General features: G+C 51.6%; 3 protein-coding genes across 11 annotated transcripts; all 3 read right to left on the bottom strand.

Moving 5' to 3' along the window:
• Positions 1-8,837: 8,837 nt before the first annotated feature.
• MOCS3 (molybdenum cofactor synthesis 3) lies at positions 8,838-18,659 on the bottom strand. Of its 2 annotated transcripts, XM_078596090.1 has the most exons (13): positions 18,467-18,659; positions 16,339-16,477; positions 16,098-16,190; positions 15,324-15,444; positions 14,734-14,808; positions 13,651-13,768; positions 13,146-13,254; positions 12,954-13,016; positions 12,447-12,616; positions 12,129-12,176; positions 11,510-11,606; positions 11,105-11,371; positions 8,838-9,748 (listed from the first exon to the last, which is right to left on the bottom strand). In XM_078596090.1, the coding sequence occupies exons 1-13, from the start codon at positions 18,518-18,520 to the stop codon at positions 9,591-9,593; spliced, it is 1,512 nt and encodes a 503-aa protein (XP_078452216.1). In that variant the 5' UTR covers positions 18,521-18,659; the 3' UTR covers positions 8,838-9,590. The 2 variants fall into 2 exon arrangements, with proteins under 2 accessions (XP_078452216.1, XP_078452217.1); XM_078596091.1 differs by lacking the exons at positions 12,447-12,616; positions 12,954-13,016 and having other exon boundaries at positions 13,087-13,254; positions 18,467-18,627.
• Positions 18,660-22,702: 4,043 nt separating this feature from the next.
• VIT (vitrin) lies at positions 22,703-71,801 on the bottom strand. Of its 8 annotated transcripts, XM_078596081.1 has the most exons (25): positions 71,434-71,801; positions 60,175-60,330; positions 56,489-56,606; positions 56,128-56,184; positions 55,490-55,646; positions 54,059-54,192; positions 53,387-53,464; positions 52,806-52,880; positions 49,440-49,559; positions 48,436-48,504; positions 46,954-46,995; positions 45,342-45,383; positions 44,548-44,598; positions 42,988-43,068; positions 40,113-40,151; positions 38,536-38,583; positions 36,120-36,167; positions 35,414-35,479; positions 31,231-31,299; positions 30,803-30,889; positions 30,019-30,166; positions 29,193-29,296; positions 27,876-28,102; positions 26,551-27,064; positions 22,703-25,777 (listed from the first exon to the last, which is right to left on the bottom strand). In XM_078596081.1, exons 3-25 carry the CDS (start codon positions 56,517-56,519, stop codon positions 25,599-25,601), a joined length of 2,466 nt encoding a protein of 821 aa, XP_078452207.1. In that variant the 5' UTR covers positions 56,520-56,606; positions 60,175-60,330; positions 71,434-71,801; the 3' UTR covers positions 22,703-25,598. The 8 variants fall into 8 exon arrangements, with proteins under 8 accessions (XP_078452207.1, XP_078452210.1, XP_078452209.1 ...); XM_078596084.1 differs by lacking the exon at positions 38,536-38,583; XM_078596083.1 differs by lacking the exon at positions 40,113-40,151.
• Positions 56,659-104,993, bottom strand: LOC144720144 (visual pigment-like receptor peropsin). The gene is made up of 8 exons (XM_078596651.1): positions 104,852-104,993; positions 93,759-93,964; positions 92,336-92,435; positions 88,852-88,956; positions 87,579-87,802; positions 83,826-84,389; positions 60,148-60,330; positions 56,659-56,769 (listed from the first exon to the last, which is right to left on the bottom strand). The coding sequence occupies exons 1-8, from the start codon at positions 104,991-104,993 to the stop codon at positions 56,659-56,661; spliced, it is 1,635 nt and encodes a 544-aa protein (XP_078452777.1).
• Positions 104,994-120,806: the final 15,813 nt, after the last annotated feature.

The raw sequence follows: 120,806 nt of genomic DNA, 5'->3' as shown, positions 1-120,806 counted from the left end.
AAACAGCATGTGTTTAAACAAGCACATTCTGGACCGGTTTTGGCCTCCTGGGTCTCATCAGCAAGCGGGTATTGTTAAAACATGCTGCTGGGTGTTCTCAAATTTGTATTGGTAAGAGAACTCCGGTTACGCTTTGGACCCCGTGCATCGCAAAAGCAACACCAGCGCACAAAGTCGGTACGCGTTACGCGATGTGGAGCATATTGGGGGAGCGGTGGCACAGTGATTAGCGTACCGCGCTGTAATCCCGGACAACCTGAAGCTGATTCCCGGCTACGGCAAACATGAGTGGCGAGAGATACAGGAGCCGGCCCTGGGTCACAGCCAGAGGTCGCAAACGGGTTTTGATTCCTTACCCGTACCCGTACCTGGCCGCACCAGGGTCGAAAACGGGTACCCGTACCTTCCCCGATACCCGGCTACCCGTACCCAGTCGGGTATCGGGTAGGGTACGGGTAGCCGATTGCGACCTCTGGGATGAAGCCATGTTGCAGGCGCGGGTGGGTTGATTCTAGGAACTTGAATTGTGAGAAGAGACAAGACGTTGGGAAATGAGTGACAAACGGTTACTCACCAGTGACTCACGGCCTACCCGTACCCGGCCGCACCAGGGTCGCAAACGGGTACCCGGCTACCCGTACCCGGCCGGGTACGGGTAGCCGGGTATCGGGTAGGGTACGGGTATCGGGTACCCGGTTGCGACCTCTGGTCACAGCCCCCGCGTTCGCCAACCCGCATTGACCAGCGTGGTGAAGTATGGTCAAGTAACCTCCATGATCGACATTAGTCAATTGAAATTATACATAGCAATCATCGTCCTCCCCCCTCTCACTGCGAATAGTTGACATGAGCCTCCTGAAAAAGTCACGAGACTCGGAGAGGCTTTGCTGGGCAAACAAGCCGAGTAATAATCAGGACGAGTGGATTGATAGAGGGGCTGTAAATGAGTAGCAACCAATCCGTGTCTTTGTGCACGATTCGACGCGTTGTTTTCACACGTCTCGGTGCTGTTCGGTGTGAGTAAATATCAAGTCTAATAGCGAATATTCCTCATCCCTAATTCAAATGAAAGGTCTCGTCGACTCGTGTCCACAAGCAGCGTCTCCACATCTTCATGTAGACTCATCGTCCGCAGACATGATCGATACACTGCTGGATAAAGGCCTCTCAAAGCCGTTGGCATGTCGCACGGTTATGCAATGCAGAAATCCTTCTAGCTCTTCTTCTTGGTTCTTTCGGTAAAGTCACGTAGAAGGGAAATAAAAAATAATTATATAATTTTACTTAATTATATATTTTTTATGTTTTATTTTTATTATTTCCCTTCTACGTGACTTTACCGAAAGAACCAAGAAGATGAATCCCTGCAGTCACGAAAGCTTTAAATCGAAAAATCCTAGCTCTTGCACACTGGCCGATTTCATCACTCATTCACAGCGGTGGACGTCTTCTCATGTGTGTTTGTTGATTGGTATGATTTTCAATAAGGAAGACCTGCATTGTTACAACTCGTCACATCCTCGAGGAAACTGCATATTTTCGCCATGGTGCCAGACGGGCTTTCTTTTTTGCTATTGTTAGGGCAGGGGTTTCTCGTGCACGGTAATTTGGAAGTCTGCAAGGTGGAGATTGTCTCCAATTTCACATCAAAGCACACCACACCGGGGTGAGAACTGTGGGGCGAAGAATCCAGCGGCCTCCCCCTCCCCTGCTCGAACGCCCCTGTGGTTGCTGCGCTGGTCAGCGAGGGCGATGGGTGAAGGGGACACAACCCGCACGTAAGTCACACGGTGCAAGGTCCGGCCCCACGCCGCGCGTAAGGGTGTGGCAGGGCTGCCCTCCTTGCTCTTCCTATTACACGGGGATGGAGAAAGACGCGGGCAGGTAGGGGGCAGGCGGGGGGGCAGATGCATGCGCACTGCCCCACAAAAGGTCACGCCAAATAATCTCACTCTTTGCGAGTATCTATGAAGGGTGGGTGATTTGGTTGCATGGTGAACTTAACTCTGGTTCCCGTCCTTACATAGTATGGACGGTACATACTTTAGATGGGTCTCCTCGGCACGGGTTTCACCCTTTCAAGAGTTCAGTGCGATTTGACCCCCGTTGTCCCATGCACGTTTGCCAGGACACGTGACTTTGCAGTACAACATGTTCGTGCAAGCTATTAAGCACCACACGTACTGGTCGGTTATTGGCTGAAATTCACAATTCCCTTGAAGTCGAGTTGCCAAGTGAAATTCAATGACATATATCGCAAATGTCCCCGACCAGGAATCGAACCAAGGTGCCGAGGAGGGTTTGACAATTGTCCCCGCCTCGCGATTCAAATAAATTGTTGCGATGAATGGTAGCACCACGAATGATAACGAAAACCCGTTACATACGGCATATATAACATTCGAAAACATTGATTCTTACACGCAATTATATGTATACATCGTGAGCTTCATGGGCATGACACGGTGAATCGTAGCAATACGTATATATGGACGTACTTAGCGCAGTGACAGCAATATGCTTACGACACACATTCCAGAGATGGAAATGTTTCCAGTGACGAAATGGCTTGGAACCTCGACAATCGTAAACACATAAATATTGTGTCACTCCGAGGGCCGGTTGCTCTAAAAGGAATGCGTGTTTATGTAGCTATTCATGAGCTTGCGTGCTCGTTAAAGGGGCCAGCGACCATGAATTTATGGCGCCATCAAAACTTTGGGTTGAGACCGTCTTCACCTAAGGCGAGCAGAATAGTATTTTTTTTATAATGGGAACAAGGCAATTCTTCCTGTCGCCAGTGATGGTCAATCAGTAAACAGATGAATGTACTCGCCAATAATAAATGGTTATTTTCACTTCCATAAACTCAAGAGAAACCACGGGGGCCAATAAATTCCCGCAACCTTTGTCGTTTCCCGGCATATTCTGCAATTAGACATAAGGTGGCGAATCTACAGGCAAAGGCACGTGCCCCATCCCCTAAAGAGCATTCATGCCACCCATGCACTTAAGAGGCAGCTCCGAAGGGTTCGGCTGGATAGGGCACCTCAAGTTCAAGTCAATTAGCTCACCTCGGCCAGTACCGATGATGTCGACACACCTCATGAGTGCTCCCCCTTACTTTACTACCTGTCACACGCCGTTATCAGTTGCACAGGTCAAGGTCTGCTCGTACAGTAGTGTCTGGAATTTTTAATCGAGGGTGTGAATATTGGGCACCGGCCAAAGTTGGCAGTTTCACAAATCTACGCGATCCAAAAACATTTTCCTTCTTAGCATGGTGGCACGTGATTTTGCGTGGTCACTGTTCGTGGCCACTTGTTCAAGCCGTAGCTATTGTGCTGTCAGTGGTGCCCAATTTATTTACATTCCACACGCGCTGTAGATGCGTGCGTACAGGTATTGCCCCGACAGCCGGGTATGTTCACCTCCCCCACTTCGCCGGAGACAAAGGAGACCGAGTCACCTGATGAAATTCTTACGACATGCAGAACACGACGCAATGGAAAGGATACCTCGTGGCACCTCATTCACTTACTGGAACTCACTGCTGGCTCGTCAGTCAGACTGAACTAGATATGACTGGTTTATAATAACAGCTGCCCCAACAGGGCTCCAGAATGAAACACCTCCGAGGTCAAACATGACCAACATTGTTTTTTTAAAGGATTCTGAAGCTCCCCCCCGCCCCGAGTCGTATTTTTTCTCACGTATTTGCCTTAAATCGCAAGCCATGACCACACATTTGGCAAAGAAGAAAAATAGCTGCACGATTGGATTATTTCCTACAACTTGCCAGGGCTGGGTGCCACTGCTGAGTTTTGAAGGAATCACTCCGAGCCAAAACTACTCTTCCCTGACAATGTTTTTTAGTTTGGCATCATTTGCAAGGATAGGTCACGTTATCCTGTGCTGTAACTCATTACTAATATAATGAGCCAAGAATGTATGTTTGTGTGTAATGCAGAAGGTCGAGCGGAAATCATTTTTTTCGCAAATTCGCTTAAAGTTTCACGTTTCTTTATTGAAAGTGAATCTAATAAATAATTCTACGCAGCAACAAAGTGGATTTGGTGTCTTTATTTCTTCAGCACTTGAGACAAAAGGTAAGTCTAATTTATGCTTCTACATTATGGTAAAATAGACATTTCTCGGTGATTTCCAAGATATTGTATCGATTTCCAATTAATTTCAACCCCAGCGACCGAAAGCAGAAGAGAATAAAGTATCAGAGCAATTAATTTGAACAAATTGAAGATCAGTTATATACAGTGCTACAGTGAACTGCAATGAAGTGTTTATTTACTTCATTTTGTGCAAAATTCACTGCCATTAAATTTACACGAGATACAATTATACTCTGCTCAATGTTTTCGTAAATATTACAGCTTCTGTCCATAGACGGGAAAAAGGCGAGTTACTACTATAATCACCCAGGAATGTCTGTCCTTAACGCTCGTGACGTCACTCCACATTGACCAGCCCCCCTCATTAATATTCATGACCAGGTGACGTCCTCCAAATGGACACCCCCCCCCCTCATTCATAATAATTAGCGGCTGACGTCACTCCACATGGGGGGGCGAGGCGCCTCCTCCCCCCTCCTCGGCGTCAACTCACAACCCTCACTACAAAGGCAGAACCCTCACGTCGCGCGATCTCCGTAACGCTGTTGAGACATCAAAGTAAAAAGGACGTCACGATGAACAAGGGATTATAACCTTAAAATGAAATAGGTCTGTGTCACCGCGCCCTTACAAATTGCACGCGCATTGATGCAATGACTATCATGTCGCGGTCTGCTTTTCGCTTGCAAGTTTCAGATTTACTGCAATACACCCGTCCTTGGACGGGCAAATGGCTAGTATCCCATATTTGTCAACCAGCTGCAAGCGATTAAAACGTCTTCAGCGACTATCGACCCTCCACCCGTGAAAAGTTACACCGATGGTCTCTCAACTGGTGACTCAGTGAAACTGGGATCTCAGTATGTCGAACTTTGTTTGCACCGTACGTATCCAACTGTGCTAATCGGAGGTGTCACTGACACTGGCGCAGGGCACTGAGACAGTGTCACAGAGATCCCAGATTCAAAACAAGTTGATGGTCTCAGCCTGGCCACCAATTACTGTTCTAAAACAACATGTTTTCACTTATTAGTCACTCGCATGGCGTTGCAGAGATAAGCAACTAATTGTATTAACATAAATTAAAGTTAAATATCTATATCTAGGATCTTTATCCATTCAACGGCGTTGGCTGCGAGCTGGTGGATTGCTGTGGTGCAGCCACTCAATGCTCTTGATGGGACGGCAAGTCGCTGGCCGTGTGTCCCATTGTTTGTTCCACTGCGCAGTGACAGGTAGAACTGGATCTTACCTTCCACGTGCGTAGATGAGAGCATCGGCACCATAACCGACACGGTGGTATGACAAAAGGCTGCACATTATTATTTATATACAAGTCTTACACTTTTTCTCCTCCACAAATGGACAGGCAAATTCTCCAGTATTTCCCATGATAAATGTGAAAAAATATTAAACGTGCAGACTCCAGCGTTTATTTGTGTAATTGAGCCAACAATGCGATGAATGTAGATACAGGACGTTGTCCCGAAATTTGTTTAACCCTTTGCCTGCTTTGAGAACTGAATAGCAATAAAAAAAAACATTGAAAGGTTGCTTACCCACCCCAAGACAAGGGCAGTTGCACAAGTGAGATATGTGCAGTGGGCTATGTAAGAGTAATGTCTTTTTTTACAGAGAAGATTCTTAACACTTGCTCTCGCAACAGTGACGCAAATTTAAAACAAAAAATTGTGACACCTGCGGAAAGGACTTATGAAACCGTCTTGTGAACAAATGTCACCTATTTTTACATCCACGGAAAAAAAGGATGTGATATTCTGTAAAAAAAAAACGAATATTCTTTTGGAACCTCTGGCATGGAAGTTGAAATAATGGAAACACTTCTTAAATCCCTACCACCTCTCTCCAGCCAGGAGTATGTGTATACATCTCGGCCATCGGCAGGTCGTGTGTGCGGTTGGGTAAAGTGTGGACTACTCCCACCACTACCAAGACGTCTGACTGGTGTGAAGAGATGAGAAAATATCCTCCAGAGGGGCTCTTGAGAAATCAATTTATTTAATTTTTTACCACGGAAGGCCCACTGAAAACTATATAGCTCTTTTTCAGAAACGACCTGGCCACAAATAATAGCTAAGCAAAGTGGCTTATCGTGTGGAAATGAACAGCAGCCAAATACTCGAAACGCATGTTTCTAAATGTGGAATGAAAAACCGGAGAACAGAAAAATCCACACGACCACGGAAGAACATGCAAACTCCAAATATACAAGCATCACGGTCGGGCTCAAACCCACGATCTCCTGTATACCAGGCGAGGTAATTAACATCTCGCCACCGTGGCGCCTACATCCCTCTAGTGATCCGTTACAAATTATTTTATGTTTAGTTACTTAAAAAATTGGGACATTTCCCATATTTCGAGGGCCACGGCGGGAAGGCAGCCGAGCACTCACAGGCACAGTGCTGTTAAGGAAATCAGTACCAAGAGGAGATACAGCGACTAGCAGTATTGCCTAAAACAGACACCTCTTTAAAGACTAAAACTTTGAAAATATGTATTGTCCACCTCACAACTCAATGCATTGTCATCATTCAGGTTGGCAAATGGATTCGACAATCTATTCTATTATTTTAAATTGTGGTGAATGCAGCCATCTCTAGTTATTATCGGGGATCCAATAAACCTATTACAGGTAACAAACCAAAAAAAAAATCAATAACACGCGTGATTTGACGAATCGTGAGCTCAAAAATCAATACTAACCATTGAATCCATGCATCGTTAAACCATTTACTGCCGCAGCCATAAACATTTCTGCTGCAATGCTTGGCAACGGCTTGGGGAGGGCCTTGATGCAGCAGTAATATTTATCATGGCCGATGACAAGGCAATGTTCATGACCGAGGCGGTGAGCCGTTTGAATTTTTTCACTTTTCACCATGCGAGCAGATACCTCGCAGACTCCATCTGTCCTCACCAAGCGCACCTGCAAGCTGATGGATCTCAGGGCATGTGCCGCCACCACCGCCGTCACACCCGGCTGTAACTCGGCGACGTGCCGGCACGCGTCACATCAGGCAAAGTGCCGTACGCGGCCGATCGAATCCTCGTCACGAGAACAATGCCTGTCACGCGGCGAGCTCAGGCAGCCGGGAGGACTGCTCAGGAATGGCATTTGTGCCGCACGCCTCCACGTACCCACTCGCGGCCGGATAGCGGCCCGAATTGTACCTCGCCGCGCCAAGGGCTACGAGAGCACGTGCAGCCTGACGCACGCACCACGCCCCAGCGTCATGGCAGTGACGCTGGATGAGGCAAGTGGTGACGACAGTGCAGCGCTGAATGTGTGGCGTTGCTCTCCGATGGCATTTGCTCTGACAAGACTGATGTGGCAAAACCCGCAGTTACAATAGCTAGATGTTCATAATTTTAATACCACAAACCAGGTTGGATTCTGCTACGTATCATCACCCCTGACTCACAACCAAAGGAGCTACAAGTTCAAATGCAAATTTTTGGGGGCCTCGGGGAGGCTGATAAAATAAGCACCACTTTAGTAGAAAGGCAACAGAGGCTGTCATATAGAAAGAACCGTGCTACAAAATAGATTCGTGATTTAAGATTATTATTTATTTTACTTTGTGGCGAATGAAGCACCTCTAATGGCTGGGTCATACAAATACGTACCCTGTTGCAGGAAGCAACAGCAGTTGTAATAACTATAAACTTCCTTGACACGTGGAATTATACCATTTGATTTACACACTTCGGATTTACAGAGCCTCTAATTGCAAATGCATCTCATAATTTGAGGACTGTCAACCGAGATTAACACAGCCCAAAGCGATTCCTGATTTATGCCATGTATTTCTTGTCTTAAATGAATGGGAATGTGCTTTATATCTTGAGTTCACCCACAAACTATCGATGTGGGAGTGAAACGTCAACAGGGAAGGGACACTCCCATTGCTTTGACCTTCACTTGCTTTACATTTTTTAAAATCTAGGTTTTTGTTCGTTCAGGTATGAAAATGTATGAAAAAAATTTCAGTTAGTTTAAATAATCAAGCCACTCAGAGTGTCTTTATCACAAAAGTGAACTCGTTTCAGTGAGAGCTATTCAATCAGGTGTTTGCCTGCCAATGGGGAAACTTGTAAAAGCTTAAAACAATTGTTTAAATGACTGCTCTTTTACAACACATGCAATTGTAATGCGAGCAAGGACAGGGTGGGCGCGGCCTCCGCGCCACTCACGCGGGCCGGAGTATTAGGGGAGGTGGAGCCTGGTCGTCGGGGTGAGTGGGGGCGGAGTCAGGGTCACGTGAGGAGGAGGAGTCAGGGTCACGTGAGGAGGATATAGGGTGAGAACCGGAAGGGGATCGGGAGTCGAGAGAGAGTAGAGATAGTAGGAGCCATGCAGGGTGCTGGCGGAGGGCTGGCACGAATTGCCACCCGGTTGGAGTCACGGCACCGTCGGCCAGCGGTGTACGTGGGGCAGCGGAGTGGCTGCAGAGTGTGCGGGAGCACACGGGGCAGCAGGGTGGCTGCCGAGTGTGCGGGGCACGCGGAGCAGCAGGGTGGTTGCAGAGTGTGCGGGGCACACGGGCAGCGGTGTGGCTGCGGCGAGAGAGCGGAGGACTCGAACGGCGTGCGGAGGGCACGCGACGGAAGAGGTGCGGTTCCGACCGGGGACATCGCGGGGTGCGAGACAAGAACCCAATAAAGGACAGACGGAGACCAACATCGCCTAAGAGTCCTTTATTACACAATTAAAGATGTAGGAATTTCCCAAAAGTCAATCCAGCTGTAAAATGTTAAGAGAATATTTACTTTTCCAGGAAGACCTCAATGGGCCTCGGTACTTTTTTATAAGTATTCTGCAAGCGACATTGCTCAATCCTCTTTAAGAGTGTATTGCTTAAAAGTTGGAGTACGTAGAGAAAACTCACCATGGCATACGTGGCAATAACACTCAAAAGTCCATCCAGATGGGTTCACAAACCCACTTGCTGTAGTGCTACCTCCTGACCACCTGGCAGTCCATCAAGATTGGCAGTCTCACAACCCAGACCATTTAGGGCAGGGGTGGGGGACCTTTTGCTTAAGCAGGGCCGAGTAGGACTTTCAAACACTGGTGAAGGGGGGGTGGTGGCACCACACTTTGACACTCACACACCTCACTTGGTCACTTCTGTAGCTGCAAGAAGCTTGTACAGTAACAGAACGAAGCACGCAAAAATGATAAACAAGGTGTTGTCAGGTCAAACATATTCCCTTTCTCGTACCCAATTCGTGTGGCTAGGATACCCGCAGTGATGGATACTGTTTTGGGGCCGTTTCTGAGTGGTCGTCCTTGTGTGCCAGCAGGTCGTGTCAGGTCTGCGAACCGTGGACTCCCCACATCTGCTTTACAGAATCTTCAGCAATACAGGCCACTCTCGGAGAGGACCTCACTCGGATTCCATCTCTCAGTTCAGGTGGCTACGTGGCACTTGCTCAATACTGGGGGAAGTCGGGGTCGACGGTGGCGGCCCAGGCAGCGAGGCCCCCAGCCACATCCCGCACGCTCACGGCCTCGCCGGCGTCCGCCAGCGCCCGCCGCAGCAGGGTCACGGCCACCTGGGAGTCATTGCCCTGCTTGCAGATTGTGAACACTGCACACGGGACAGCGGCGGACGGCAAGAGAGCATCAGTGGCGTGCTCGCCCGTTACAGGGCACTGTACCGCGAGTGAGTTTGTGGCGAGAGGATCAGCAGCATACTCACCCGCCAAGTGGCGCCGTTAATAAATGAACTCCTGAAGTTGAACCTGCCTCTCAAAAACAATGGCGTGCGCTGAAGCGAATAGCCTGCATCAGGATGCAGCCACCACCTATTCCAATGTAAAAATCTGAGAAAGCCCAGCGGCGGCATGCGACTGTGGAAATCCTGATCAGACCACGGGCCACGCCGTGAACTATTGTGAACCTCGGAAATTCAGCGGATGCATTGAAGACATCCATTCAGCTGCCCACCCATGAGGCTGTGCTTCGGCAATCAGCCCTGGACATGGCCTCAGGGGTTAGTAGACAAAAGTAAAATGCAATAAAGGGTCTGTAAGAATAGCGCACAGTGTAGCTGCTATCACCAATTCCAGGGCTTAACTTCTCACTGAATATGTTCAGACTCACTGGTCGATTGGAGTAGGCACGAGCCTCATGACCACAGCCAGAGTGAGATGTATACTGGGCGTCATGTGCCCGGTCCAGACATTGTATACCATGGACCACATAATAACGCCAATGCTTGCTTCTATCATTCAATGGCAGCATGTCAGATATTCCCCAGGCTACTCCTGAAGCCATCCACTGGCTCACTTGCCCACCTGAAATTAACATATACATGTGCTGATTAACTCTTCTGATGCCCTCTAGTGTTAAATCCTAAGGCTCACAGTCTAAGAAGCCATTGCTAGGGTTCTTGTTTCAGTTGTGTTCGTTCGTATTTTTTCTATATAATCACTGAACACATCTATACATGTCCTCATTGAAGCTCCAAGGAAATGTATTTAGACATAAGCACATGTCAAAATTGTGTCATAGCAAATATAAAATTAGAAAATTACCTGCAGAGACATTCTGAAAAAATACGATAACTGGTCTTACCTACCAAAACAACGCATTCAAATATATTTACTTATTGTTTAATAATAAATCAATTACATAATTGATATGTATTGTACGTAAGAATGTGTAGACATCAAATGAATGCAGAATGGAAGAGCAGCATTTCTCAAATGGCAAGAGGGGGGGGAAGGTCCTTTGTCATTAAAGGGAATGGAATTTGTATAAACACCAAATAAAAACATTTAAGTAGAGTGTCAAACTCACTCGCATTCAGTCGTCCGAACTATAAGGGCTACGACAATTGCAGTGCAAAAACTCCCCGAGTGCAGCACCGTCACGGACGACCCACTCCACCGACTGCAGTCTGGGTGGTGTCAAGCTCTGCTCCCCCCCAGTGGAATCACACCTGGTAACTCGGTATCACTCCCTCCGCCGGTTGCCTTCCTCCTCTCCTCCCAAATCCTCTCCAGCAGCAGCTCCATTCCCTGTCCAGGCGATCTGGCCTCCGGCGACGACTGTCGTCCTCCAAACCCTAGCCCGTCGGTGCTGGCCACCACCTCGCCAAGCCCCGCATCGTCATCAAACTCCACCGGCGTCTTGAGTTCTTGGCCGGGCCCGGCCACTTTCGCCGGCCATGCCGCGTTCCAACGCTCCAGCCTGCTCAGAGGGATATCTGTGGATCGCAAGTTAAAGGCCTTTCTCCTCCTCGTGTAGTTTAGTGCAATAAGTAGGTACGCAGTGTTGCTTAAAGATCACTACGGAAGAGCGTGTGCGGTAAAAGGACCCAAGGCTGCGTGGCAGTACAGGATACTCAGGGAGTGCGGCAGATGGCAAATGTCCACCTCCACGGTGGGGCGCACGTCCAGTAGCACATGCGGCACCTCCTCGTCCAGCAGCGCCTTGTACTCCTACGCACAACCACATCACACCACAACAACCCCACAACACAACTCCACACCATGACACAACCAAGCATTGCGCAGCCACGTCGTTCTGCAACCAGACTACGCATGCCACGAACACAACGCCAAGCAACAACCACGTCACATCACAACCACGCCAATTGACCTCCATGTTCACATGAACACAAAAATCAGACGTGAAATGAAACACTCTTGCACAATGGCCCGGTGACCCCAATGTCGTTACACCGGACTTTCTTTCACCCAAATCATTAAGAATCAGCCCTTGGCAGGTAACGTTCCAAGCCCGAATATTTTGGTGAATTTCCAAGATTGTGGTTAATGATTCGATGTTATATGTTTGTTGTCTAGTCAGTTCAGTTTTCTTTCCTCACCATTAGCACAAATTACATTGGCACATACTTTACATGAAACGTAAACAATACATTCTGACGTGCACAAATCGATGTTAAGCAAAGGATCGTAGATGCATCCTGACATGCCTAATTAACCGTGAGCCGCACTCACCTCCACCGTTACTCTCTCCTCTTTCTTCAGCAGCATCAATCTTCGGCACTGCAAACACACAAAAAACACAGTCCTGGCAGTTAAAAATATGTATGGCAGAGGTGTACAGGTAGCTCAAGTACTGACGTGGCACAAGTGAGATCCTGAGTTAAAATCCAGGCAGACACCCATAAAATAAACCAGATTCTCAACTATTAGATAATGTTCTCAGGCCCAGCCAACAATGACTGGCACAGCCTGGGATAATGCATGCAGGATCGAATCACTGACAACGAGCCACGCGTACAGCCAGGGAAGAACCGAGGTGCCTAACATCACCTTGTCGGTGGCGGCGGCGCCGCACCAGGCCTCGTAGTCAGGCAGGCTGGAGGCAGTGACAGACGGCACTTCCCCACACGTGGCACATCCCACGCGCCGTCCTCGCAATGACACAGAGCGCATCCGCCCCTCCAGCCCATCCAATACTAGCAACCGCCCCGAGTAGCTGGCTGCAACGGTGGTAAATGATGGCGGCGGCAATGGTGGTGGTTGCAGTGGCAGTGATGGTGGTGACAGTGAAAGTGTACGTGGTAGTGGTGGTGATAAGTGGTGTTAGCAGGGGTGGTGATGGTTGGTGATTATTATGATGATGGCGTAGGTGGCAGTGGTATTGAAGGCGGTAGTGATCGTAGCAGTAGTGCGGCAGTTGTGAAATGCAGCTCAGGAAAAGTGACTCAAACAATTTGTCACAAATGTATGCTGTGGACACGGGTAGTTATATGCCACACACACACGCACACACGAGTACCGACATACGACATACACACACAGACAAGGTGAGGATACAGCCCATGCTGGCAGCAACCTTCAGCACTTCCAGCGCCTGCAGGCTCCCCATGATTCCAGGCACTGCAACAAGTAAACAGAGCAGCTGCACTCACACCGGGAGACTGGTGGAGAGAGGAAGATACAAATTCACCAGTGGTCTCAAGAGACATGGATGCGCGTATCCAGCTGCAGGTTTCCAAGCCTCCGTACCCACTCCTAGCACACCCCCGTCTGCGCAGTTGGTGACCGTTTCGGGCGGTGGTGGAGTCGGGTAGAGGCACCGGTAGCAAGGGCCGCCCTCATGATTGTACACGGTCAGCTGAAACGCACACACAAACGCGCACGCACGCACCAACACACACAAACGTCATCTGTACATTCAAAGATCTGTCATGTAGCTTGTAACAAACTGTTGGGGCAAGGATTGTTAAGCACGCACATATTAAGGCCAACATGGCACACGAGAAGCAAAAACCAGTTCAGTTATCACTCACCACGGATGTTAGGCACAGCGGAAATCGAACTCAGGTCTCTGGGTTCACAGCACAGTATGCCAACTACCGCACATTCGCTCTACCTGCTCTATACACAAGTTATGCATGAATCGTACTGTCAAACGATAGAGTGATTTCAAACCCAACGGCACAGCTATCAACCGAGAACACGGCTGGCGTTGGGACTGCGCGTCACCGCCGCAAGGTCACGCATGCATCACCTGTCCCTCCATGCGCAGCGCGCTTGCCGACACGAGCGGCTTCCCCGCGAGGACGCACACGTCGCTGACGAGGTATCGCGTGGCCACGTTGTCCGAGCAGTCGGCCACCACATCATACCTGTCCGGTGATGTAAGGAACCGGTGTCGCGTTCTTATTAACCCACACCCTTGCGCTCATTCAAATAGTTGGAATGCAATGATTCGTGGATTAGAATTTATTTCACCCTCACATATGTATTGCATCGTGTGTGAGAAATGGTTAATTATCGTGGAAATTATATTCGAATGTTATATTCTGTGAATAATGATGTATGGATGACATTAAAACAATACAAACAGTACAACAAAATGGGACAAAAATAAACAATCTTGCAATGAACCACAACCCTGAATCATTCAGTGGTGAATCGTTAATTGCCAATCACACTGTATTTATCAAAGCACACGCTTTCATATGTGTATGTGTTGTTTCGTCCCTATGTAAGTCATTCTGAATGCGAGTCCATGTGACCCTGTGCACGGATTTTCATGCATGTGCCAAAGATAACGGCACAGGGATAATGAGTGGTTAGGTGGCTCAGATGAATAATGCCAAGCACAAGCCAGTACTTTTGAGAAGGTGGCTCTAAATCCAAGTTTCATCCATCCATGATTAAACCTGGTTATAAAGATATTGACTCTACAAAATAATATTATATTAAATTTGGTTAATCACATAAATTGAAGTATTCCGGCTCTGAAAATGTAACATAAATATTTTACCGATGCACAATGAATCCTCTTTGAAGTGCTTATAAAAGGTGCGACACCAAGTGTAAATAAGAGGCTACTGAAATGGCTTCAATAGGTCAGTCGGTTAATGTTAGCTAAGGCCCATTGCGCTAAAAAGCTCTTTTTCAATGGCTACGCGGCCTCCCAAAAGTATTTCTGCGTCATCACCGTTTGGGGACACTAGCTGATACCGTGTAGTCCTTGCTGCAAGATATCTGAATGGAAATGTCTTCGTCTCCTGAAATGCCATGGATAACTTCACAAAAATATAACCGGGAGCAAAAGAAAAATCTACATTTTCACAAAGGATACTGTCGTACGAGTTGCAGAGCGTTTTTTGGAGACAGGAGCAGGTGGTATGGCACAACCTCCACAGTCGAGTTCAGTCTGATTTTGGAGACAAACCACAAGCAGTAAATCACTGGTGCAAGCACAACATATGCACAACGCAGCACTAGGACTGGTCAAAAACAGACACCGCAACCTTGCATTTCTATAACGTTTCCTGCCTTCCCGGCAACTGTTGTATTTATGCCCCTTTTTCCAAATTTATATTAAGAATAATACGGCCAATAATTTTTTTATAACATAACATAACACACTAAGAGATAATCAATAAATGTTTAAGCAAGAATAATTGTTTTATCCCGATTGATACGACTCTGGGCAGCGAAGCTAAGCCTAATTGTCATAACTGCCCACATTAACATAAGCGTAAGCATTATCATAAATATGAGCATTTCCATAATTAGCATAATTTATGCACACACTCACATACATTTGCATAATTTGCGCAATTAATGCATTTTCCCAATATTCATTTTTTTTTTTAATTTTTTATCAAAATTTCATAACCCGACATATACAACACAACCCCCCGACGTCTCCGCGGCCCCACTCACTGTGCAACGGCGCAGGCAGCAGAGGCGGCTTTCTCCGCCCCTACACGCTGCTCCGTGTGCAGCACCTGCCGGTGCAGGTTGCTCAGCTCCACCGAGTCGTGGTCAACCAGGCCCAGACGGCCTGCGAACACAAAGGTGAATATTACATCTCATGTAACCTATACAGACTGTAGGTGCAGTGCTGTATATTAGTGCCCATGTGATGTAAAGAAATGCTCACTTGCAGTGCCAAGCAACATCGTGCTACCACTGGGGGTCCCTTTCAAATGTTTGAGGTGAAATTTTAAGGAAGGTGCTTTCAGTTTCTGAGGTCTTTAAGCAACATTTCAATGAAAATATGATGATCATATTATGTATTTTTCTGGCTGCTTGGAGTGCAGGCAGGCAAGTGTGCGGTAGTGACATCACTGCATACATCCGCGAGATGATGTTGCCCACATCCCCACAGTGTTGAGCCGGGTTTGTGCGTCACGCTGACGTCATACCTCCCCCCCACCCACCCAAATTCCAGAGGTGTGGACTCGAGTCATGTGACTTGGACTCGAGTCAGACTCGAGTCATGAATTTGATGACTTGCGACTCGACTTGGACTTGCATAACAATGACTTTGTCCCACCTATGAGATGTGGACTCGAGTCATGTGACTTGGACTCGAGTCAGACTCGAGTCATGAATTTGATGACTTGCGACTCGACTTGGACTTGCATAACAATGACTTTGTCCCACCTCTGCCAAATTCACAGGCAGTGAGAGAATAACAGCAGCGAATCTTACCAATGCCGGCAGCGGCGAGGTATTGAGCAACGGGACAGCCGAGGCCACCACAGCCCACGACCAGCACTGATGTATTCGAAATCTTCAGCTGCCCTAGACGTCACGTAACACACACGCACAGGGACAAAGAATCCCCCAATTTCGAGTTATTTTGACAATTTGAGCAAATGCTTTGAGCGTGCACTATAAATTGGCCAAAGGGACACGTGGAGTGATCACAGTGTCGCGGAAAGGCCCGTACCCTTAACCCCGAGCTCAGGCAGCACTAGCTGCCGACTGTAGCGGCCAATGTCGGCCCTGCTCAGTTTGCGTTTCTCCGGCAGCGGTGGCAACGGCCGCACGTCCCTCAGGGCCGCCAGAGCTGGCGCGCCGCTCGGCTTCTGGAACACACGCAGCCAGGGGTGACAAAAGCACACGTGTCAAACTGTCCATCACACAACCACACAAAGACACACAAACATGCACAGTTGCATAGTTGGTACACTGAAGATTTTTTTAAATCCTTTCACCAAGTACTTATTTCCAAACTAATTATACTGCTTAATTAAATTTTTGGGGGGAAAAATATGGACGCACATTTTTGCTTTGAAAATCAGTATCCAGTAATAGGGTTTAAAAATTGGCAACCCTCTGCGTACATCGGTAGCGTTGGCAAGTATGCACATGTATTGTATATTAATAATTCATGCAAGTGGTTCGCACATTGCAGTATGAACCCAGGAAAATAAGTTATATTCCCGCTCATGGCCAACACCAGTGAAGATTATCTGAGCTGGTCCTGCACCTCCCCTCGGTCGACTCAGCCTCAAATGAGTACCTAGTGTGGTGTGTAAACATGACCATTGGGGAGACAAAGGCGCTCAAGTGTGGTGCTGGCCACCCACCCCCTCGTGCGCTGTGTCACCTTCACAGGTGCTCGCTAATAGCACGTGCTCCAAAAGCTGTTTAGGCAATACGGGGGATCTTTGTTGTTTATAGATGTGAAAGCATTGTAGAGTCCACCGGTAGATGTTGCACTGCCCTCTGCTGCCCACAGGAGCACCAGAAACAACCCACGAATAATGCAAGGATGACAAAAACTGTGCGTCTGAGATGGTTCACAAACCCTCTTGCCGTACCGCCATCTACTGGCAACCTGGTTACTATCCAAGAAGGGATACACGGAGCGTTTCCAGAGTTGCTGATCTACAGGTGAGCAAAGTTGAAGTATTTAAAGTAGTTGTTGTCAAAGCACTTTATCAATTATTTTACCGTAATTACTACGTGCATTTACTCACGAGAGAAACAACCAATATTAAGGTCAGCTGGTGTATATGGAGGGGGTAGAATTACAAATTGGCATTTTAAGAAATCTTTGCGTCAAAGCGCTGATAATTGATCGCTGTGGAACCGAAGTTGGAACCCGTGTTGAAAGCTCCCGTGATTTAAAGTGGGTTCTCGTGTGTAGCGAGATGATGGTCTCAACCCGGTCACCAACAGCTGCTAAAAAGTCCACGTTTCCTACAACGGGAGCGAGTCTGCCGGTCGGACTACCACGAGTGACTTCCCTACAAAGTGGCAGAGGTGTGGACTCGAGTCATGTGACTTGGACTCGAGTCAGACTCGAGTCATGAATTTGATGACTTGCGACTCGACTTGGACTTGCATAACAATGACTTTGTCCCACCTATGAGATGTGGACTCGAGTCATGTGACTTGGACTCGAGTCAGACTCGAGTCATGAATTTGATGACTTGCGACTCGACTTGGACTTGCATAACAATGACTTTGTCCCACCTCTGCAAAGTGGTGCCCTATTTTATCGACCCTGGCAGGATTAGTGGCCGAATCAATCCCCCAAGCGGGCTTTGAACTCGCAACTGACAGTGGAAATTCCACATTACTCTGGCAGGGACGAGTAAATGACCAGAACCCCGCTAATTTGCCATGTTTAGATGTCACACAATATAAATAGACGGATCCCATCAACATCAAAACACTAGTTGAACGTCAACACTCTCACATGACGTGTGCTATGAAGAAGATCCATCTCCAGAAACGTAAACATTTATGCACACTGAATATTAATGCAGTGTCAGTGACAAGTGTTTTTAGTTTGTAATCTGACACATGGAGCTATCGCTTTACACAAAACAATCAATCACCCCGTTGAGAAGTACGTAAGAGGGGGGGGGGGGTCATCATTAGCAACCCGTGGAGGTGGTCTATGAATGGATCGCGTTCTTGCAGCGCATCATATCAAGACGCGAACGTAATCACGAACGCGGCCACCGCTCCCCCTGGGGGGGGGGGCTCCACCCCAGGCCCTCTGTGGATCAGAGCGGGCTGGATGGGTGGGTTGTTTGGCTACCCAGAGGGCATCGACTCACCACCACCAGCATCTCCCGCTTCTCGCCGGCACCTCCCGGAGCGTTGGAGTCCATGGGTAACCCTCCCAACTACGCCCCAGTCGCAGCAGCCAAAGCAAGCAACGCTGCACGTGTGATGTGTGGTGGTTGCCACTGCCACGGCGGAGCGAGTCCAAGCTCGCGGCCATCTTACTCAGGGACGCCCCGCGCGTTCTTCTCGGTGGCAGTGGAGGGTGGTGGGGGTGACGCGCTCGTGACGCCATCGAGACGCGCCGCGTCGTCCCCGCTGGACGCTGTTGTTGAACTTGGCGAGTTTCCCTACGTAAGATGGCGGATTGACATTCACCCCTCCCTCTCCACACCCCCTTCTCCGCCCCGCCCCCTCCGCCCCGCCCCTCCCTTTCTCGGACCTTCGCACCTGATTGGCTCACACGTCACAATGGGTTATTCTATGGGAACCTCATTTGCCAGTAAAAATATGATAATTGGTTCTTTACCCTTCTATCTCTGGCAACAAAACTGACACCTTTTTACAAGGAGTCATGTTTGCATAGACCGCAATACCTGCAGTCATAATACAAACAAAAGAACATAACTCTGATAATGTGCACTGTCCTTAAAGTTGATTGATCCACACCCGAGACAGCTTTCCTTAGAGCCTAGTCTCATATGGGTTGGACCAGATGACGTGCGCCTTTTGGCGTCATCTGGTCCAACCCATATGAGACTAGGCTCTAAGGAAAGCTGTCTCGGGTGTGGATCAATCAACTTTAAGGACAGTGCACATTATCAGAGTTATGTTCTTTTGTTTGTATTATGACTGCAGGTATTGCGGTCTATGCAAACATGACTCCTTGTAAAAAGGTGTCAGTTTTGTTGCCAGATAGAAGGGTAAAGAACCAATTATCATGGGTTATTCATTTGGTGATCAACATAAATTGTGCACGCACGTGCGTGCGCGTGACATCCTGCACTTTTTGAGTGCAAGAAATCGCGGTACCTGTTAGGGGCCATTCATTTAGGACGTAACGCAAAAATCTGTCAAAATTTGACCCCTCTCCCTGTACGCACGCCTACTTTTTACACCTCCCCCGAATCCTACAGAACGGCCGATATTTAATCCACGCAGAAACGATCAAGGATTAATAATAATATTAACGTGTTTAAGCATACAGATAGTCCACCGCCGGCTGCATTAAAGAATGAAGTTGCGTACCTTGAAAACGTTTGTCTCGTGTCCGCTAGGTGCAAACGCCGACTGAAGCCAGTCGAACAGGTGACGCATTACAGGGATTTCGTCAACAGGCGCAGTGTCAGGCTGAAGCACAGCAGCGTGATAGCTGCAGTCTGCTGGGCTGCCGTCTCAAGATCCACAGCGTCGCTGGCGTCGTCATCATCATCCATTTTCGTGACAAATCATACTAATTGGCCGTGGCGGGTTTAATGACACATTTATATTTGGATAATATTTCTCGCGAAAGCCTACTATGTGTTAATCGACATACTTTACGGCGTGTTGATGATGCTGTGGTTATTGCGCCATAAGTGATTGGTGAATTACCACCCCACGCATTAACACGTAGCAGAGGGGGACTCGGCTGGTTGATATGCAGTTGGATTACTTTATACGGGACAGTGATTCATGGGTTCCAGTAGCGTGGGGGCAGGAGTGCTTTTCCTCCTCCCCCGTGGCCAAAGGCTACGAGATGGGACCCCCTTGACACCCATCATGAGATGTGTTTTCAACAATAGTGTAAAACAACAACACTTATTTAAAATGCGGTTTTAAATTATAATTTTATGAAAATGCTTTAACATCATTAGACCTCCTTTGCCAGTACCAAAATATAATAATTGGGGTTTTCCCCTTTTTTCTGGCAACAAAACTGAAACCTTTTTACAAGGAATCATGTTACTGCATTACCCGCATTACTGGAGTCACTGCAGCGTCTTCAGTGGGCATAGCCAGCTTCGGGTCCAACTCGCTGATACAATATATATAGCCCGGTAGTCCACAAGAGGCAAATTACTCGGTTTACTGATTATGAGTATCCTATATGCATAATCTCCATATACTGTATATAAAAGGCAAAATTGTGATTGTGTGTCTGTTCAAAATGTTTAGCGTACTTCCCGACATGCAACAAACTTGAAATCTGCCATGTGGGTACTTTCCAGACTGTACACCATGCAAACATTATAAAAATACACTTTTTTAGGGGGGGGGGAGCTCAATAATGCATATATTTTTTTGCACGGCAAGTGAGCGACCCGAGTTCGATTCCCGCTCACGCCCACCACCGGTGACGATTATTTGAACCGGTCCTGGGCCTCCCCTAGGTCGATTCAGCCTCAAACGAGTAACTGGTGTGTGAACATCGCCACTGGGGAGACAAAGGCGGCCGGGCGTGGTGAATCCAAGTCCCGGGCGAAGCCGGGTAGTAAAGCTAGCTTAACATAAGACATAGCTCATTACACGTATCTTTTTTTAAACCTCAACATATTCTTCAATAACACTGCCTTAAAAGAAAATGCATAAAAGGCGACGTTTTGGGCAATGGCCCTTCTTCAAAGCACATATAAATGGAGGTTATCTCTGCCCTTTGACGGAATCCTATGAACTATCTCGGTTGAAGCATCAACTCTTCGGCGCGTGCCAAATTTCAGATGTGTAGCCCTTGAAAAAAATCTGAATCGGAATCTTTATTGAGACTGGAGGAATCCGATGCGCTCTGAAGCTCTGTCACAGATGTCCAGTAGGGACGAGTCAGCAAGTGACATTCGATATCATGGGTGGCATCTTCAATAACACAGCTGCGAGCTGTCCCAGTTAACCGCAGTCATCACAAGCCCAGTAAACATGATGATGATGAAACGTTGAGCCAACCTTGGTCCCAACGGTTCCCACCGCACGCCAACGATGGACCAACATTGCATGTTTACTGGAAGATTGCCAAAGCCTTGACATGTGGAGGAGGCAATTGTAGTTTATGACCATATCAATTATATGTATTGCCGTTATTTATTAAACTTGTAGTTGTAAATGCTGTACACATTTTCCCCATTTTGAAAGTTTTCATTTACTGACATACAGTTGTGGTTTATAGGTGTTCAGATTATCGGGGCCTTGGAACTGTTTGTGCAAAGCATGACATAAGCTTGATTTGCAGTACTTTAGTTATTATTACATGTCATTTAAAGTCTGTTTGCTGGCGTGCTAGAACATGCAGATACTATGTAGGGAATTCCTGAGCACGGAGCTCTAAGCTACGAAATAAGCCTCCATTGCTGGCTCAAAGTCACTCACAGTAATGCAAACCCTCGGGCGCTGTGGTTAAGCCCTCAGTGGGTTTACAATTCACCTTTTTGTTCGAATAAGTGCCCTTTATTCTATTAAAAACGATTTCTAAAACCTCTGGGATGAATGCAATTGTATGTGCCCTTTCAAACAAACTCATCCTATATATGCGAATAGGATAAAAAAACTAAAACATTGTAAGTTTTATATTTTGTGGAATTAAAAATGCACTTAGGATGCAAGAAAACAAAGTGTTGTTGAAATAACCCAGACATGCCAAACTCGTCGGCCTCATCAAACCCGCACTGACCAGTGTGGTAAAGTATGGCCAAATATACTCATGACTGGCACGGCGTGGAGAGGTATTCATCCAGCAGTAGATGTAACAAAATGGATGTACATTGTACACAAAGTATCATTCTATAACACAATGTGTACATCACACAGTATGGGATTCTAGCAAATGGCTTTTACAGAAACTATTCGTTTTGGAAAACGACAATTTGACTGACATGTGAATAATATTCGGTCCCAAATAGAGTCGAGTATGTACATCCGAGTTGTCAGCTACTTCTCAATACAGCAAATCGATTGTGGCGGTCTCTAGCGGTTGCAGTAGTGGCGTGCACCCATTGCATACAGCATAGACTAAAATTAGAAAAGTTTTGCTGGCTGGCTACGTGGTCGTGATATCACGCCCGGAGGGACGAGTGGGCTCCAAGTATGAATCGAAAAATAGATTCTTACGCCGCACGCGATTTGATGCGTGTGTGTGAGCTTAAGAATATCAACATTAATGCGCCTTTACACCGCGAATCGCTAGTCAGTCTTACCACAATGGGCTCTCAGAATCAATTGGCTTTTAAAATATACTAAAACTGTACATTGTCGTGAAATGTAAAATCAACATTCCACTCGCAGACGCAATCATAAAATGAGGACACAACTACTGCCGCTGATGCCGTATATATTAAAGTAACTTTATTATAATGAAAGGCAGGCAATCAGCCATGCTGCAAAGGCAACTTGAAAGTGTGATTGCAATTTTTTTTTAAATCAACAAAAAATACTATAGCTGCAGACGAGTAAAATGTAGCAAATAACTGTAATAACTTAGCAGGCCCGAAAGCTCCCCACAGCTGGGTACATCTCCATCTTAACTGGTAAATAATACAATGCGAGAAAGCACACGTGTCGGTCACGCTTCCAGAGTTCCACTTGCTTCTACGTACCAACTGCAAACCAAGGCGGTGGATGTGACGACTGAGTGGTTGAGCGTGGATGGTTGGGTGACTCTCCGTTGGAAGTGGTTCCACGTGGGTGGACTAATAGTCGAGTGTGAATGGTTGCGTGGTTAAAATGCGGATGGCCGAGTTTATATGGCTGAGCGTTATTGAGTGTGCATGCATGGTTGAGTGTGGATCGGTGTATTATTAAACGGCTGGGGTGTGCATGGTTTTATGATTGAATGGCCGGGCATGCGTGGATGAGTGGTGAGGCATACATGCCAATTCCCTATGACAGCCCGTCATGTCAGTCACGCTCTCTTCCACGCTTGGTCCATCACAGCAATGTCCCATTGAATGTGTGATCCGTGTACCTACATGAACCTGCAGTGACGAAGCAACTCGAAACTTCTGCCTTTGTGTTGCTAAGCATGGCTCGGCTGATAAGGCGCCGAGTACCAGACTCGACTGGACATTTTTGTTTTACTGAAAATCGCTCGGGATGAACGAACAATGGGAATCTTGCAGCTGTCGTGCAACCTGCACGCACGGTTTAGACGACCCATCATGCCACCATCGCCATCGGGCATCCCTCGGCTCTACAGGGAGGAAGGGCCAATGCTGGATATTATGAGCTTAGAGTCCAGACGGACACCTCGTCTTTCAGACAGACACATTGCCTGTCATGGTACAATTGCCCAGCAGCCATATCAGGTTGTCTGCTATGAGCCCTGCGCTGAGGTTTGGGAGTATTCACGTGACGGTATAAGCCAAAGGCATCGAAGCAGGTCCATGATATAGCTTTGCGTTTAGGGCTCAAGGTCACACAAGTCCATGCTTGCGTGTAACACATCTAACCCAGTCCGGTATAACGTGAGAACGTGGCGAATTGCATAGCTTTATATTATTGTCTGGAGTTATTCAAAGGCTGAAGGAGGCATGGCAAGTTGGGCAAATCCTGAACCTCTGACCACTTCATTTTGTGTTTTTGTTCAAACTTCCTAGAAGACGAGGAGGCCACTTTAGAAAACTAGCATTCGACAACATCTATAACGGGGTACAATAAAATACAGCAAAACAAACTTAAAGCGGTAAAGAAAGCCACGTATATAGCACTCTTTATGGAGGAAAAAAAAACCGTGGGTCAACAATTTGCACAAATGTGAGCTTTGAAAAGTTGTTAGCAAGTTTTTGGTTTAGTCTTACCTGGACGAATGAAGGACTATGTAGGTATGCTAGCAAGCATAAGGCATTCAGCTCTGCTTCGTACCAAATGCTACAGACAGATCAAATTAGGACATCTGACATCCTCACAGTAGACTGCTTTAGATCCTGCGTGCACAGGCAGTGGACCTGCCAATGTCTCACTTTTGTTGACAGTCATGGCCACGAGTTTTGGGGGCTCATCCTAGAGATGCTAAACAATCCACGCTCTGGACCAATACAAATGAGGTCTTGCGCTGGAAGAAAAAAAACTTGATAACCCATATTTTTAAAGGAAATGTATGCTAGCTTCATATACCTCACAGTCAACCTGATTGTTTTTTTTAGTGTATCATCTCCGCACAGGTGAATGCTCAATGAACTTAAGAATTCACTTGTTTCATCCACTAACTCAACCTGCTCTCTACAAAAGCCTACTTTCTGGAAAATTCGATTTTGTCGGTTATCAAGCTTTTCCAGGGTACCAAACAAAATCAACTCGCCGCGTGACACCACAAACAAAAGTCCTGTTGTTGATTATTCAACGAAAAGCCGGAGCTAAATGTGGAGGTACAGAAAGTGTTGTATAAAAAAAAAACTGTCTTGATTATTATTATATATAAAAAAAAATGTAAGAAATTACTATTGCTCAAATATACTATTGTATACAGTTACGCCTTCTCTCGGATAGGCTCAGTGATGCCATCACCAAAGTGGTCGCAGCACGACGCTGGCTACTGCAGATCTTTACCATTTCAATCGAAGCCAAATGCCCGGTAAATTGTATGAGGTATTAAGCGCCTCGCGTTACATCGACCTTCAGGACACTCGTGTCCACATGGGTGATGGCGCTCACCCAAGAGTCTCTCGACAATGATCGCCCATAGAGAGAGGCCAGGCTGCGACGCTGGCGTGCCCTGCCGGACACGGGCATCACTGCCACCCGCAGCGTGCCACAGACCCAATCCATAACTCACCTTAAACACGAGCCTCGTATTAACTTGTGTAACTGTGGCTTCCGAATCTCATGCATCGCTTGCACAACCATTGATAACGTAAAAAAAAACTATTTTTTCCTCGTATTTATGCACAGCATTTTTAATTTGTGGATACAAATTTGTTAAGCAATTGGTCGAACTTCTGATAAAACGAGTCCTGAGACTCGGTGAGGCTTTCCTGCACAAGAGTTATTATTAACTATCTCGACAATTTGGCAGCACGCATGGGGTGAATGCACAAACAAGTGGTTGGGAGGAGATGAAGAGGTGGAGACATAAGGGACACATGATGGAGACGCAGGAGACGAGGTCGAGAGGGAGTATCTTGGAGTGGGAGGTGCGCATAGGTGATTGCAAGGTGGCTGGGTGGGTAGGTAGGCGAAGAGCCGGAGTGTGGTTGGTTAGTTGGGTAGCGATGGGCCCCCGCCTCAGTTGCGCGGCTGCTGGTTGAACTCCTTGCAGATGTTGCTAATGATCTGCGGCACCACCTTGTACACGGCCTCGAAGTCGTCCACGAAGAACATGTGCTCGGCGTGCGGTTCGGACGCCATGTACTGCAGCTCTTCGCGAGCCGCCCACGCGATCCCAATCGAGTAGCCGATGATACCTGCAAGCACATAGGGGATGCGCACAGGTGCACAGGTGTATCACCAACCTGGCTACCTGGCTCACACGCATGCAATATAGTCACACTTTAGTTTTGTTAAATGTCCCTGTGTTTTGGAAACAAACAAGGGTTGGTGGCTCGCATGCAGATTTATGAAACACCAAATATTGCTGGGCTATGGTAGCATTGGCATCACGTGGAGTGTGAACCTGGGTGGGTTCTCTCTAATTATTTCAGTTTCCTCCAACATGTAAAACACTTCTTATAGTTGAATTGGAGAAAATCTCAACGAATGAACACCATCCCCTGTGCATCTAGGCACTGCCCCGAAGCTTCATGTATCTACAAAGACAAACATCTCCGTATAGCCTAAACAGAATTTTGGGCTAAGTGCTGTTAGCGACTTCCTATAAAGGCCAGGGTGGGTGACCAAAATCACGCCTGGTCATCTTTGTCTCCCTAATAGTGATGTTTACGCATAGCACCAGGTACTCATTTAAGGCTGAGTCGACCAAGGACAGGCCCAGGTCCGTTTCAGATAATCGTCACTGGTGTTGGCCGTGAGCGGGAATCGAACTCGGATCGCCGGGTTCATAGCGCAACGAGCTAACGGCTAGACTACCTCTCACTGCAGGGACCAACACAGGCACATACCTACACACAAGACAAAGATCCATCGTATAGCTTTAATATAATTTTGGGGCAAGTGCTATTCACAAGCACCTCTGAAAGCCGACAAGGCACACACACATGCACACACCCACGCTCCTCACCTTGACTGTGCGCAGTGCTGGAGGGGCCCCTGACATCATCGTACGAGCGCCCATCCGTGATGATGATGAGGATCTTGCGCTTGTTGGGCTTCGAGGTGGAAAAGAGGTTGGCGATGGTGTAGCTGATGGCGGCGCCGGTGCTGGTGCCGCCGTTCCAGTAGTTAACGCGCCGCACGGCCGCCACCACGTCGGCCTTGGTGGAGTGGTCGGCGAAGGCGAACTCGGTACGCTGCTCGTAGGTGTACTGCACCAGGCCGATGCGCGTCGCAGTGTCGGAGATGTCGAAGGCCTGCGAGATGTTGGCCAGGAACTCGAGCACCGTGCGGAAGTTGTTGTAGCCCACGGAGCTGGAGCCGTCCACCACGAAGGCGATGTCGGCCGAGTTGAGGCACGTCTTGCTGCACAGCAGCTGGTCCGTGTCACATACGCGCTCCACCAGCGGGTTTACAAAGTCGTGCACCGCGAACCAGCTCGGCACCGAGAATGAGAAGAAGCCGCTCGTCCGACAAACGGTCTAATATAGGGGGGCAGGAATGGGGGGGGGCGAAATCAAGGGGTCAGGGGTCAAGACCAGAGTCAAAGTTAAGGGTCGTCGTCAAAGGTGGGAATTTAAGTATTCGTTGGATTTGGGGTAGGGACTAAGACTGGGGATAGAGCTGAATGTGGGGTGAGAGTTTAGATGAGGGATAGGGGTTGAGGTCAAATGTATAAATTGACAAGTGTTTGATTCAAGTCCAGGGTCACAGTTTGAGTCAGAGTTGACCACGGGTCTAGGGCTGGAGTCAAGAGTTGTTGTGCATTGAAGTTAAATGGGTGTATTTAAAGACACCACGTGCTACTATATCCAGCAACAATGTAGTTTTCATCCATTAATTTTACCAATTATTCATTGCGTTATTCACTATATATATCTATATGTATTTAGAATATTACGTGCACCAGAGTGAAAAACTGAACCCCCTTCACGCCACCAGATCACCACCCACTTACAACTAGGGATAGAGCTCAAAGGAAAGCCTAATTTATTTAAAATCCACCACATCACAGATGTTAAACGTAAACAGCCAATAAGGATAAAAACCGTAATATGGTTGAGAATCAGGAAGGACGCCCATGCACTTGGACTCGTTTTACAAGGGCCTGGGATATGTCCACGGAATTATTGATGATCTAATTTTTTTTTATGTAACCTATACTTTTTCAACGCGTTGTGCTCTGTGTTAGAAACGTTTGAGGATTGACAGTCGACGACTGCCCCAGGAAGGTCAGGAGCCACTGCTCTAGGGCAAAGGTCGAGTGAGACGAGCGCAGGCCGAGGACCGCACCTGGTTGACGTAGTCGGGCTCGGGCAGGAGGCGCTTCTCCTCGCTGCTCGCCTCCTCCACGGTCACCATGAAGATGTTGATGCCGGACTCTCGCGAGAGGCGCGCCGCGTCTCCCAGCTTGTCCGTGGGCCACCCGTCCAGCAGCACCACCACCACGTTGGGCGCGCGCCCGCGGTTGCCGTTTTCATCCAAGAAGACCGTGTCAAAGACCTCGCGAAGCCCGCGGCCTGTGGGGGGGCGAACCCGGCAGATGGGCTACGTCAAGGGCGTACGTGGGCATACAGTGCTCGATAATGTTGTTTTATTTAAAGGAAGAGACGAGACCCAAACAAAAACACAATTGGTTCTATTTACCCATCTACTAGGTTAGCTTCCTGTCTCTCCATTTGTCTACCTCTCTCTGTCTATCCACCTACCAATGCCTCCGTCTCTTTGTCGCTCTGTCTATCTGGTATATGTGTACTGATGCTGTGTATCCCATGCTGTCAAATATGAGTTTAAGGTTTTGCTCATGTTAAAAAATGTATCACCATAAAGTGACTTGATAATAAACATTTATATTTTCTTTTCCTGAGAAAGCAACAACGAATCTCAAATCTCTTTTTCTGCAACATGCCATGATCTGAAGTTTGGCCAATTATATTCTTTTACATGCAGCATGTTCGCCCTTGCAATCAAAGGTATAACGTGCAACGTTCTGCACAGGTGTGCTCATCAACCAATTTGCCGTACTGCCATATTCAGGCCACCTAGCAACCCAGTGAGTTTGGGAGTTTCAAACATCTGTATGATCCACCAACCATTACCTCTGAAGTGCTGGATCACAGACACTTGGGATTTCTATAGCATGACAATGTGACCACACAATAGGATGCTGTACAATAACAGTTACCGTATTTATATTACTGAGACGTAGAGGCAGTCGATCAAAGGCAGAGGGGAAATATGACGATCTTGGGCATCGAACTTAGACGGGAGCTGGGAACCATTAGGAATTATTTGTCATGAATCCTCAATTTAACTGCGAAGTGATGAACATTGTGTGCAGTGGCAGAGCGAGTGGGAAGAGTACTGCCCCCTAGTGTGAACCAGTGGTCACTTGAAGGAATCTCACAAGTAAATCTGTGACATCCATTTCCACGGGATGTTCTCCAACATGAAGGGTCGCACTGCACGGAGACAGTTCCGAACAAATACCCCCGTGCCTCTAGGCATAACGCCATCCGGTTAAGATTCAGGGAAAACGAAAGACAAAAGATAACGTAGCCCGACGACTGCCCCTCCTCTGGAGCTTAGTTCACCCTCGCACTCGCTCACCCACGTTGGAGAGGCCACCACGCTGCGGGATGTTGAGGATGGCGGCCGACGTCTCCTTGGCCGAGTTGTAGCTCTTGAGCGAGAACTCCGTCTTAGATTCGTCCCTTCGGGTTGGGAGAGAGCGCACAGGGAGTGTTCGTGAGAGGTAACGGAGAGCGCGGAGTGATAGGGCACACTCTGGAGTACGTGCGGCCACGGGGCACCTGACTAAACCCCTGGACATGAGGAGGGCTGCGACGTGGAGGTGACGAAAGAAGGTACAGGGGTGGTGGTTGTGAAGTGCAAGCTCGGGAGAAGCAACTTGAGCAATTGGCCACAAACTCGCCGTATATTGATGCATCGATTAAATCGAATGTTACGCTCATTACAATAAATCAAGTGTGTAACAAATTGCTAATTAAGATTGATTAAAATTATATCCATTGGAGGAAACACGCCCAGGAAGGATGTCCACCACAGAGATGGGACGAAGAGATCAGCTCGTGTGCAGGAGCTTAAAAGGGCTGTTGCATCACGTGGTCGTGTGACCTGATGGCAGCTTGCGGAGGCTTTCATCCACCAGCGAATAGATCATAACTGGTGATGATATGCCACCGACACGATTATGTGACACTTTGGTCCGCGGAGCGAACTAATTTATAGAAACGAGAAAACAAATATTGATAATCGAATCGACTGGTGATGTCACATTGACGACACAACTCGCTGGATGGGAGAATCATAATGGGGAGCAGCGTCGATATTCCCCATGGCGGCACCAGTGGTGGAGGTGGCGGTGGTGGTGGTGGTGGCGGTGGTGGCGGTGGTGGTGTGGCGCGTGCCGTACCCATACTGCATGATGCCGATCGCGGCTCCCTCTGGGCCCACGCCCAGCGCCTCCGTCACTTTCACCAGGAAGTTCTTCTGGATGGCAAAGCGGCGTTTGCCGATGCTCCAGCTACCGTCGAGGAGGAACACCACGTCTACCTTGCACTCTGCAATCCACATGTGTACGCACACAAAATACGCACGCACGCAGCAAACGGTTCCACAAAACTTGATCTCCATGGGGACAGAAACCCCGATGCAGAGTTCTGGGTGGGCCTGAGTCCAGCAGATTCCCGAGCGGTAATGGAAAAGAGGAGTGGAGGTGGCACTGTTGCTACCCCCTGCTGAAGACTCAGCCCCCCCCCCCCCACCCCCTCTTATAAATCTGAATATTCAGCTGAGAAAATGCAGGAAAATATTGAAGAGCGGGAGTTTTCCTTCAGAGTTTACAAGTTCCATGAAAACCCATTACACCGTCAACATTTGGGATGGAGAAGGCTGGACAAATTGCAACAATTCATGTCCAAGCAACAGGTGTCACAACCTTTATTCAGTTGGATACGCGGTGGGTGAGAGCTCGTCCAGAATGCCCGACAGTCAAAAGCAGATTGTATCGTTCCTCATTCCGTTGAGTGTTCAACGTCTGCTTTGAAAGTGCTGTTTAACCTTTAACTGTGTCGTGCCCAGCCCGAGTTTGCATAATGCCGCCCCATCTGAACAAGGTCGCGCCACGGTGGTGTCGCGTCGACGCGTGCGTGGTGTGGACCGTAGGAAATTAAGGAACGGAGCGGAGCGCCACGTACCCGGGTTGCCTCCGCTCACGGCGTGGTCCGTGTCGGGAGCCGGGGCCACCCGGTGTCCGCCGGCAGGGACGGCGGTTCGGCTCTGTCCTGCACGGCACTCGCACACGGCCAGGGATGGGTCGTTATGCACTCGCACATCCATCCGGCCAGCCTGCTAGGATGGCTGCGCTCCGCTGCGTTGATCCGCGGTGACCTCTGTGTGTGGGACGCGTCCTGAATCTCGTTGACAGCAGGAGGCGTGCAGTCATTATCGTTTTGACGTACCCAGCAACGTACGTGGCTGGAGATAGAGAAAGTATTCGAGGTCGGCTGGGGACACGCGTATGACAGGGACAATGCGGTGGGGGGAGGGCTGGACATGGCTGGGCGGGGCAAGAGATCACAGGGCAGGGCGGAAACACAGTTGGACTAGGAAGGGCAGGGCTCACCGGGTATGCCAGACACCGCAGGCGGAATCCTTGGCGGAGGCCAAACGCCCGTGTCCGTCTGAGCACGTCCTGGGTAAGGGGGGAAAGGGGGACAGAGGATTAAGGGGAAACGTGAAGAGAGAAAGGGATTTGGGGAGACAGGGATTAGGGGGGGGGGAATGTATGGGAGATCGGTTAGCGGGCTGAGCTACAAACCCGGCGACCCGAGTTCGATTTTCCGCTCACGGCCAAACCAGTGACGATTATCTGAACCCGTCCTGGGCCTCCCCTAGGTAGACTCAGCCTCAAATGAGTACCTGGTGCGGTGTGTAAAACATCACCACTCGGGAGACAAAGGTGGTGCTGGCCAACCACCCCCTTGTGTGCCATGCTGGCCTTCATAGGTGCTCGCTACCCGCACTTGCCCCAACAGTCTGTTAAGGCTATACGGGAGATCTTTGTTTTTTGTGTATGTTGGTTTGTGTGTGTGTGATGGTGTGTGTGTGTGTGATGTGTGTGTGTGATGGTTTGTGTGTGTGTGATGGTGTGTGTGTGTGTGATGTGTGTGTGTGTGATGGTTTGTGTGTGTGTGATGGTGTGTGTGTGTGTGTGATGTGTGTGTGATGCCTCCCAAAAACCAACCCCTCGTCCACGTCGTGGGAGGTGGTAACAGGTAAAGTACAGGATTGCCAGACAGGGCGAAGTATGGTGGGTGGTTCGACCACCTGGGCCGCTTCGGTAACCAAGAAGGCCTGTCTGGACTCACCTGGAAACGCGCTGGCTAACGTGGCTCTGGTTAGCCACTTAGGCTAAGGGAGTAAACCCTGACAAAATCCCGGGTGGATACCAAGTGGCCAACGGCCCACCTCCGTGGGGCGGATGAGCTACGGTCCAGATGGCCAACGGCACATGGCGGAGAAGCCACTGGATGTCTGGTGCTTCAGGACAAGCTTTCCGATCGTCTTGGATTTCTGCCTCGCCATTGGACCCAGGCTTGGTAGCTGGTTAAGCCCCGTGCGGTAGCCGGTGTGCAACAGACACTGCACGTAAATTAATTCACGCACTGGCACCCTCCAGGGGAACTGTGTCATCGCACCACCACACTACATACCAAAAGCCCTTGGGCAATTGGAAAGTGATGAGCGGGGCAGGCCTATGCAGCTAGAAGCTCCTAGTCACAACCCAGTACCAAGGCGACAGCTATTAGAAGGTCGTCATGCACTCGGATTAGGCGGGAGTGCATCCCGGCAGCTATAGCTGTGACTGAGCAGCCCACAAGGATCCACTCTGCTCACCCCTAATGGGGAGTGGGCTAGAAAAGGTGCCCTAAATATCTGGCTTACCGCGACCAGAGGTAGCAGCAATAATTTCGGTCGAAACAAAAATAAATTTCACCTAAACATTGGATCCTGCATATCAGGACCCTCACAGACAACCCAAACTCGCAACGTCCAGAGCGTGAACAGCGATTGTGACGCACAAGCTTAGACGATTTCATATCCATTTTGCCGCCATGAGCGAAACCCCTCTGGCAGATGAAGGCCAACTGACCGAGAGAAGTGGAGGCTACACCTTCTTTTGGAAGGGTAAACCAGCGCATGAGCGACGCCTGCATGGCGTAGGGTTTGCAGTAGACAACGTGCTCATCAACAGCTTAATTGAGCTCCCAATTTGTATCAATGAGCGTCTTATGACCCTACGCCTGAAACTCGCAAAAGACCAATATACAACCATCATCAGCACCTATGCACCAACACTGGACTCTGAAGAAGACCCCAAGGAGACCTACTACAGCCAAGTCAACCAAATCCTTCAGAGTACACCAAACACTGACAAGCTGATTCTCCTTGGCGACTTCAATGCTAGAGTTGGGAGAGACCATCAAATGTGCAAACGGCGTAATTGGTGAAGAGGGAGTTGGAAAGTCCATCGCCAATGGTCACCTTCATACAACCTGCTCTGAGCATGACCTGACAATCACCAACATCCTATTCATGCAGGAGAATAGCCTTAAGACCTCATGGTGCCACCCTTGATGGCATTTACTGGATACGTGATTGTCAGGAAGCTTGACAGCACAGATGTCCACATGACTCGTGCCATGATCAATGCAGACGATTGCTGGACTGACCACATACTGATTCGATCAATGATTACTCTCAAACTAAACGACAAACACATCAACCGACCACAGCTACAGAGGAAAAGACTCAATGTAACCAGACTAAAAGACCCAGCAGTACAGGCCTGACTCAAAGAAGAACTAGCTCAAAGACTCAGCACCAACCAGACTTCAGAAAATGTTCATGAGTACTGGACACAATTGAAGATGGCAGCTATAACCAGCTGTGAAAACACCGTTGGCTACACAAGAAGGAAAAACTGTGACTAGTTTGATGACAACGACCAGGAAATCACAGGCCTCATTGACAAGAAGCGGAAAGCATCGCCTGGCAACAACACAAACAGTCTAGACAGAAAAAACAATCATATGAGGAGGCCAAATCGGAAGTACAAACTAAAATACGAGAACTGAAGAACAACTGGTTCAGAAACAAAACAATAGAAATACAACATCTTGCAGATTCAATAATCCACATTGATTTTTAAAGCAACCAAAGTCTAATATGGACCATCAAAACAGGGCCTCGCACCACTCCAATCTAAAGATGGGGACAGAAATCTTGAAAGACAAAATGCAATAATCTCCAACTGGCAGGAACACCTCAGCAGTCTTTTCAACTGCAACGCTGTTGTAGACGCTTCTATATTCAGTGAGATTCCACAACACTCTACCACTGAGGACTTAGCTGGAGAACCAACGATGCTTGAAGTGGCTACAGCTGTCAAGCAGATGAAAGAGAACAAAGCCAGTGAGCTAGACCAGATTCCTCCTGGAATTTACAAACATGGACAACACCTGCACTCCCTCATGGCCAGGATCTGGAATGTTGAAGACGTTCCCAACGAACTGAAAGATGCCATCATTGTCACCATCTTCAAAAAAGGTGACAAGTCAGACTGTGACAACTACAGAGGAATCTCTCTTCCTGCCACCGCTGGCAAAATACTGGCAAAAATCCTACTAAACAGACTTCTACGAATTGCTGAAAAACTCCTTCCTGAATTGCATAGTGGCTTTCGACCTAACAGGGCAACCTCAGACATGATATTCTCACCCCCTCAACTCCAAGAGATGTGCCAGCAGCAGAGAATACCATTCTACATAGCCTTCTTCGATTTAACTAAAGCTTTCTTCTAGTAATCGTGAAGCACGATGGAGAATCCTTCTAAGATATGGCTGTCCATATCCAAAATCAACAATGGAGCACTTTGAGGCCGAACGAAGAGAGTTGATAGCCAGATAAAAGAGCACGCCACAAAGCAACATACACCAGAGACAACAACGAGTGGGAGCTCCAGAATGGACTATCCGTGCACCCACTGTGTCAAGATCTGCAGGTCACGGATTGGCCTATTCAGCCATCTCCAGACCCATGGCCAGCCAGGCCCACCTCCCAACACGGACAAGTGACACCTGGAGGGGAATAATACTCGACTACGAGGGATCCCAGAAGAAGAAAAAAAGTGTGTGTGATGGTGTGTGTGTGTGTGATTGTGTGTGTGATGGTGTGTGTGTGATGGTGAGCTCCTCCGACAGGCAAGGCTGCGTTGGCTGGGTTATGTAGCCCGCATGCCCAGCCACCGCATGCCTAAACAGCTTTTGTTCGGCCGGATCGAGGGGGCTAAACGGGCGCGGCACGGGCTAGAGAAGAGATGGAGTGATGTGGTACAGGAGGACGTGGAGCTGAGTGGACTTACCGATGAATGGTACCAGCGGTGTCAAGATCGGCCTTTGTGGAGGAGGCTCGTGAAGGATGCTACTGGGCAGTTGGAGGCAGTAGCCCTCCAACAACAACGGAGGGCGGAGGAGCAACGCTCACAACAATGAGCGGAGCGCCGGGTGGCTAAAGCACAGCAAGTTGGCACAGTAGGGGGCACAGGTGGTGGTGCATCAGCCAGTCATCTCGGTCATCTCAGTCAGTCGACCCGTGGCACCTGCTGGGTCTGCCCCGTGACCTCCTGCCAGCGGGCATTCGACACTTCACATGGCCTCAAGGTGCACATGGCCTGGCACAAGCGTCGTGGTGACGTCTTCGCCACTTAGTGGCGAATGGCGGTTGTTGTTGTGTCCGACACTCACCGGGGCTCCCGGCCACCACGGGTCCCCTGGCCTCGTGTCTCGACTCGGCCTCTCCGCGGCTCGGCCCTGGGGGCACGAGGACACGAGGTTTAGCGACGGGCGCCGATGGTCGTGCTACCACTCCTGCTGCTAGCTCTATTTAACACGAAGCCGTCGGGCTTTCGCGACCAATCTCCATAATGCAGGGGTTTGTTTGGTTTTAGATCGCGTAAATATATAAATGTGTCGTTAAACCCGCCATCACCCGACGCAGCCAATTAGTAAGGGTTGTCACGTAAACAGAACAAGCCACTTCGTTACTAGTTCAGCACACCGGTGTGTTGGAAAGCAAATCCACAACATTTACAATCTGAGTACGACGTTTCGCCAGTAATTGCAACGAGCGTCATCAGGCAGGCAGCCGACCTCGCGGTTGTCGTGATTGTACTCGGATTTAAACATGGAGATGTGGACAAGTGTAATCCGTAGCAATAGAATGTCTTTCCCCATCTCATTTCATATTTATAGAGCGCCTTTAATAATCATCATTAGCAAATTGAATTAAATCCACTGCTAGATCCAGGCCGTTCTAAGCCATCAGCCATAACTTACGATCACGTGATACGACCATCAGCACGAATAAAGGGGATTATTGTTCTAATGATCCATTGGATGCCCCTGCAGTGTGGCAATGTTTAAGTGAAGTGGACAGTCTACCCATACCCACCCTGCTCCTTGGCTTGTGGTTGTCCGGCACGCATGCCCTGCCTGTAATCTGCAGGCGACAAGCAGAAGACTATGAACACCCTCGTGTCGGAGCTATTACTTTCTGTGGCTCGTGCAAAATCGACGAGAAATAAAATACTGTACCATGCAGACCAGACACACAATTGATATTTAAAAAAATTGTTGTTTGTATCACAGGCTGTGTGTGGCACACACATATATATTGGTGCCATCATCTAGACACGCAAAGTATGCCGGGACGTCCTTGTCACGCTTTAGATTTCCAAAACACGTGTTTTGTGCTGAATAAATGGTTGATTTTGGGTTAGGAATAATGTAAATGTTAAATTGTATACAATAAAAATGTGACAATGTACCGAAATGATCTAACCCAAAAGAAACTCATCATGAATCCTAATGTTGGTTGTGAGAATCGGCGTGTAAAATCGACCTTCTCGTGCCCACTGAGCCCGAGTTCTCATTTCAAATCACGCAACTTTACGTCGTCCCCGTGTCCGTTTTTGGCCGCAAAAATGTGAACAGCTCTTCGCTGCCAATTCACAATCCGCTCCCGTCGGCGAGGCGTCTATTGCCGAAATATTTTGTCGTAGACAAAACGGACTCTTTTACCAAGAACATCGGGGGAAGGGGGTGGGTAGGTTCGATGCACACATTCTTCCAGCGTCCTTTGCTATCGGTATCATTGGGGGTTGCGATGAGAGTGATTCTCAACGACGCTGCGCTTCATCTCACTTCCGATGAATTGCCATTTATATTAAGCCTTTCTTTACACCCCTTCCTCCTCCTCACCCCCACCGTCAAATACTGCGCCTCCTTTGCCTGTTAGTATTCATTAGGGATTCCCCGTACTCGTTTTCTGCAATGTTTACACGTTGTTTGTCCTCGGTTGTTGCTGCTGTGCTCACGCAACACCAGGGATGTCCCGTGTACAATAGCCGGGCAGCTCACTAAACGGGATCATCATCCGTGTCACAAACCAAATAAACTGAACACTCGAAACGTCACCAGGCCACAGGGGGGGTTTCATCCCGTCTTGAAAATACCACTGACGGTTCAAATCGAACGGCCACCCTGATTAATGCTGCGCGTGTATTAACCGTAACAATACTACACGCCGTCTGCTTCACGGTAAACATTAAAAATGCTATGATGGGTTTCGCAGGAGAAAGTCATTCTGTGTGCCGGCGTCATGGTCCAAATTTGCCAGGTTTGAAAACTTGGCTCGGTTGAAATCTGCACAGCAATAATCTACCCCCTACTGCGCAAACTTGGCAGGACCTTTAACGGGAGGGATTTCTGCACACAGCATTGATATACGGTGCTTCTTCTGGAAGACTTTGCTGTTTTTTCCTGGATTTTTCTGTTGCGCGTTGTCACATTAAGATGTTTCTTGTTCATGTTTTGTTCGTTGTGGTTGCACCCGATTTAAGGGCCGAATGGCTCACAGGACTATAGCTAATAAATTAACTGAACTGAAACCTCGTAGAAGGGAGTCATGAGACTCGGTGAGGCTTTCCTGGGTAAACAAGCGTAATGTAATAATAACAACAATACTCTTTGGGTCTTGGGTAAAACTTAGCTCGTGACTTTACCGAAAGACCCAAATAGTATGAATTCCTGCAGTCACGAAAGCTTTAAGTCTATCACAACAATGTTTGTGTTGCACGCTGTTGACCACGCTGCTGCCTGCATGCGATGGGTGGTGAGCGCGGTGGCGTTACACGCCCGCTGGGTCACAAGGTGGCTAAGGAGGTAGCAGGAGAGAGTACAGCAAGTAGGTTCACGACCCTTTCAATGTTATCCCCTCATATTTGTGGTGAGTTTTCTTCGAGTACTCGAGTTGCCTCCCACATGCAACTCACACATTTGAAATAAAATGACCAAACATCCCAAAGCAGGGCCCTCCTCAAAAAGTCTGAAGGTTCAGTTAGCATTTTCTGGATGAATGTAATTATCATTATGCTGATTATTATTGCTGCTGCATGCAGAACTACACTCCACTAGGGCTCCCGAACAGCCACAACTCGTGAAGGTGATGGATGCACGTGAAACTTCTTTCGCACTAGACGTAGCCAACCGTGATAATCAGAGGTGCGGGGAAGGGCAGCAAATCACAAAAAGAAGTTCTAAAGAGATTAGTTTTAAATCGCGATTTAAAGTGCCATAGCTCCAATGGCGTCCTCATATCGGAATGGCGAGCGTTCCAGACGGTCGCAGAAACGCATCCGAAAGCGCGCGATGTGGTAACCGCCTTTGTTCGGTGGCTCGCCAAGAGCCGCTGCGATGACGACCGGAGTTCGCGCGATGGTTTATGTTGCTCATGATGTTGCTGAAGATGATGCCAACATTGACGATAACGACTATTATGAGAATAATGATGACGAGTATGACGTTACCTGCGTCTGCTTTCTTGCCGTTCGTCTCTCCACTGGGTGTATAAGTACCTGCAGGGTTAGGATCAGGGTCGTGGACGGGGTTAGGGGTTGTAGGTTAAGGGGTGCGGTGTTAAGTGGCGATTAGGGGGTTTGCTTTGATCGGTTGTTAGTAACGTGGCCGCTGGGTGAGAGTGGTGAGACTGACAGCGTCAAGTGGTAGTGGCCGACTGGCATGCCGATGACTCTCAGCTCGAGAGATTGAACACAATGATTCGTGCATGCAGGGCAATTAGGAGGGATAACAGTCTCTTAAGAGTCTCTTAAGAGTCTCTTAAGAGTCTCTTAAGAGACTGTGATTGCGTGGCTATAAGTTGGGGATGTTAATGCATGCGCGTAACTGTAGATAAATATCGGGGATAAATTTTGGTCAAAGTCAATCGAGCCGATCGTTACCGTCATCTTCACCCCTTCATGGTGGGGGAAAAGAGAAACCATTTGTACGAACTCAACGCATTCGTCAATAACTCTGTAGCCTCATAAGGGAAATATATAACGGGCATTCTTCACAGCATGTATGTGGTATGAAGGACCATCGCCCGAAACGTCGCCTATGAAATAGAGGTTTTTTTCTTTTAAGACCACTCTGTTATTAACGAACGTGTTTGAGTTTTATTTTTTTGCTATTGTGCACCACTGCCAACACAGCAGTAGCAAGCATCACCAAATAATTTGCGTGAACTCCATCAATTGCTGGGAGGGAAGTCGGCACCGCCATGCCAATGTGCAATTTCTAGCACTCTCCCAAAGTCAAATCGCAGAGATGATTACTCCCCACTGTCTGCTTCCATTTGGCGCGTGTTCTCTGGTTGCGTTCCGTGACAAATGCATCCGATGCTCAGGCGCAACTTGCGCACACAAACGCTGCCGCATTTAAATGTAGAGGCACAACCCAGAAAACAAGCAGCTCTTATCCTGTATCTGCGTCACGCCTAGACTTTGGGTCCTGGCCTGCCCCAAATAAGGGTGGAAAGTTTCATTCACAGTGGGGAAAAAAGGACGCTGGAATAAATTTCGGGCACCGTAATTTGACTACCGTAGCTATCGATGTCACCGCAAGAGTGACATGATCGCTACGGCTTTGTGCACCCTAGAATCACCGTAACCTTAATAATAGGAGATCTAATGATGATATCACCTTAACCTTGTTTTCATCCAGTTACTCTATGGTGAAACTGGTGGGTTCAAGAGGTCTCTTCCCCTCACTGGGGTTGAGTTGTATTGCCCCGTGCTCCCGCTCGCCAGCAGGCGCGCTCGGAACAGGGGACCGATTTACCGACTAACACGACTAACACGACTAACACGACTAACACGACTAACACGACTAACACGTGCCCGCGGAGCCGTGCGGAACGCGCATCCATCGCCACTGCTCAACCGTTTGCCACGCAAATTGCGTTGCAGGACACGCGGCGCAGCTCAGCCAGGGAGGGGGAGGTGGGGAGGGGAGGCAGCCTGCGAGAAGGGGGGGGTGTCACACGTCGGACATGAAGTGGGGAGGGAAGGGGGCGGGGTGCGGAGGGGGTCGCCGAACCACTTACCCGGACGCGCATACAGCCTGCCGGTGGCTACGTCGTATCCTGGAAAAAGCAAGCGGCACGGGTTGATGCGGGCAAGCGTGGAGACACAGCGACCCGGCAGCAGCAGCAGCAGCAGCAGAAGCTCTTTCACATGAAGGAAGGTAAATCGGTTCGGCGTGGACATATTCGACAGATTCTTTGATGTCGAAACGTTTTGCAGGTGGGAAACTCAATTAAGGAGAAATGTCACTCGGGCGAAAAATGTAACTTCAGTTGGCGCTTTGGAGAGTTCGGCCCAAATGAACTGTCAGCAGTTTTCCTTCCCTGTCTCGGGTCGTGTTTATTGTGGAATAAACGTGGCCCCGTAACAATATTTCGCCCCTCTCGTGATTTGACGAATTGCCACGATTCGGGGTCACAATTCGACGCACGAATCGACAGCAGTATATTTTTGTCATTGTCTGGTGAACGTAGCGGCCTCTGGTAGCGGCAGGGGCCATGCGCCAACATTACGTACAAAGTGCACGAATTGGAAATAATCAATTCTCGCTCGCACGATTCGATACACGAATCACAAGCACGAGAACCGATTGTAATCGATGGATTACAATGCACGCCGAGTACAAATCTTACAACAACAAAAAAACCCCACAAAAAACAGGGCTCAATTGGGCTGAACTCTGAAATTATTATTAAGCGTATTAGGTCACGCGTGCCACTTCTCCTTAACGAGCCGTTCGCGTGAAGCCAGATTAGAGCGATCTATTTCTCAAAACGTTGCAAATGTATAACCCACCTCGAGTGAGAGTTGGTAGTGTGTGTTTTTGATGGAATTTATCACAACTGTTGAATGAAGCCGATTTAGACAACCTCATGTGAAACGGGGCTCGTCGGGATGGCTCGCGCAGCATTCCACACGGCGAGGCGATGACTTCAAACAACCGGCACGCAACACTTTAAAATCAGGACCACTCGAGCTTGGGGCGAATATTAACTCGTGTTAATCTCTACGAGGCGGGGAGGGGCGGGGCAGAGGGCTTCTCTCGGCACCTCCCGCTGTCCTTTCCACAAATCACAGCAACAAATTTTAAATCGGCCTCAACGACCCGATCGATGGAGGGCCTTTCGTTAAGAAGAGGCGTCTCTCTGGACATTGTAAAGTTCGCGTGCACGCTAACCGGCACTGGCCCCGCGTGAACGCACACGGCCTCGTCGTCACGCGTCACCGTGAGTGTTCATGGCCAGCACCACGGACAGCTCACCCGCACCTCTCGGAATCGATAAACAAAAAAATCGGCGCAAGCCCCCGGCCACCGCCTCTGCTCGAATCTCGATTTTAGTTGTTTAGTGTGGGCCACGGCAACAGCTGTCGCTGTATGAGCAGCTGCAACTGTTATTTACGGAGGGCACAGAAACACTGCACAAAAATGCTTTAGCACCATGGTCACACACACTGCACAAGTTCATGACGATGATGCCGAAGCATTTTCCGACAGGATTGTAATTTTAAAAAAAAATTACGTTTTTAAGGCGGTTAACGAACTAGAATGGACCCCATCTAACAGTATCCCTAGGGTGGACAAAAGCTCTCCGATTTGTCAGGTGCCCGTATGACCACCGCGTGAGAAAAGCCACGACCACGAGCGCAGAGCCCAGGGCTTAGTTTCAAAGTCCACAGAAGATGCGGCCCAGCTTGGGGAGAGACGATGCTGTCCGTCCACGCGTCAATGCAGTATCATAGACTCAGACACAGTGTCCGATTTCACGCCAAGATAAAACGTGTGCAGTGTTGTCGAATGTTAGGATGCAATCATCCAGCCAACTGAACGCTCGCCATAACAGCACTTGAGTGGCATGGGTCGTTTTCGTCACACGTAACGGACAGCATTATATCCCCCAATCTGGAGTCACACCTGTCCATGAGCAGCTCGAGGGGCCGGTTTCTGGTTAATTGAGGCCACGTGCAGCCCGGCGAAACATGCGCTGCGGTACAAAGGATAACCCCATCCGCCGTGCGTTTCCATTCATACGCGCGTCTCGCTTAAGCGTACCACGTTAACTACCCAGTAACACGCACCGACTACTGCTTTAACTTTATAATGGGAAAGGAAAAATTGCCAAACAAACACCCAGTAATAATGCCCTCTTTGTATCCAGCAATGTAGTCTCACCGAGTCTCAGTACTTACGAAGAGGTTTCTTGCATTATTAGGGTGTGTGGCCAATTCCAGTCACGAGGGTTTTGTCAATGACAGTCACAGCGTGTTTGCCGGTGAGTTGACGGGGAGGCACTGACGAGTAATTAAGGGGGAGCGTTTTCGGAGTGTTTAAACGACGCCTGAGAATGCATACACAGCGGTGAACGGATCGGTCCCTCACGACGGAATGGAGCTGCGCGATTTACGGACCCGGCGTTCACTGAGCAATGTACCATTACCCTGAGCGTCGTTTTGGACATTATTAGTACTGTTGCTTGAAAATTTAAGAGTGTGAAATGTTCAAGGTTATTAGTAAAAAAAAGCACCGTGTTTGGGAACAGCACGCAATGGTGCATCATGGGACTACCGTGTTCATCCGGAGGGAGAATCACTGGATTTACAATTTCAAATTCTGATAAAATAGTTGCCGTTGCTGATTGGAATCGAACATATTTCGGAAAATCAATTGAATTGAAAAAAAACATCTCCTCTGTTCAAATGTATACCGCTCATCGTCAGATTTTATATTCAGATGTTCAAAATCGTTTAATACGTTCGGGCGATAGTGGATGACAATAATTGAAATTTTGAATTGCGATCGCGTCTGAACGCGACCGCACGTCAGGACGCTGAGCCTCATGCGCATTGTAAAGGCGGCGATGTTTGGTTAGTAAATTTGGCGGTACGCGTCGCACATACCGGAGAGAAAACGCTCGGGAAACGCGGAGCCACAGGTTTCTAAATATTTGTAAAATTCTTCAACGCATGCATCCTGCCAATCTAGAATGGAAAGGCGAGCAGGAGTTAGGGTTGAGCCTGGTTCCTTGTGTCCGTCACTTTCAACACACATGACATACACAACACACACAACACACACACTCCATCTCTCATTCTCGTAAGCTGTACCCCTGGCAGCTAGCGAGCACCTATCGAGTAAGGCCGGAATGGAGCATGATTTACTGTATGAGAGTGATGTGCAGGGTTGCCACCTGTCCCGAATGGCTCACAGGGCTATACCAAATAAATGAAATGAAATGACCCAGAATAGGTAGTCAAGTATGTCTGTGCATATTTACGTGGCCAACCTGTTCTAATCAGAGGTGCAGGCAGGGATTGATTCGTACAGGAAATCCTGGTGGTGCTATTGCGTTGGGCCTTTGTTACACAGTTGACCGCGGCCGACTGAGACGTATGGCCGGCAAAAAGGTGGCAACACGAGTGATGTGGCCCACGCCACTCAACCACGGCCACCTTTGTCTCCGCAGTGCTGCTTTTCCTGATCGCTCCACCGGAAAATGTACTCATTCGAGGCTGAGTCATTCTGGAGGATTTCCGATTGCAGGTGACATGGGATTGTAGCATCAGTACATCTGTCACTCCCCAAAAACACGTCACGTCAACAGTAAAATTGCCTAAAATGTGCAGCCCTTTGTCAACGCGCGGCTGTACACAGAGTTGACCCAGACATGCGCATACATTCATGTGCACACGTATGTATATACTGCACATGTAGATGACGTTGCTGCTTCGTCAAGCAGCCCATGGTGCAGATAATTTGAATAAAGTAATTAATTTGAGGAATTCTCCATTTTTGATCGCCGAGATGAGGGAATTAATCCCACGTTTACGTGGCACTGGGCTTCGGCCCTTCCCCTTTCTCAGCGACAAAACAAATGTAATTATTTTATTCAAACGTGCTCACAATGACACGGTATATCCAGCACGCACAGGCGTGTCGCAGCACCACGGTGAAGCAGACATGCGTGCACGGTCGGAGCCTCGCACTCCGTGCGAGCGCGATGGCCTCCCTCCCCTCTCCGTGTGCGCGCTTGTGGATTCTGTGTGTGCCAGTCATCTTAGTCGGTTTTAACCCCAAAAAACCTGGGTCTGTCCCGTGACCGCCCGCCACCAGAGAGCCTGTGATACTTCACGTGGCCTCAAAGTGCACCAAGCCTGGCACAAGCGCTATGATGACGTTACCTCCACTCGGTGATGAACAGCGGTTATTGTGTGGGTTCTGTGTGTGTTCTCTGGGTGTTTGTTTGCGTCGATCCGGTGAGCGTGGGTTCGGTGTGTGTGTGCGTGGGAGTTCGCTGTATGCCAGGTGAGTGTACCTGTGTATATGTGTGGCTGTACACGTGCGTGTGTGTGTGTACACGTGCGTGTGTGTGTGTACACGTGCGTGTGTGTGTGTACACGTGCATGTGTGTGTGCATGCACGCGTGTGTGTGCATGCACGCGTGTGCGTTCTCCACTCACTGGACGCTGCTGGACTCTGCTGCTGCTGCTGGCTCGCCCTCCCGCCCGCACCTGCACGCAGCCGGTGTTTGCGCAGCTTAAGCTGAATACGCGAGCCAAAGGCCAAAACGGCTGTTGTCTCGGAGCTGCAAAGCCTACGCAGGGTTTGCCAGCGTCTCTGAAATATATATATTTTTTAATCGCGAAGGTCACGGTGAGCCGTCCCCCACATTGCCGTCCCAGCCGGCAGGGAGCGCGTTTTGCCGCGCCTCTTTCAGAGGGTTCGCGGGATCGAGCCTTGAGCGGCCGCCCTGGTTAACATCACCGATTCGTTAGCCGTAAAATACTCTGCGCCGCCTGCTTCGCGAGGGGGACGTGACAGATCCCGTGGCGTCGTTCGAAGAAGAGTAGGCCGTCGTTTGCCAACGTTAAGGTCCACATTTTAAGACAATAATTCGCATGTTACTCGATCGGCAAACACCACGCCATTGTCACCCGAAAACATAGCAGGAACCCTCCACGAACAGGGCCTTAAAGACGCTTTGCTGGGTAAACCAGTGTAAAGATGATGATGATAATGATGATAATAATAATAATATTAAGAACAACCGGCCAAAGAGCAGTGAAGTCACTGGGACGCTGCGAGGGCACGCGCGAGAACGTGACGGCTTGCGTGTGTTTGATTCTCAACAGACTCGAGCTCACGTTAGAGACAGCCCCCACACAAACACCCTGGGGGGAGTGTAGCGACAAGAGCAGAGCCAGCACGTGCTTTCCTCGAGGTTTGTTTCTCTCCCCCTTTATCGAGCTCTCACCTGTGCTGGGCCCCGTGGACTGGGTCAATCGGTCACCTTCACCTGCGCAGAGAGCGGCGAGAGTGGTGGGGGAGGGGGCGGCGGAGGAGAGAGGGGAGTGGAGAGACAATGTGGGGTAGAAAGATAGGGGAGGGGAGAGAAGGCAGAAGAGAGGGAAGAGAGACAGGAGGAGATGTGGACGAAACGGGGAGTAGAGAGATAACGAGAGAAGGCAGAAGAGAGGGAAGAGAGACAGGAGGAGATGCGGATGAGACGGGGAGTAGAGAGATAACGAGAGAAGGTAGAAGATGGGGTAGGAGAGAGAATGTATGGTGAAGAGAGATAACCGAAGAGGAAAAAGCGATGAGAGAGTAGGTGAAATCGGGAGTAGATGATATAGGGAGGGAGATAACGAGAGAGTGAAGGACCAAAGCAAAGAAGAGCTCATGAACAGAGATAGGTAGAGGAGAGAATTTAAGGTCATAATTGAAGAGAGGAGATAACGAAAATAGAGAGAAAAGGCGCAATAAGCAAGAAAGGGAGATGAGGTTACACCATGTTTGAAGGCGGCACGGTGACAAAATCTGCCCATTGCGTACTCGTGTGTGACGGCGTCAAAGCGTCACGTGTGAACTAAGCCACGTGTCATTCGCAGAGCAGGCGCAGCGCCCCGCGTGCCCTCCACGGCGCAACAGAAGCGCTCGGCTCGCAGTCAGATGAAGGGGTCGTAAGGTCAACTCCCGATGTACGGGCGATCTCGGCCCTGCATACCCATCCCCCACCGGGTCGGTGAAAACGAGTGCCACCGTGCGATAGGGTTCGTGTGCCCGTGGCTCCTTCGCCCAGAGGTCGCAAACGGGTTTTGATTCCTTACCCGTACCCGTACCCGGCCGCACCAGGGTCGCAAACGGGTATCCGTACCCGTACCCGGCCGGGTATGGGTACCCGTACTCTACCCGTACCCTACCCGAAATGAGTGACAAACGGTTACTCACTGGTGACTCACGGCCTACCCGTACCCGTACCCGGCCGCACCAGGGTCGCAAACGGGTACCCGTACCCGTACCCGGCCGGGTACGGGTAGCCGGGTATCGGGTAGGGTACAGGTATCGGGTACTCGGTTGCGACCTCTGCCTTCGTCCCAAATGCCACCAAACGCTGCAGCAGGAACCCCACGTCACTCGCTTACGTCGCACAGGACAGCAGGGGTCGTTCATCTCGGCTCGCTGCCTGCCGATCGGTTGAGCGCAACTTTGCATCGTCCGATCGCAGTCCCAACAACTGCACCAAACATCGATCACGTCGCGATTCTTCGGCCCTCGAGTTTAAACGTGAGGGTCGTTTCGCCTTAGGCTGGCGGGGCGAGCGAGTCGACGCAAACGAAACGGCACAGGTGGAACGATGGCAGACGGACGAAGTGAGTCGGCACAGGTCGGGGACAACACGGAGAAGACAATCAAATTTGGCATCGACCACCGTTCGTCTCGCTCGGGTTGTTTCTCATTGCCGCCGTGTTGTCGTTTGTACTGTGCATCTCATTTGTGTTGTCCGTCTCGTCGTGTACCGCCTCGGTCACTCTCGCCGTGTGCTACGTCTGTCCCGCTCCCTCCTGCCTCGTCACCTTCCTACTCACTGGCGCTGTATCCGTAGAGGAGGTTGGAGGAGGCGTCGCGCCCTGTTGCACGGGGACACACAAGGCACAGCATGCGGCACGCACACACACGTGACATGCGCACACACAACATGCGATACGCGCACGCACGTGACACACACAAACAGCATGTGACACACGCAGCATGCGACACACACACACAACATGCGACACATACACACACACAACATGCGACACACACAACATGCGACACACACACACACAATATGCGACTCACACACACAGCATGCGACACACACACAACATGCGACACACACACACACACAGCATGCGACACACACAACATGCGATACACCGTCACAGGCGCTGCAGGGGCCAGTGGCGGAAGTGAGGATATGCCGCAATTGGATGAAATCGGGGTGTAGGTCGAGTTGGGGGTGCAGGGGGCGTGAGTGTGCAGGGTGAGGGAGGATGCAGTTGGAGATGGCTGCAGTTGCAAGTCGACAGGGGTGCAGCTCGAGTGGGGGTGGTGTCGTTTACTTGCGGGGAGGAGGAGGGGGGTGAGTGGGAGGGGGGGTGAGTGGGAGGGGGGGGTGAGTGGGGGAGGTGGGTGAGTGGGATGGGGGGTGAGTGGGAGAGGGGGTGAGTGAGAGAGGGGGGTGAGTGGGATGGGGGGTGAGTGGGAGAGGGGGGTGAGTGGGATGGGGGATGAGTGAGAGAGGGGGGTGAGTGGGATGGGGGGTGAGAGGGAGAGGGGGGTGAGTGGGGGAGGGGGGGTGAGTGGGATGGGGGGGGTGAGTGGGAGGGGGGGTGAGTGGGAGGGGGGGTGAGTGGGAGAGGGGGTGAGTGGGGGAGGGGGGTGAGTGGGATGGGGGGGTGAGTGGGAGGGGGGGTGAGTGGGAGAGGGGGGTGAGTGGGAGGGGGGGGTGAGTGGGAGAGGGGGGTGAGTGGGAGGGGGGGTGAGTGGGAGGGGGGGGGGGTGAGTGGGAGAGGGGGGTGAGTGGGAGAGGGAGTGAGTGGGAGGGGGGGTGAGTGGGATGGGGGGGTGAGTGGGAGGGGGGGTGAGTGGGAGAGGGGGGTGAGTGGGGGAGGGGGGTGAGTGGGAGGGGGGGGGTGAGTGGGAGAGGGGGGTGAGTGGGAGGGGGGGGTGAGTGGGAGGGGGGGGGGGTGAGTGGGAGAGGGGGGTGAGTGGGAGAGGGGGTGAGTGGGGGAGGGGGGTGATTGGGATGGGGGGGTGAGTGGGAGGGGGGGGTGAGTGGGAGGGGGGGTGAGTGGGAGAGGGGGGGTGAGTGGGGGAGGGGGGTGAGTGGGAGGGGGGTGAGTGGGGGAGGGGGGTGAGTGGGATGGGGGGGGGTGAGTGGGAGGGGGGGTGAGTGGGAGCGGGGGTGAGTGGGAGAGGGGGGTGAGTGGGGGGTGAGTGGGAGGTGAGTGGGAGGGGGGGTGAGTGGGAGAGGGGGGTGAGTGGGGGGGTGAGTGGGATGGGGGGGGGGGCCGGGCGCTCACCTGCAGCCGGCGCCCAGGGCACGATGACGTTGTCACGTGATCCGCCTTCCGCCCAGCCCGTGTTGCGGTCTGCGACCAAGCGTTATGCACGGACGAGCAAGCACGTGCACACACATACACACATACATACACACACATACACACACACAGACATACACACACAGACACGTACATACAGACACCACATACACACATAGACACGTACATACAGACACATACACACAGACACACACAGACACGTACATACAGACACCACATACACACATAGACACGTACATACAGACACATACACATACACACAGACACACACAGACACGTACATACAGACACCACATACACACATAGACAAGTACATACAGACACACACATACACACACAGACATGCACACTCATATATACATACATACAGACATGCACACACGCACAGACACACACACACAGTTTTAGTAGCAAGCCGTGCAGAGGCAGACTCCGTGCGAGCTGCACGAGAGCCAGTTCATGGGGAGGGGGCGGAGCTAATGACAGGAGAGACTCGTGGCGATACGCGGGGGAGACAGACACAGCGAGGCACGGGGAGACACCCAGGGACGCGAAGACACATGGGGGAGGAGGGAGGGGGGAGCGAGGGAGGCGGGGGGAGGGAGGAGGGAGGGGGGAAGGAGGCGGGAGGGGGGAGGGAGGGGGTAGGGAGGTGGGGGAGGGGGAGGGGGTAGGGAGGTGGGGGAGGGGGGAGGGAGGGGGGGAGGAGGGAGGGAGGGGGTAGGGAGGGGGAGGAGGGGGGAGGAGGGAGGGGGGAAGGAGGAGGGAGGGGGAGGGAAGGGAGGGGTGAGGGGGAGGGAGGGGGGAGGGGAGGGAGGGGGGAGGGAGGGGGGAGGGAGAGGGGAGGGAGGGGGGAGGGGACGGAGGGGGGTGTGGGGAGGGAGGGAGGGGTGAGGGGGAGGGAGGGAGGAGGGAGGGGGGAAGAGCGGCCGAATCTTGCCCCACCCTCCCCTGGAGTGGCGCACCGTTGTGTGAGTGCTGCAGCTGGTAGAGCGACGAGGACGAGGAGGAGGATCCTCCCGCCGGCGGCCTGCGGTCAGGGGTCACCACGCGGCGCTCCGGGACCGAGACCCGACCCACGGGGCCTGTGGGTCAGGTCAAGAATGCGATCAGGTTTTAGAGGAGGGGGGTTAGGGGCTCGTGTGACGGTGAAGGTAGATTGCGGAGTTGGGTCACATTGGTGGTCACGATGTTTGTGTTTAGTGCGATGGTTCGTGTAATTGTGAGGTTTGGGTGAGGGTCCTGTCAGGGTTAGAGTTGGTTTAAAGGGTCATGGTTATGGACAGGGTTAGGAATAGGGATAGGGCTAAGGTTAGAGAACGGGCTATGTTTATGATTATGGACAGGGTTTGTGTTGTGGCTGTAGACAGGGTTAGTGTTGGGGCTATGGTCAGGGTTAGTGTTGTGGCTATGGACAGGGTTAGTGTTGTGGCTATGGACAGGGTTAGTGTTGTGGCTATGGACAGGGTTAGTGTTCTGGCTATGGACAGGGTTAGTGTTGTGGCTATGGTCAGGGTTAGTGTTGTGGCTATGGACAGGGTTAGTGTTCTGGCTATGGTCAGGGTTAGTGTTGTGGGTATGGACAGGGTTAGTGTTGTGGCTATGGTCAGGGTTAGTGTTCTGGCTATGGACAGGGTTAGTGTTGTGGCTATGGTCAGGGTTAGTGTTGTGGCTATGGACAGGGTTAGTGTTCTGGCTATGGTCAGGGTTAGTGTTGTGGCTATGGTCAGGGTTTGTGTTGTGGCTATGGTCAGGGTTTGTGTTGTGGCTATGGTCAGGGTTAGTGTTGTGGCTATTGTCAGGGTTAGTGTTGTGGCTATGGACAGGGTTAGTGTTGTGGCTATGGTCAGGGTTAGTGTTGTGGCTATTGTCAGGGTTAGTGTTGTGGCTATGGTCAGGGTTAGTGTTGTGGCTATGGACAGGGTTAGTGTTGTGGCTATGGACAGGGTTAGTGTTGTGGCTATGGACAGGGTTAGTGTTGTGGCTATGGACAGGGTTAGTGTTGTGGCTATGGACAGGGTTAGTGTTGTGGCTATGGACAGGGTTAGTGTTGTGGCTATGGACAGGGTTTGTGTTGTGGCTATGGACAGGGTTAGTGTTGTGGCTATGGTCAGGGTTAGTGTTGTGGCTATGGTCAGGGTTTGTGTTGTGGTTATGACAGGGTTAGTGTTGTGGCTATGGACAGGGTTAGTGTTCTGGCTATGGACAGGGTTAGTGTTCTGGCTATGGTCAGGGTTAGTGTTGTGGCTATGACAAGGTTAGTGTTGTGGCTATGACAGGGTTAGTGTTGTGGCTATGGACAGGGTTAGTGTTGTGGCTATGGTCAGGGTTAGTGTTGTGGCTATGGACAGGGTTAGTGTTGTGGCTATGGTCAGGGTTAGTGTTGTGGCTATGGTCAGGGCTAGTGTTGTGGCTATGGTCAGGGTTAGTGTTGTGGCTATGGTCAGGGTTAGTGTTGTGGCTATGGACAGGGTTAGTGTTGTGGCCATGGTCAGGGTTAGTGTTGTGGCTATGGACAGGGTTAGTGTTGTGGCTATGGACAGGGTTAGTGTTCTGGCTATGGACAGGGTTAGTGTTCTGGCTATGGACAGGGTTAGTGTTGTGGCTATGGACAGGGTTAGTGTTCTGGCTATGGACAGGGTTAATGTTCTGGCTATGGACAGGGTTAGTGTTGTGGCTATGGACAGGGTTAGTGTTCTGGCTATGGTCAGGGTTAGTGTTCTGGCTATGGACAGGGTTAGTGTTGTGGCTATGGACAGGGTTAGTGTTGTGGCTATGGACAGGGTTTGTGTTGTGGCTATGGACAGGGTTAGTGTTGTGGCTATGGTCAGGGTTAGTGTTGTGGCTATGGTCAGGGTTTGTGTTGTGGCTATGACAGGGTTAGTGTTGTGGCTATGGACAGGGTTAGTGTTCTGGCTATGGACAGGGTTAGTGTTCTGGCTATGGTCAGGGTTAGTGTTGTGGCTATGACAGGGTTAGTGTTGTGGCTATGGACAGGGTTAGTGTTGTGGCTATGGACAGGGTTAGTGTTGTGGCTATGGTCAGGGTTAGTGTTGTGGCTATGGTCAGGGCTAGTGTTGTGGCTATGGTCAGGGCTAGTGTTGTGGCTATGGACAGGGTTAGTGTTGTGGCTATGGTCAGGGTTAGTGTTGTGGCTATGGTCAGGGTTTGTGTTGTGGCTATGACAGGGTTAGTGTTGTGGCTATGGACAGGGTTAGTGTTCTGGCTATGGACAGGGTTAGTGTTGTGGCTATGGTCAGGGTTAGTGTTGTGGCTATGGACAGGGTTAGTGTTGTGGCTATGGTCAGGGTTAGTGTTGTGGCTATGGACAGGGTTAGTGTTCTGGCTATGGACAGGGTTAGTGTTGTGGCTATGGACAGGGTTAGTGTTGTGGCTATGGTCAGGGTTAGTGTTGTGGCTATGGACAGGGTTAGTGTTGTGGCTATGACAGGGTTATAGTTGTGGCTATGGTCAGGGTTAGTGTTGTGGCTATGGACAGGGTTAGTGTTGTGGCTATGACAGGGTTAGTGTTGTGGCTATGGACAGGGTTAGTGTTGTGGCTATGGACAGGGTTTAGTGTTGTGGCTATGGTCAGGGTTAGTGTTGTGGCTATGGACAGGGTTAGTGTTGTGGCTATGGACAGGGTTAGTGTTGTGGCTATGGTCAGGGCTAGTGTTGTGGCTATGGACAGGGTTAGTGTTGTGGCTATGGTCAGGGTTAGTGTTGTGGCTATGACAGGGTTAGTGTTGTGGCTATGGTCAGGGTTAGTGTTGTGGCTATGGTCAGGGTTAGTGTTGTGGCTATGGACAGGGTTAGTGTTGTGGCTATGGACAGGGTTAGTGTTGTGGCTATGACAGGGTTAGTGTTGTGGCTATGGACAGGGTTAGTGTTGTGGCTATGGACAGGGTTAGTGTTGTGGCTATGGACAGGGTTAGTGTTGTGGCTATGGACAGGGTTAGTGTTGTGGCTATGACAGGGTTAGTGTTGTGGCTATGGACAGGGTTAGTGTTGTGGCTATGGACAGGGTTAGTGTTGTGGCTATGGTCAGGGTTAGTGTTGTGGCTATGGACAGGGTTAGTGTTGTGGCTATGGTCAGGGTTAGTGTTGTGGCTATGGACAGGGTTAGTGTTGGGGCTATGGACAGGGTTTGTGTTGTGGCTATGGTCAGGGTTTGTGTTGTGGCTATGGACAGGGTTAGTGTTGTGGCTATGGACAGGGTTTGTGTTGTGGCTATGGACAGGGTTTGTGTTGTGGCTATGGACAGGGTTAGTGTTGTGGCTATGGTCAGGGTTTGTGTTGTGGCTATGGACAGGGTTAGTGTTGGGGCCTACCGCGTGCTGGCTGTGCTGCCGGGGTCGCGGCCGGGGGCTTGGTCGTCATGGGCCCTTGCGGCGCTTGCGGCTTCCCTGCGCGAAACGCGACCGCTCTCCACGGTTAATCGCAATCGTCACGAGCGTCGACTACCGACATTGTAAAACGTGGACGCACCCCCCCCCCCCCCCCCACCGGTGCCCTACGTTTGAAGCGAGGAGACGACCCCCCCCCCCAACCGGTGCCCTACGTCTGAAGCGAGGAGAAGACCCCCCCCCCCCCCCCCGGTGCCCTACGTCTGAAGCGAGGAGACGACCCCCCCCCCCCTCCCCGGTGCCCTACGTCTGAAGCGAGGAGACGACCCCCCCCCCCCCCCCCCGGTGGCCCTACATCTGAAGCGAGGAGACGACCCCCCCCCCCCCCCCCCGGGGCCCTACGTCTGAAGCGAGGAGACGACCCCCCCCCCCCCCCGGTGCCCTACGTCTGAAGCGAGGAGACGACCCCCCCCCCCCCCGGTGCCCTACGTCTGAAGCGAGGAGACGACCCCCCCCCCCCCGAAGAACGCGTCCCCGCTCCTCCGTAACCAAAGAAGCTCTCTCACCGATCTTCACGGACGACTCCGCAGCCGGGAAGAATTCCAGCTTGGCCCGCTCGCCCTTCTTCAGCCTGGCGTCCGACGCTGCCACGCGCACAGAAAGCGTACTTCAGATGTGTGGTTGTCGCCGTTGTCGTTGTCGAGTTGCCCACTCGGCGACAGCACACTTGCCCCAACAGGCTATACGGGTGATCTTTGTATTTGTTGTAATACAAACAAAATCTCAAAGGATGTTAATTAGTTGAAACAAAAATACGAACATCAGTTGGTAATGACGCTGATGCCTGGGCAGTGGTGCACCACAAACATGAATAATAATAATAAAAATCAACATGTTCGTCAATTACACCGTGGTCTTAAAAAAAAATGTAAATATCAACATATATATGATCGGCGACGTTTTGGCCAATGGTCCGTCATCATAGCACATCAAAGCTAAATCCCCCAAAAATGAATGTGCTATGAAGAAGAGCCATTGCCCAAAATGTCGCCCCGTTATATGTGATTTTTACTCAAGAAATTACTGACGAGGTTGACGGAGGGAGGTGGAGGGAAATGGACGGAGGCAGAGGGAGGTGGAGTGAGGCAGAGGGAGGCAGGGGGAGGCAGGGGGAGGCAGGGGAGGCAGGGGGAGATGCTAAGAGGTGGAGGGAGGCAGCGGGAGAGTGTTTTGCCCACCGGAGAGCGTGAAGGAGCCGCTCCACTTGGGCAGGGAGAGCGAGCGGACCCCGTTGGCTACCGAGGCGCGGTAGTTCGCCTGCCCCGCCATCTTGCGAACCCGCACGGCGCCGCCCTGGTTCTCCACGGCCCCACTGCGGGACGCGCACAGCCACAGGCACCATCGGCACCCCGACCACCTTTGTCTCCCCGACCACCGTCACCACCCTCGCCACTCCACCCACCCTCTACCCCTCACCGCACTCGATGACCCGTCAGACCCAGTGGATGACACCCCCCCCCCGCCCCCCCTGCACCGCTGCCCACCTTAACTGTGCTCGTGTTAAACGTGTTTTTGTTGAGTGATGAATATTTTTAGATATTACTTTGACCATCATGATTGTTGTGATTGTTCATGTTGTTGCAGCATCCTGTCACCGGCTCGGTGGAGCGGAGGTTGGAGCTCGCAGCGCCGATTCCGATTCCGGAAGGCTTCGCATTCATGATTCATCCAACAGTGGCCTGATTGACCGTGGCATGATTTAATGACTGTTAGGATGATTGATTGATTGATTTGCCGGATGACTCATTTTATTGATATCATTGCTCATGTGTTTTTGTTACGGTCGTTTACCCAGGAAAGTCTCGCCGAGTGCCATGACTATTTTGAGGAGGGTCCTGCCAAATGTTCGCAGTCGGTGGTGGTGATTGCTGTGTTGATTCCGACTGAGTAGTTTGACTCCTTGGCGGATTTATTCCTGAAATAATTTTACTGACTAATTAACCGATTTATGAAATGGACAATTGACTGACTGATCATCTCATCGACTGATTGACTGATACACTCACGCACTGATCATCGGATTGACGACAAAAAAAACATCTCACGTTCGTGAATAACGCTGCCGCATTCAAATCGATATGCAAAACATATAGACATCAGGCAATGTTATTGATGGATGTGTCGAGTTGTTTTGTTATTTGTGCACCACTGCCAACGCAGCAGCAGCGCCAAATAGTTTGATTATTTGATTCATTCACTCATTCACCTCGCACTGCCAAGAAAGCTGTGTGGTTGATGGGATGTATACATTTTTTTAAAAATTGTGGATATGGTGGGGAGCAGGCTTATCAATTTGCCACCGACCGTCGACTCGTGTGATGGACAGCTGGTGGAAATTCCCGTTCACGGCTAACACCGGTGACGACTATTATCTGAGCCGGTCCTGGGCCTCTTCTAGGTCGACTCAGCCTCAAATCAGTACCGCATGCGGTGCGTAAAAATCGCCACCTCGGGAGGCAAATGCGTCCGAACGTGACTACGGCCAACTACGCCCTTCGTTTGCCGTTCCGGCCTTGGCGGGTGCTCGCTAGCAGCACTTGCCCCGACGGTCCCTTGAGGGCTACACGGGGATCTTTGTCTTTTGCATGGCGCGTGTCCCTCGGCGGCACCTGTGGATGGCGGCGGCGCAGATGCTGGAGATGGAGGCGTACACGGCGCTGCCCCACACGTTGGCCTTCTTCTCGCGGCAGCCGGGCGGGCAGCGCACCACGAACTCGTTCCCCTTCACCTTGGCCGCACGCACGTCGCAGTCTATGAGTGGAGCGGCTGCGGGGGGTGAGGGGAGCAGGGAGAAGAGAGAGGGCAAAGACAGAGGGAGAGGATAGAGAGAGGAGTGAGAGGTGAGATGGTGAGATGGGCGGGGTGCGGGGAGGAGGAAAAGGAAGGAGACGAGAGAAGAGAGAGGGAGGTGGGAGCGAGAGTGAAAGTGAGCGGGGGTGAGATGAGAGTGGGAGAGCAGAGAGAGAGGAGGGAGAGATGAGAGAATGAAGTTGGGGGAGGAAAGAAAGGAGACGAGACGAGAGTATAGAAATGGAGGTGGGAGGGAGAGGAGGTGGGGTGGGTGCAGGAAGATGACGGAGAGAGAAGAGAGGCGAGTTAGGGAGGGGGGGGTGAAGAGGCAGGGGAGGAAATGAGAGAGGAGAAAATAAGACGTGAGGGAAGAGTGACAGATAGGGTAAGAGAGGGGGGAGCTAATGGGAGGGAGATTCGGGGGAAGAGATGAGTGAGATGAGCGAGGGCTCCTTACACTTGCGGCGGTTCTTCCTGCCTTCCTTGCAGTCAGCGGTGATGGCGAGCATCACGCCTGCAAAATATCATCATCATCATCATCCAACAGCAATCATCGGCATCATTAATAGAACGTTATCGTTATGACCTCTTCATCATATTACCATAATCACTCCAAAACCAAGCATCGTTAAAAAAATGATCACCTTTATCATTATCATCCATCAATTAATTACCAATCAGAATACACCACTCGCCATCCGCATCATCGATAAGTAATTATAACGATGATGATTTGTCGTCATCATTTGTAAACCACCACCACGATCCATCATTCGTAAATCGTCGTTCATCACTCATCGTCGTCGTCGTCGTCTCACCCAGCACCAGGACGAGGGCCGGGAGCTTCATCCTCGCCCAGACCCGGGCCGGCTCGGAGCGGCGTGGGTGTTGCCTCGCTCTCCGGGGTTGGCTGGCGAGCGGAGATCCGTGTCTCACCTGGGGGACCCAGCACCACCACGCAGCGTCAGCAGGAAGGGGGGGGGGGGTCCTAGCCCTCTACTCCCTTACCCCCCCTGCTCCTTCGCGAGCGACCCACGTTGCTCTGAGCACCCCACACCCCTCCCCTGTCCTCCACGCGCGCCAGGATTCGACAGCGTCCCTGGAAATTCAAGGGCGCCATGAGTGAGCGGGGCTCATTAACCCGCCCGTTACTCAGCGAAGGGCGCGCACCGATGCAGCGTCGTCACCACCACCGCCACCAACCACCTCCGCCACCACCGTCTTCGCCACCACCACCACCAACCACCTCCACCGCGAAAGCGTGCCTGCCCGGTTCTCCAATCGGGCTGTCGACGGTCTCGACACGGGTTCCCAAGGGAGCTCAACAGGGCCTGGAAGCGCCTCCCCCCGAACGAAACGTCTTCGTCATGAAGGCAGCTGAGCGCACTCACCCTGGGAGCAGTCGCGGTGATCCACGTTCCAAGCAACGTGGATCCGAACCCTCTGCACGGCGTGCCTCACATTGCCCCCCCCGCAACTCTACCTCTGTGCTTCAATTACATTATGTCTGAGATTCAATTACACTGATCAACAAAAAAAATTAACAAAAATCTGGCCTAGACTTTTGCAGCTGTTCTAGACTAATATCAGGGTGCTGATTCCAAATCTGATCTCAGATTTGCTCTATCACATCTCATTTTTATGCTATCGGCATACCCCATTTTCATTGATTTTACCAGAAATTAACTCTGTCACTTATGATTTCAAGTTGTTGCGAGTCAGTGACTGCTTTAGTGTTAAAATATGGTTCTGTATTTTTAGGATAGTGTGTTTATAATATCATTTTATGTAGATATCCACTTTTATTTAATATTTTTCTTCTGCAGTTTTTATTGAAAATGCAATATTTGATATCTCAAAAACCTGATGTGATAGACAAAAACTGATGCCAGATTTGGAATCAGCACCCCAAAATTAACTTAAAACCGTTGGAATACCTTATGCCAGAAAAGTGTGTTGACCAGTGTTATCTCAGCGAGAAGCCGACTGCTTGGTGCTGATGTTTCAAGTTTCATTTATTAGGTATAGCCCTGTGAGCCATGCGGCTCTTGAGTCGGGTGCAACCGCAACAAACTAAATATGAACAGAGAACATCTTAAAGCGACGACGCGCAATAGAAACATCCTGGATAAACCAGCAAATCTTCCAGAAAGAAAAAAAACACCGTATTACAACGCCGTGTGCAAAAATCTCAGTGTGATGCAAGTCAAACAATAACAACCATAAGACAATTTAGATTAAAGTTATCAGGCCAACTCCGAGCGAGCGAATGTGTGTGTGCAGTGTGTGTGTAGGTGCAGTGTGTGTGTGTAGTGAGTGAGTGTGTGTGCAGTGTGAGTGGTTGTGTGTGTGCAATGTGAGTGGGTGTGTGCAGTGTGTGTGTGTGTGCAGTGAGTGTGTGTGTGCAATGTGTGTGCAGTGTGAGTGTGTGTGCAGTGTGTGTGTGTGCAGTGTGAGTGTGTGTGCGCAGTGTGTGTGTGTGTGCAGTGTGTGTGTGTACAGTGAGTGTGTGTGTGCAATGTGTGTGCGATGTGAGTGGGTGTGTGCAGTGCGGAGGCTTAGGATCAAGCATGCCCACGTGTGCCACGCTGTTGTTTGCTAAGCCGGGTGGCTTCTGTCTCGTGTTCGCCTCGTACGTTCAGTTTTCGTTTCGTGATGTTTCTAGTTTCTTGCATGCGAAAAATTACGATGATGATGGTGGTGGTGGTAATGATGTCCCATGGTTGATGATGACATGTAATTGATAAATAATGATGATTGAGAAAGCATAATGGACGATTGATGAAGGCGATAGCTGGATTATTATTATTTCTACTGATAGATTGCAGTCGACGGTTGATGAATGACCACGATGGCTAATGGATGACAACGACGACGATGATTGTCGTTCTTGACGACGATCGCCCTCGTCTTTAACGATCGTCCCCTCCCAAGGACGAACTTCTCGTCTCGATTGTCCCTCGCTTGGTTCTAGCCAAAGGTCACCGGCTGACTCACCACGTGTCAGCGACCTCTGCCATTAGATAATGACTGTGACGTCATCCCTCTCTTACCCTCCCCTCTCTCCCTCAACATCTCCACCTCCTCCTCACCGCCCACGGTCACTGCCTCTGCCCACCCGAGTGCAATGTCACCGCCAGCGTTTTCTTTTCCTGCTCCCGTCACCACCTTCCTCGGAATACATCCCTGGCCTCATCCGCCGTGCACGCGGCCGCATTTCACACGGCGCTGGCCAAAAAAAAATACCCGGGGCTCGTAACAAAAATATATATATACCGAAAATATAAAGACCTTAATCTGTGTGTCTCAAAAATAAATTCTCGAGCGTACCTTCCCGACGAGGTAGAAAACTGACGTTTGGTACAGAGGTGGTTTTTAGGACGCAAACAACAGGGGGAATCTGAAAATCCGAGATTTTTCATTTTTAAGACCCAAAGTCTCGATTTTGTCCCCCCCCCCACCCCCCATAAACATACTTGTGCGTTTCTTGAACCTTAAACAGCAAATAAGGTTAAAGCGATAACAATTGTTCTGTCTGTTTGAGTCTTTCGGTAAAGTCACGTAGAGAGAAAAATAATAAATAAAAATCACGACGTTTCGATCGCAACACAAGCAATCGTCTTCAGGTGAGAAAATACAGCAGGCGGACTGCTGAGGCAGGAAGAAAGAAATATATTTTATTATTTGTATTATTTTAATATCTTTGTGACTTTACCGAAAGACCCAAAGAGTATGAATTCCTGCAGTCACGAATGCTTCAAGTCAAGATTGTTCCGTCTTTTATTGATTTTGAGATATTTCTGATTCAAGCAGTTTTGGACGAATTTTTTTATTTATTATTCACTTCCTCACCCTCACCCCCTCACCCCTCACCCTCACATCCTCACCCTCACCCCCTCACCTCCTCGCCTTCACCCCCTAACCCTCACCCCCTCACCTTCACCCCCTCACCCTCACCTCCTCACCCCCCTCACCCTCACCCCCTCACCCTCACCCCCTCACCTCCTCGCCTTCACCCCCTCACCCTCACCCCCTCACCTTCACCCCCTCACCCTCACCTCCTCACCCCCTCACCCTCACCTCCTCGCCTTCACCCCCTCACCCCCTCACCCTCACCCCCTCACCCTCACCTCCTCACCCTCCCACCCTCACCCCCCTCACCCCCTCGCCTTCACCCCCTCACCCCCTCACCCTCACCCCCTCACCCTCACCCCTCACCCCCTCACCCTCACCCCCTCACCCTCACCCCCTCTTCTTCACCCCCTCACCCCCTCGCCTTCACCCCCTCACCCTCACCCCCTCGCTCTCACCCCCTCACCCCCTCACCCCTTCGCCTTCACCCCCTCACCCTCACCCCCTCACCCTCACCCCCTCATCTTCACCCCCTCACCCCCCTCGCCTTCACCCCCTCACTCTCACCCCCTCACCCCTTCGCCTTCACCCCCTCACCCTCACCCCCTCACCTTCACCATCTCACCTTCACACTCCCACCCTCCGCACCCACCTTCGAGTGGTATCGCCGCAGCCCGGACCGCCTGTAGATGGCCCTGCTCCTTCCTCCCCCTTGGGCGCTCGCCCCAGCTTCAGCTGCCGCCGGCGCAGCCGCCTCTGGGAAGGCCGGGAAGGCCGCGTTCGGCTGGGCCCTCCCCTGGCCTCCGCCCTGAAATCCCAGAATTTGGAATTAGCGACGCCGAATCTCAGTCACGTGCGCGCGCGCGTGGCCGCCCCCGCCGCCGCTAATCGGCAGCGGCGGTCGGTCTGGGGCCTCCCGGTCACAATCGGCTCATTCTCGCCGGCGGGTTTGGAGCAGCAATGCAAGCCCCTTCCCGTGACCTACTTACAATCGTCACTGGAAAGCTCAGCACGTTCGTCAATGACACTGCCTTCAAAGGATGTTTTAATCGGCAACGTTTTTGGCCAATCAAATTACGTGGCCCTTCACAATAACGGCATATACAATTATTGCGTGATTATGAAGGGCCAATTTTATGTCCCATGAAGAAGGGTGATTACCTGAAACGTCGTCCGTTATACATGTTCTTCTTTTAACGCCACAAGACTGTGTTGAGTTTGTTTTGTTAATAGTACCTATTTTTGTGCACCTACTTCCAATGCAGCAGCAGCAGCATCGCAAACAATCTGTGTTCACTTCCGAACAGTGGAGTGTCTTAAACAGTAGCATCAGCAAACGCCACAATAATCCACACACGTTCGTAGCGCAGTCTGTCGCGCCGTGCGTTGTGTACGCGCTTACAGCGAGGTCTATAAACGGATTACGGATTTTTTTTTTGCATTTCAGGAATGCAGTTCTATTAGATCGCAAGGATCGTTTCGGGGGTTTGGCGAGGCCTTCATCCAACAGTGGATCGAACACGGCTCGTGATAATTTGCTCCTTTATCCAGGAGGGGCACACCGAGGCGCGCGACTCGTTTTCAGCAGGGTCCTGCATTGGATTGATATTTTAAAAGTTTCCATTCATGATGCGGGTTTATTGTACAAGTGGGAGGGGACCGGAGCACACGGGAGAAAACTCACGCTGCGCGAGGGGGAAACACTCTATCCCCGTAAAGATGTCAACAGAGCTGCATTAGTCCACTTGCTGTACTGTCTTCTCCTGGCAAGCCGGGGTATGGCACCATGTCGACGCCCAGGGAGTTTCACAACATTTGTGCGGTGATCCACCAACCTTCTCGTGCTCATCGAGCCAACTTCAGATGTCTTACCAAAAAAAAAAGATCCCCCATATAGCCATAACAGACTGTAGGGGCAAGTGCTGTTAGCGAGCACCCATGAAGGCCGCCACGGTACACGAGGGGGTGGGTGGCCAGCACCACGCCCGAACGCCTTTGTCTCCCTAGTGGCGATGTTTACACACCGCACCAGGTACTCATTTGAGGCTGAGTCGACCTAGGGGAGGCCCAGGACCGGTTCAGATAATCTTCACTGGTGTCGGCCGTGAGCGGGAATCGAACTCGGGTGGCCGGGTTCATAGCGCAGCGCGCTAACCGCTACACTACCGCTCCCCACTAGATGTCTTACCAACACACACACTACGGCGTACAAGCACGCACACAGCCCTCGTGTCAATCCACGATCGGATAAGTGTCTGCCCACGTCGGTTGGCTACGTATACGGTGCGAAAGAAGTTCAACATACATAAGTATACTTCCCCACGCTGAGTTCCGCCACAGGCGGAGAACATAGACGTTGGAGCAAAGTGCCGTGCAGCGATGGATGTTGCCACACTGCCCCTCTGCGCACAGAGTAGCACCGGTAATTACGGTAGTCAAGGTGCATCAATCAAACGGCCGTCTACAAGATGAGACATGCGCCGAGCCGAGTTGTTCGCTGCAAAACACAAAGATTTCCACCCCCCACCCCCGTCTATCCTTGAGCAGACTGCTGGGGCAAGCGCTGTTAGCGAGCGGCACCTATGAAGGCCGGCACTGAGGCACACGTGCGAGTTTTGGGTGGCCGACACTACGCCCGGCCGCCTTTGTCCCTTCCCCAGGGGGTGACGTTCACACTCCGCCGGATTAAGGCACGAGGGCTTTAGAGGGCCTCCGTCAGCTGGAAGGGGCCTCCAGAGATCAAGTGCGAAGTTATTTCAGTTGTTAATTCTGAATTTTATTTGTTGTTAGCCTTGTAAAAATAAATTTACATTTTCTTTAACTTTCATCATAAAAAAGCTCTTTTATTGATTATATTGGTCGCAAAAGCCTACGTGTTAAACTTTCTTTAACTTTGTTTTACTTTTGAAAATATTCCTCGCAGTACCTGTAGCCCAGGGCTCTACACAATCTTAATCCGGCCCTGGGTACACGACTCGATTAAGGCCGAGTCGACCTACGCGAGGCCCAGGCCCGTTTCAAATATTCTCCGCCGTCATTGTTCGTGAACGGGGAAATCGAACCGGGGGGGGGTCGCCCGGGATTGGTTTCAACGGCGGTTCGCTGACCGCTGCACCGCCGCTCCCCACGACGAGGACGACGCGAGAAAGAGGGACCACACTCACCTGTGCGCAGCTCTCCATGGGGGTTCAGAACGATGTCGCTACAGTGCGCGTGGTGGCTTGCGGTGGCTCTCAGGGAGAGAGAGAGAGACGGAGGGAGGGAGGGAGGGAAGGAAGGAGAGGCGACCTGTGGCGGGTGTCGTGTGACAGGGTCGGCCAGGCAACTCGTGTAAATGAAGACGAGGTGGATGATACGGAGGAGGGGAGTGGGGGGGGGTGGAGGGGGTTAGGTCTACACACACGGGGGAACCTCGGGGTGGTTACACCTGCGTGGCAGGTGCGTTCACGGCCTCGTTTGTGTGCTGGTGAAGAAGGGCCATTGCCCGAAACGTCACCTGGTGTAAACTCTTTCTATTTTAAAGGCAGCGTGATTGACGTGTTGAGTGTTCTTCTTGTCGTTCTACTTGTTCTTCTTTAACACCGAGAGCTCGTTGCTTGCTTGCTAGGAGCGCAAAACATCGTTGCGTCGACGATCAATCGATCAACAACACTCATTGTCAGTTGAACACGTCGGCAGTTTAACACTCAATGTGCGTACGACGACGATTCCATTCGGACGCGTGATGGCAGCAGCAGCAGGATCAGCAGCAAGATGTTCAGGAGCCTCGTGCCAATGGCGAAGTCTGCGAGCCACGAGGAAGGGCTTCAGGAGCGAGTTAGTGTGGTTTTGCAATTCCTCCTCCATTCAATGAGCGCGGTCCATGCGGTGGCAATGTAGTATTATTATTATGATCACAGGGGTCGACAGGGGCGCGACTATGCAGGGGGGGGGGGGTATGTAACAAGGGAAACTAAAATGTTAAGGAAACTTATTCAACAAAAAACATTCCAACAATTAACCATGAATGCCAAAAAAAACATTGTTACAAATAAAAAAATTCACGCAACTGACATGCACGTGGAAGCAAAATGCATTGGAAATTAATTGTCGATTAATACTCTCACTGTGACTGTCTCCCTCGTAACCCAAGACACGGTCCAGGTAAAATAATAATATATAGACAGAGTTGTAGCCTATTTGTTATTGTATTTGGGTTAAAAACATCCGTAGCTATTGAAGTAAAAGTGAGTCGGTGAAAGGAGGCCGTTGCGCCCCTCGGTTGTCGGGAACCAACAACTTAACAAGAAGCGTCATTTCTTTCGAATTCGGTAAAAAAAAACAACCAATATCTCAAGAGCCTCAATGCGTGCGAATGCCGTCACGAAGCAGTCCCTCGGAGAGCCGCGTGCGGCTACGGATCAGCAGGTTGCACCAAGACCATAATTATAATATATATTGGGGGGGACAAGATATTCAAATATGCTCAAAATGTCCCCCCACCCCCCCAATATATTGCTATAAAATAGATTTCTGTTTATGTGATTGTGGTTATGGTTGTACTTTATTAATCCCTAATCTCTGCCATTACATACAATGAAACGGGAAAAGGTAAAAAAGAAAAGGAATGTAATACAATACACTATTAGACATTATTGTAAAACGTAAATAAAAAGTCACTCCTATGTGTTAGTGAATTTTTTTTATATTTTAGGCAAGAAATTCGTTTTCAAATTTAGATATTTTTTTCTGGGAGGGGACCCCCTGGAAGATTCGGTCCGCCCCAATGTTGACTCCATGGCTACGGCCTCGGGTTGCATCACCCACCGTCTTGTTGCTCACATCGCAACATTGCGAGACGGCGGCTACTCGGGAAGCCCCCTTCATTCCGTGGGCGGTGCAGCGACTGATCGCCCACGGCTGACGACAACTTTCAGCCAGGGCCAGTTGTCAAGTCACGGCTGGAAGAAGGGCACCTCCCTAAGCGCCGCGGCGGTTGTTTGACCATTGCTTCGTCGCGTTGGTCGGTGTGCGTTAATGGGAGACACTTTATGTCCAGAACCTGGTCAGATATTAGCGGTGACCAGCGGTTCGATTCAGAGCGTAGTGCCTGAGCAGCTGTGATACTGATCGTGTGTGTGTAGCTTGTTGCTGTGCTGCGTGCCCGAAGTTCTTGTTGCTCAGCTCGTGCTGATAAACAAACACGCGACATTTGTTTTAAATCGACCACGCACTGCTGATGAGAAACAAAGAAACCGAAGCCGATCCATGAGTTTGCCGATGTAACAAAATGCTGTTGGAAACCACTAGTTCGGGATGCTTCATCGTGGGCTGTGGACTCGAAACGTATCTCCCCTCTCCTTAACGAATTGAACACATTGCTCGGCACTTCAATTGTTTAATTTAGAAGGAACAACAATCGACACGCGTTGGTGTTGCACAACGCATCCTCTCGGCACACACGTGGACACCGAGAACGTCGCTTCGCTGTCGAGATGGAGCTGACGGAATGCGTCGTCCGCACGTCAACATTGGTGCAACGAGTGCAGGTGTGGGATGGTGGAGATGGGTAGGAGGGGAGTTTAGAAGCGCCCAGCTGAGCACCGGGACCCGCGGGCGATGCGCGCCCTCTTGCGGACTCCTGCTGCTGCTAATCGCCTCTACGCTTCTGGTACTGGTAGGAAGCTCCTGGTTACACCAGCCCACAGGGGATTATTGTGTCCTAGATTTGAAGCTTTCGTGACTGCAATGATTCATACTCTTAGTTCTTTCGGTAAAGTCACGTAGGTAAAAAATGAAATTAAAATTAATTTTAATTTTAATTTCATTTTTTACTAAGAGTATTATTGTGTCCGTCTGTCCGTCGTGCAGGGAGGAGCCGGGTGGGGAGGGAGGGGCTGGGTGGGGAGGGGGCTGGGTGGGGCTGGGTGGGGAGGGGAGGGTAGGGTGGGGCTGGGTGGGGAGGGGCTGGTCACCCCGTGGTGCCCTTATAAAACTCAACGTTTAACCTTCTCACGCCGGCTTGTGCCCGCCCTCACAGTCGGGCATATTTACGGAATACACCACGCCGACGTTGACCCTGGCCATTGACCGAGCAACCCAACGTTACTACCAGCTCCCTCCGCAGGAATGTGTTGTAAACGACCGCACGCTTTTTACACATACGCACTGTGTGCAGAACTTCTTTCGCACCGTACGCAGCCAGCCGTGCCGGGGAAAGGTCAACAAACTAAACACACAAAAGAATCAGTTCTAAAGAGATGAGTTTTCAATCTGGATTTAAAAGTGCACACACGTGGCCAACACCGCGAGAAAGCTGAGTAGAGTCAAGAAGCTATAAGTTATGGAAATAGGAAAGTGAGAGGATAGAGAGAAGGGAAAGAATGGGAACTAGGAGGGGGGAAGATGGAAAAGGAAGGGAGAAACGGCAGCAAAGGGTCCAGCCAAGATGATGATGGGGAGGAAGAGGCTGCATTGGGATGTGCACGCAGCAGCGTCTGTTCTCACAGGGGGCGGGGTCAGGGGGGGTTCAGGGTGGGGGTGACCCCACAAAAGTCACGTGATTGAAGGGAGGCTTCAGGTGATTTATGTATAAATAAATATGATTGGACTGTGCAGTATGGCGACGTATAATGAACTCCTGTAATGTGCTGTATACCAGTAGCAGCGTTTGTGGTTGACCCTTAGGTGAGAGGGTATCCCGATCACTCACCAGGTCAGAGGTCACCGAGAGGGGACAGACGACACGGCTGTCGTTTACCACGTTGTCCGCGCAGTGCCGGCCGACACGTGCTGTTGAAGGGTTAACGCCCGGATCGACTTTCGAGCGTGAGTGATGCTCTGAGTGAGCTCTGAGCGAGCGCCCTTCCTGCCAACGCGGAGTGCGCCGCCGATGGAAACGCGCGCGTCCCCGCTTATCCGCCACTCGTCTGCGGAGAGCGCATTCTTTCCGAATCGCGTCCCCCTCTTTGCCGCGCACATGTTGCGCGCCCCGTGCACGCCTGTGCAGCTGACGCACGTAACGGACGGAACGCTGACGGCTATCGCGAGACAGCCATCAACCGTGCCGCACTCGCCCGTGTAAGATGAGACTCCATCACTTGACTCCGCAATCGTCACCGTCTGCGCGCGCCTCTTGCGCGGCCGTGAGAATTACCACCACCACCGTCAACCACCACGCGCGCTCACCCCGAATCACTGCTGCCATCACTCCACGCCCCTCCAACCACCTCGACGCCTCCGTGCGCCTTCCACCCACCGTGGGCGTAGTGGGTGTGAGTTCCACGTGGATCAATGCACGGCTTCATACTCTTATTTTTTTCGGTAAAGTCACGTAGGTAAAAAATGAAATTAAAATTAATAAAAATAAAATAATAAAAATCACGACGTTTCGGAGGCAACACAAGTCTCCGTCATCAGGTGGGACCGTCACAGCTGAATTTGCTGTATCAAGTAATATCTAGCTGTGACGGTCCCACCTGATGACGGAGACTTGTGTTGCCTCCGAAACGTCGTGATTTTTATTATTTTATTTTCATTAATTTTTATTTCATTTTTTACCTACGTGACTTTACCGAAAAAACTAAGAGTATGAATCATTTCAGTCACGAAAGCTTCAAATCTAGAATCAATGCACTGCTGTTACCGGCTTCTTACCTGAGACCCCGCCTCGCCGCCCCGAGGGGGCTGATGCTGTTCACGCCCGAGAGAGGCGACGAGTGGCAGACACACCGAAGGGCCGCGGCGCCGCCACGATGGGTGGCAGGAGAAGCGAGGGGGACGGAGCGCGCTGAGGTTGTCGCTAACACCAACAGCGACCAAGGAGCCAACGCCAGACGCTGGCATTCGCCGTACCCTCCCCCTACCCCTTAACCAAGCAGCGGTACAGAGTGTGTCCGTCGTGGACAAGACGATGAGACTACAGAGGGCGAAGCGAACGAATGTTTCAATGTTTTTGGAAAGTTGAATGTGTTTTATTTCACAAGCACAACAACGTAGCGATTTGGCGAACGGGGAACGTTTTCGAATCTGTGCATGCTACTTGCTGTGACGTGTTGACGTATGCCCGCTGAAACGTACACCGAGAGAGAGAGAGTAAACTGGTGAGATGGGGGAACAATCGCGAATGAGAGAGACAGCGTGTTGACTGAGAGTATGTGGGCTTGAGCAAGTCACATCTTCGGAAGGGATGATGATGGCCGATGAACGAGACTGGAATGGCATCCGAAGTAGAGGCCGCATCTGACAAAGTAACCACCGCAGAGATGGAACGGTTCGGTAAGTTCGTGTGAAGGCACGAGAGATGGATTGTGGCATCGCAGGGCCGTGAGAGATAGTTGACGGTGTGGTGAGGCACTTCAGCCAGCAATGGATAGACAATGGCTGATGAATATGATGATGATGATGAGAGAACGTAATAAATATTGGCGCTTGATCGTGTTGATGAAAGAGAGAATTCCATTGTAAGATCACATAGAATATTTACAACAACAACTATATTTGCTTTGACTAGAAATAAGAGTGAATGAGACTGCACCAAAGCAGATACTAAACTAAAAGTCGGGTACCGTGCAAAATGTATAAATGTGCAAATAATATTCCTGCCTTTATATCGGAATGTTTGAGATTATACCATCCCCCTTTCCTCTCTCTCTCACACTCGTTGGACTCAAGCAGTAGAGCACATTTGTGATTGCCCTGGCAAGGAGAGAGAGGGTAAGGATTCTGGGGTGGGGTGTGGTGGGGGAGTGTGCTCATCGCTGAGACGCGATGGGGCCTGGTGAACGAGAACACTGCGGGGATATCGTCAGGTCGGGATTATTAGAACGACATATACGACTAACAACTAACTCCACGTGTGTGCATAAACACAGATGGTTCTCATCGCATCCCAAATGCGTGATTTAACCTCCTCCCGTTCTTCTCTAAAAGCTCACTTCTTATCTATTGCCCATTCTCTCCTCGCCCTCCACTTCTTCTCATCCCTCCCCTACCCTTTCGTGATCCCCACACATGTGTACCTCTCTATCGCTGTCACTCATTCCTCAATCCTTGTACCCCCCCCCCCTCAATCTAAATCATTGTATTCGGTCACCTGTTTGGAAGCTATGTCAAGCGCCTTGAGTGAAGGCGCTCTCTATATAAATTAGATTATCGGGTGCATTGGCATCCTCGGATATAATGCGCCTTGCAAATTGTAGTTGTTATTATCGTAACAATACGCTTACATGAACGTGAGTGAGACAGACACATTTTTAAAGGATAGTCGTTTCGTCCGATCGTTTTTACAAACTTCTTTTTTTTCGTACCAAAAATAAAAAGCAGCACTTATTCGAGTCGAGAGACAAACCTGAAAATCCAGTGTATGACGCGAGGATTCAAACACTGAGGTGTTTTTTTTTACTGGAAATATCGACTCGACATTCGGACGCGAGTAAAAACCACCCCCGCGTGTCCGTCTGAGAGTCACGGCGTTCAGGTGATTTCCATTCCACCGAGATGTGAGCAAAAGCGCTCCACTCACTGTGATCTGAAGACGCCAGGTGACCTGCGGTATGGACGATGAGAAATGCACGCACGACCCGTGCATGACCCTTGACGGATGTCACAAAAAAACGTGACTTTTTTTTCACCGTGCAAAACTTACGGGGTTTTTTCTTTTCACAAATGCCTCAACGCTCTCTGTTCCCATTGCTTTCAGTGTATCATTTGAGATTTGTAATTCGTGTTGCGAAGTGAAGGAAAGCATCTGGCTGACGAACGTGATGAGAGGTGCAGAACCGTGCCCGAAGAGACTTCCAAGTCACGCGCGCAATGCAGTTTAATGCAGACGGTAGTTTTTGTGATATTGATTAACCCCGTCCAGGCTCGTAGCAGCTACAGGCCCCGCACTTTCAAGGGCCCCGCGCTAAACGCTTTCAACCTATCAATTCCGGTTCAGTGATTCTGCACTTGCTCTATTACTATAGTACTATACCACCTTCAACTTTTATGAACGACTGGGTGTTTAAGGTTAGCGATTTGTCATATTATCTGGCTGTATAGCAAATGAAAATATACAATTAATTTACTGTGCAAGTTACAAATGTATATGTTTAAATATTCATGTGTTTGTTTATATTTAGGGCCCCTTTATAACATATTCTACAGTCCCCGCACGAGCTTAATCCGGCACTGGCGAGAGAGTCTCTTTGTCAGGACTCGGAAACGTTTAACCCCCAACGTCGATGAGGGTGCTCAACTTCAGTGCCCGCGTCCGTTGAACGCGAGCGTGGCGGGGGGTGAAGGATTCGAGTTGGGGGATTGCGTTCGAGGTCGGGGTATCGTTCGTGATCGTGCTCGATGTGTGGTTAATGCAAGGCCCTAGCCATGGAGTCAACATTGGGGGGGGGGACCAAATCTTCCAGGGGGTCTGGGGTCCCCCCCCCCCAGAATTTTTTTTAAAATATGAAAACGAATTTCCTGCCATTTCCTGCCTAAAATATAACAAAATTCACTAACACACAGGATGGACTTTTGATTTAGTTTTTACAATAATGTCTAATAGTGTATTGTATTACATTGCTCTGTTACCTTTTCTTGTTTCATTGTATGTAATGGCAGAGATTAGGGATTAATAAAATACAACCATAACCACAATCATATAAACAGAAATCTATTTTATAGCAATATATTGGGGGGGGACATTTTGAGCATATTTGGTTAATGTTAGGGGTGGACTGCGGTTTGGGTTTCGGCTTATGGCAGGGGATATGTCTAAGACGAGGCATTAGGATAGAGTTAGGGTAGAGGACTACAGAAAGGATTACGATTAGGGATATGGATGGGGCTGTGGTTATCTTATTGCTAGAGGCTTGGGTAAAAGCCCAGATTAGGGATCGGAAGAGAATAATATTGGTCGCGAAAGCCTACGTGTTAAACTGATCGGAAGAGAGTTAGTCTAAAGTTATACATGGGGGGTTATGGTCAGGCCTGAGGTTAGTGTTAGTTTTACGGTTAAAGCTATCTCACAGGGTTCATGGATAAGGGTCGGGTCAGGACTAAAGCCCGGACTAGAACGAGTGTTGGCACTTAGTCTCCTGTTAGATCTTAGAATCGCTGCTCGAGGTTCAAGAGTAAGACACCGGCTGAACACTCGGGTCAGAGTTGACCCACGGATAGAACACAGCGGAACGCGGAGGCTTGTAACCAGCAGCGAGATTACCATCAGACCCTATTTCCCCAACACTAGAAGCGTCTTTCTCACCCACCGTTACGTAACTCTCCCCTCTCAGCCAGGCTCCGTTAGCAACTCCACACGCTGGCACGGACGGCGATGTAACTCTTGCCCGAGTGCGCAAACTGCTAATAAGCTCCCCTATTGCCAGGCGTCAATAAATTCTGCTCCCTCTCCGCCTCTCTCTCTCTCGCTCTCTCGGTAGGAGGAAGAGAGAGAGGGTTGGATGAGTGACCGAGTGAGTAGTGCTTGTGTCGCTTTGCGTCCGCCAGAGGGGAGGAGAGCGCATAGAAATCCACGGGGGCTCCGTCGTGTCCGCGATGAAATCAGAGCCTTTTGCTAGAGCTGGCTCGAGAGAGAGACAGTTTGAGAGCGATTCGGAGGGAATAAGGAGGCATGGACAGAATCAGACGAACAGTGGAACGCGCGCGCACACACGGCTCGCGCCTGCCTGTCGCGCAACCGCACCGAGCGCACACCGCGTTGATCCGACTCAGATCGCTAATCTGCGATCGCAGTGACATTCCACAATCACAAGCGAAGGGGAATCTAGCGATGGCATCTCCCGTGGGGACTTCGACTCTCGCAGCAGCCGCGCCAGAACAATAGCCGCCGATTTCCTGCGGCTCGCCGTTTGATCTCCGGCAGGGTCGAACGATGCATAGGGGAGGGTGGGGGTGGGTTACCGGGTGATCCCGATCGGGTCCCCTCGCTCACCTGCTGCTCGCTCCACTCGAATGTCACGCAGTCTCCTCTCGTCTCGCCGACCGCCTTCCTTCTCTACGCCTTGCCCGGAGCCCGCCACGCCAAACCACACGCTGGGAGATGGAGCGCGGACGAAGATCCCCCCCCCACCACCACCACCACCCCGAGACGATCGCGCGCCTTCACAGGCACCCCCCTCCACACTTCCTTCAGTCAGTGCCCGGCGTGGTTCACAACTCCAGCGGCGGCTCCCCTCCGGTGGCGCGCGCGCGCGAGAGAGCGAGCGGTGTGTGCCTGGGAGCCGTGCGTGGCGCGCTCCAGCCAGGCACGAGAGGAGCGGCTGCTGCTGCTGTTGCCGCTGCTGCTGCAGCCGCTGTCTTCGCCCGCCTCTACCACGCCCCGCATGCAAATAACAAATAGCCGTACCTGTGGCAGCGCTCCTCCCAATCCTCTCCCCCCCTCTCCTCCCCCTCCTGTCTTATAACAGCTACCCCCCCCCCGTTCTGCCTCAATCTCTTTCATCCCTACCCGTAGATCCATCCTATCAATCCACCCCCCCCCCATTACACCGTCACTCCGTATTTAATCCTTTCCATCACTCCGTGTTTCTACCCCAACCCCTGCCCCCGCAAGTGCCATGTTTTACAACTAAATGTACTTTCAACAACAAATGAAGCCATTGCACGCTGCATCGCGCGTGCCGTGAAGAGCGCAGACGCAAATGAAGAACGCGGTCTATGTAGACTTTTGGGGGCAAGTGCCGTTAGCGAGCACCTATGAAGGCCGGCACGGCACACGAGCGGGTGGGGTGGCCAACACCACGCCCGACCGCCTTTGTCTCCCCAGTGGCGATGTTTACACACCACGCCAGGGTACTCATTTGAGGCTGAGTCGATCTTGGAGAGGCCTAGGATCTGGACCGGTTCAAATAATCTTTGACTGGAGTTGGCCGTGAGCGGGAATCGAACTCGTGTCGCCGAGTTTGCTAACCGCTCCACCACCGCTCCCCACCGCGTGGGAGACACACGCAGGTACGGGGAGACGTGTGCACGTTCAAGAGCGCGATCTCAATTTGAATCACCCCCCCCCCTCTCTCTTCTTCAGACACATTGGACGCGTGATTTACCTATGGAGCGTGCAACGACCTAATTTGTATTTCGTAACTCAAGCTCGTGATTAGCTTCATTGTGGAGAGTATTAAGAACGTGAAAAAGCAGACACTGTCTCCTTCATGCATATGCGTCTCTCCACGTTAAGCAAATACCAGTGTCTTATACAACCCGTCATCCGTACGGCCTTCTGGGTTGGGTGAATGTGTGATGAGTGCGAGGTGAGCGTGGAGCGGAGCGATTGTATGGGGTGTGTATGTGCGTGAGGATTTTGGTGAGTGTGCGGTAAAGCTAGGGTCAGGGTGGGTGAGTGTGGGGTGAGGGAGTAGTGAGGATGCGGTGAGTGTAGAGTAAGGGGAGAGTAAGTAGGATTAAGTTGGGGTGCATGTATGGTGAACTTCTTTCGCACCGTACGTAGCCAACCGTGCTCATCGGAGGTGCTGTGGAAGGACAACAAACTAAACACAGAAAACCCTCCGTGGCATAAATGTGTCCAGGAACTAAATGTCAATGTCGAGATCTTCTGGCCACGACGAGCGGGCTTGAGGAGGGAGATCGCGTCGCTTCGCTGTTCCTCCTCTTCCGTTGCAGGAGCACAGAGCACAGTGGGTCACTGTAGTAGGTCCATTGACTCCAGGACAAGCAGAACCCTGGACCGGTTTCGACATCTGTGAAAACGAGCTGCATAGCTCATCGGATTTCTCCTCGGGTCTCAATCAAGATTCCGACTCCGATTGAATCAACACTCCCACCCGGCAGCTGCGATAAGCAACGGTTGGCTACGTACGGTGCGAAAGAAGTGCAACAGATGTACATGCTTCCGATCTTACGTGCCAGTACCATCGATTGTATTTGATCGGAGAAGACTGGCGAAATATGAGAATAGGTTTTACCCTTTTTGCTGGCAACAAAAACAGCTGTGTTAAGATGTTAAAACACCAAACTGAAACCTTTTTACAAGGAATCATGTCTGCGTCATCCACAATACTTGTGGTCAGAATGCAAACAAAAACATACTCTGATAATATATGCGTTGTCTTTGAAACTGATTGGTCCACACCAGAGACAGCATTCTTTGGAGCCGAGTCTCAAAACGGTGTTAGACCAGAGGACGCCAACAGGCGAACAGCACAAAGACAACGCACTATTAGAGTAACGAGAGACTGGCAAATATGGAGAGGCTGCACGTGGGTGTGGCGGCGGCGGTGGTGGTTGTGGTGGTGGTGGTTGTGGTGGTTGTGGTGGTGGTTGTGGTGGTGGTTGTGGTGGTTGTGGTGGTGGTTGTGGTGGTTGTGGTGGTGGTTGTGGTGGTGGTGGTTGTGGTGGTTGTGGTGGTGGTTGTGGTGGTTGTGGTGGTGGTTGTGGTGGTGGTTGTGGTGGTTGTGGTGGTGGTGGTTGTGGTGGTTGTGGTGGTTGTGGTGGTGGTGGTGGTTGTGGTGGTTGTGGTGGTGGTTGTGGTGGTGGTTGTGGTGGTTGTGGTGGTGGTGGTGGTTGTGGTGGTTGTGGTGGTGGTGGTTGTGGTGGTTGTGGTGGTGGTGGTTGTGGTGGTTGTGGTGGTGGTGGTTGTGGTGGTTGTGGTGGTGGTGGTGGTGGTGGTTGTGGTGGTTGTGGTGGTTGTGGTGGTGGTGGTTGTGGTGGTTGTGGTGGTGGTGGTTGTGGTGGTTGTGGTGGTGGTGGTGGTGGTGGTGGTTGTGGTGGTTGAGAAGCAAGGAATGGCCATCGCCAGTCCCCGAGTATCCACAACGTATCTTCCTCCACTACTCCGAGACTCTGAATGCAATACACCTGTACACGCCTGTTGCGCGCGGTGGCACACCTATGCGAACAGGTGAGAGTAGTGACCGACAAGGTGGAGGGGGTGGAGAATGTGGAGGGAGGGTGGTGGGGGGTGATTTGGGGTGAAGGTCGCCTCTGTTCACGTGACAGCTTCTATCGCCTCTTGATTTGTGTAATAGAAAACAGACATTCTCCATCCACGGCTGGATGAGGGTCACACGTGCTTTTAGTTGCTTTGTAGTGATATATATATACACATACACTGTATATTTAGAAATATATAATACAATCATTTGACAAATACTTCACCACGCTGGTCAGCGCGGGTTTGTAGAGAGAGGTTTTAAATATGAGTCGCCACAGACGACGTTTCGCCCGTGACCCGGGAGTCGAAGTAGTGCACTCGGACTGATAAGACATTTGTCCAATCTTGATTTGAATCTTGATTTGAAGCTTTCGTGACTGCAGGAATACATACCCTTTGGTTCTTTCGGTAAAGTCACGTAGGTAGAAAAATGAAACAAAAATAAATCATCACGACGTTTCGATCGCAACACAAGTGGTCGTCCTCAGGCGGTAAAAATAATCCAGCAGCAGAACTATTGGAAAAATATTAAAAAAATTAAAATATAAAAAACATATTTTTTTCCGCCTGAGGACGACCGCTTGTGTTGCCATCGAAACGTCGTGATCTATTATTTCTCGCTTTATTTTTCTACCTCCGTGACTTTACCGAAAGAACCAAAGAGTAACGACATTTGTCGTTGGTGCACGGCACGGAATGATGGGCCCGTTGACGCTAACGAAGCCTCAGCGACGACGCAATGCACGACGCTTGTTTGAACTGAGCTCATTGCCCTGCTGTTGAACGTGATCGTGGCGCTGCTGTGGCTGGCGACAGTGGCGGCGCCCAAACAGCGGAAGCCTCGAACGCATCCGTCAAGTAACACCGCGTGCTGTGAATACGACGAAAGGGAACTCGTCCGATCCGTCACCAATGAGATGTAAACATATCTCTCTTTATATACACACGGTAGAGTAATACCCCGATTTACGTCGGGGATGCGTTCCTCAGAGTTGCGACGACGAGTATCGAACCGACGTCAATCAAAGCGATTTACAGGGGCGACGTATAACGAGAAAGGACGGACGACGCGGTCAGCGACGTAGGTGTGAGTTTGAGGCGACGAAAATCAGGTCGTGGTATTCATAAGGCGACGACGTATGTGCGAAACGACGTAAAAGGGGGAGACGTAAATCAGGTTTATTCCTGCGTGTGTATATATATGTACGTGTCACAGTAGAGTTTAGGGCAGAGCCATTGAGGGATGTGTTCACGTTTGATATTGCCCAGCTGTTGGGGGTCTCTAAAGCCGCGCGACTCTGTCTTGCCGTGAGAATGAATGTCCCTTGAAAGTCAAACGTAGTGCTTCACAAATACTTGCAAGCACACGCAGTGTGTACGTTGGACTTCTTTCGCACCGTACGGAACCAACCGTGCTAATCGGAGGTGCGGGGGTAGGACACCAAGCTAAACACAAATAGCAGTTCTAAAGAAATGAATTTTCAATCGAGATGATGATTTAAAAGTGCATAGCTCCAGTGGCTTCCTAATATCGGAAGAGCGTTCCAGACGGCCGTGGAAGCGCATCTGATGCAGTGACCGCCACCTTTGTTCGATGGCTCGCAGCCAAAAGCCGCTGTGAGGATGACGGGAGTTCGCGTGATGGTGGTTTATGCTCCTTGACGTACAACAAAAACAAACATCCCCCGTATCGTCTCCAATAGACTTTTGGTGTTGTTGTTTTTTTAATACACAAACGTTGTTTAACACGGCAGTTCGGACGCAGCTTTTCCCCAGCTCGGAGTCGCGTCGACCACGAGTGAACGAATGACCAACGAACCTTTAGCTCGGAGTAAATGCGATCCACGCACCGTTAAGGGCCCGTCAGCATCGTCCCGCGGTGACGGGTGAAAGATCAAATATATTTTGACCGAATTAGCGTCGTCAAAATCGGGCAGAAAACAGCGGCCAAAAAAAACAGCGGGCCGCGTTTCATTCCAAACGCTGACCGCAAACGAACACTAACAGCCCCCCCCCCCACGTTTCCGCCAACAGGCGGCACGTCTGCAGGTCCCCCTGGTCTCCTGCGCAGCCAACTAGATAGGGGCCGTCCATAAATGACGTCACGCACCTGGGGGGGGGGGGTCAGACATTTGTGACGATGTGTGACGAGGGGGGGGGTTGAGAAATGTGACGTCACATCAAAATGCGCAACTTTAAATAAATATAGACAACACGTTCTACTTAATTAAATATACTTTTTAATACATGTTTTCTCCTACAACATCAGAGTGCAGCGCCACATTAAATAACGCACTACAATGACAATAGTTTAAAGCCATTTGAAGCATGTTTTATTTTCTGGGGGGGCAGAGCTTTGTGACGTCATATTTAAGGGGGGGGGGTCTGACTTTTTGTGACGCCGTGTTACGAGGGGGGTGGGGTGGGGGTCAAAAATCGCCGTGCAAATCGAACAGCGGCCTCCCCTCTCGGAATGCCGCCGACGCCGCCGCCAGCGAGGCGAGCGAGCGATCCAGCCCCCCGTATCTTGCTCTCGGGATCTGCGCTGCCGCTATTTATTATTTAATATCTACGCGTCTTCCTCGGCTGAGATAGGGTGACGCCGCTTGTTATGACTGCCTCGGAAACCTACAAGAGCCTTCTCGGCGGCATTCAAAGTGAGCGGGCGCGCGCGTGCCTGTGTGTGTTATTGGTGTCTGTGTGTGTATTGGTGTCTGTGTGTGTATTGGTGTATGTGTGTGTATTGGTGTATGTGTGTGTGTGCAATGGTGTATGTGTGTGTGCGTGGTGCTGGCCACCCACCCCTCGTGTACCGTTCCGGCCTTCATAGGTGCTCGCTAACAGCACTTGCCCCTACAGTCTGTTAAGGCTATACGGGGGATCTTTGTCTTTGTCTCTGTGTCACTGAGCGGTAGTGTAGCGGTTAGCGCGCTGCGCTATGAACCTGGTGACCCGGGTTGGATTCCCGCTCACGGCCAACATCGGTGACGATTATCTGAACCGGTCCTGGGCCTCCCCTAGGTCGACTCAGCCTCAAATGAGTACCCGGTGCTGTGTGTAAACATCGCCACTGGGGAGACAAAGGCGGCCGGGCGTGGCGTTGACCACCCACCCCCTTGTGTGCCATTCCGGCCTTCAAAGGTGCTCGATAACAACACTTGCCCCAACAGTCTGAGGCTATACGGGTGATCTTTGTCTTTGTTTATATGTTCGCGTCTGCGTTTCTCTACGTGTTTGGTAAGGGTGGTTGCGCACTGATTAGCGCACCTCGCTACGAATTAGGACAACATATGTTCGATTCCCCAACCATGGCTATCATCAGTAGCAAGTGATATCTGCCCCAGGTCTGGTCCTCTCCTAAAGGAATATGATACTTTGGGGAATAAAGGCGGTCGGGCGCGCTGCTGGTGACGCCGCATCCTCGTGTGCCTCTTTCCACCCTCGATAAGGATCGTCATTATCATCGTCATCAGCCGCGATGGTTATCTACGTCACTTAATGGATTTCTGCATGATCCTTTGGGTCTCCCACTGGGTCTCTTGATCTCTAAATAAGTCCGTGGGAATCCACGTAAGTCCGTCAGTTATCAGGTTGCTGCTTCGGTGAACTTACACGCGAAATGCACGGGTTATGAAGTCTGCGCTTTGTTTCGCTGTAGGCGACTTCGTCTCAACCCGGGGCATCTGTTGAAAAATAGCTTCACAACTCATCGGATTCCTCCAGCGTAAATAAACATTCTGATTCTGAGGTCTCCCTCGAAAGGAGACAACCCTCCGTGCTCCCCGGCTCATATATAACGTGCGAGGAAGAGGAGCCACCGGTCCCAAACGTCTCCGATTAAATATCGTTTTCCCTTTAAAGCCACGGTGTTATTGACGGACGTGTTGAGTTGTTTGGCTCACGTATAAATGTCACCTGTCCACGCGCGTCGATAGGTCACTATGTTAACGGAACGCTATGCAATTCGATGTCAGTTCATATATAGATATATCCGTGTAAGTGTGCATTAGGCGATGCGTCTCTGTGCGAATCTATAGGTGTATATGTAAGTATTCTTTGGTTCTTTCGGTAAAGTCACGTATAAAGATAAAATAATAAATTAAATAATAGCATACGACGTTTAATTCCTGCAGTCACGAAAGCTCCAAAATTAAGATTGTATATGTAAGTGTGCGCGGCTGAGTCGTTCTTGTGCTATCCGAGGTGGTCTTCCTGACAACAGAGACCCCAATGAGCTCTTACCTGCGGCTCATGAATGAGGATCATATACCTTGCCCTGTGTACGCCGCTCACGCTATTCGTTTAGTTGCACAGTCACTGGACGATACTTGGTGAAATTCAGGCCGCCTCTTGGGAAGAGAACCCCCTGGTCCAAATTGGCTCTTACCTGTTCAAAGATAACAAACTTAACTTAATATGTCTGTAACACAATACAAAAAATGAATGCAGTACACTTGGTATTCACACCATTAGTGTGCAGTGTTATAGCGCAAGGCGCAACGTTTCACAGACGGAGCCTACGGCAGTTTAATAGCGGGGGGGGGGGGCGGGGGGATGCGACGTTGCTTTGTTGGATCCCCCACGGAGTCATTCGCGAGTAAGTTTTCAAATTTGGACCATTCAATTCATTCATTCATTCCATGACACCGACGCTGCACAACGGCCGACTCGTTTGTAATGACGCCAAGGGGTCTTCAACGCCCCCCACCCCCCCGCCACCCCCTCCCACGATTAACTCGTTGCATAATTTGTGGCAGTAGTAGCCAGCGTGGCCTGCCGGATGCGAACCGCGAAACCTGGCAACACACGCGGCGAACGCGACACCACCGCCATCACCAGCACTCGACAAGGCCACCACCGCCCCCAACGTATCTCGACAAGTCTACGACGGACAAGATCGCACACCGCTGTAGTCTGCGCTCCTTCAACGGAGGAGAAAGAATAGCAAAACGACAAAACCTTCTCTCTCTCTCTGCTGAAGCCCTCTCGTCCTGGCATTCAACTCCTGAACACATCGCCAAAGGCAAGACTAGAACAACAGCTGTGCAGTGCGGTCTTTGTTTAAACCCCAAGGTCTCCTCCGCCTTACAAAAGAGAAACTACTGCGTGGTTCTCAATGGGCTCTTAGCTGCTCGTAAGTCAAGGCCATCGGCTCCGTGAGTACAACACACCGCAACCCGCGCGCGCGCGCCTTGCGCGAGAGCGAGAGAGCGGGAGCTGCTATACATCGCCGTGGCCCGTAACCCGACTCAACTCTCGCTTCTCTCGCTTTTCACTCGGCGCGACTGTTGTTGCGATCGCAGCCCCCGACTTGGGTGAAGGTGTCAGGGTTCGCAAGCGACGCGTCGCCAGCAAAGAGCTCCCTGCAGCCCAGATCTCAGTCCACCAGCGGGCGAGTCTCATCCACGGGGACAGCCGCAGCCGATCTGCCCCCGAGGCCTCGTTTTAGAGAAAAAACCTTGGACGAATTCTGGGCTGAGTCACTCAACCCCTGACCAGCATTTGAGTTCACAACTAGTGGCGCCACCGAGCCAGATTCCTCGATATTAGGGGCATTGTTATGATAACAACAATCATTGACAGACCTTTCTCAATCCACTGCTGGATTAAGACCTCCCCGCGTCGTGGTTTGCACGGGATATTCATTTCCACCAAACTCAACCACGCTGGTGAGTACTGGGCGGTGAAGACGTTTGGCAGGATCGCGTCCGATATCACGTTTGCCACTGATGTTAGCCGTGACTGGGAATCCAGCTCGGCTCGCCTTGATCACCAAAGTGCAGCTCGCTAACCAACGTCCCACCGCTCCACCTCTTGTTGTATGACTCATTGTTTCGCGAGAGGGCAGCCCATCCCACGGACAGGGTTAGAGGGACGCTCGCAGACTCGTTCTTCACCCGACACTCGCCAGCCACTCGACCACTCGGCTCACCTAACGCGGCTTGCAGAGGGCGAGTGGGCACGTACTCATTTATCGATTCGAAACGATTCAAAGGCTCACGACGATACATGCGTGGGATAGCGCGAGTTGGAGCTGGTGATTCGCGATCGGTGACGGTCGGAATGAAGGCGACGGAACAAACGAGACGGGGATTGGAGACAAAGCAGACTAAGCAGGACAGCACAGGCGAAGTGCAAACTTCATGTCGAATGTAAACACACAAATGCACACAGCATTATCGATTATTGAACGCAATCGCGATTTCCAATCGTTGCAATTAATCGAATCGCGACGGAAGGTGCGGCGGAGGGAAGGGCCCGGACTCGAACTAAGACGGCCGGGTTCAAAGCGCAGTGCGTCAATCACTGCGCCACCGCTCCACCCTTAGCACAACGACCTCACATTGCTGTTACATGTCAACTTTGATTAGTAAGGAATCCGAATTCGTATTTTCCATCCCCGAATGGCATGTAGTTCTTCCCGGTGAGCAGTTTCACCGAGTGAACGAACGCACATCAAGCACACCGAGTGGTGGAGGCGCGAGGCGTGGCACGCATCCGTTGAGCCCCCCCCCCCCCCCCTGTGTTTAGCCAGAGGCCGCTGGGGCTGCTGCTGCTGTCACGCAGGTGGTGTGACAGCTCTAGTCACCAGTTGCCGGATTATCCCAGGAGCAAAAGAAGCTACTGCATATGCAGCAGCTACGAGCCCCGCAACTTTCAAGGGCCCCGCGCTAAATGCTTCCAAAGCTATCAATTCCGGTTCAGTGATTCTGCACTTGCTCGATTACTATAGTACTATACAACTTTTATGAACGAATGGGTGTTTAAGGTTAGCGGTTTGTCGTATTATCTGATTGTATAGCAAATAAAGAAATACAATTACTTTACCATGCAAGTTCTAAATTTGTGTTTTAAAATTTACGTGTTTTTTTATTTTATTTAGTGCCCCTTTATAACATATGCTTGTAGGCCCGGCACTCGCTTAATCCGGCACTGCCAGGCGCTGCACTGCAGTGATAGTTCTCCGGGCACGTTGATACTCCGGGCTCCAGCCAGAGTGATTTTGCCGTCGTTCTCCCGGCGTGTGGGCACTGGCGATAGCATCGCGAAGTTTGCAACAGATGCGACGAGACTCCCAGCGTAGACACGCAACCCAAGTCGACAAAGACAAAGATCCCACCCCCGTGTAGCCTGTAACAGACTGTTGGGGCAAGTGCTTTCAGCGAGCACCTGTGAAGGCCGGCACGGCACACGAGGGGGTGGGTGGCCAGCACCAGTGGCGATGCTTACACATCGCACCAGGTACTCATTTGAGGCTGAGTAGACTTAGGGGAGGCCCAGAACCTGTTCAGAAAATCGTCACTGCTGTTGGTGGCCGTGAGCGGGAATCAGAACTCGGTTCGCTGCGTTCGTAGCGCAGCGCGCTAACCGCTGCACTATCGGCTCCCCCCAAATTAACACACAACTCTTGTCTTGCCGCTACTACACCAGCCGAATTGTGTGGCCCGCGATATCTTTTTTTACGCGAGTTTGATCGAAGCTTCGGACATTATGGGAGGGGGGGGCGGGGGAACAGACACTTCAACAACCGAAATATGACAGCCAAGCGCGTCATCATAGCGCTCTGCCAACATAATTAGCGATCTCCTATAGAATACGTTTTGGGGTGCACATCGGTCTCCGCGGGGAATGCAAGAATCGTGTCCGCTCTCGCGTGGTGAGATAAAGCGCGTGCTTCACGTGTGAGACGCAGGGTGCCTGTGCGAGTTTCTGCACGTGCGGTGCGTGCGCGTGTGTGTACATTACACACGCGTGTGTCTCTTAGTCTTTGACCGCGTGGGGAGTGGTGGTTCGCGTGTATGCCGGCCGTCTGGGTTCGATTCCCGGCCACGGATAACATCAATGACCGGTCCTGGGCCTTCGCTAAGTCGGTTCAGCCCTAGATCAGTATCCGGTGCGGTGTGTAAACATAAGTGAGCATTGGGAAGATAAAGGTGGGCCGGGGGTGGTGTTGCTGGCCACACCGCTCCGTTATGCGCCTTCACGGAATTCAACAGTACTCGCTTATAGCTCTCGTCCCAACAGCTTGTGAGAAGCGACACGGGGGGGGGGGGGGTCGTTGCCTGCTGTATACATTTCGATTTAAAGCTTTCGTGACTGCAGGGATTCATCTTCTTGGTTCGGACGGCTGCTTGCGTTGTGGCCGAAACGTCGTGAGAATTATTTTATTATGTTTTATTTTTATTATTTTATTACTTCCCTTCTACGTGACTTTACCGAAAGAACCAAGAAGATGCTGTATACATGTGTAGCGCTGGTGCACGGCGCTACGAACCTGGCTACCCGAGTTCGCTTCCTGGTCAAAGGCAACATCAATAGCCCGCGACTGTCGGTTGCGACTCGAACGCACGAGTCACCTGCCGTGTCTCCTTCCCGTGACTCGCACCGTGTCTCATCGCCGACACTCTTGACTGCGGCTCTCTCTCCCCGTGACTCCCTGCCGGACTATATTCATCATCACTCACGTGTTGATTTGAGGCTTTTCCTGACTGCAGGGATCCATCCTCTTTGGTTCTTTCGGTAAAAGCCACGTAGGTGGAAGAAATAATAATAATAAAAGATCACGACGTTTCAATTGCTTGTGTGGCGATCGAAACGTCGTGATCTATTATTTCTTCTACCCACGTGACTTTACCGAAAGAGCCAAAGAGTGTCACTCACGTGCCCAACCCGGTGGCGCGTGCGGGGCGGGCTGCATAGCGAGGCGTGCGGGGGGGGGGGAAGTGGGGGAGGGGGGGAGTGGGGGAGGGGGGAGTGAGGGAGGGAGGGAGGGGGGGAGTGGGGGGGGACATGCGGACAGGCGGACGGACAGAGGAGGGGACAGTGTGAGGCTTGTTGGGGGGGGGGGTGAGGACGAGGGGAGGGGCTGGGGGTTATAAGTTATATTCTCGTGTCCGTATGGGGTGAGAGGGTGGGAGTAGTGGGGGGGGGGTGTCGCGACTCGGAGGGGGTCGCTCGCGACAGGTGGACGCGTCGCGCGAGCCACCGCCTCGTCAGGCGACGTCGCGCTCCGGTCGCGACCAGCAGAGACGGCGCGACACGTGGCGGACAGCAGCAGCAGCAGCGGTCGCGTCGCCAGTGCGCGGACATTCTTCACCCGGTCCGACCGCGCTGTGTATCCATCCTTTCTCTCTCTCTCTCGGGGTTACGCGCGGGAGGGCTGGGGTGGGGGAGTGCAATGGAAGTTGGTGAAGAAGGAGGTGAGAGGGTGACACAATGAGGGAGTTGGGGATTGAGGTGGGGGGGGGTGTTATTATTATCAGGGTTCAGGATCGAGGTTCCGCTTGCTGGTAACTGCGCTATAGGAACGAAGTGGGGATCGGTCCATGACAGGCCACTTCTGACCCCGCGTCTTCCTGAACCAGAGACCACCGCGTTCCGTCGACCTGTTGCTGGTGCGACAGCTCCACCACCACCGCCTCCTCCTCCTTCACCTCCTCCTCCTCCTCTTCCACATCGTCTCCGACCTCCACGTCGTCACCGCGAGAGCCCCCCCTCTCGCCCCGAGTGCAGGCGATGCCAGAGTCACGACTCTCCACCACCGCCGCCGCCGCCGCCTCGGCGAGGGACGACGCCCGCCCCTCGGGGTCAAACTCGCGCCCGTCAAGTTCAGGGTCGCGGTCCCGGGCAGTGCTTGGCGCGGGCGACTCGGGGCGAGGCGCGGCGGCTCGGGGCGCGGGCTGCTCGCGAGGGGCCACGGCCGCCCGGTACGAGGCCGTCTCGGGAGCGGCGTGCGTCCGGTAGCGCTTGAGGCGCACCGCGTCCCGCGGGGCCTTCGCGCTCGTGGCCAGGCACGGCAGCATGGCGCGCACGTCTGCGCGGAACTTCCCGCTCATGCCGAAGTAGATGAAGGGGTTGTAGAAGCTCGCCGACTTCGCGAAGAGGGCCGCGAGGAGGCTCGTGAGCGCCGGGACGCGGTGGCCGCACGCGGAGTACATGGAGATGACGGCGTACGGGCTCCAGGCCAGGATAAAGGCGCAGCAGATGACAATGGACACCTGCGGGGGGGGGGGGGGTGGTCGGCACGGAGGTGAGCGCCGAGGTCAGGATGGGGTGGCGACTTTGGAGGTGAAGATCTCGGGTCGCGAGCAATGCCAGGTTGTGGCGACAACTCGGCAGATCGTGATCTACGAGGTGAGGAGGCGATTGCGATTAAATGCCACCGACGGCAGGTCAGAACGGGATGGCAATTTGAGCAAGCAAAGTGGCAGCTACCGTGGTTCATGGGTCAGAATTGAGTCGGAGCCGTTGAGAGCCTAGGTTCGAATCCGGGTTAGAGCCGGCCCCATTGCTGCTTGATCCGGGTTCTCGAGTGAAGTGAATTGATGTTCTCAGCCTGGTCACCGATAACCACACGAAACGTCTATCGAGTTAAGTTGGTTTTGCACTTAACTCGGCTACATTCCTGGCGAATGCAAATTTGCTCCGCTAAGAACTTTTCTCTTGGAGCAGGACGCGTCGTAAATCGTCACCCCACGCGTATGGATAACAAGGGGGTCCTTTAAGGACCGCCACAACTAGTTCTGTGTTGTCTGTTTCAGCGGACCATTCTCTAACAACTCGTTTTATTCTCATTGCGATAGTGCAGGATAGCCGCTGGGTCTCCTGCCATGACGCTGATTGCGCACTTGGAGAAACGTTGAGAAATGACACCGACATTTAAATGCAAAGTCTTACAATTCCACAACGTTGGAGTTCGATCTCCACTCGCGCGTCAGCTTGGCGGAGGGACGGCGAGTTTAGACACGACCGGGATTTGAACTCGCGGGTTTACGAATGTGGGACTACCCTCGACTCGTCTCTCTCAGATCCACTGATACATTATCATCCATTATATATCTCTGGCCTCTGTGTGTATGTGCTATGAAGGAACCCATTGCCCGAAACGTCGCCGATTATATATGTATTTCCTTTTCGGGCCACGCAATGTTATTGACAGCTGAGTTTGTTGTTGTTGTTGTTGTTGATCATTGTGTTTGTGCACCACTGCAAACGCAGTAGCAGCAGCATTGCCAGACCATTGTTTTACATCAGCAAGCGAGTTGGCAGTGATTGCATTGCGAGCAAACGAGAAAAGTGCGTGAGAGGGTTGTTGTGTCTGAAAGTGCGTGCGTGTGTGGACGAGTGGAGAGTGGGTGGCGCAGTGATTAGCGCGCTGCACTACGAACCCGGCGGCCCGAGTTCCTGTTAACCGGTCCTAGGCCCCCCCCCCTAGGTCGACTCAGCCTCAAATGACTACCGACCTGGTGCGATGTGTAAACATCGCCACGAGAGAGGCAAAGGCGGCCGGGCGTGGTGCTGGCCACCCACCCCCTCGTGTGCCGTGCTGGCCTTCATTGGTGCTACTCGCTAACGGCACTTGCCCCAACAGTCCATTTAAAGGCTACACGGGGGACCTGTGTCTGTGCGGGTGCGCGCGCAATTACAAGCACGGCGATGTGCGTTCCAGTCCCCGCCGCAGGTATCATACAGTCCATCATGAGCACTGTAGTATACAATGCAGTGTAGAGGCAGACTGCGCCTTATTGGTCGGCTGCGTAAACATCGGCACTGGGGCCGCGTCCTAAATCGCATTCGACTAAATGTGTTGGCGGGCAAGATGTGGGGTTTCCATCGCTGTCACAACCCACACGGTTCACCCCGCATTCTTGTGCAAGGGAAATTGAGTTTTCAGGTCCGTACAGCCGTTTCAATACGGTCAACAACAAAAACGCTTTGTCTATTTGTTTGTGTTTCTCCCTTGTGATGGGACTTTGTAGGACGAACGTTGAGATTTACAAGGGCCACGGGGTGACCCATAAGGTCTGAATAAGCTCGGGCTACTGTTAAGAAGTCGACAGGTTTATGGGGTTTTCGACGGCGTGTGCATCCCATTGGCATTTCCCGCCTTATCGACTCTCCAACCAACGTTTACTCTTCAACAAAACTGCATATTAAACACTTGATTACGTTCGTTGTAAATCCCGTTTTTTGTGTGGTGTGTGTGTGTGTGCCTGTATATCCATATATATACGAATGTGAATGTGTAGATCCATATGCATGTACACGCACGTATACTTATACTGGTAGGAACCTCCTGGTTACACCAGCCCACAGGGGATTATTGTGTCCGTCCGTCCGTCCGCAGTGCAGGGATGGGCTGGGTAGGGAGGGAGGGGCTGGGTGGGGAGGGTGGGGAGGGGCTGGGTGGGGAGGGTGAGGAGGGGCTGGGTGGGACTGGGTGGGGGGTGGGAGGGGTGGGGCTGGGTGGGGAGGGGTTGGTCACCCCGTGGTGCCCTTATAAAACTCAACGTCTAACCTACTCTCGCCGGCTTGTGCCCGCCCTCACAGTCGGGCATATTTGCGGAATACACCACGCCGCCGTTGACCCTGGAAATTGACCGAGCAACCCAACGTTCCTACCAGCTCCCTCCGCAGGAATGTGTTGGGTATATGCATAGTACAGGGCATGGTTCGGCAATCAAAATAACAAGAAGAGGCATTTTTCGTTCGAATTTTGTAAAAAAAAAAACTTCAACGCCCAAGAGCCGCGATGGGATGTGGATAGCAGGCACGTGGTCCTAAATAAGTGACGTCACGAAGCGGTCCCTTTAAAGAGGCGCAGATTGTCGACCCACGATATGGGGGGTGTATACAAGCTGGCGTGCGAGCCCGGCGACTCGAGTTCGATTCCAGCTCACGGCCAACACCAGTAAAGATTATGTGAACTGGTTCTGGGCCACCCTTAGGTCGACGCAGACTCAAATTAGCACACGGTGCAGTGTGTAGTGAACACCGCCCACTAGGGAGACAAAGGCGGCCGGGCGTGGTGCTGGCCAAACCATCCCCTCGTGTGCCTTGCAGGGCCTTCATAGGTGCTCGCTAACAGCACTTGCCCCAAGAGTCTGTTAAGGCTACACGGGGGATCTTTGCCTGTGGAAGGACGCGTCACCAGACTGCATTGTGGCCGACGGACGGAATGGCAGCAGAAGGTGAGATCATCCCAGAAGTTCGCCCACCGTGAAGATGGAGCCATGTGTTCGACTCAAGCAGGAGTGGAATTAATGTGAGCAGCACTGGGCCTGGAGGGATGTCCACAGCAGTGGAGGGGGTTGGGGGAGGCGCTCATACAGCAGTGGATAACCCCATGGCTGATGATGATAATGATGCTGATGAGGCCGATGATGTGGGTTGTGGGCTCTCTCTACCCTCGTGATGTCTCGCTCCATGTTGCGCTGCCGCTCTGACACGTCGCCCATGCGCGCCGTCACGTGACTCGACTTGACCGTGTTGATGATGGAGATGTAGGCAAACATCATGGTGGAGATGGGCAGGAAGAAGCAGCAGATGAAGATGGAGATGATGTAGGACTTGTAGATGGTGGAGAACGTGGCCTTCATCCAGTCGATCTCGCAAGTCCCGTACCTGCGGTCTGTTGGGGGGGAAACGACAAACGCGATTGGCCGCAGTCGTGCGCCAGGTTCTATCTACTGGAGGGTGGAGAAGGGCCAAGGGGGGGGGCGCGGGAGCTCCTGGGTACTGCTGTGGGGAGTCGTGATGCGCCACGTCCATGCCGTGTTGTTGTCGGATGTTCCGCGCCAATGTCTCCATCACCACCACCATCACCACCATGACCACAGGGGGCAACTCGCCCAAGTGATGTGACAGCGATTCGGCCTATTCGTCAAAATCTGAACCGACGCATGAAGGAAGAGACTGCCTGGGTTGGGTTAGAAAGGTGGAGCTGCTGTAGAGGATGGTGATGCTGCTGATGGGTTAGTATGATGATGATGATGGTGAGATGGTGCTGCTGTGGAGGATGGTGATGCTGCTGATGATTGTGTTTGGGTTGGTATGATGATGGTGATGATGGTGAGATGGTGCTGCTGTAGAGGATGGTGATGCTGCTGCTGATGATGATGACTGTGTGCTTGGCTTGGTATGATGATGATAATGAAGGTAGTGATGCTGTAGAAGATGGTGTGGTTTGGTATGGTGATGATGATGATGAAGGTGGTGATGATGAATATGTGGAGGCGTTCTTCCACAAGTAACCGACGAGACATACTGCATTTCTATTTACGACAAATTCGGATATTTCCCGCTGAAAACTGTGATGATAAACATTGCACTTTTTTTTCTTCAGGTCAACAAAAAGTATCTGGTATGTTGCAGACCAAGGGCGCGGCAACCAAAATTACAAGAAGAGCCTTTTTTCCGTCTTCGTTAAAATAAAATTTAAAAAACCCTCAATATTTCAAGAGATCCAATGGAAGTGGGTGAATACGAGACGGGTGGTCCTCAATAAACAACGCCGCGATGAAGTGAGTCCTGTTGTAGGCAGAGACTGCGAGTAGCGTAGCGTGCCGTGCCGAGTCGTCTTAGAGTGTGTGGTCACGCTTCGCTAAGGAGGAGGAGAAAAGAAGAAGAAGACGATGAGAAGCCGAAGCGGTCGTGAAAGTGACGCGGCGTGGCACCCACCCGTGTAACTGCCCCAGCCCAGGAGAGGTGCCGCTGACCAGAAGAGCGACGCGGCCCAGACGAGGGCAAGGGACACCACCATGCTCGTCCTCGTCACCTCGTGGGCTGTAGAGGTGTGGGGGGGGAGAGGAGATGGGGGAGCAGGCAGGTTATGGGGGGGGGGCAGGAGGAGGGGGGGTGGTTGGTGACGGGGGAGACGGTAGTGGGAACACGACCGATCTCTTGTTATTTTAAATACTTCACTCGCATTTGGAAGTTGAGCAGGCTCGGTGACCATGTGAGACTAGGATCTAAGGAAAGCTGTCTCGGGTGTGGACCAATCAATTTCAAGGACAGTGCATTCATTATATTATCAGAGTTGTGTTTTTTGTTTGCATTCCGACCGCAGGTATTGTGGTCAATGCAAACATGACTCCTTGTAAAAAAAGGTGTCAGTTTTGTTGCCAGATAAAAGGGTAAAAAAACAATTATCATGTGTATGTTTTGTGAACTTCTTTCGCACCGTACGTAGCCAGCCGTGCTAAACGGAGGTGCGGGGGAAGGACAGTGAACTAAACGCTAAAAGGCGGTTCTGAAGAATGAGTTTTCAATCTCGGCCAAGAGGTCACAATGAGTCGGCAGCGTAGAGAGGCCTGGGTTCGAATCCGGGTTTCAGCTGCGATGACACGGGGTGCTCGAGTGTGGCGCGTTGACGGACTGCACGCAACACATCGGGCTAAATTTGGGGTTTCACTTAATGTTGCTAAGTTTCAAGCCCAGTTTTACCTTAACAGGGTCATTTGAATGGATCTCAGACGTAGTTTGTGACATCTCCTTCCACGGACCGTTCTTTAAAACGTGGTTGTGCATTGTTGACTGTGAGAGTTCTGAACTGATAATTCTGTTCGTACAAGCTGAATTAACTGGTTTGCGTGAAGAGTTAACAAATCATTTAAAGTCCCATAAGTGAGCTCTCCAGCAGGAAAAGATGCGTTGACTGGGTCATGTAGCCCGCATGCCCAACCACAGCATGCCCAAACAGCTTTTGTTTGGCCGGATAGAGGGAGCCAAACGAGCGCGGCATGGGCTAGATAAGAGATGGACTGATGTGGTGCAGGAGGATGTGGAGCCCAGCGGACTTTCCGATGACTGGTACCAGTTGTGTCAAGATTGGGCTCTGTGGAGGAAGCTCGTGAAGGACGCTGCTACTGGGCAGTTGGAGGCAGTCGCCCTCCAACAACAACGAAGGGTGGAGGAGCGACGCTCACAACAACGAGCGGAGCGCCAGGTGGCTAAAGCACAGCAAGTTGGCACAGTAGGGGGCACAGGTGGTGCATCAGCCAGTCATCTCAGTCAGTCGACCCGTGGCCCCTGCTGGGTCTGCCCTGTGACCTGCCAGCGGGCGTTCGACACTTCACGTGGCCTCAACATGCACATAGCCTGGCACAAGCGTCGTGGTGACGTCACCGCCACTTAGTGGCGAATGGCGGTTGTTGTTGTTGGAACTCGGCGACCAGAGTTGAATTCCTGCTCACGGCCTGCACCTGTGATGATTATCTTAATCAGTCCTGGGCCTCCCCTAGATCGACTCAGCCACAAGGACGCTACTGGGCAGTTGGATGCAGTTGGCCTCTATCAACAACGAACAGTGGAGGAGCGACGCTCACTGGATCTAGATTGAAAACTCATCTCTCTAGAACTGCTTTTTTGTGTTTGTTGTTCTTCACTCGCACCTCCGATTAGCACGGTTAGCTACGTGCGGTGCGAAAGAAGTTCAACGTACATACCACACCAACGAGCGCAAACCCGGGCAACTCAATCGCAGCATGATGGCACAGTGGTGAGCGCAGGTGGTGCATCTGGCAGGCATCTCAGTCAACCCATGGCCACCTGGGTTTGTCCCGTGATCTCTTGCCAGCGAGCATGCGACACTTCACGTGGCCGCAAAGTGCATGTAGCATGGTGATGTAACCACCACTTATTTGTGAATAGCGGCTATTGTATGTGTGTTTGGGGGGGGGAGCGGTGGCGCAGTCGTTAGCGCGATGAACTTCTTAGACCGGCGGCCATAGTTCCATTCCTGTTTGAACGGCTCCTGGGACTCCCCTAGATTGACTCAGCCTTCAATGAGCACTGGCTACGGTGTGTAAACATGTACGGGACTTTTTTTTGTTACCAGTATCAAAATGATGATGAATATAAGAATGGGCTTTACCCTTTTATGGCAATAAAATAGGTGTCTGGATGTTCAAACACCAGGTAACAAGTCTGCATTGACCACACAGTACTTGTAGCAAAACATGCAAAACAAAAACGCTTTGATAATTACAGAGTGCTTCAAAAAATGTCAACACCTATCGTTTTTAATGGAAAAAGAACGGATAATACACTGTAACATGGTGTAAAAACGATCCACTGGGGAGGCAAAGGCGGTCGTAGAAATACATTTATTTTCTTTCTACGTGACTTTACCGAAAGAACCAAATAGTAATTCCTGCAGTCACGAAAGTTTCCAATCACACTGTAACATGATAACAAATTGTAATGTCAACAGCTTCAAAAAGTCAAAAAGTCTCCCGCTTGCTCGCCATCGTTGTCAACAGGTGCCTGGAATCTTCTCCAAGTGGTCTCCAGAGCTCAGAGGCGGCACATTAATTGTGGATTTGTTGCGAATTGTCGTAAGTATTAGCATTTGTTTTAAGCACCCTGTACACGCATTGTCTTGGAAACTGATTGGCCTGCATCAGAGACGGCCTTCATGTGTGGCGTTGTCTCGCCAGTGTGAGACCAGAGCATGTTTAGTTGCATGCATTTGGGTGTTTGGACATATGAACACCTCCTGTTGTATTGCCAGGAATGGTAAATCCCATTCTTATATTGCGGGGGGTGGGGGGGGGGGCTTTATATTTGGTGTGAAAGTCTGCTCCGGTGATACAAATGCGCTCGATGTGCTTTTGCCAACATCTGCCTGGCGCGTGATGGAATATTATCTCCCTGCAATTTCCCCTGAGGTGTAAAAACGATCCACGTGGATAAACTTGCGTCTGGTATTGTGTGTGTGTGTGAATTCGTGTGCGTGTGAACCCGTGTCTGTGTGTGAATTCGTGTGCGTGCATGTATGCATGTCTCTGTCGGCATGTGTATACGTAGTGTATGATATAATCTGTGTGTGTAGTGTAGCGGTTAGCGCGCTGCGCTACGAAACCGGCGACACGAGTTCGATTGCCGCTCACGGCCAACATCAGTAAAGAATATCTGAACCGGTCCTGGGCCTCCCCTAGGTCGACTCAGGCTTAAATTGGTGCCTGGTGCGGTGTGTAAACATCGCCACTTGGGGGTCAAAGGCGGTCGGGCGTGGTGCTAGCCACCCACCCCCTCGTGTGCCGTGCCGGCCTTCATAGGTGCTACTCGCGAACAGCACTTGCCCCTACAGTCTGTTAAGGCTACACGGGGGATCTTTGTCTTTGTTTGTGTTGTGTGAGCCGTTCGAGAAACACCCCATTACCTTGGTGTGGCCGGCAGCCCTTGATGTAGCGGGTGATGCTGATGACGGTGAGCGTGTTGATGCTCGCCAGGCCGAACAGCAGCGTCAGGAAGCCGTCAACCTGGGCGGTGAGGGGTGAGAGGGGTTGGTGGTTCGGAGGGTGAGTGTGCGGTGATGGTGGAGTGAACGGTTGGTGAGTTCAGGACGAGTTTGTAGGAGGGTTGGGTGAATGTGTGATGGGTGCGAGGTGAGCGTGGAGTGGAGTGAGTGTGTGGGGTGTGTAAGTGCGTGAAGATGTTGGTGAGCATGCGGTAAAGCTGGGGTGAGGATATGTGAGTGTGGGGTGAGGGAGGAGTGAGGATGCGGTGAGTGTAGAGTAAGGGGAGAGTAAGTAGGATTAAGGTGGGGTGCATGTATGTTTAACTTCCTTCGTACCGTACGTAGCCAACCTTGCTACTCGGAGGTGCAGGTGAAGGACAACAGACTCAACACAACAAGCAGTTCGAGAGGAATGAGTTTTCAATCCAGATGATTTAAAAGTGCACAGCTCACAATGGCTTTCTAATATCGGAAGGAAGAGCGTTCCAGACGGCCGCAGATGCGCATCTAAAAGCGCCGCCGCGTGATGATGTGGTGACCACTGCCCTCGGACGCTGGCTGAGCCAAAAGCCGCTGCTGCTAGGATGGACCCGAGTTCGCGTGATGGTGGTGCATGAGTGAGTGTGGTAGGGGTGAGCAGATGGAAGGAGGGAGGGTTGGGGGAGACCGGGTGAAGCCCGATTGAGTGTCAAGTCATGGGGGAAGGTGAGTAAGGTGGTTGCGAGGCGATTGTGGGGCGAGTGTGAGTTGATGGTGAAGGTGAGTGTTGGGATGAGCGCGGGGAGATGTGTGTTGATGAATCTTGACTTAAAGCTTTCGTCACTGCAGAAATTCATATTCTTTGGGTCTTTCGGTAAAGCCACGTGGATAGAAAAAAATCATTAAAAATATCACGACGTTTCGATCGCAACACAAGCAATCGTTATCAGGTGAAAAAATAGCGATTTTTTTTTAAATTATTTTTTCGATCTACGTGGCTTTACCGAAATACCCAGAGAATAGTGCGTCGATATTTCACGTAGCGCACACACACACACGGGCGATGGCTATTTCCGTGAGCTGATCCGCTTCGACTGCAACAAAGGGCCGATTCACGCCTCGACAAACAACAAACGTCATTTTCCACACCACGATATTGGCCAAGAAGAAGAAGAGAAAAGTCCAAATGTCTCCGTTGCGAACAACGTCGCACGCCCTCGCATCACCATCGCAACGAAACATCCTCAACCGCGCCAGACGGGAAGGAAAGATTATTATCGAGTGGAGTTGTTATTTGTTTCTCGGCCGCATCACGACGATGGCGACGATGGCCCAGGCGACGAGGGCGATGACGCGGAGGCCGCACCTGACATGTCCACGTGGAGTTGATGATGTAGCCGTCGTCCTGGAAGACGTTGAAGATCTCGATGATGCCGCGCGAGTATCCGAACACGGCGATGCTGGCGTCGGACAGCGCGAGGTTGAGGGTCAAAAGGTCGGGCGGCTGCAGGGAGCTCCACTGGCGCGTGAGGACGAAGATGACGAGGCTGTTGCCCAGCCACGACAGCCAGCCTGGCGCGCACGCGACAGCCAAGGGGTCACGCAAGGGGGTCACGGGCCGTTAGGGGATGTGGTTTGGCGCCCGAGCGAGGGATTGGGGTTTTGGTTGTGCGTTGGGGGTTAGGAGGAGGGTTTTGGTCACGTGTTGGGGTTAAGGAGTGGGGTTGTTGTTACGCGTTGAGGTTATGCGTCGGAGTTAGAGGTAGGGTTGTTGTTATGTGATGGGGTTAGGAGGGGTGTTATTGTTACGTATTGGGGTTAGGGAGTGGGGTTATTGTTATGTGTTGGGGTTAGGAGGGGGTTATTGCTATGTTTTTGCAGTTAGGAGTCGGATTTTGGTTATGTGTTGGGGTTATGCTCATGGTTAATGTGTGGGGTTGGGTATTACGGTGACAGATTAAGGGTGGGGTTTTACACATGAGTTGGAGTTAGCGTTAGGATCTACATTTTGTGTTAGGGTTATGGTTTTGATTCTGTGTTGGGGTTAGGGTGATCATTAGGGGTTGCGGCCATGATTGTGAGTTAGGGTAGGGAGTCGGATTAGTCTACACTTGGGGTTGGTGTTGTTGTCCGGGCTAAGGTTATGGTTTGGGATTAGTGGATCACACAAAGAGGGAGTCATCGTGCGTGCGTGTGTGTGTGAGACACATCTGGCTGCAGCACAATGGCTTGTTGTTTTGCCTGTAATAGGCAAGTAGAGCAAGTAGGTTCCTGACTCTGCTCGGACTCGTTACCTTCGTGGTGTGTGTGGGGTTATCTCCGGTCGTGCTGGTTGACACTGGGTTAAGGTCATCCTTCAGCTCATGGAGCGGAACAGATTATAAACTTCCGGCCTCGGGTTTCAAGAGACGATGATGTGTTATCGGAATAAATCCTAAAATAAATAATAATAATCCATTACAAACTAAATCTCCTGTTTCCTCCCATTCGGGCATATCAGGGCACAGATGAGGCTCGCGCGTGGGTGGCATCATCCCGGACGGGAAATCTGCCGTCACATTTTCATCATCGTGGTTGTCTCAGCGTCAGCGCGATGAGGACATGGTGCGCCTGGACGTGGCCCGGATCTTATTTTAATTCCTCCGTTAATTCCATCCGATTGTCCCCCGGGTTTTGCTCGGAACGTGCGGAGGACAGAGGGCGGCCGCTGACACAGGCGATTATTACAGAGGAACAGAAACGGGAACTTTGAAGAATGCGAGACAACGTGGAAGCAGTCGATTGGAAATGTCGCAGACACCTCAAACTCATGGACAAAGTCGCTTAGTCGACATGAATGGTCAATGGCCACGATTGCCAACCATCAGGTGCGTGCAGTGCGCAGTGAATTCAGTTGAATATAAAACATAAAGTATTGGTGTTAACGACGAGGTGGACCGTGGGTGGCGGCGGGGTGGTGGTTGGAGGGCCTAAGAGGGCCGAATTGGGGAAGACGGCCATGCACCTCAAACCTTACGGATCTCACCGCAGATGACTTGTCGGCTGCTGGTCTGTCGTTCACTGTTGTTGAGTGAATCGGCAGTCGGTTTCCGTGGCAGCTGTTTTGCTTTGAAATTCAGGTCTCCACTCGCACGTCGTTTAAATAAAGATTCAATGGTGATGATGATGTGTCTATTATAACATTTTAATCTGTTCCAACTTGCATCCAGAAAGCCCGTTTGGTCTGGCCTTATTTGTATCGATGTGGTCTTACCACATTACCAGTCCTAACCCTGATCGTAACCCCAGCCCTCGCCATAACCTTGACCCAAACCATGAACCTGACCCTGGCCCCAATTACGTCTCTAACCGTGACCCTAAACCAGACCATATAGCTCGAAACCTATAGCCCGAACACTAAACGTGACCCTGACGTCTATAACTGCCTTAGTCGTCCGTGGTCCGGCATCAACTATTCTAGTTGTCGGTACCCAGCAGAACTTTAGGCCTGCCAAGTTCTACGCATGGGCAACAGCGGGGAATGATGATGATGATAAACCTTGTCGAGTGAGTGGCTGAGCTATCGCACCATTCACTCCAACTTCCCTCTCTCTGCCCACAGACAAAAAAATCGACACTCGTGGTGTGGGCAGGGTTGGAGGAGGGAATGGATGTTTGGGGTGGGGGGGGGCGCGGTCATCGGTGGCGCAGTGGTCGCTCAGCTACTAGAGTTCAATTCCCGGCCACTGCGAACATCGGTAGCGAGTGACATCTGGACCGGTTTCCACCCTCCCCCCCCCTACCCCCTACTCCTGTTCACCATGCCGCATTGGCCAGCCGGGTGAGGTATAGTCAAGCGAGCACTCTCGTGGCCAACGTGGTGTTGGGGAGGCTTTCATCTTAATCCAGCAGTGGATTGACAAAGGACTCTAGATTATTATCATCATTCAGACGCTGTCTCCCCGACAGACCTGGTCTTCACCTGAGGACGGCTGCTTGCGTTGTGGCCGAAACGTCGTGAGAATTATTTTATTATGTTTTATTTTTATTATTTTATTACTTCCCTTCTACGTGACTTTACCGAAAGAACCAAGAAGATTAGTATCATCATCATCTTCAGGAGTAATTTTAGTAGAATAGACCGCCAGCACTCTAGGTGGTAAAACTCTCTCAGCGCTGGCACTGAAAACCACATACCAGTAGAATAGCTCTCTCTCTCTCCTCTTATCAAGTCATGCTTTTGTTCAACCGCACGCATTCTCACCCCTGCGTGCAGACCCGAGCAGGTGTTTCTACTCTCTCGATATGAACCTCGATGCGGTCGGGTGGTTCAGCATGGCCGTGTCGGCGCGAGGCGCTTGGGGCACGTCCACGCGTCTCGCCGCGATGCGGATTTTTTTTTTGTTAAGCAACTGTAGGGCTGTTACAGAGAGCCCGTTATGCATGGCAGCCTATGGTAAACAAACACAGTAGGCGGGGCTACATGTGTGCACAAGCAGGTGCCCTCTGCGACGTCCGCGCCAGACACCCTGGGGGGTCGATTCGGTCGTTATGATCCCCCGGGGCCCCACCCCTCAGGGAGGGGTTGGGTATAAAAGGGGATTGTATCAAAGGGCTCGGGAGTGATGTTTAGCTAAAGAAGAGGAGGCGGAAGACGTCGGAGATAGAGCCCTGGACTCCCCCTGGTACGCCGTCCTTATCAGGACCGCGCAGGCTCGAGCCAGTGGCGTGGTACCAGAGCCAGAGCCAGTGCTGGTCTGGACTCTGGGCACCGGGCCCGACTGACCAGTGTCGGGCCAAGATAGCCTCCCCTAGCCAATTAGTGGAGGACTCAGAGGCAGGCTAGGGTTAGCTAGAGAGGTGTGTCCTCAGATAGACGGGTGAGGGGGCCGATACCCCCTCAAATGTGTATGTCACAACGTTGGTGTTAAATAAACAAGTGTGCCTCCAACTCCGGTGTGAACGAGTCGTGAGCGTTACTACATCTGGCGTCAGAAGTGAAACAAAGTACGAACATGGATACACGCCGGACGACTCGAGTCGGGGTACCAGAGGCAGAAGACACCACTGCAGTCGGAGGGCCCGAGACGGCTGAAGATGCCATCGACCAGCCGGGGCTGGGCGCATCCACGCCACAGCAGCTGGAGGAAGGGGAGCCGTCGATGGAGGGGCTGAGGGAGGCGCACGCGAAGCTGACCGAGCTGCTGTACGCCGCAGCCGCCATGCTCGACACCATCACGCAGCTGGGGGCTGCGGGACCGCCACGGGGCAACGGCAGCCGACGATCACAGCGCCTTCCCGCCATTTCCACGGAGCAACATTTTGAAACTCCCGCCATCGCTGCAGCTGCTGTTAAGGGCGTGGCCGCTCTAAGCATCGCGTCCAACGGCGGGAGTACAGTACCTGCCGCGTCACCACCAACGGGCGGAACGTCACCACGGGTGCGACCGGCGATGCCATCGCTGGTTCGTGCCGACGCTGAGTTGAGTGAGGCGGACGAGGGAGTGCGTTCTTCCTCTGCAGCCGCTGCCTTACATCAGCGGCTACCTCCACTCAAGGAATTTGTGGGCGAGGATGGCGACTGGGGCGGCTTCCAGCGGCGCTTCCTCGCTCACCAGGAGATGGCACAGTGGACAGACGCCGAGGCTCTCCGCGCGCTGCCAGCACTTCTCGACAGCGACGCCCTCGCCACTCTAACATCGGCTTCGAAGGAGAGGCGCTCCACGCTGCGGAAGGCGATGCAGGTGCTGTCGGCGGTATATGGTCCACCATCGGACTGTCGCCAACTCTTTTACGATCGCCAGCGGGGGACGAAGGAGTCGCCCCTGGCGTACCGCACAAGCCTCCTGGCACTGGCGAAGGAGGCCTTTCCACGAATGGATGACGAGGGTGTCGACGCCATGGTGACAGAGAAGATACTTTTGCTGGCGGACGACTTAGACATCGTCATTGTCGCACAGGACGATGCAGAGATGTGCTCCCTCCAAGCGGCCCGTCTTCTCCACGCAAACCTGTCCTCTCAACGACGGAAGGCCAGCAAGGCGGCGAGCGGGCGTGCCGTCGCTGCAGCCACCCTCCCGGCGGAAGAGGTTTGCGCCATCGACCATCAACGGCAGCATGGAGCGGGAGTACGGGAGGACCGGGCCGGTTCAAGCCGTCTACAACATCCATCGTCGTCACCAGCGCTTCCACGCTGTTACAACTGCGGCATCCGGGGCCACGTCGCCTCGGGGTGCCGCTCTCCTGGGCAGCGCAGGACGACACCTCAACGGGACGCCGGCCCTCGTCACAAGCTCCACCATCATAATCCGGCGAGTCGCGGCACCCCTCACGTTTGGCCCACGCACACGCCCGTCGCACACTTAAACACCGCAGCGAAGGGGGGGCCAATATCGCGTACCATGGCACCAACACGCACCGCTCTGGGTACTCAGATTGAACCCAGCCAGTGGTCCGTGTTGGCCCATCGGGTTGTAGCCGCGTCGTCAGGGTCGTCGGCCGTTGTGGGTCACATCGATGGGGTCGAGGTGCGCATCCTGGTCGATACAGGAGCATCGGCGACCATTATTTCGGAGTTGATTTATAACATTCTCCCTGCCCAAAGCCGTCCTTTGATGCCTGTTAACGTGCCATTCTTTGCTGCTAACGGGGGTTCACTTGGCATCATCGGACAAATTCGAGCCCAAATTTGTGTCGGGGATATTAAATTATCTGGGCCGATTTTTGTTTCCTCCTCGCTGGCGGTTCCGTGCCTGCTGGGGACGGATTTCCTGGCCAAAATGCCGATTAGGATATTAATCGACCAGGGATGCATTGAGCTCCCATCGGGCCGACGCATGGCGTTTTTGCCATCCCCCGCTACGAGCCGGACGGCGTTCGCGACGGTGCCGGCGTTCGTAGATAGAACGGTGCGCGTTCCTCCGGGGGCGCAAATGTTAATTCCTTTGAGACTTCGGCGGCCCTTCGCTAAGGGCATTGGGGCTCAAGGGGTTTTGCTGGGACCGTCTAGGGCCGGGGTCAGTGGACCTAATTTACTCCCGGCCCAGACCATAGTGAGAGGGGATGGAGAACCCTTCATCGCGGTCCTCAATGTGGGCTCGCAGACGGTGGTGGTCCCACAGGGGACCGTGCTTGCTCACGCAACGCCGGTGCCCTGTGAGGAACCCGTCGCGAGTCATGTCGGCGCTGCCCCTGCACCGCGACCACATTCAGACAGCGATGAAGGGTGGCTCGAGGCGCTTTGCGCGGGATCGACGGACCTGTCAAATTTAGAGCGCCAACGTCTTAAGACACTACTGAGGGAATTTTCCGACGTTTTCAGTCGGGATAAATACGATTTGGGCTGCACTCATCTGCTGCGTCACCATATTGATACGGGTGACAGCGCGCCAATACGCCTAAATCCTTTTCGGTTGAGTCCCGCCGAAAAGGACCATGTCAAATCGGCTGTTGATGACATGCTAGCCGCCGACATAATTTCTCCCTCCAACAGCCCTTGGGGAGCGCCGATCGTCCTGGTTAAGAAGCAGGACGGTTCGTTGCGGTTTTGCGTTGACTTTCGGCGCCTTAATAAAATCACGGTTGCCGACGCATACCCGCTCCCACGGATGGACGAATCGCTTGACGCCTTGGCGGGAGCGCGATTCTTCTCCACATTGGACTTACTTTCGGGATTCTGGCAGCTTCCTCTGGACGATGATTCAAAGCCTAAAACTGCTTTCCGTACTCCGCACGGCCTGTTTCAATTCAACCGGTTGCCGATGGGCTTACACTCAGCGCCGGCAACTTTCCAGCGGTTGATGGAATTGGTTTTGGCTGGATTGCAATGGGAGTCGTGCCTGATTTATTTGGATGACGTCATTGTCTTTGGCAAAACTTTTGAGGAACATCTCCAGAGGTTGCGGGCGGTTTTCCTAAAGATGCGGGCTGCTAATTTGAAATTTAAGCCCCAAAAATGCCATTTGTTACGCGAGTCGGTGCGTTATTTGGGGCACATCGTGGGGCGCTCAGGTATTTCTACCGATCCCGCCAAAACGCAGTGTGTAAGCTCCTGGCCGACTCCCACCTCTGTGGGAGAGGTTAGGAGTTTTATTGGGTTTGCGTCGTATTATAGACGCTTCGTCGCTAATTTTGCGACTATCGCCAAACCCCTACATGCTTTAACATCTAAAGGGGTTCGGTTTTGCTGGGGTCAGGAGGAGGAGGCTGCTTTTTGCTCCCTTCGGGATGCTTTGGTAAACGCTCCTCCCCTGATTTACCCTGATTTTTCAAAACCGTTCTTGCTCGACACCGATGCGAGCAACACGGGTATTGGGGGCGTGCTCTCCCAGGTGGTTGACGGCGTGGAACATGTGGTTGCGTACGGCAGTCGGGTGTTGTCTCCAGCGGAGCAACGGTATTGTGTCACCCGTAGGGAACTGTTGGCAATTGTCCATTTCGTCCAACAGTATCGCCCATATCTGTACGGTCGGCATTTCACCGTCCGCACAGATCATGCGGCACTGCAGTACGCCCTGAGGGTTCAACAGCCATCGGGACAATTGTCCCGATGGTTGGAGGTCCTCCAGGATTACGATTTCCAAACCACATACCGTAAGGGCGTTCGCCACACCAACGCGGACGCTCTGTCACGCTTGCCAACCACCTCCGAGTGTGCATGCCTCCTGGGGTCTGGACGTTGCAGGCCTCCAGGGGACACATCGGTACCTGTCTTGGCGGCCGCCAACGACGACGATGCAATGGTTCCTAATCCGATCGAACAACAGGGCAAAGATTCCCTGTTGGGGTTGCCCGTCATTGAATGGGGGCGCCTCCAGATGGAGGATGTCTCCCTCCTCGGGTGGCGACGTCGCGTTGGCGGTGCGGCGGGGGGAAAAAGAGGTGGTTCCGACGCATGGGAAATGTGCCAAGGTCTGCTAATGCATTGGGACGGGAAGTCACGTCGACATCGGCTGGTTGTCCCTACTGGGTTGCGGGGTAGGGTGGTATGGGCCGCTCATGAGCGCCTCCTACACCTGGGGACCCAAAAGACTCTCGCCTTGCTGCAACTTGATTTTTACTGGCCTGGCATGACGAGGGATGTGGGGGATTTGTTGGGATCGTGCCCTCAATGTGCACAACGCAAACCGCCGGCACGGGAGTCTAACCCGCCCTTGCAATCGATCAAAGTGTCCAGGATAAACGAGCTGGTCGCTCTGGACATTTTGGGACCATTCCCCGCCACCCCCAGAGGGAATAGATATTTGTTGACGGGTGTCGAGTATTTTACACGCTGGCCTATGGCCTGGCCTTTGGCCAACCAGTCGGCAGCAGCCATCGTGGAGGCCTTTGTTCAGGGTTATGTCCTGGACAAAGGTGCTCCGGAGAGGCTGCTGACCGACCAGGGCAGAAATTTTTCCGGTAAACTACTCAGACAAGTCTGCGATCTCCTGGGCACAAAGAAAATTCGGACCTCCCCATATCACCCACAAACTGACGGGATGGTCGAACGTTTGCATCGCACCATCTCGTCCATGTTATCACAACAAGTTTCGGACTCGCAAACGGATTGGGACCTACAAATTCAGGGGGTCTTGGCGGCGTACCGGATGGCACCCCATGCGGCTACGGGGTTTTCTCCCTTTTACCTCATGTACGGCCGAGAACCAGACCCGCCTGTTCGTGCCCAGTTGCGGATCCCCGTGCCGCAGGGAAAAACTAATCTGGCTGACCACGTTAAATTTAATCTGGACAAATTGACCGAGGCACGGGATGCTGCAATGCAAAACTCTGACCTCCGTCAGAAGGCAAATGAGCGCCTCAGATTGAGTCGAGCGCACATGCTGCAGTGGAAGCCGGGGGACAAGGCATGGTTGCACTGCCCCCAGGTGCCACTGGCAACCTCCTCTAAACTTGTGCGGCCGTGGCGGGGCCCTGTGGAAGTGGTGGAGGTGTTACGTCCGCAGTGCGTGCGCATCAAGTGGGGGAAGCGGCGATGGTTCGTGCACCCCTCCAGATTAAAACCCTTCGCTGCGGTACACGACCCCACTTCACACGCGCGTGGCCAAACATGTGGGGGGTCGGCCGACTTGCTGGGTCCGTCTCTGTCGCTCTCACCTGATGCCTTGCCGGCTGTGCCACCTTCAGGAGCATCAGGAGTGACGGGCTCACGCCCGATCACCCCTCCTGCGGATACCGAGGGTCACGCGGAGTCAGAGGAATGCTCACCTCAAGACGGACAGTCGCCACCTGATGGTCCGCCACGCGGGGTTACCCCGTGTGAGGGGCCCGCTGCAAGGACGCGCGCTAAAATGCGCAAACTGTTGTGAGGCCGGAAAATGTGTACATAGCTGTTGTGTTTATTGGCTGTTGTGTGGATGGTGTGTTTCCCGCTCCTCGGATGTACATATGTTGGGTTCACCGTTTGTTGTGTGTGCGGGGTGGGTTCCCTGCTGGTTGTATATAAGCTGTTTTTTTACGGAATTCGTATTTATTCGGGGGGGTGCGACGGGTTGTTTCTCATCTTGTTGTTGTGTCTTGTTCTGGTTCCTGTTATGGTTCAAAAATAGTGAGGCACACGTCAGGGGGTGAAGGCACCTTTATTGTCAAATTTTGTATGTTGGCAGCCGGGACGGCTGCATGCTATGTGGGGGGGAGTGATGTAGGGCTGTTACAGAGAGCCCGTTATGCATGGCAGCCTATGGTAAACAAACACAGTAGGCGGGGCTACATGTGTGCACAAGCAGGTGCCCTCTGCGACGTCCGCGCCAGACACCCTGGGGGGTCGATTCGGTCGTTATGATCCCCCGGGGCCCCACCCCTCAGGGAGGGGTTGGGTATAAAAGGGGATTGTATCAAAGGGCTCGGGAGTGATGTTTAGCTAAAGAAGAGGAGGCGGAAGACGTCGGAGATAGAGCCCTGGACTCCCCCTGGTACGCCGTCCTTATCAGGACCGCGCAGGCTCGAGCCAGTGGCGTGGTACCAGAGCCAGAGCCAGTGCTGGTCTGGACTCTGGGCACCGGGCCCGACTGACCAGTGTCGGGCCAAGATAGCCTCCCCTAGCCAATTAGTGGAGGACTCAGAGGCAGGCTAGGGTTAGCTAGAGAGGTGTGTCCTCAGATAGACGGGTGAGGGGGCCGATACCCCCTCAAATGTGTATGTCACAACGTTGGTGTTAAATAAACAAGTGTGCCTCCAACTCCGGTGTGAACGAGTCGTGAGCGTTACTACACAACAATAACAAGTCACGTAGGTATGAAATAATAAATAAATTAGATATTGACTCTCCTCCACTCCTGTTGGCCGTGGCTGGGAATTGAACTCAGCTGTCTGGGTTGATAGCATTGCCCGTCACACCCAACGCTTCCGCACAGCTCAATCGTGCAGAGATTTTTTTAAATCTTACAATGAACATTGAATTAGGGAGACTCTCCAATAATATAAAACAGCGGGCGGCAAACACAAGCATTCGTCATCAGATGATGATGATTGCTTGTGTTGCAATCGAGACTTTACCGAAAGAGCCAAAGAGTCAGGATCCATGCAGTCACGAAAACTTCAAATCTAGATTCAACAATAACAAGAACAGGGAAAAAAGATGTTCTCCCAACGCGCACTGTTTCGGTGGAGTGGTCGGCACACCGCGCGAGGATTCCATGCCACCGCGGTTCGATATCGAACGCGCTACCGCACGGCCCCAATGAGCACTCAGCTGTTACTCAGCTGACATCTCAGCTGTGACTCACCTGACAGCTCAGCTGTGACTCAGCTGTGACTCAGCTGACAGCTCAGCTGTGACTCAACTGTGACTCAGCTGTGACTCAGCTGACAGCTCAGCTGACAGCTCAGCTGTGACTCAGCTGTGACTCAGCTGAGACTCAGCTGTGACTCAGCTATGACTCAGCTGTGACTCAGCGATCGCGGTGATGACTCAAGGGTGGAGAGAGGCGGTGACGACTCAATGCTTAGCTTAGGCGGACGAGTCACTCGCGACTGAGCTGATTATCAATGACGGGGGTGAAGAGTCTGAAGACTCAATGGTAACCAGGGTGACGACTCAATGATGAGCGTGGGGAAGACTCAACGATACCCTGGGCGAACACTCTGTCATCACCAAGCGCTTGTATTTGTATTTGACCAGGTGAGGCCCACTGAGCTGTACAGAAGCGACCCGGCCACAAACGATCGGTCGACGAAGTGGCTCATCGTCGTGTGGACGAAATATTTAGCAGCCAAAGACTCCAAACGCAAATCGATTCTAAATGTGGAGGGAGAAACCCGGAGTAACCCGGAGAAAAATCCACGCGACCACGGGGGGGGAGAGAGAGACACGCAAACTCCAAGCATACAGCAGCAGGCGTCACAGGGTCGGCATCGAACACCCACGACCTCGTGTAGACCAGGCAAGGTAGTTAACATCTCCTAGCCACCGTGTTCGGTGGCCCCCCTCCCCACCCACCCTCGGCGCGGCATCAACGACGCTGAGACTCGAAAGGGACTCACCGAGGCTGATCAGGTAGACGCCGATCGCCGTCTCGCCCTCCTCGGTCAAGGGCGGCTCGGTGTACGGTACCGAGCCGTTGTGGTTCCGCCACGCGATGGGCGCGGGGGGCAGTGTTTGCTGCGGGGTCACGGCTGGATCCATCGTGCCGGCCCCGCCAAGGAGGAGGCGGAAGAGGAGAGTCTGAAGTCTCTTCTCCCTCCGCGCGACCAGCGGCTAGACTGGCGAGACAGATGGAGGGACGTAAATAGAGGGATGGCAAGGGGCTAGAGGGAGAGAGGGAGAGAGGAGGAGGAGGAGGAAGAGCAGGAGGAGAAAGAGGGGAGAGGGGGGGTGTTTAAATCCACGATCGGCAGGTGCCCTCTCTAGCGCAGGGATTTGCCGACATAATTCAGCTCATGGTGGAGACAATTAGCTAGAAACACGCGCGTATTAGCCACGCACACACACACAGAGACTCTCTCACCAACACACATACACACTCAGACAAAGCACCCCCCTCTCCCCTGTATAGCCTTCACATACTCTTAGGGCAAGTGCTGTTGGCGAGCGCAAGCGGTGGGGTGGCCACCACCCACATCAGGCCGCCTTTGTCTCCCCCGGTGCTGATGCTGAGTCGACCTAACCGTGCACAAAGGCAAAGATCCCCCGGATAGCCTCAACAGACGTTGAGGTAAATCCTGTTAGCGAGCACCCATGATGGAAAGTACTGATGTTGACTCACCGCATCAGGTACTCGATTGAAAACAAAATGCGCTGAGCGTTCACCCCGAGCCGCTCGGCTTATTTGGAGCACAAATCCTCGCTGGCTGCTCGAGTCGCTCATTCACACGCACTGTACAGCAGCGTCTTCGACAGCTTGTTGGGGCAAGTTTTGTTAGCGAGTAGCACCTATGAAGGCCGGCACTGTGGCACACGAGAGGGTGGGTGGCCGACACCACGCTCGGCCGCCTTTGTCTCCCCCAGTGGCGATGTTTACACATCGCACCAGGTACTCATTTGAGGCTGAGTCGACCTAGGAGGAGGCGCAGGACCGAATCAGATAATCGTCACTGGCGTTGGCCGTGAGCGGGAAACGAACCCGGGTTTTCCGGGTTCGTAGCGCAGCGCGCTGACCGCTACACTACCGCTCCCCTGACATACATTCATACACAACAACAACCGCTATTCGCCACTAAGTGGCGGTGACGTCACCACGACACTTGTGCCAGGCCATGTGCACCTTGAGGCTACCACGTGAAGTGTCGAACGCCCGCTGGCAGGAGGTCACGGGGCAGACCCAGGTGCCACGGGTCGACTGACTGAGATGACCGAGATGACTGGCTGATACACACACACACAAACACATACAGACACTCGCCACTAATGTGAACGGTGGCCAGGATTATGACTCAAGTGGTCTGTCCACACCAAGGCCGTATTTATAATATATATTGGGGGACACAAATCCCCCCCCAATATTCAAATATGCTCAAAATGTCCCCCCAATATATTTCTATTAAATAGATTTCTGTGTATATGATTGTGGTTATGGTTGTAAATCCCTAATCTCTGCCATTACATGCAATGCAACAAGAAAGGTAAAAAAACAAAGCAATGTAATACAATACACTATTAGACATTATTGTAAAAAATACATAAAAAGTCCATCCAATGTGTTAGTGAATTTATTTAAAATATTTTAGGCAGAAAATGGCAGGAAATTAGTTTTCAAATGTAGATGTTTTTTTCTGGGGGGGGGACCTCCAGATCCCCTGGAAGATTTGGTCCCCCCCAATGTTGACTCCATGGCTACGGCCTTGGTCCCAAGGGTGGCACAGTCGGGTTTTTTACAATCGGGTTTAATTGTCTTTTATATTAAACCCGATTATCTGACATTGGGAGAAATCCGGTTTAATTGGTTCTAAGAAAATAAAACGATGCCTGCCGCTGGAAAAATCGGGGTTTTCCACCCATGCTTGGTCCACACTATACCAACTGCGCCGCAAGCCTCCAGAGCTCCCTAGAGACGGAATCTCTGATCACGTCGTGCTCGCGAGGTAGAGGCTGGTCTGTAAGAAACATCGCCAGGCCTTATCACACAGGAGTGACGGGTCCGAGACATCAACCAATCAGCCAGAGGCGATGTAGTGCCAGAGCAGTGGCGTCTACCACGTGATCTAAAAACAAATCTCAACTCTTTTTATTTTACCAGGTAAGGCCTACTGAGCTATTTAGCTCTTTTTTCCCAGAAGCGACCTGGCCACAAATGAATAGCTCAACGAAGCGCCTCATGTGGAAATTTACATAAGCCAAATAATCTAAACGCGTGTTTCTAAATGTGGAGGGGAAAACCGGAGGACCCGGAAAAAAATCCACGTGACCGGAATCGGGATCAAACCCATGTACCTCCTGTATGCCAGGCGAAGGATTCTAGATTTGAAGCTTTCGTGACTGCAAGGATTCATACTCTTTGTTTTTTTTCGGTAAAGTCACGTAGGTAAAAAGAAAACAACTAACTTAAATCACGACGTTTCGGAGGCAACACAAGCTTCCGTCTTCGGGTGAAACCGTCACAGAAAAATTACTTGATACAGCAATTTTGCTGTGACGGTTACTTCACCGAAAAAACCAAAGAGTATGCCAGGCGAAGGAAGTTAACGTCTCGCTGCCACCTTCAGTCTCCACGCCGTGAGCATCAACCCGACTCGAGCGACTCCCTCGTGAGTTCCCGTCAACATTTACACCATTGGAACCTCATTTGCCAGTAAAAATATGATAATTGTTTTTTTACCCTTTTATCTGGCAACAAAACTGACACCTTTTTTTACAAGGAGTCATGTTTGCATTGACCACAATACCTGCAGTCATAATGCAACCAAAAAACACAACTCTGATCATGTATGCACTGTCCTTGAAGTTGATTGGTCCACACCCGAGACAGCTTTCCTTAGAGCCTAGTCTCACATGGTGTTGGACCAGATGACGCCAAAAGGCGCCCAACTCAAAGACAATGCACCATCAGAGTATGAGAGCTCGGGGTAAGTATTTACACCTTCACGGAATTAGATTTGTCTCGGAACCGTGATTTCATTGATGGAGATGGGATTTTTTTAAAATATATATCTCAAAAATTCGAATAACTGAGGATCTTGGAGGTGAGCTCATGGCGCATACGTCAGAGCACTGAGCTGACACGTGGCTACGATGGCGACGTGTGGTTCTCGAGTCGAGTGCAATGACTGAACACGAATCAGTCGCGTTTAATGTTGTGCTGTCCATCATTTGGTGATAGTTCACCTCTCTACGAGCCCAACCACAATGCACTCTCTCCACCACCAACACCACCATCACAGCCACCACAGGCACGACAAGACAGCGAGACAAATCGGATCTTTTCACAGGAAAAAAACAAGCACACACACAAAGTGCACAAACTCGGTTTCTTCTCGTCGTTTTTTGTTTGTTTAACAGTGACCTACCCTTGGCCCTAATCCTAACTCAAGTGCAAATCGAATATTTTTTTGACTCTAACCCCCCCTCCTCTCCCAGCACCCGCCTCGGCCAGAAGAACCCGTAGGAATCCTAGTCCCCAATTAGAGGGATTTCTTAGTTTTTTTCGTTTTACCGAAAGTGAAGTGGGGTTTTGTTTGTAATCGCACCGAAGGGCCACGCAGGCCAGACGACCCGGGTCAGCACGCGGCTCGCACTGCCGTGGTTTCGTAATGGTGACCCCCCCTCCCCCCCACCCTGCGAGGATTATCCACATTTAACTGCCCTCGCTCAACCGGCTGATGTCCCTGGCTCCGTCTCCCGGACCCAGTGACTTTGTAGATAAGGAAGCCACCCGCTGGCTAGAATAGCACCCTCACTTCGCAATCCCTCCCCACCACCACCATCATCCCCTCCATTACCGCTTCCTGCTACCCCCATGTACACCACTGCTCCAAAGGTAAAGGCAAAGATCCCCCCGTATAGCCTCAACAGATTGTTGAGGCGAGTGCTTTTAGCGAGCACCTATGAAGGTCACCACGGCACACGAGGGAGTGCGTGGCCAGCACCGCGCCCGGCCGCCTTTGTCTCCCCAGTGGCGATGTTTACACACCACACCAGGTACTCATTTGAAGCTGAGTCGACCTCGGGAAGGCCCAGGACCGGACCGGATGTTTGCCGTGAGCGGGACTCGAGTCGCCAGGTTCGTAGCGCAGCGCGCTAACCACTGCGCCACCGCTCCCCACCACCACCTCCTCCAGCAGCGATAGCAGCAGCAGCATCCACGAGGCCCTCGCCACGCAGTAAACCCCCAGCCAGATCGCACAGCTCTAGCCGGGTGCCGCGTGTCGTCGTGGTGGTGGTGGTCGTGGTGGTGGTGGTGGTGGTGGTCGTGGTGGTGGTCGTGTTGGTCGTGGTGGCAGTGGTGGTGGTGGTAATGTTGGTGGTGGTCGTGGTGGTCGTGGTGGTGGTGGTGGTGGTAATGGTGATGGTCGTGGTCGTGGTGGTGGTCGTGGTGGTCGTGGTGGTGGTGGTCGTGGTGGTGGTGGTGGTGGTGGTCGTGGTGGTGGTCGTGTTGGTCGTGGTGGCAGTGGTGGTGGTAATGGTGGTGGTGGTCGTGGTGGTCGTGGTGGTGGTGGTAATGGTGATGGTCGTGGTCGTGGTGGTGGTCGTGGTGGTCGTGGTGGTCGTGGTGGTGGTGGTGGTCGTGGTGGTGGTGGTCGTGGTGGAGGTGGTGGTGGTAATGGTGGTGGTCGTGGTCGTGGTGGTCGTGATGGTGGTGGTGGTAATGGTGGTGGTGGTGGTGGTGGTCGTGGTGGTCGTGGTGGTGGTGGCCCCAGCAACACGCCGGATGCATCGAGAATCAGAATCTGTATTTTTGCTGCAGGAGGAATCCGATGAGCTATAAAGCTCTTTTTCACAGATGCCCAGTTATCCGCCGCCTGGTCGGTGGGTGCCACTGTTCTCCTTGGAGCTCATCTGTCGTCAGTGGTCGACAGATTATCCCGCAGGCCCCATGCTGTGGTGTTATGTCGATATATCTCTCAACAGGAAAAGTAATGGTTTGGTTTTTTAATTTCGAATTAAGCTGTACGTGGTTAGGATTTTGGTATTAACTCCACTCGCGTGCCGCTTTAGGCTTATATATTAATGCCTTTGAGTGAGGGATGTGAATCGTGATTGTATAAGAAATGCAGTTCCGTAAAAAAAAAATATACATACATATAGTGTAATAACCTCATTTACGTCTCTCCCGTTTTACGCCGTTTCGCAAATACGTCGTCGCCTTATTCACACCGCCAGCTGATTTGCGTCACCTCGACCCCACGCCGACATCGCTTGACAGCATCGTCCCTCCTCGCTCGTTACACGCCGCCTCTCACAGCCCTCGCCTCCCCCCCCCCGTCAATCGCCTCGGTCTGCGTCGTTTCGACAATCGTCGCGGCCACACCTCTCAGGGAACGCATCCCCCGACGTAAGAGCGGGGTTACCGCACGCGCTCAACGGCGCGTGCGTGCAAAGGCTCGATCGCGTTCAGGAATCTCGCGTCGGTGACGCGCTGCTCGAGACCGCCGTGGAGCTTCAGCAACGTGGCTCGCAATGACCGAGGAGCGTTTTGAGGAGCGTTTTGAGGAGTGGTTTGAGGAGCGTTTTGAGCAGTGGTTTGAGGAGCGTTTTGAGGAGTGTTTTGAGGAGTGTTTTGAGGAGTGTTTTGAGGAGCGTTTTGAGGAGTGTTTTGAGGAGCGTTTTGAGGAGTGGTTTGAGGAGTGTTTTGAGGAGCGGATTGAGGAGTGTTTTGAGGAGTGTTTTGAGGAGCGTTTTGAGGAGCGTTTTGAGGAGTGGTTTGAGGAGCGTTTTGAGGAGTGGTTTAAGAAGCGTTTTGAGGAGTGTTTTGAGGAGCGTTTTGAGGAGTGTTTTGAGGAGTGGTTTGAGGAGCGTTTTGAGGAGCGTTTTGAGGAGTGGTTTGAGGAGCGTTTTGAGGAGTGGTTTGAGGAGCGTTTTGAGGAGTGGTTTGAGGAGCGTTTTGAGGAGCGTTTTGGGGAGTGGTTTGAGGAGCGTTTTGAGGAGTGGTTTGAGAAGCGTTTCGAGGAGTGTTTTGAGGAGCGTTTTGAGGAGTGGTTTGAGGAGCGTTTCGAGGAGTGGTTTGAGGAGCGTTTCGAGGAGTGTTTTGAGGAGCGTTGAATCCCCTGGGGCCACCTCGCACCCCAGGGGGGGGTAGGGAACAAGGAGGTGGTGGGCTCGTAGGGGGGGGGGGCAGGCGGAGAGGGATGCGTGAGTGAGGGGTGCGGGAGGGAGAATTAATCCGATTGTGGAATCCGCGCCTCTCGGCGTGCTACCCGCTGTGCGATGAGACGAGGGGGGAAAGGGGGTCAGACAAATAGGGGGGGGGGGGGGGGGTGGGGGGTTGTAGAACCACGACGAGATGGGAGCTAGCGCGTGTACGGTTATAGACACTCGGAGGTCGGCGGCCAAGAGTGTACACAGTGCACACACAGTGCACACACACAGTACACACACACAGTATACACACAGTGCACACACACAGTACACACACACAGTACACACACAGTACACACACACAATACACACAGAACACACACACACAGTACACACGATACACAGATTACACACACACACAGTAGACACAGTACACACACAGTGCACACACAGTGCATACAATACACACAGTACACAGAACACACACAGTGCACATGATAACACAGTACACACACAGTACACACACAGTACACACGATACACACAGTATACACCCACAGTACACACGATACACACAGTACACACACAGTGCACACGATACACACACAGTACACACACATTACACACACACAGTACATACAGTACACACACAGTACACACACAGTGCACACGATACACACAGTACACACACAGTACACACACAGTACACACGATACACAGTACACACACACGATACACACGATACACACAGTACACACACAGTACACACGATACACACACAGTATACACACAGTACACACACAGTACGCACACAGTACACACACAATGTTGTCCCACGTCCGACCGCATAGCTGCATGTAGAGTGAATTCAACCCGTATAGTCCCGTATATTGAACACCGTATTCACATTGTAAATGTTGTGGATTTACTCTCCAACACACCGGTGGGCTGAAGCAGCAACTAATTGGCGCGCGTTGTTTACGTGACAAACCCTTCCTGGCTGTGTCGGGTGGTGGAGGGCTACGACACAGTTATGCTTACGCGATCTAACCCAACCCCCTTTGTTACGGATCTCTCCCCTGTGTCCTTTAGCAGCCTGATGTATGCGTGGTGGTCACCCATCTCAGTATCCAGGCGCAAAGCTGCGTAAGCCTCCGAGATCCGATGAGATCGAGCGAATTCTGTATGCCCATGCGTCTGCACGTGGATAATAGTCGGCATCATTGGAACCTCATTTGCCAGTAAAAAATATGATCATTGGTTTTTTACCCTTTTATCTGGCAACAAAACTGACACTTTTTTTTTTACAAGGAGTCATGTTTGCATAGACCACAATACCTGCAGTCATAATGCAAACAAAAAACACAACTCTGATAATGTATGCACTGTCCTTGGAATTGATTGGTCTACACCCGAGACAGCTTTCCTTAGAGCCTAGTCTCACATGGTGTTGGACCAGATGACGCCAAAAGGCGCACAACTCAAAGACAATGTACCATCAGAGTATGAGAGCTCGGGGTAAGCATTTACACCATTGGAACCTCATTTGCCAGTAAAAAATAAGATAATTTGTTTGCATTATGACTGCAGGTATTGTGGTATATGCAAACATGACTCCTTGTAAAAAAAAAGGTGTCAGTTTTGTTGCCAGAAAAAAGGGTAAAAAAGCAATTATAATAGTCGGCATGTTTGTTGAACTTCTTTCGCACCGTAGCTGGTGCTAAAGTCATCATAGGAGGTGCTAAAGTCATCATAGGAGGTGCTAAAGTCATCATAGACGGTGGCTTTCTAGTCGGATCGACCGCGTCTGGGTGCAACAAACTCGACAAGCAGACAATGTGCGCCTGCTCCCCATATCTGTCCCTCCACATACACATATCTTTACACATCCCATCGACCATGCGGGATTCTGAGTGCATAATTTCAGCGCACAAGAAGGCACTTGGACCAGTTTCGAACATTCAGAGTCCCGTCAGCAGAGTCAGGCGTTGATGGCATTAACGCTGGTACACGACCTGATGATTGCAGGCAACGACCCTTTCTGTTCGATATGGGTCCGAGTTCGACGCAAAACTAGAATAACCCCCCGATCCAACCGCCCTCTTAGACGCCCTCTCTCCCCACCACCGCCCTCCGTAGACCCTGGCCGGCTACGTTCCTGGAGTTCCTAAGGGAACCTACGCAGGGACCTTTCCTCAGCTGGACTCGCCACTGTTTACAGCCGTGTCAAGCGCGTTTACAATAACGATGAATATCCATGTGAGTGTTCCCCAGCTCAAGTGTGTTTTCGCTGTGGAATGCCCTGTCGGGTTTGTTTAGCCCTGTACAGCGTTCGCTGTCTATAAGGCGAGTTTGTCAAAGTTTGGGGGGTGGGGTGCTGCGAAGATGGGTGAGGGATGTGAATCATGCGGGTGAGGGTGGTGGTTGTATGCTCAACTGTCACCTGTCTTTTATCGAAAAAATAAATGAGCAACTCTGACGATGCGAATTCGTGTATTTGGTTTGTTTTACGTGTCTCCCCTCCAAACTTGTAGCCTAATTGTCGCTACTAGCAACTGTTCGCCCGCAGCCAACACGGCAGGTAAAGTGGAGTACAGCCAAGGATGTTCATTGATGGAAAGGGGGCGAGGAAGGGCACTTGGAAAGAGATAAGAGAAACACATGGGGGACAAGGATGCGAAAGGAGAGGATGAATGCGCGAGGAATGCGTTAGGAAAAATGAGGATGGGGAGCAGTGGCGGAGCCAGGATTCATACTCTTAGGTTTTTTTTCCGGTAAAGTCGCGTAGGTAAAACATAAAATTAAAATTCATAATAATAAAAATATTTTACTTTTATTAATTGAAATTTTATTTTTTACCTACGTGACTTTACCGGAAAAAAACCTAAGAGTATGAAATACAATTTAAATTAATAAAAATAATAAATATTTTACTTTTAAAAATTTACATTTCATTTTTTACCTACGTGACTTTACCGGGAAAAAACCTAAGAGTATGAATCCTTGCAGTCACGAAAGCTTCAAATCTGTTTTCACAGGGGGCGGGGAGAGGGGAGGGATTCAGTGTGGAGGGTTGAACTCACAGAAGTCACGTGATGTACGGGAGGCTTGAGCTGACTTGAGAGAGAGAGATGAGATGGGAGGGATTCAGCGTGGAGGGTTGAACTCACAGAGGTCACGTGATTTGCCGGAGGCGTGAGCTGCTTTAGACATGGAGATTGGCATCATAGCAAGAGGAACGGTGTCCGTATGGAGCTCTCGCAGAGCAGTGCGTCGTCCCGTGTGTCAAATAACGGCCCACGGAAGGAGACGTCACAGAACTACATCTGAAAACTCATTTCAAGTGACCCTTTTTTGATCATACACTGGACAAAAAAGTTCAATTAGATTTTTTTTTAATATATCCGATAGCTCAAAGATTATATGTGGCGCACAACTCGTCATCAATGTCACGTGTGCACGTGTCCCAGCTGCATTGGCCGGCGTTCTGGCCCCAATCAGAGACACTACACTACCCGCACAATCACTCGACTCGTATCACACGCGGCAACCGTTGCCCAATACTGGGCAGAGTAATGCCCCCGTTGCAGTCTCGGCGCCGCTTCTCATCCCGTGTCGCGCATGCACAGGTCACGCCGGGGGGTGGTGCCCTTTGTACAAATGCGTCGAGATGACGCGTGATGTCGGGTCGCTTTATCGCGTGCGCAGCAAAACTCTGAGACTCTCACACGCCGCGGCCCGATCTGCACGAACGATGAATCGCTCTTCTCAATTCTCATCATTTCCACCCCCTTGGCTCCCCCTCGCTCTGATGTGTTGTTGCGGATCGGACGAGAAGGAATGCGGGACTCTCACATCCCGACCGCTTTGTCGCGGAGCCAGACTGGTGACACGCGTGCACGCGTACGTACAACGGCAGACATCCCCCCGTGTCGCTTCAAGAGACTGTTGGGGCTGGCGCTGTTAGCGAGCACCTACGAAGGCCTGCTTCGGAACACGAGGTGGTGAGTGGTCAACACCTCGCCCGGCCGCCTTAGTTTCCCCAGTGACGATGTCTACACGTCGCACCAGGTACTAACTTGAGGCTGAGTCGACCCTGACACACGCGCACTCAAACCCACGCGCGTGTACGCTCCAGTGCGTGCACGCGCGTGCACGCACTACGCAGACACACCCCGGGCACACGTGCACACCCGTCTGGAGCTGGGGCCACGACGTCAAAAATCGCACTCGGGAGAGACAAGCGGTAGCGAGTAAAGACTGAGAGAGTTATCTTCTTGGTTCTTTCGGTAAAGTCACGTAGAAGGGAAGTAATAAAATAATAAAAATAAACATAATAAAACAATTCTCACGCTGTCTCCCCGACAGACCTGGTCTTCACCTGAGGACGGCTGCTTGCGTTGTGGCCGAAACGTCGTGAGAATTGTATTTTATTATGTTTTATTTTTATTATTTTATAACTTCCCTTCTACGTGACTTTACCGAAAGAACCAAGAAGATGAATCTCTGCAGTCACGAAAGAAGCTTTAAATCGAAACTGAGAGAGTTAGAGAGATACAGAGAGAGCGCGAGAGAGCGACGTCGCGCGCTCTCACGGGGAGCGCTTCGTCCCCTCTCCGAGATTCTCATTCGCGAATTCCAGCGTCTCCCCCCCCCTGTCCCCCGCCCTCCTGGACCTCCAGTAGCAGCGGTTATCACAGAACCCTTCTTTTCGGCACGCCTTTGATCCACGCATGGTGGTGGGGGCCTTATCTGCTCATTTCCTATGCGGTCACAGACAGAGCAGCAAATCTCCACTCAACGCTGAGTGGGTGGCGCGGCATGCGGTGGTCCGTGTACAGCAGCGTGGTGTGATGTGGTGTGGCGTGGTGTGGTGTGGTGTGGCGTGGTGTGGCGTGGTGTGGGGTGGTGTGGCGTGGTGTGATGTGGTGTGGCGTGGGGTGGCGTGGTGTGGTGTGGTGTGGCGTGGCGTGGTGTGGTGTGGCGTGGTGTGGCGTGGTGTGGCGTGGTGTGGCGTGGCGTGGTGTGGTGTGGTGTGGCGTGGTGTGGCCTGGTGTGGCGTGGTTTGGGGTGGCGTGATGTGGTGTGGTGTGGCGTGGTGTGGTGTGTCGTGGTGTGGTGTGGCGTGATGTGGCGTGGTGTGGCGTGTGTGGTGTGGCGTGATGTGGCGTGGTGTGGCGTGGCGTGGTGTGGCGTGTGGAACAGCGCGACGTCGCGTGGTGCGGTGTGGCGTGGTGGGGCTTGCGGGGTCGGCGCGGGGTTACGGGAAACGGGAGAGCCACGGCCTCTGGGTGTTGATTTGGGGTCAAGTGCAGGTCTCGGTGCCGGGGTAGGACCCCAATTAGACACAAGCAGACCCCCACTTGAGCCCCACCTAGCCGCCTTCGCCGCTCCGTTCTTCGGTTGTTTCCATTGTTTGTTGTAGTGACTACTGGCCTGCATAACGAAGAATCTGTGTTGATGATTAAGGCGCAATTCCACAACGGGCGTGTTTCATCTCTGCGTAAACATTTAGTAAATACGTCACATGCACTTTCTCCGCTTCTTTGATGTCCACAAGCTATTTCCATCTCATCCACAAAAAGGATCTTTCCTGTTCCATTCTGCGAAGGACAGAGTCAAATCCTCCGAGCGTGAATCCTGGGATGTATAAAATATATCGTTTGAATAACATTCAGGCACTAAATGTAAAATTCTGATCTTGCTGTAGTTTTCCCACCTGATGATGATTGCTTGTGTTGCAATCGAAACGTCGTGATTTATTTTATTTTATACCTATACGTGACTTTTCCGAAAGAACAAAAGAGTTTGTAAAATTCTGGTTCATCAACTTTTACTGTTTCTTCGCAATCATGTGTGTTACATATTTCTTTCGGTATTTCGGTCTCGTTATATACACAACAATAATCCCCTCTTCTTCCACGTGTCTCTCGCGGCTTGGAGATAACCTTTAAATACGATCAAGCACTGTATAACCGAAACAAAAGTGCGCGTGTCTTCACGAAAAAAGTGTGTAAAGTTCACGAAGAAGAGTTTGCAGACACACAACCGGACAGACGCTTCGGGGCAGGATTGTGTACAGGGCACGAATATTGAAGGCACACCCAGGATGGGAATTATAGATTAAAGAGGCGAGTGACCGCAAGGTTGCGATTGCTTTTTTTGTGGGGGGGGAGGGGGGGGGAGAAACGAAACTCGATCGTGAAAGAAACACAACAGATATTCTCTCACCGAATCATTCGCTCGCACGTAAGAGGCGAGGTTCCCGACACGCCTAAATAACTACAGAAGAGCGTTAAATTTCGATTTAAAGCTTTCGTGACTGCAGCGATTCATCTTCTTGGTTCTTTCGGTTAAGTCACCTATGGACGGCTGCTTGCGTTGTGGCCGAAACGTCGTGAGAATTATTTTATTATGTTTTATTTTTATTATTTTATTATTTCCCTTCTACGTGACTTTACCGAAAGAGCGTTAAAGTTCCGTCCCACCAAGTTTTCTGGCAATTACCCTTGCCACTCATCTCCATCCTGGTTCCCTCGCTTCACGCCCCCCCCCCCCTTCACTCCCCTATTAAACCAAAACACGCAGCTTTGCTTGCACCTGCACCTAACTTCCTACGGCGCTTCTTCTTGCTCCCATACACGTGCACGTGTCTTTTTTTAGTTTTTCAATTTCCGTGTGTTTACGGCACTGTTAGACTCAAACAACGCAGCTTGACTTTCACCTGCCCATAAACTTCCGTTGTTTGTCGCTGCTGTGCTCACGCGCCACCGATTTCCCTCGTTACATAGCCGGGCAACTGGCCACACGGGAATCATCCTTGCAACCAATCGAGCGAACTTAAACGCAACGATACATCACACTGCGGTCGTGCATTGCCTGCCGCGGCGTCATGCGTGCGCGTTGTGCTGCGAAGAAGGACCATTGCCTGCAACGTCGCCTATTGTGTCACCGTGGATTTTGTCCACGGGCAGTGCTGTCGACGGATGTGTCGGGCGTCGTAGTGCTCGCGCAGTGGAGGCCACGACACGCTTTGAGGTTAAACGAATGAAGAGCAACTGCCGTGTCAATGCGTTGATTCTAAGCCTGCTCGTTTAACGCAGCGTTCGACGACACCGGCGACAAACGGTGGTTGTATAACGCCGCAAACTCTCGTGTCGACAACTTTGTAATCTGCTTCGTGCGCTCGCACCGCGTTGTATTACCCCAGGGTCAGCCACCTCGACTTGAAAGCGGCCACAGACACAACCCCTCCACACCGTCTCGCGTCTCTCCTCCCGAATCTCGCCTCCTCCTGCCCCTTAGATCCCCGCTTCAAACTAATCTTCAGCTTCATCCAGCAAGCGTCTGGAGACTGACATTGGGGGGGGGGGCCCGCTTGCACCCCCCCCCTCACACCCAGTTCCCCCAGCTCCCACCTCGTCAAAGTGCCCCCCTGCCGCCCCCCCCCCCACTACCCACCGCCACCACCCCCTCCCACTCCCTCCCTTCAGCCGCGTTGCCCCGATGGAGAGTTATGGGATGGAGCGATCCCTGCCGGAGATGGAGGAGGAAGGCATCTCGGGGAGGAGATGGGCTGGATGGGGAAGGAGATGATGGAGGAGAAGATGGGTTGGAGGGAAAGGAGATGATGGGTGGAGTAGATGAGCGGTGGGAGAACGAGATAATGTGCTGGAGGAGATATACTGGAGCAGATGTGCTGGAGGAGATGGGCGGGAGGGGAAGGAGATGATGGGCTGGAGGAGGAAGGGAGGGGCGCGGGGATGGCGACAAGAGGAGTCGTTCTCTCGCGACACCCGAGCGCAGAGAAAGACGCGCAGGGCCCGCGTACCTCGGAGGATGTTTTTATTGACGCGGGAGCGAGAACAAATGAGCCCATTTTGCAGCTTTTAGTCGCTGAGCCTCTTGATGAAAGCGGGGGAGCCGGCAGGGGGGAGCCGGGCTGTGTGTGCGCGCGTCCTTGCCAGGTGTGCGTGTACGCACTCACACACACGCGTGTACGCACACACACACACGCGTGTACGCACACACACACACACACACGCGTGTACACACACACACACGCGCGTGTACGCACACACACACGCGTGTACGCACACACACACACGCGTGTATGCACACACACACGCGTGTACGCACACACACACTGGGGTCCTGCAACGGCAGCGCGGTTGACAGCGATCTCTCCGCAGCGAACCTGGCCGCCGCGTGGACTCCATCCCCAGGGCTCAACATCGGTGACGAATGATATTTGAACCGCAATGGCCACAGTGGTGAGGCGTGGGCGAACCACAACCCGTGACATAATGAGGTCGAAATCCAGCAGTGAATTAATGAAGTACGGTGAATGTATATTATCTCACACACACGTAACTGCACAAAGACAAAGACTACCCCCCCACCGTATAGCCTTAGCAGACTATTGGGGCAAGTCGCTTCGAGCGAGCACCTATGAAGGCCGGCACGGCACACGAAGGTGTGGTGGGTGGCCAGCACCACGCCCGCCCGCCTTTGTCTCTCCAGTACTGATGATTGTCTATATACTTACACGTGTATCATATTCGCCGCACGTCTCTTGCAAAGCCCTAGAGTTAACATGGATGGGGGCGGGGGTCGTTGATATTTCGTGCACGTTAAGTATGGAGGTGGGGGGTGGTGTGGGGTGGTTTTAACGAAAGATACTTTTTTCTCTCTCTCGCCCCGCGGGGCAACACCGTTGCAGTGAACACCGGGACACCTTCTTCGCTGTTCAAATCTCTCACAATCGCAATGGGCCCCCCACGTGAACGCGTTCTGACCTGAGGCCCGACGATTCCGTTGACCTCTCACCGTGGTGACGTTAGCGGGTAATCGTGCGTCCGCGATTTCCGTACTGGGTGCGCAAGCACTGATAATTATAATCTCGCCGCTGCGCGCAAGGGTCATTGCCCGAAACGTCGCCTCTTAAATTCGTGCGTATTCCTCGTGTTTGTTGGTGGTGTTATCGACCAATCGTTTGAGTTTGTTGAATACCCAGTGCGGTGCGTAAACATCGCCACGAGGGAGACAAAGGCGGCCGGGCGTGGTGCTGGCCACCCACCCCTTTAGTGTGCCGTTCTCGTCTTCACATGTGCTCGTTAACAGCACTCGTCCCAACTGCCTGTTAAAGACGATACATGTGTGGGAGGGGTGAGGTGGGGGCTTTTGTCTGTGTTGGATTTTGAAGGGCTAACCTCGCACGGGATAACCTCGGCCTGAGAGTTCCCAAATGTCCCCTCGTGAAGACACGCAGGGAGGAAACTCCGGCTCACCCCTCCCGCACGACCCGCCCCCACCACCGCCCTCGGCTCCCTGGCCTTGGCACCATCGCCTGCAGTTGCATGAGAGCCTGGGAGGGAGAGGAGGAGGGGGCGGAGAAGATGAAAATGAGCGAGGGGAGAGAACACCGCCACCCGCGCTCGATCCGTTCCCGACGCTGGCATCGTCGCCCAGTGTCGGAGCCAAGCCGTGGGTCAAGGGAGTTTGTTGTGTGCCTGGTTCCGAGCCCGTCGCCTCTGGCTGACCTCAGCATCACAGCCCACCCCATCCGCCTCCTAAATCCCTCCTGCTCGTCGTCTGAATTCCTCCTCCTCTGAACCCCCCGTCCCCACGTGCCTCGCTCCAAGAGCCTCGCTGCCTCCAGCCCCTCCAGCCCCCTCCGTGCGTCTCACGGTGTCCTGGCATCACAGCTCGGTCGTGCGTGTGCACGGTTGCCGATGGACACACATCGTGGTTAGAAGCGATGATGGCC

The sequence above is a fragment of the Lampetra planeri genome, chromosome 7 (genome assembly GCF_965212315.1).
Source record: "Lampetra planeri chromosome 7, kcLamPlan1.2.h2, whole genome shotgun sequence".
Lineage (NCBI taxonomy): Eukaryota > Metazoa > Chordata > Hyperoartia > Petromyzontiformes > Petromyzontidae > Lampetra > Lampetra planeri.
This window is presented reverse-complemented; position numbering and strand designations above follow the sequence as displayed.

Bases quoted from the DNA above. Each gene is read 5' to 3' on its own strand.
- MOCS3 (XM_078596090.1), bottom strand. From the start codon at position 18,520: ATGGACTCCAACGCTCCGGGAGGTGCCGGCGAGAAGCGGGAGATGCTG. The intron at 16,478-18,466 runs GTGAGTCGATGC...CGTGTGTTCCAG, and splicing joins AGCGGGAGATGCTGGTGGTG to AAGCCGAGCGGCGCGCCAGC. The intron at 16,191-16,338 runs GTACGGGCCTTT...CGTGACGTCTAG, and splicing joins GCCTGAGCTCGGGGTTAAGG to GGCAGCTGAAGATTTCGAAT.
- LOC144720144 (XM_078596651.1), bottom strand. From the start codon at position 104,993: ATGGATCCAGCCGTGACCCCGCAGCAAACACTGCCCCCCGCGCCCATC. The intron at 87,803-88,851 runs GTGGGTGCCACG...CCCCCCCAACAG, and splicing joins GGGCTGGGGCAGTTACACGG to ACCGCAGGTACGGGACTTGC. The intron at 56,770-60,147 runs GTGAGATGGTGA...TTGAATTTCCAG, and splicing joins CGGAGGGTGGGAGTGTGAAG to GGACGCTGTCGAATCCTGGC.
- VIT (XM_078596081.1), bottom strand. From the start codon at position 56,519: ATGAAGCTCCCGGCCCTCGTCCTGGTGCTGG. The intron at 30,167-30,802 runs GTACGTGGCGCT...TGTGGATTGCAG, and splicing joins CGTGAGCGGAGGCAACCCGG to AGTGCAAGGTAGACGTGGTG. The intron at 28,103-29,192 runs GTGAGCGAGTGC...GCCCCCCCACAG, and splicing joins TGGTGGCCTCTCCAACGTGG to GCCGCGGGCTTCGCGAGGTC.